General features: G+C 39.6%; 1 protein-coding gene across 2 annotated transcripts; it reads right to left on the bottom strand.

The window, feature by feature from the left end:
* Positions 1-59,634: 59,634 nt before the first annotated feature.
* Positions 59,635-133,687, bottom strand: PIK3C3 (phosphatidylinositol 3-kinase catalytic subunit type 3). 2 transcript variants are annotated; one of them, XM_069879998.1, is made up of 26 exons: positions 133,549-133,687; positions 128,614-128,802; positions 127,954-128,097; positions 125,037-125,166; positions 119,882-119,968; positions 118,416-118,511; positions 112,694-112,765; positions 112,172-112,261; positions 111,497-111,601; positions 110,920-111,012; positions 108,647-108,832; positions 107,279-107,433; positions 106,063-106,150; positions 104,874-104,941; positions 101,626-101,731; positions 100,673-100,789; positions 99,654-99,785; positions 97,565-97,693; positions 97,171-97,240; positions 96,171-96,235; positions 93,554-93,638; positions 92,444-92,518; positions 83,444-83,612; positions 77,293-77,383; positions 62,763-62,888; positions 59,635-60,419 (listed from the first exon to the last, which is right to left on the bottom strand). In XM_069879998.1, exons 1-26 carry the CDS (start codon positions 133,614-133,616, stop codon positions 60,405-60,407), a joined length of 2,751 nt encoding a protein of 916 aa, XP_069736099.1. In that variant the 5' UTR covers positions 133,617-133,687; the 3' UTR covers positions 59,635-60,404. The 2 variants fall into 2 exon arrangements, with proteins under 2 accessions (XP_069736099.1, XP_069736100.1); XM_069879999.1 differs by lacking the exon at positions 112,172-112,261.
* Between the last annotated feature and the right edge of the window lie 10,492 nt (positions 133,688-144,179).

The following is a 144,179-nucleotide window of genomic DNA, read 5'->3' as shown; positions in this document are numbered from 1 at the left end:
ACTGAGTATTTCCATGGTTGTGATGAAAGATAAAAATGTTTAGTGCTACTTTTGCCATATGCATCCCTTTGAATTTCACTTATCTACCAGCTCAGCAAAAGAGTCTGGATTTTTAATTTGAGGTTGAGAGCAAGAAAAGTTTGGCTTCAATGAAGCCCCATAATAAGACACAAAGATTTTGAACAGGCTGAGATTGGGAAAGGCAGGGACTGCATTTCCATCTGCACACTATCAGGCTTGATGTGAAGGTTGGGTGTATAACCAAAGAAATCTTCACAACCTACTACATAAATAATGCTGTTTATGATGCCGTCTGAAGCTGCCTCAGATTAGTCCCCTTTAACATGGCCAGGCAAAAGCTAACATAGGAAGCAGTGTCACTGGAAAATAATTAAGTCTGAGATTTCCATCTGGCTAAAATATAGGTTGATGGCAGGCAATTAGACCACGTCTAAAACCCAGACAGGTAAGGCAGGAATAGAAACATCCATCCAGTCAGACTGAATGCCCTCCTACTCCTACTGCTCACACTCTGCTTTAGCATCAGGATGTTTCAGGCTTTAAATGAAATGTCAAATATAATTTGGCTTTGGATACACAAGATATATGATTGCCCTTGGAGAAAGTTGATAACTCAGCGCACTCTGTGTCAAATGTGTATCTACCTGATAGCTCACTCCATAAAACGCACTAGCCTGCTTTCCCTCAACTGTGTAAAATAGTCAGACTTTGAGCAGGCCTGCCTGCAATTTACACAAATAGGTCCATTTTGAAAAAAAACTTTCATATCAGAAAGGAGAAATGGCTTATCGAAAGTTGACTCCAAGTTAAATTTCCAAATGGCATGACTGTACATTACATTAGCATTCAGTGACTGGAAGGCAGTTACTACACTTGCCATGGATGGCTCAGCATCAGATGAGGAATTACGTTAAATGACACATTTGGATTTCTTTGAGACTCATTTTGGAAACTTTCATTTGGAAGCATGGTGAATTTTCAGAGAGGTTTTAACTGCTTGGAGTCCAAGCAAGGTAGAAGCATAGCGGGGGTCCTTATGATTATTGGTGGCTTCAGCATTCTTACAAAATATCTACAGAATCTAGGTTTTGTACAGAGAAAATGGAAAGATTGCCTGAATCCATTTGTAAAAGTTCTGTTTTATATGAACTTTTAAAATCACTCTTTTCTATGTACACAAGCAAAACAATAGTCCCAATGTAAAAAATAGTTTTTTAAAAATAATCAGTATATAACTTAGTTGTACATCTGTACTTACTGTATTCATATAGCCCTGAAGAAGATATATTGACAATGTATCCTTCTGCACTTTTACCTGCTATTTGTACCCACCACCCAGAAAACATTATTTCGGTCTGGGTTTTTTGTATTTTTTTTGTACTTTTGATGTCTTATGCAGCCTGTCTTCAAAACTGGAATGCATCGTGTCTGTTCCATTATTAGCATTCAAGATGTACTAGGAGAAAAACTCAAAACTTTTCGTGTTGCTTTTTAGACTTTGCCATTTTTGAAAAGCCATCGTGCTTCAATGTAGAGGCAGCAACAGATACTGTGCAGAAGGACATAAACAGATCGGCAATATACTTGTCAGTCACGGAACATGAGAAAAGCCTTATATAATCAAATCAAAGCTAGTACTTAAGCTTATGATAGATAAGATTACCTATGTGATATTTGTTCTTTTGTTTTAAGTGCAGTGGGTAATAAGTTTGACTCCTATGCCTAAAGAATCTCTACTATCTTAGCTAGTTTTGTGGCACTCATGCTTGAGATTGAAAAGATATTAAATTGAAGCAGTGGTTTACTCTCATTTGCTCCTTTTGCTTGAACACAGTAAGTGTCTGGATCCTCTTTGGTGCCTTTGTTTCTAACAGGACTGATGAAGAACTGTAATGCATCTCCTTAAATTGACATATGATCATTTTACACGCATTTCAAGTTTTTAGTCATTATTAATCTGTGCTACTATGCATGACACCTCCATTGCTTCATCCTTAGTACTCAGCCTGGTATTTCTTTTTCTCTTTCATTCCTGTGCTTTCAGTAATCCTTCACATCCTCAGCTCTCTGTTCTCCCATTGTTCTTGTCTCATCTCTAGTAAAGCAGCATGAGCAGCTTTTCCTCTTGTTCTTGAAGAAGGCAACAATTTTTCTCAGATCTCCACCTTCTGGTCTACTTACACTCTGTCGTTCATGTTCTTCTAAAGCTATTTTATTCTTCAAAGCAAGAGCTCCTAGAAGCTCATGAGCTTCCAACAGTAAATATTAATCAACCTGTGACCGTGAATTTAAGGATGAAATGTTCTGTTTAACCGGGTTCTTAAGTCTGAAAATACCTCAGATATATTCATTTCACTTTAAGATAGAGGGAAGGACCAGAAACAGAAAGAAAGATTCATAAATATCATGTGTTATGCCAAAAGTCACAGAAAACTGAGAAGCTAAAATCACGTTGAACATGCAGATGTAGGGAAGAAACATGTATAGATCACCAAGGTTACCCAGGGTCTGTTAACTTTGCCTCTTCAGCCAGAGAAAGTCTTGCACCCCAGTTGTCCATTTAATGTGTGTTCCTAGGGCATTTGCATTGCCATTACAGCTGAGAAGAATTACCAGTCCTTTGCTGGAGAAAAGTCTCTCTCCTTTCTATGAATGTCGCTATATGCCTAAAATATGTGGTAAATCTGTGGCCAGCTTCCCTGAACAGTTGGTCTTGGAGTTTTCATTTCAACTATTCTACATTTTTAATTATGTGGATCTGTTCTACATGCTCATTTATTTCTCTAAAACCAGTGTTCTGTATTCCTTGTTCCTTTCTAAAGCTTCCTGTACACTTATTCCTACGAAATAATGGTATCAGTACAGAGATAAATCATATCAGGTTGGCACTGCAGGACTGCAAGTTCAATCTATGTCTTCCAAGAAATCTTTAACAGAGCAGAAGGGAAAAAAAACAAATGGCTTTGCAGCATGTCCAGAAGGTTAACAAAGCCAGGCCTTTTCCAATGAGCTATAAGATTATTGTTGCTTTTCTCTCTAGGTCAATATTGATGGTATGCTTCAATTTCATTCACATATTGAATTTTTTTATTGGGCAAACAGTTGCAGTGTCTATTCCATGTCCCTTAGCAAATATTATTTCAAACTTATTTTGAACTCATATTGCAGAAGTATGACTCTGCTGCATTCACAACAGCTTCTCCATCACATGATATTGTTCCATGATCACATAACTGGTCCAAACACAAGCTGGCATACTAGTTTTATTGAAATATGCTTTCTCTGTATCTTTCTTGCCATGTCAATGAGTAACTTGGTGGTTCTTCTTCCATGGGCTGCATAACATCAGTGGTTCTTCATGGCAGTCAGGTAAGTTGTTGTCACTGGATGACATAACACACCCTAATATTGTTTCCATAGTTAGAAATTAAAGTATATGGTTGTGTCTCAAATCAAAACGTAGTAACCGTTACAACTAGAGGGTTAACTCTTATTGGTCAGCTTACTAAGGAATATTACAGTTGATCGTTATTTTTCATTCACAGCCTTAATCTGTTGGGTTTTTTTTCAATTATTACTTTTCATATATTGATGTATGACTTTTCAAATAATTGATGTTTGAATACAGATTGTTTGAGCATCACTTTACTTGACTTCCTTTGGTTAATAATCTCTAGCTTATTTTCTGTGGTATTTTGTCAAATTTGTTTGAAGAAGCAGAAAGAGCAGATATAAAATAAAGTCATAAAATGTTTAGTTGTAGATAAATGCTAAAGATTTGAAGACGTGTAACTTCAGTAATTTCCATTTACCTACAGAAGAAGTGTGGGAAGAAAGATTGCTACCATTTGGAGCGTGGTTGTTTGAGTACTTTGGGATATGGAGATCAACCACGGTCATGAAGCAGCTGGGAAGTGATACTATGCAGAATTATCACCACTTCACATTGTTTTCAAGAATACAATCTGTTTACTTAAAATTATAACAAATCTGAAGCATTAGAAAGATTTCTTCAAAATCACATTTTTTTAATGTTTTGAAATGTTTAGATTTCAACTTTTGTTTTAAAATCATAATAGAGAGGAAGAAGTTTGGCTTTGAACAGTTCCTTCAAAAAGATGCTCAAAACACTGTACTGCAAATTGTCTAAAGAGGACGTCAAAATATTGTCAGAGCTTCATGCCTTCACCCAACTTCTTCCTTGCTCGTAATATCAAGGCAGGGTTTGATTCCAGTGGAATTACATTTTATTGCAGAAATTGTTCTGTTTATTTTTTAACCATGATTTCTGGGAACAATGTTTCAGGAAGATTTAACATTCTAGTCAAAAGAATCATCTTTTGAAGTTGGTTGATCCAAGTAATTTCAAACCTTGTGCAAAGCTCGTCCTGTCCAAGATTATTTCAGAAATATCCAAAGGTAAAGTATATATTTTATTATCTACTCTTTTTCATTTTACTGATAGGTTTTGGTTTTTTTCTTGAAAAGGGGACCTTATTAAGCTATTTTCAGAAAATCTTGAAGGTTTTTGAGGTTGTATTTTTAAATTAGATTTTTTTTGCCTCGTAGAAACCAGAACCTCTAGTGTTTAAAATTTAAAAGAACATACTCTGTATCAAAATTTTCTATAGAATTTTATTACAAAGAATAATTTCCCAACAATCTTCAACTCCGTGTATGTTCACAAGTATAATTCAGTGCAACTTCATCATCACCATAAAGTTCATGTTACTGAATATTTATGCTTGGATTCTCATGACTAATATTGTAACCCTACAAATTATTCAATTTCATATAAAAAAAAATCCCCAAATACCTCCTAATTTTATCTTGTTTTTTTCCAGTCTGTCTGTTTGTCCTGATTTCTGCTCCCTACATTTTACCATCTAAAGGGAGAGACAAACTCCAAGTAAGCCTTAAAACGATTCTTGGAAATTCTATAGCAGAAATTGAAGATAATATTAAACGCTACGCTACAGGCAGACAAAGTATACATTAGAAAGGCTTATAGTCTCTAGAATACTCAGAAAGCTAACATACTTGCAAAAGGTGTCAAAATACAATGAAACAAATTACTACAGAAATAATAAGTAAATATAAGCATTTCTAATTTACTTGTAGATATATACTGAAATTGCAGAGCTCTGTTTCTCAGTATGAAAGGGGTAGGCTTAAAGTGATCTCAGCTTTCTCATCACACACCCAGCTTCCTTGTGTCTGTAAAAAAGCAATATAGATGAAAAAAGCTTTCCTGTTCAGAGCTCTCACTGAATGTGAGACTCATAAAATCTGACAGTTATAAAAATGGAGGAAATATCCATTACATTCTGATACATTACTGAAGACGCGCAAACAGGGAACAGACCAACTAGGTTAAGTATTGGTATAAATTAAACAGAAAGCACATTTGCTCTAGCGCTGGCCTTTCAAATTGAGAGTGATGGCATGATTAAATAATTGAACCGGCTCACCTTGCACAGTCAGACAGAATTCCAATAGGAATAATTATTCCAAAATGGATATGAGACAAATCAAGCTCTTCACCAGCTTATACAGCAGTCTGCAACTTGACTTTTTGCTGCCTGGTGGATGAAAGTGGAATCAAGATCAATGGGCTGTTTTCTTCAATTTTGCAAATGTATCAATTACTTCATCAGGGCATGTCCCTTCACCAGAAATTTTCTTTGTGAAGACAAGACTCAGTTGTTGCTCACTTCATGTAGTGTTTCAATGAGATGCCCTTAAATAGTTCCCATATGAATTAAGTTGTGGGTTTTCCCAATCTATAGCTTAAAGCCCAAGCATCAGATACGTTATCTTGAAGGCTTTCTTTCCAGAACTCCCCATCATTAGTTCTGGAGATACTTACATGTCATGTAAGCAAAAGCATCCATACCATCTAAAGCTCTCCCGTCACTTAGGTGGGCATTTCCCAATCATGCTGCCTGGATGAGAAGGACCTGGGGGTGTGCCGCGATTGAGAGACGGGACAATACTTGATACAAGCAAAAAGTGTCAATTTTATTGTGTTTTTAAGACATATATATACTAGTTACAAGAAGCGTGTTTCAAACTGATTGGTCCTTACACTAAACTAGGCGATCACAGATTGGTTAATACAAAAAAGCTTTTTTCAAACATGTACTTCCTTCAGTAACAACAATAGTTCCTCTTATCAAGGTGACTGTCTCGCAACCACAGACACCCGTGCTCATCCTCACGTAGCCAGTACTCTTTTGTTCCTTCTAAACAAAGGCCTTATCTCGCTCTTCCCAAGGCCTGCGGCCGACTAATTCCAGCACGTCCAGCACGTCCTCCTTTATCAACTGTTCTCTGCTGGGGGTCTTCCTGAAGCTAGCCAAATCCTGTCCTACATCTCCCCCTTCCTGTTGCACAACAAGAATCTTCTTCATAGAACGCGCCATTAGTCCTTGCAGGCATTGTAATAGGCATGGCAAAAAGAGTAGTAAAAGAATAAAGACCACCAAAACATACACAATCATTTTTACAAGACTCCTTAACCACCCCGACAGTCCCCATCCTTCAAAGAGCTTATCTAACCAATCCCAACTGTCACTTTGTTGAAGTCTGGAGACTCCCACCTTGAGCTGTTGGATGCTCATATGAATAGATTCCGAGTGATCGGAGAGATTCATACAACACATACCTTCAAAATCTTCACAACCATGTCCCTGTGCCAAAAGCAAAAAATCTATTGCAGCTCTATTTTGCAGGGTAGCATGTCGCACACTGTCTACATCTAATAAAAGTCCAGAAAGCGCACTGCTAGTAGCGTTTGTTTGTTTTGCCAGCCAACAGCCGAGTTTATCTAGGGTTGCCAGTGCTTTTGCAGCTGCACCCCCGGGTAACAAAAGAGAGGTGGCAAAGCGTGGGCCAAAAGACCAAAACTCCACATTGTCATCACACTCAGAGGTATATGTATGGACACTTCGTCTTGCCCTGTGGGAAAGGCGATGTTGCAAAATCGTGGATGTATTGGGAGTTAGAACAGATAGACGTCCAAGACTACATGGTCCTCCTTTTATATGAGAGGGGATCATGGGCCATGCTCTGTCTCCGCAAATAAAAAATATTCCTGGTGGTAATAAAAGGGGAACATTGCTAGACTTGGACAATTTCATTGCTGTATAATTACACCAAATAGCAGCGTTTTTAAAGATGGGGTGGACGGGGGAAACATCCCATGCCTTGGACTGATTTTTCCCTGTATAGTTAAACCTGACACAAAAATCCATTTTTACTGATCCAAGGAGTTCAATCTCCTGTGGCTCTAGGGTGGCAAGTGGAAGATATGGGGTCCACGCATCCCAGCAGTTGGTGACATTCCTGGATATGCCCTTTTGAAAGAGGGTTTCCAGGAGAAACTTAGGTATTGGCCACTCCTCTAGTGGCAATCCCACAAGACACGTAGAAAATGGATTATTAGGAGAGGCAGTGGCAAGGCACAACGTATCTTGTCCTGTGAGATTTGCTAGTGTCACCCATATATTGACCTTGGGTAGTGCAGGCAGGAATGGGTAACTCTGCGTGCTCCCCAACATAATCATGATAAAAACTACTAGCTGAGGAACAACTTTTTGCCCCTTTCTAGCTTCCAAGCAAACCGTCTTTTGCATCTTTCTTTTGTTTGATTCCAGTCCTGTTTAAGGACGGCCTATATGGCGGGGTACTAGGTTTGTCCTGCTACACTCTAAATTACAGATTACAACCTCTCGTGCCCTTTTTCCCACTAAATTAGCCCAATTTATATATTCACATAAATATCGGTCATTCCCTAATGATTAATGCCCTATAACAAGCAAAAGTTTAACTACAACAATCTCCTTTTCTAAACAGTCTTCACACCATCACCTGGCGAGAGTTGCTCGATGCAACCACTCCTTCTCCCACGTATAACATATACACAAGACCCAAGGGTCACAAGATTTACATAAGGCACAAATGATTCCAACAACGAGTGTTTCTCTGCCCTGGTTCATACAGTTTTTTCGCGTTTCCAGCGTTCAGTCCCTGTTGTCCCGATCTTCTTCAGGAAATTCATCAAATTGTTGTCCGGGAGACTGGTCCTGAGGGTGACTGAGGTTTTCACCAGATGATTGTTGTAAGGATTCACGGAAGGGTCGCACATTCTTTGCCGGGATCCATCGTGGACCTTTCTCTGTGGAGACACAAGCATAACCTCTGCCCCAGGTAACAAGAGGATATGGTCCCATGACCTTACCTGTTTCTGGGTCGCGAACCAGTACTGGGGCTTTGACTCGCACCTCGAGTGACACAGCTGTATTAAAATGTCGAACAATTGGAGGGTTGTTATCTATCAAAGAACAATTTAAAAAATTAAAAACATACAAGGCTTTCTGCAAACGCTCCTCAGGAGTGACGGTTCCTATTCCCCCTTTTTGTTGTTGCATCAGGCGTTTCAGTGATTGGTGAGAACGCTCAATCAAAGATTGACCTGTGGGGGAATGAGGAATACCAGTAATATGGGTTATACCCCAAGAGTCAAAGAATATTTTTGTTGCGGTTGAGATATATGCAGGGCCATTATCCGTTTTTATTTGAGAGGGTATACCCAAAGTGGCAAAGGCACGCATCAAATGTTTACGGACGTCACGTGCTTTTTCTCCTGTGTGACAAGAAGCGAACAAGGCACCGGAAAAGGTGTCTATAGAAGAGTGAATATTCTTCAGTTTGCCAAACTCCGGAAAGTGAGTTACATCTGTTTGCCATAGCTGTAAACTTTGTAGTCCTCTGGGATTAACTCCTCCCGCTATCGACGGAAAAGAATGTCTTTGGCAGTCAGGACATACAGCAACGATATTAGATGCTTGCTGAGAGGTGAGGCCAAACTGCCGTTTGAGACCTCCAGCATTCTGGTGAAAAAAGGAATGGCTAAGTTTAGCCTGTGCTATGCGATCGGGCAATACCTGCACTGGTAATGTCAATAAATCGGCCCGTCTATTTCCTTCTGCAATAAAGCCAGGTAGAGAAGTATGTGACCTAACATGCATAACAAAATAGGGGTGAGGGCGAGAGTCCAAAAGAAAAATAAGCTCCTGTAACAAGGCAAATAAGTTAGGATGTGAAAGGTCACGCAATAAAGATGCTTCGGCTCTCTCTACAATCCCTGCAACATAAGCAGAATCAGTAACAAGATTAAGTGGTGTGGTCCACCTTCGGAAAACTCGAACTACTGCAGTCAGTTCCACTATTTGGGGGGATCCAAGAACGGTGTCTATGTCCGAGTTCCATCGTTCATGTTGGTCATCCCACCATAGAATAACTGACTTATGTGTTTTTCCAGACCCATCTGTAAATACAGTAAAGGCCTGCAATGGCTGATCACTCCTTTTCGGCTTAGGCATTAAACGAAAATCAGCATTAAGTAACTTATGTGAAGGTGGATGGGATGTGAGTTGACCTGCATAGTCAGTTAGTGCCATAGTAAAGGCATCTGATTGTTGATAAAGCCACTGTAAATACATATTCGTTACAGGTAAGCAAATACGAGTAAAATCTACTCCTGATAATGCCAGCAAACGTTGCCTGGCCTTAATTATCAAACAGGCAAACATTTCATGCTGAGTCAAAATAGTTTTTGAAGATTGATTCGGCAAAAAAATCCATTCAATTATTAACAGTGGGTCTGATTTTTCAAAATCCCATTGAAATATCAGGGCATGAGGCTGTCGAGCGGGATTTAAAATGATCAGGTAAAAAGGTAATTCGGGAGCCCACCGATGTGCTTGTTTAAAGCTGATTGCCGTAGCAACCTTTTGTAAGGAGTCAATGGCCTCAGGGCCAAGACTGCGGTGGGAACGCAAGTCAGTGTCTCCCTTGAGCAGCCTGAACAAGGGGCCTAAGTCCGTGTTAGAAATTCCCAACAGCGGCCGGACCCAATTGATTGTGCCTAGTAGTCTCTGTACATCATGTAAATTTTTTACGTCTGTTCGTATCTGTAAAGGTTGCGGAATTATGGATTGAGCCCTTATACGCCAGCCCAAATATTTCCATGGTGATGTTTTTTGAATTTTTTCCGGCGCAATACAAAGGCCTGCCGAATCGACAGCTGTCATGACAAGGGCTACGGCTTCCTCCATGACCTCGTGGCGTTGTGCAGCCACTAAAATATCATCCATGTAATGATATAGTAAAGCACTGGGCGCAACGGTCCTGACAGGGCTAAGCACTTTAGCCACATACCACTGACAGATTGTAGGGCTATTCTTCATTCCTTGTGGTAGCACAACCCACTGGTATCTTTGCAACGGAGCTTGCATGTTAACGCTTGGAACGGAAAAAGCGAATTTAGGAGCATCATTTGGATGCAGGGGGATATTGAAAAAACAATCTTTGAGATCGATAACAGTCAAATGCCAATCTCGAGGGATCATAGTAGGGGACGGAAGGCCGGGTTGTAGGGCCCCCATGTCTTCCATAGCGTCATTAATTTTTCTAAGATCATGGAGCAAGCGCCATTTGCCAGACTGTTTTTTGATGACAAAAATAGGTGAATTCCAAGGACTGGTAGAAGGCACAATATGTCCTTTCAGCAATTGTTCAGCAACTAATTCTTGAAGGGCGCGAAGCTTTTCCAGTGGAAGGGGCCATTGATCCACCCAAATGGGGGTATCATTTTTCCAGGTTATTTTCAGGGTGTCGCGCACTTCAATGGCCCCATCTAAAAATGGGTCCGAATAGACATTCCCCACTGGGACAACACATCACGCCCCCACAAAATCATGGGAACTGGCAATACAAAAGGCTTAATGGAGGCTATGTGTCCCTCTGGACCTTGAATTTGGATCAATTCCAGACTCTGGTGACTGCTACCAGTCCCACCAATTCCAGCTAATGTTTGGGAAACATTGGTTAAAGGCCATTGTGGTGGCCATTTGGCCTGTGATATTACAGTAACATCAGCTCCAGTGTCGATAATCCCACTGAGCACTATTTGTTGTTTCCCACGAATGAGGGTACATTGACATAGGGGTCGTTTTTGAGAGATAGACTGCACCCACAAAATTTGTGGGTCCCCTGTAGACCCGAACCCTCCCCTCCTTAGATAGGGTTGGCGAGAATCAGGGGAATCCGTTCCCATGGGAATCAGCACCAATTGTGCTATACAGCTACCTTTCGGTACTGTACAGGGGGGAAATGGGGTCCATGCCATGATTTTAATTTCATTAACACTGTCCGAGTCAATGACCCCCGGTAATACAAAAAGTCCCGACAAGGTAGTAGATGACCTTCCTAACAATAACGCTTGTGTCCTAGGGGGTAAAGGTCCCAAAACATTTGTCAATAATAAGTGAACCGAAGAATCTAATAGTGTTACTGTGTGTGTGGTTGCCAGGTCCAGTCCGGCACTACCTGCTGTTGCTGGGCGAAGACTTGAGGCGGCGCTCTTTCCCTCCAGGGGTGTTGAAAGGTTGGCTGCGGTATTTGTGTCTGCACGCGTCGCTGCCCCGCGCTCTGTGGTCGGTTTCCCTGTATCAGTTGTCCCTGAAAATCATACTTGGCGCGACACTGATTAGCATAATGGCGCCCTTTTCGGCATCTGGGACAAATTCCAGGTGCTTGGGGCCGAGTTCCAGCATTAGTACTTAAACAATTTTTTCTCAGATGGCCGGGCTTGCCGCAACCATAACAATTCCCCGGTCCTGTTGGACTTATCGGGGTGCGCATGGCTGCAAAAGCCGCAGCCATAGTTTCAAATTTATGATCCATAGTACCAATTCTGTTACAAGCCTCCACCATTTCAATCAACGTAGGATTCTGGTTCGGGAGAGATTTTAACAGTTTCCTACAATCCGCATTAGCGTTCTCGATAGCTAATTTCAGCAATAAAATTTCCCGGGCCTCTGCATTATCTATTTGTTGTTCCAAGGCCTGTTTTAATCTGTCTATAAACTGCATATAAGGCTCTTGGGGTTCCTGGGTAATAGTAGTAAACGCTTTTTGCGGTTTTTGAGAATCGGGGACTTTCAAAAAAGCCTTTTTGGCCTCTTCACGGGTCGCCTCAAGGGCCTCCCGTGGGATTCGAACCTGGTCCACAGGGTTGGTATGTCGTCCTGTCCCTGTAAGATGTTCTATGGTTAGCGCGGCTATATCAGTATTACCATGACCCACATAAGTCAAAAGAAGTGCCTGTAGTCCCCCCCTCCAGTGAGCTTCCCATAAAGAATATTGTGTAGGCGTCAGTAACAATTGTGCTAAAGATTTTAAATCATGTGGAGTCATGACATAGGTATCAAAGACAGAGGACAATAGACTTACAAAATACGGAGAGGAGAGTCCATGTTCAGTTACCGTACGGCGCAATTCCTTAATAACTGGGAAAGAAAGAGCCTCCCACTTGGCCCCCCGACCTTGATAAATAACGGGGGCTACTATGGTTTTTGCGATTTCAAACTCTCCCTTCTTTAAGGCTTGACGCCTTATATTAATCCACACATCATGTGGATCGGGGGGGTAGAGGTCTGGTCCCTTTTCAGGGTCCACTGGTCCTGGATCAAAGGGATCCTCCTCAGGAGGATAGCTAGCAGCACACACTTCCAACGGCGCAGCAGGTTTCCCATCCTTTGGCAAAAGTGAGGGCATGGCAGGAGAGTCCTCCTCTCTTTCTGCCTTGTCTTGCTGACTTTTTTCTTGCGCTTTCAAAGTCTCAAAAATACTTCTCCACCACGGGAGCATGCGCTGCGCTTCGGCATTCCCTATAGTTGCTGCATCCCACAGTTTCACCCCCACATCATCCCAGAGTTCCCGTGTAAAGATAGTGGATGCAGTTACGGTGGGTATTTTCGCCTGTACCCATTTAAGTATTACTTTAAGATCATGCCCAGAGATATTTTTCCCATGCTTTTGAAGAAGGGCTTTCATAAGTTCATATACGTCTCTTTCAGGGGAAGAAGCCTGGTTCCCCATTTTCCCGTTTCCCACAGCTCACCTCTATGCTCCAGAGGGATTATTTACCGGCCGGTTCCTGCTTCCTTTCAGCAGCTCATTCAACGTTCTGTGGAACTCGTGGCATGCCACCAGATAGGTGGTTCTCTGACCTTTGGCAATCACGTCGGTATCACGTCGGGGTCACCAATTTGCCGCGATTGAGAGACGGGACAATACTTGATACAAGCAAAAAGTGTCAATTTTATTGTGTTTTTAAGACATATATATACTAGTTACAAGAAGCGTGTTTCAAACTGATTGGTCCTTACACTAAACTAGGCGATCACAGATTGGTTAATACAAAAAAGCCTTTTTCAAACATGTACTTCCTTCAGTAACAACAATAGTTCCTCTTATCAAGGTGACTGTCTCGCAACCACAGACACCCGTGCTCATCCTCACGTAGCCAGTACTCTTTTGTTCCTTCTAAACAAAGGCCTTATCTCGCTCTTCCCAAGGCCTGCGGCCGACTAATTCCAGCACGTCCAGCACGTCCTCCTTTATCAACTGTTCTCTGCTGGGGGTCTTCCTGAAGCTAGCCAAATCCTGTCCTACAGGGGTGTTGGTTGACAGTGACTGAACATGAGCCAGCAGTGGCCCAGGTGGCCAAGAAGGCCAATGGCATCTTGGCTTGGATCAGAAAAGATGTAGCCAGCAGGTCCAGGGAGGTTCTCCCTCTGGACTCAGCACTGGTGAGAATGCACCTCAAATCCTGTGTTCAGTTCTGGGCCCCTCACCACAAGAAGGATGTTGAGGCTCTGGAGCGAGTCCAGAGAAGAGCAACGAAGCTGGTGAAGGGGCTGGAGAACAGGCCTTATGAGGAACGGCTGAGAGAGCTGGGGTTGTTTAGCCTGGAGAAGAAGAGGCTGAGGGGAGACCTCAGTGCTCTCTCCAAATACCTGAAAGGAGGTTGTGGAGAGGAGGGAGCTGGCCTCTTCTTCCAAGTGACAGGGAACAGGACAAGAGGGAATGGCCTCGAGCTCTACCAGGGGAGGTTTAGGCTGGACATTAGGAAAAAATTTTTCACAGAAAGGGTCATTGGGCACTGGAACAGGCTGCCCAGGGAGGTGGTTGATTCACCTTCCCTAGAGGTGTTTAAGGCACGGGTGGACGAGGTGCTGAGGGACATGATTTAGAGTTTGATGGGAATGGTTAGACTCGATGATCCATTGGGTCTCTTACAACCTGGTTATTCTATGATTCTATGATTCTATATAAAGCTCACCCATCACTTAGGTGAGCATTTCCCCATCATGTAAGCACACAAGCCTCACGATGGTCATGTGGAGAGGGCATACACGGTCACTTAAGCCATAATGCAGGCTTCTGTGAAATTATGTGGAAACTAACATCATATAACATTCTTTAAAACTTCTAGTGAAAGAAATTTAGTTAAGAATGAGTTGCCTTATCTATTATATCCCTGGACTTTTGAAATATTAGTCCTTTTTGCCAAAAATTAAGCCAATACTCTCTTCTGTTGCATTTTGGTATTCAAAAGTGCACTTACAATGTTTCTGTTTATCTGTAATTACGGGTAAACAAGACCTTCCTTTCCTTTTCCTTTACTATCACTGTTGTTTCCTGACTTTTATTTGCTTCACTGAGACCAGTTCCACCAGTCTTCTGAATTCAGTGGACTGTATTTTCTAGTTTTCTTCATAATTTTCTGTTTCAACTGCTTTTTTCTTCATAGGACATACAAGTATATTCAGTTATTGTTCCAGTCCCATGGGAAAAATAAAGAATCATTGTCTTCCTCTAGCTATCTGCCTCTCCTCTTTAAACTTATCAAAAACATTATCTATGGTAATTGAAGCTTCTTTGCATTGAGGAGATCTGATGTTATGACTGTGGTTCTTCCTCTGCATATAATCTTTCTTTACTGTTTTTTAATGACACCTTCCTGAACAAATATTAGTAACTATTCTCATTCCTCAAAAAAACACAGTGGATTTTTTTTTCCTTTTTTTTCTTGTTTCCCATCATTCCAATCTGAAATTATGTCTCCAATCACTGTCCTAGCAGCTTAGTCCAAGCAACAGTTGCCTCCTGAGAAAACGGTGGAGACCCTACGTTCATGTTTTTACAATTAAATTGATGACTGTATCACTAGAAAAAACCCTTCATGAATGAAAGGATGGAGATAGGTAATCACACTGTTCTCCCTTCTCCCTGACATTTAGGAATTTCAGATGCAATGTGTGTTCCTCCTCCCTTTGTCATATCTATGACACTTCCCTGGGGACACAGCTGTTAACATGCCAGCCATGCAGCACTGCAATGCAAAAATGCCTCTTGCTTTGGGGGTGCCTTGGCAACGAATTGACAAGAACAAAGATTGAGCTTGTTGGAACAGTGGACTAACGTGGCAAATATTCACCTGTCTTTAAAGAAAAGGTATTTAAACTGCATAGAGGTGGTCATACTTGACATTGAAATCACCCAGGCAACCGCTGTTGAATGAACTTCTTCTGATAATTATTTGACAGTTATTTTCAAGGTTTGACACACAGTAGTGAATAAGCTTTTAACATTTTGACCAGAATTATTGTTTAACAGAGAATTCTTTATGCTTTGTGTCATCTCTATTACAGACACAAGTCACTTCTATCTGGCTAGCAGTGGTGGCAAATAGCCTGCAAAACCAAAACCTGCTGCCTTGTTTACCTTACAGTTCACTTCTGGTTCTGCTTTGGGATAAGAAGAAAGGAATAAGAAGGGGCCTGGGACTGAGAATTATGTCTTTTTTCCTCCATCAGCTAGTCAGCTGGTATGGCAATAGATCCTCAGCTGTGGGGATTTAGGGAACTAACAGTATTTTATAGCTGAGATCTTAGTTTCTGAAGCCCCATTTATGTTGCAGATAACCATACACCAGAGAGTTTTACAACCCTGCAGGCAAATTTAAGGTTTTCCTTCCACTTGCACCAGACAGTCATCTGAAAGCTTACCAGTAGTGCCCACACAACAGTAGACATTGAGGACAGATGGACAATTAGGCCTTTGGGATGCTTTTGAAACATTGAGGGTATAACCTTATGCCACAAATTTATTAAGAAGACAAAAGCAACTCCCTATAGAGGAGAATTATTGTCAGGATATCTCTAGCAATGATTCTTGGAGACTGATATGCACGTAAGTAATTAAATACAGCTTGGTTTATGAAACAATAAAAAGCACATTCCATTTTTCAAAATCCTTTGTCTTTAACACTAAGATGCTAATGAATTCACGAACTTCCTATAGTTTTCAAAGGCTAATTAAAACTTGCATGAGATTCAAGACTAAGATACCTAAATAAGGATATTCACAGGTCATTGGATATGTGCTTAGTATGGTCACTGGAGGTGGAGATATTCAGCAAACTTGCCACTGGGGTCAGGCTTTAGTTATCTACATGCTTGCCTTTGGTGGCTTGAAACATTTGAGGAGAATGGCAGATGACAGACATGACCTGTGGGAGGCTCCACCATTTTTCAGTAGCAGTTGAAAGTCACATAGACAACACCTGAAAGTATCTCATATAGCTCTGGATAATTATTGGTAAACAACTGAGCTCCAAATCCTCACTGACTATAACAGTAGCTATGTGTGGACACGTGGACATCGGCTTTTTTAATCTGATGGTAACTCTCATGATAGTTGGCTCATTAAAGTTAATAAATTAAGAAAATACTTAGTTTCACAGTTAAAACTACCCTTAGTTTTGCAGTCAACAGGTTTTCTTCTGAACTATGAAGATCAATGGTTTATTTTCTTTTGGCTCTTTTGGGAGCACACAGCTAAATACATTGAGATTAGATCAAGCATCTCAGAGCTAGCTGGCTAAAGCTCATTGTATCTATATTGTGTGCAGAGTCAAAGTAAGAGTAGGAGTTCATCTTCACCTCTCTTCTGAGGCTCCTTCTACTTGCTGCCCAACCGAAGCAGACCATCAAACTGTTAGGTTGCTCTGAGCATTTATGAGTTCAAGACCAAGCCCAGGAATACACAGTTATCTAGGTGTCAACACTGTTTTTCTGTTCCTCATCCATAAAGCAGAGATTTTAAGGGTTTGGTTTTTTAATTTCAACATCATAATATCTGTTAGGTCATCTCAGCTTCACGCTGTGTGTCTGTACATCAAGTGAGAAATGCTCCAAGCCCTGTTATAAATCTTTCTCCTCCATCCTACAGATGAACCAGGCTCACAAATTCTACTAGCTTCACAGTGAGATGCTGTTTGTATTTTCACATACAGTATCTTTAAACCCCTGTTTCTTTCTGGCTTATGACTTAGCTGACTCCTCCGTGTTGACTGATGCTTCATCTCAGGCCAAGGAGCAGTCGATTACAGCCAGTCATCTTTTACCCAGCAGATGTGTTCAAGCATCTGGAACTCCCTTCTTATTTCCACATCAATGACTCCCCATTTTAACACATCCTTTTGCTCATTGTCTCTTCCCTGATATGTTTTTGCCAGCTGACCACATGAAGCTGATGGTAACATTTAATTTCAAAGGGCAGATGCCTTTGTGTGCCAGCCTCTTCAAATGTCTGTGTTTCTACCATGTGCAACAGAATGAAACTGATTTTTCATTTTGCGTGTGTCTATAGAAAGATCCTCTTGCTTCTGCAGTGCTGTAATACAACAGAAAAACAGCTGAATCCAGAGATGGGAGAAGTAAAATGCTTATTTAAATCCTGGACTTATTACAGGAAAACACTTTTCTTAGAATCAGGAAACAGTAGCATGATGGCATAGTATTTTCACAATTACCTATCATCTCATTTTGTTAGTAATCCCTCAGTTACTGAATTCCATTCAGTGTATAATCACATCCTAAGCTATTTCTCCAAGTCGAGGTTGGGGCACCAGACACTCAAACAGGACACAGTTGGTTAATCTTGCCTTCCCGCTGTGTCTAAAATTGCAGAAGGTGTTACCTATTTGCTTGTCCAAGCACATCAATGAACGGCTAGTTGGTCTTTGAAGAGTTCTGCAGACATCAGAATTAGCTATCAAATGTTTTAAAAGTGTAATGGAAGCCGATTGTGTTTCCTCCTAAAGCAAGCAATAACAAGAGCAGTATTTTTGCTTTTATCTTATGTACGTAGCAGAAAAGAAATGGCAGAAATTAAATGGCTGGACACATAAATTTCACAGATTCACAGAATGACCTAAGTTGGAAGGGATCCACAAGGATCATCACATCCTGACCCTATATAAGACAGTCTGAGTGCATTGTCCAAATGCTTCCTGAATATTTTTTCATCTTGGCACCATGACTGCTTCTCTGAGGAGCCTGTTCCAGTGTTCCACCACCCACTGAGTGAAGAACTGTTTCCTAATATTCAACCTAAATCTCCCCTGGCACATCTTCCTGCCATTCTCTTGGGTCCAATCATGGTTCAGCAGAGAGAAGAGATCAGTGCCTGCTCCTCCTGCTTCCACTGTGAGGAACCAGTGAACTGCTATGAGGTCCATCTCAGTCTCCTCCAGGCTGAAAACACCAAGTGACTTCAGCCACACTTCACATACCACTTTCCATCAGCCAGAACCCCCATCCCTTTCCACAGGGCTGCTCTCATCTTAACACACAGTAATGATATCTTGAGTTGAAAATATAAGCCAAAGCTGTGCTCACATTCGTTTCAGCAGAATGAACTCCAAAAATATTACATTACTCCCAAGTAAAACATCAGGGTGGGGCGATCAAAACCCAAGGAACAAAAAGAGATTGCTAGATCATAACAAACAGAACATCATAACCAGTTATAGAAGCTGTGAAAAGCCTGAGGCATAAAAACCCCATAAGCTTAATCCCTTGTATTTGTGGTACAATGGGAATTTTTGATGGGTTACCACAATGATGCCAAGTATATTGGAAATTGGCTGTATTTTAAAACTCTCATCCTTCAGAAAACAACCCTGCACTTTTAATCTACTAAGGCACACAACAGCCTTTTTAACTCATCAGTGCCTCTGTTTGAGTTAAAGATGCAACAGCAGCCGTGTTTCCTCTGAGGTCCTAGGTAAGGGTCAGGCTTTTGGTTTACTTTTTGACTTCTATTTTTGTACTTGTTTTTCAAATAAAAATACATTTCTCAAAACACCACATTTTCCATGAACTTGGGCCATTTAAAAGCAACCCAATGCTGATATCCAAGATAAAACTGTGAGTGCTGGCAAGAAGCTATTTACATAGATCATAGTTCAGGGTTTCAGTCTGCTACGAGGAGGCTTTATTCTCAAAAGTATCCTTAGAGATGTCAATATAATGGATCACCTTGTATAAGGCTTACTGAACCATCAGTGAAAAGATATTCATTTGGGTAGTAGGAAAAGGAATATTTATTCCAGTTTTTAATTTCAGGATCCTCTTTTTGTCTATGTACAAACTGAATGGTATATTTCATGCAGAAGCCTAATTAAATTATTGAACTTCTGCTTAATATTGTTCAAAGGTAGTGTAAATAGGGACAAAGACAAAGTTTATTTAAAATATATGTAGTTTCTCTGAGTGTAGTGAAAATCTAGTTTGCACCAAATCAGGATCTGAACTACATCAAGAAATAGCCATGTTTCTTCTCCCTAATGCCTCTTGCCTTGCAGACCCACCTGTAAAGCACCTGCATCCCCTAGAGCCACAGCCATTGGTATAATCTGTTAAAGAGCAGAAGTCTCAGTCAAGAGCTCCATACATCAGAAAAAAGCAATAAAATTAATTTGGAATCCCTAAGATTTTGCAATGTGATAGAACTGGAAGGAAGGAAATCAACCTGCCAAAAGGCAACACAGAGGAAAAAAAAGGTTAAATTCTGGCTGAGCAGAATCAAAGTAAACTTCTTATTTGCTTCAGAAAGAGAGAGTGAGAGAAGGGAGATAGAAAAGGTGCCATGACAAGGAAGAGCATCACAGGTAACTTTTGTTCTCCTTCATATACTGAAATCTCTGCTCTCTTAGGATACTTGATACATTTTAGAGCTGCTTTTAGCTGCAGTTGCAAGCTGAGAGTGCTTGAGAAGATGACAGGTTTGCTAATGCTCAAAACCCAAGTGTAGCATGTGGGAGAGATGCGCCTTTATAAATACAAAGATGTAGTGAGGCATGATATGGACTTTTCAAGGGATGTGGTCTTCCTGGACTTCAGTAAAGCCTTTGATAGTTTCTCACAGCATTCTGCTTCAGAAACTGTCAGCCTCTGGCCTGGACAGGCGCACACTCTCCTGGGTGGAAAACCAGTTGGCTGGAGGGCCCAGAGAGTGGTGGGAGATGGAGTTAACTCCAGCTGGAGGCCAGTTACAAGTGGAGTTCCCCAGGGCTCAGTGCTGGGTCCAGCCCTGTTCAATGTCTTTATCAATGACCTGGATGAAGGCATCGAGTGCACCCTTAGCAAGTTTGCGGACGACACTAAGCTGGGTTGAAGTGTCGATCTGCTGGAGGTTAGGGAGGCTCCAAAGGGATCTGAACAGGCTGGATCCATGGGCAGAGACCAATGGCATGAGGTTTAACAAGGCCAAGTGCCAGGTCTTGCACTTGGGGCACAACAACCCTGTGCAGCTACAGACTAGGAGAAGTCCATCTAGAAAGCTGCCTGGAGGAGAGGGACCTGGGGGTGTTGGTTGACAGCGACTGAACATGAGCCAGCAGTGGCCCAGGTGGCCAAGAAGGCCAATGGCATCTTGGCTTGGATCAGAAACGGCATGACCAGCAGGTCCAGGGAGGATATTCTCCCTCTGTACTCGGCACTGGCGAGACCGCTCCTCGAATCCTGTGTTCAGTTCTGGGCCCCTCACCACAAGAAGGATGTTGAGGCTCTGGAGTGAGTCCAGAGAAGAGCAACAAAGCTGGTGAGGGGGCTGGAGCACAGGCCTTATGAGGAGCGGCTGAGAGAGTTGGGGTTGTTTAGCCTGGAGAAGAGGAGGCTGAGGGGAGACCTCATTGCTCTCTACAACTACCTGAAAGGAGGTTGTAGAGAGGAGGGTGCTGGCCTCTTCTCCCAGGTGACAGGGGACAGGACAAGAGAGAATGGCCTCGAGCTCCACCAGGGGAGATTTAGGCTGGACATTAGGAAAAAATTTTTCACAGAAAGGGTCATTGGGCACTGGAACAGGCTGCCCAGGGAAGTGGTTGATTCACCTTCCCTAGAGGTGTTTAAGGCATGGGTGGACGAGGTGCTAAGGGGCACGGTTTAGTGTTTGATAGGAATGGTTGGACTTGATGATCCGGTGGGTCTCTTCCGATCTGGTTATTCTGTGATTCTATGAAGAGCATGCATTTTCTACAAAATCCTCGAAGACCTATTTGCTATTTGATCTGTTAAAAGTTACCTTCACATTTGAAGGTTTCCTCCTAGGAGATTATTCAATTAAATCACCTCTCACTCTCTCAGCTTAACTCCACCTCCTTCTTACCAAAACTCCTGGTCACACTCGTGGTTGTAGACCAGCTCCACCCGCCTACTGGGAAACCATTTGCATCCTCTCAGCAACTGTTATAATGAATCTCTGATGATAGCCATTTCCTCTGAATTTACCAAGCTGGAAAAAAAATTACATAGTATGAAACCCCTCAAACTTGTAAGATATCAGCCACCGACACTCGAGAAATCATTACCTCCTGTTCTACAGAGACAGTAAAAGGATCCTGGATGGTTAACCAGCTATCTCTTTAAGCATATTGAAGATATTTGAACAGCCGTTAATGGAGAGCTTGCTCTCCTGACAGTCAGGTGGTGAGCTGTGTGGCTCAATACCACAGTTATCTCCGAAACGTGTTTTACCTTGTCAGTGAAATAACCACATTATATGGACATTTTCAGCATTGAAAATCATTACTCCTCTTAATATCAGTTTACATGCTGACGCTTAAAATGGGAATGTAACCTCAGCAATTGTCAAATTTATTGCAACATCCTGATACAGAATGCAGAATCATAGAATCATAGAATAACCAGGTTGGAAGAGACAAAATAATAATTATCCAACCCATCATATTTTCTTGACAAAAATCAGTTTTACTGCTGATACTTGTTAAGATCAATCTTTATTTTTCTCACATAAAATTTTCCATCAGTAGCTGGGATGTCCAAGATTGTAATAACACAAATGGGAATTTTTGCCATTCTTTCATTACTCTAAAAGAAATACTGCCTTGAAAACATATGAGTTGAAATCATAAGCAAGTTGGTGGAAAGAAAGGAAGTGGCTTAGCTTTTTTAGGTTTCTTTTTTAAGACGTTTAGTACTTTCTTATACTATCTTCTTTCCAGGTCAGCTGTATGCCAATTCAATGATAGTGATTCATAATTCATCATTTACTTTCTGAGATCTTCACAGACACATTCTTACCCAAGAGGGCTTTAACTCTTAACTCCTTCAGTATGACAGCACTTAGTTATTGTGTGTCAAACATTTTCCCTCTTCATTTTTTGTCATTGAATTTGTAGTAGAAGTATTCACTCCTTCTCTGCAAATGCTCACACACACTCTTGAAAGTGCATTACTGAAAACAGCAGTACTACCAGCCTAAACTTCTTTTGATACTCATATACCTTAGAGGTTCATCTTGCAAAATAAACCAGAGACCCACCATGTTATTAGTTTATTTTATTTTTAACTCTCAGAATTGTACTCTTTTGAGGAAATTACATATGGGATTCACCACTGCACTTGGACTTCTTCCTAGTGACTTGCAGGTGCCTTGAACTTAATGTAAAAGAAACGGGTAATTGTGAGTCAAAAGTAATAATACACAGAGTAAAAACTCTCATAGTGAGCTGAATTTCATATTGACATCAGTAGAGGTGAAGGATTATGATTACAATACTCTTGTAAGTAATTACCCTCTAAATAATTGAAAGACTCAGACTAAATACTTAATGATTATCAATGGCAGTCCGTACTTCTTTAGTACGCCCTACCCCAGAATTGCACAATTGCCATAGTGTCTTGAAAAACAGAAGTAATTGGATTAATGAAAAGAATTATTATTTCCACAAAAGTAAGCAAATTCCAGTTTTAATTTTAAAGAGTTAGATAGCATCCTTCATTTAAAATAGATTATTTCCTACGTGCTGTTTTGAGCTTATGCCTACTTAAATTCTCCGCTATATTCTCTCCTAAAAGAGAGAAATGTTACGTCAACTTATTATAGCATTTTTATTAGTTTTGTTTTGGTTTTTTGTTTTTCTTTTTTATAAAAGACAAGTCTGGAAGTAGAATTAGAAAATTCCTTAAGGAAAGCATTGGCAACACAGAGAGTGTTTGCTTATAGATTTCCCTAAATTAAGGAGAATGAAAACACCCTGTCATTAGAGAGAGATTTTGAAGTTATTGCATTTAAGAAAAGTATTTCACAACTATGATATGTAGTAAATCAGGAAAGGCACACCCTGGAGCTGAATAGCTGAATCTTTAATCAATTAATGAAATAAGTATTGTAAATCTTTTCACTTCTGATACTTCTCTTTTTAAAAACAGAACAAAAATGATTTAGGGCAAATAACGTAATTGTTCTTAATGACATTTAGAGTATATTGCCTCGGTTTACCTTCCAGTCAAGCTGGTAGTTGAGTTCACAGTTTCTGTTAGTGAAATCCTTAGAGAAATTGTTCCAGGGACTTCTAAAAGACCTGAACACTTTGGGAGCTTGACAGTGTGTCCAGTACCTCTGGATCCACTGCTGGGAACTTTGTTCCATGACAGAGCTCAAATTCAGTGTTGAAGATACAGTTTCCTAGTCTGAGAGAGTGGTGGAAGCCCTGGCATTATCCTGGTGAAAAACAGTGGCTCCTCCTGTGACACCCAGGAGCTCAGCCACCACCTTATGTCAGTGACATTCTTGAAAGCCCTAAGAACTGTGATCCAGTCTATTCTAATCTGAGGATTAATTAGCCGTTATTCCAGCTTGTTCTTGTAACTCTGTTGTCTTAATTAATTTTTGCAACTGTTTTGAAAATTAACAGAGCCATCCAAGAAAGTTGCAGAGAAGTGGTGATGTGCCTCTGTCACAGGCTGGTAGGTTCAGTCTTTTGGTTTTTCTTCTTAATAGAACTTTATATCTGAGCTGTTGCTATTTTGCAGTGGGTAAAAAAATACAAAAAAATCCCCCAACAAAATAAATAAACAATTTATTTAGGATTACACTACATTTTGATTTATATTTCTTGAGGTTTTGTTTCTTTTTGACATGTTTCTTTTTTCTTAACTGAATAAATTTTCATTTTACAGCATATGCCTTGCAAAGTAGCTGGTTTTTCTTGCAAATGTTTATTAATAGTCACATTAATTATCACACAGTACTTGGCTCCATCTTCAGACGTGTTGATTATTTGTCTAAGTAGTGTTTAATTTTTCTGCTTTCTTTATAGCTAAAGCCTTTTAGATGAAGATAAATTTCACTTAAGAAATGTTCCCCTAAAGGACTCACAAAGGTGTTAATCTGCAAGCAAATCTGCATCTGCAGAGTGGTGCACTCTACATATATATTCACACGAAAGAGACTGAGAACCACTGATGCATGGGGAGATCAGAGCCCAGATCCTTGACTAGCTTGTGGAGGAAGAGGGAGCCGGGCAGCAAAGCGAACAACACAGGACTCGGGACAGTCTTTTTTATCCATTAGAAAATCCAGGCATGTGAAAGTCTGTAGAGAAGAGCATATCAGTCAATAGTTGTACAAGCTGTGTTCAGTCATGTCAGACTGACAATGAGAGCAGCTTTTTCATTGAAATGTGATGTGGTGAGAGTGTATGTGAATATCTGCTGTTCTAGTTCAACAGCTGCATTTTATAACTGCTTGCAGTGGGGCGTTCTGTAAGAGAATCAAATGAACATTTTTTAAGCCTTAAATTTTAACCACTAAGAATAAGGTTTCAGAGAAGGTTATCTCTAATGTCCTGTCCTCCACATGCGTACAGTTTAAGGCTTAGCACCTTAGGAAACGTGCTACAGAATTATGGGTGAATTGCATTAAATGTGTCTAGGCTGCACTGGGAACAACATAAATATGGGGTTTTTCCTACCTCTTCTCCAACTCAGAGCATAAATGGTGAAACAGGTCATTACTTTTGAAGAATTTTGATATTAAAGTGTGTGTAAATATAAAATATATATATAAATATATTCTAATCAAAGTTTTGTGGGATTAGTGTTTTCATAAGGAGCAACAGAAAATTAGAAGTGCTTTCAAGGTTTTTAAAAGAAGTCAAACATCAAATTCAGTAACTCCAAAATGGAGCATGATTGGCTTTCGTCACAGGACTGCACTACATAAAATTGTTGAGGTAAATCTGAGATGGAGTGCATCAGTTTTCATCCCACCTCTGTATCTTTGGACAACTTGTTCCAGTTCCCTCTCATCTTCAGTCTCAGCAGATTGTCCCAATCAAATTTCTTTTCCTGTCCTGTTCTCCAAATGCAAGCGACCCAGTACAGGAACAACCTTTGAGATATTTCATTCCAATGTGCTGTTAAATTGTCCTGTCTGTACTCAGTTCGGAGCAGATGTAAGTCCAGACCTTTGTATTTGCAAGCACAGACACCAAGCTGAAGCCACTGAAGTAATTAGTTATTTCACAAGGCTGTGGCTGTGAAGTGAGGAATAAACTCTTCTTTCACCAAGCAAAATTACACGAGGTGGCATGGAGAAATGTACATTATGTCTGGCTGTGAAAAGCTTAAACCGAGGGATAAAGAGCTGTGAAGCAGAGGACAGCTGAGACAAATCTTCCAGAAAGACAGCCAACCACATAGATGCTAAACCACGTAGATGCTAAACCACTGAGGGATGCTCAGTTTCCAGGATGCTTAGCCTTGTTCCTGCCACTCTCAACTGAATTTAATAAATACCTCCCTCTCCATACTTCTCAAAGAATGAAACAAGATCTGAATAGCAGAGTCCATTATCACTCCATATGGTGAAGTGAGGCAAGATGGACGGGATTCAAAACACAGAGCAGCTGCTTTGCTTTGTTCTTTTTCCAGCAGCTGCAATAAAGACAGTGTCAGGAAAAAAAAAATATGTGCAGAAGAGAAAGACTACTTGTCAAAAGACAGAAAACAGAATTGTTAGCCAAGTCTATATAGTGACCTGGCTTTCTGATACTGGAGGTCGGGTTTTATTGCAACTTTTGCTTCCCACCTAAATATCATTAACGCTGCTGCTTGACCAAAGCAAGTCATGACAATAGAAAAATTTCTCTCTTCCCTGTTACAACAAGTCTTTTGATGGCAACCAGACTGTCATACCTACCAACAGGTAAGTTCAGAGTTTCCTAATGCTCCTTGTGTAAAGCTTTTCCCCATATGCATCACAAAGGAGAGGGAGGGGAAGGGGAAGGGAAAGGGAAAAAAAGAAAAAGAAAAAGAAAAAGAAAAAGAAAAAGAAAAAGAAAAAGAAAAAGAAAAAGAAAAAGAAAAAGAAAAAGAAAAAGAAAAAGAAAAAGAAAAAGAAAAAGAAAAAGAAAAAGAAAAAGAAAAAGGAAAAGAAAAAGGAAAAGAAAAAGGAAAAGAAAAAGGAAAAGGAAAAGAAAAAGAAAAAAAGAACCTTATTAAGAATGGCAAACTACACAAGCAGTTTGAGATGTGTTATTGAAAGCTAGAGAGTCATTTTCTGGCTGTCAGATGCAGTATTGCACTCCAGTGTAGAGAAGACAGAGGAGTACACATGCCACCAGAAGCAACTGATAGGCTCAGAGACACTGAAATGGTCAACTGTTCCACATATGCGAATCACAGAACAGTAATAATACACAGCATGTTTTTCAGTGTCACTGAATGTTAGCCCTGTATCAACTCTGTCCTACTGTTGTTTTGTTGCTTAGGCATTTTTAGTGAAAGTATCGGTGAAAAAATAAGTTAAATGAGGAGAACGGGAAAGTTTCACAATTTTTACTCTTATTAACAATAAAGTCTGCACTGCTTAGAACAGATCCACACACTGCTGGAGCAATGGACATGATGACAGATTTCTCCTCTTACTTAAAAGTGTCAAGAAAGAAGTAGTTTTCTCCCACTGTTTCAGTTAATTAATCTTTTCTAAGGCAATATCCAAATGTTTTATAAGTCTTTGTACACACTACTATTTATGTATTACAGATGAGTGCAGAAATAAGTCACATTAATCTCTCATCATGCCATAAATTCTACAGAAACACATCTAACACAGCTCAGCGTCATAGAATGGTGGAATATCTCATCATGAGTGTACTAACTTAATTGCATGATTGGATATAAATTAATCTCCCTAATCTCCTTACTAAGCTTCCCCAGCATCCTCTAAGGCAAGCATTAAGCAATCCAGACTCATCCAGACTTATCATGTAGCCTGGTGTGATCAACTGAAGCTTTCACATACTCGCTGAGTCTTACCTGTTGAACCTTGGTTTAAAGAGGGATAAAGGAAAAGTAAATAAGCCATGAATAACATTCCCAGTACTGCGGGAGATGCCGCCCCTTTAATGATCCAGCAGCTGGAACAAATGATTGCTCACTCATAACGTACACATTGCAGTTGTCATAGAAACACACTTAGCAACAAAGAATCCTTGACCTTTTCCCCATCTGTTTTAAATCTTCACAAAGGCACATTAATTTCATATATTGGTTTTTCCTTTATTTTTTTTTTCCCAAGAGAGAAATACCACATTTTGTGTGGCTCCCAGACACCAACATAAGCCTTCCACACCATCAAGGTAAGTGCTGCAGGGGCGCTGGCTCTCCTTACCCCTACTCAGAGTGAAATATCAGATAGTTCTTCACAAAAAGATAAGTACAAATTAGGTTATATAACTGGGAATTCAAGCTCAACCTGTAAACTTGATGAATGGTCTGTTTCAGACTGGGAGACATGAGGGGATCTAACAGCTCTATGGTTTTGCACAATGCTACCCAGGGTATGTACAGTCACAGCCAGTAATTCATTCAGAATGTCCTGTTCAAATGGATCCAGACCATCCAGGAAACAAGATTGTGTAATCAAAGTCCAGTATATATATAATAACATCACAGAGATGAAAACAGCCTTCCTACAAGTGCTACTGCTAAATTCCCAGAAGAAACAGAATCGATAATATTAATCCAGACTCTGAGTAATGGTGAAATCATTGCATATTCTGAAGGCACAGAAGTTTTAGATAAGGCTTGGCTGTCCTAATCAGATTACATCTCTGGGGCTTGTTTTTCTTCAACCATGATTCCATGTTTACTATTTGGGATAAATAGAGCAAACTTAGTCATGAATTATTTTAAACTAATAATGAAAAAAATAAAACAAACATTTATACAAATCATTTCAGTGATCTTCAAAAGGTTCTAGTTTTTGTATTACAGTTTTTTTACACCTTCTCTCAAATGGATGATGTTTACAGTAGGATCTCCTCTCCTCTCCTCTCCTCTCCTCTCCTCTCCTCTCCTCTCCTCTCCTCTCCTCTCCTCTCCTCTCCTCTCCTCTCCTCTCCTCTCCTCTCCTCTCCTCTCCTCTCCTCTCCTCTCCTCTCCTCTCCTCTCCTCTCCTCTCCTCTCCTCTCCTCTCCTCTCCTCTCCTCTCCTCTCCTCTCCTCTCCTCTCCTCTCCTCTCCTCTCCTCTCCTCTCCTCTCCTCTCCTCTCCTCTCCTCTCCTCTCCTCTCCTCTCCTCTCCTCTCCTCTCCTCTCCTCTCCTCTCCTCTCCTCTCCTCTCCTCTCCTCTCCTCTCCTCTCCTCTCCTCTCCTCTCCTCTCCTCTCCTCTCCTCTCCTCTCCTCTCCTCTCCTCCTCTCCTCTCCTCTCCTCTCCTCTCCTCTCCTCTCCTCTCCTCTCCTCTCCTCTCCTCTCCTCTCCTCTCCTCTCCTCTCCTCTCCTCTCCTCTCCTCTCCTCTCCTCTCCTCTCCTCTCCTCTCCTCTCCTCTCCTCTCCTCTCCTCTCCTCTCCTCTCCTCTCCTCTCCTCTCCTCTCCTCTCCTCTCCTCTCCTCTCCTCTCCTCTCCTCTCCTCTCCTCTCCTCTCCTCTCCTCTCCTCTCCTCTCCTCTCCTCTCCTCTCCTCTCCTCTCCTCTCCTCTCCTCTCCTCTCCTCTCCTCTCCTCTCCTCTCCTCTCCTCTCCTCTCCTCTCCTCTCCTCTCCTCTCCTCTCCTCTCCTCTCCTCTCCTCTCCTCTCCTCTCCTCTCCTCTCCTCTCCTCTCCTCTCCTCTCCTCTCCTCTCCTCTCTCCTCTCCTCTCCTCTCCTCTCCTCTCCTCTCCTCTCCTCTCCTCTCCTCTCCTCTCCTCTCCTCTCCTCTCCTCTCCTCTCCTCTCCTCTCCTCTCCTCTCCTCTCCTCTCCTCTCCTCTCCTCTCCTCTCCTCTCCTCTCCTCTCCTCTCCTCTCCTCTCCTCAACATCAAGTTGCTCAAAGCCTCAGATCAGAATCTTCTGAAATAGTTAATTTTGGAAAGACTGCAAGAAGACTATAAACAAGGTATTTTCTTAAACTGCACTCTCACTAGAGAGTTACAAAGGTTTTTTTTTGAAATATTAATAAAAAGTTAAGAATGAACAGATATGTTTTTCCTTTAGGAGTTCCATGGACATTTCTGAACTTCAGAAAAAAATGTCTTCATGGGAACATTTCATCCTAACCCTGAAATACACATTTTGGGACATCAAATTTTTCTGGTATGTCATGAAGCCCAGTGTCAGGTTAGGTCATCTCAATGAAATCAAGTCTGTTCTCCAAATGCTATTTAAAGTGCAGGATAATACCTTGAGATACACAGAAAAGATAATAACCATTTTAGGCTGTGCTGATAGAGGAACACCATTAGTGACTTCCGACATAGATCTGTCACCACATCACTTGTTCCTGAACAGGCCCAGAAGAAAATCTTCCAGCTCTAAGGAACTGTCAAAAACTTAGCTCCTGTGGAGATGTGCTGGAGGGTGCTGGTCTCTTCTCCCAAGTGACAGGGGACAGGACAAGAAGGAACGGCCTCAAGCTCCACCAGGTGAGGTTTAGGCTGGACATTAGGAAAAAATTCTTCACAGAAAGGGTCATTGGGCACTGGAACAGGCTGCCCAGGGAGGTGGTTGAGTCACCTTCCCTGGAGGTGTTTAAGGCACGGGTGGACAAGGTGCTGAGGGATATGGTTTAGTGTTTGATAGGAACGGTTGGACTCGATGATCCAGTGGGTCTCTTCCAACCTGGTTATTCTGTGATTCTGTGATTCTATGAGGCTTCTCGAAATTTAAGTGTCTGCTATTCATGACAGTCCTGGTTCAAAAGTCTTCTGTGCAGCTACTATATATAAACGTGGCCAAAGTTACATCAGGAGGAGCTCAAGTTTAATTTTCCAAGTCTTTTTTTGGAGTTTGGATCAGCTCTTTTCTGAGACAACTAGAGCCCACATGGATTTTTTCACTTCTCAGTGATACAGCAGTTTTAATCTTGCTGGTATTTAAGCCGATGACATGAAAGACAGCTATAGCAATTGCAGATACTTCTGTTTATAAAGATTTAATAGAAACACTCAGCATAAAATTCACAGAGCAGCATCTTGCTATTGGAACAGTTAGATCTTAAATGCCATTAAACTTGATGGAAATCACAGCAGACATCCTCACATAAACCTTTCAGTAAACTTCAAATGTGGACACAAATTCCTCTCCAGGATGGGTGGGACATAGCAGCACAGTTTCAGAGAGGCCATCTCACAGTTAATAAAGCCATTCAGCTTGAAATACATTATTTTTCCAGAAGTGTCTCTCCTCTGTAATTTTTCTTCCTTAAGAAAGCAGGGAGGGAAACTACTACTGAGAAATCAAGAGTTGCTGAGAGGCAGCTGCCTCAGTGGCCTATGGGACGTGGTAGATTCTGCCACCCCAGCCCCAAAGAGCTTGGCTGCCACCGTCCCCTGTTGTCAGCCAAATCCTGACACCTGGACCCTCGCACCTCTGAGACTTGTGATCCTGAAGTTGGCTATTCTCACACATGCATCCTCTAAAACCACAGCCATAAATAACATAGTCAAAAATACCATTTGATAAGTACAGAGCACAAGCACAGGGCAAAGGTGCTGGTCAGTAACCCACCTGCACTTAACTAGCCCCTTCTATTCCTTTTTCTTTCCCTATGCTTTCTTCCTCCCAGTCTCCCTTGAACCTGTTTCCTCACCTTTCATTTTTCCCCTATGTTTCCCATTAGTAAATCATACCTATACCCCCATAAAACATGTTACCATAAATTTTACTCAGTCCACTAATTCTTTTCTCCACACATTCTATTGCTATGATACAAAGCAATACAGGGTCCAAGCCTGAAAGAGTTTGAAGAATAATTTATTTGATGGGGTTAACAGGAGGGGCAGTGAGCTGATCCTTCTCCTTTGATGGTCCACAAATAACCAATTCAGCATGCTCCATTTTTGCCGATTATAGGCACTTCTTAAGTTCTTTCACCTGGCCATCTGTAGATCTCTCTTTACCATCATTTTCCTTGAATCAAAAAATCTACAAATTTCTTCCCACTGCAAATAATATATAGAAAGTCTGTGATGGAAAGAGAATACTGGGAGCACAGACAGCGAGTTGATTCTCTGTGCAAATACAAAAGGCCAGTCTAGCCCTCAGATGGAGCAATTCACATCTACTACCTGCTCCCCGCCAGGCATATTTTGACTGTTCAGCCTCACAGCCCCAGAGGCCAGCACTCCTGAGGGGGTCTGCAGACCCACCTTGGAACAAAGGTCTTTGTTCCCTTCATCAAGATTTAGTCTGGACTTCAATAGGGGAAGGTAATTTATTCATTTGAAACTGCAGTATCAAATAATTGCATTTGAAACGCTTGCCATAATCCTCAGGGCATGAAACATGGGCCTCAGAAGAAAAGTCCTAGAGCTCTTTTGTGTTTCTAAGGGTTAGTGAGGGCTTAGGGAAAAGTAATATCTGCTATAGATGGAGAAACAGTCAAGCTTTCTGAACACAAGTTCTTCTTTTGGTCTGAAAGAGAAACAGCAACTGTCAGTGCTAAATTCAGGTTGAGAACACTTGCTATGAGTTGAACTTGATATGGTAATTAGTTAAATCATCCGAGAGAGAATTTGCTAGTATCTGTAAAGCAAAAATAAATGCTTGTAGGGGAAAAGATGATGAGTTGACTGTCTCCTATGGAGAGAGCAGAGATAAGTGATATGTCACCTCTGGGAAAGGTAGGAGGTGGCAAGGGGAAGGAGGAAGAAATTGAAACACACTTTAAGCCAGTGTCCCTCCTGTGTCCAGATGGTTTTATTATCCTATGCTGTTTTGAATTCCAGTTCACAGGCATCTTTTGGAGGATTTAGGGTGAGGCTTTTGGAAAGAGTGGGGTGTAGAATAGCTTTCCTTTGAAAGTCAGGACTAGGAGGTCATCCTAGGAAATTCCCTCTTCCTCATGGCCTGATGTTTCTGTACCTCCTTGATTATTCCTAGAAGCCTGTGCTGCTGCATAGTAGTTGTCTCTTTCTGCACACAGAGTTTCTGGGAGAACACATTTTTCATCAGAGGATATACGTCATATTCAAGTATTATCCAAGTGTCATACAAGTAAACCTTACGTTTCAAAGGCTGTAACATGAATATAATTTATGATGATGGCTGTGAAAATATGTTTTCAAACTTTATTTCCACTCTTTAGGAAAAGCCTGTCTTCATCGAAACTGTGTGATGACTGATGAGGAATTTTTGTTTTCATGAAGAGCTTTGAGAAGCTGGTGAACTCTTTGTAAAAAATCATAGAATGTTTTGGGTTGGAAGAGACCTTAAAGATCATCCAGTTCCAACGCTCCTGATATAGGCAGCAACACATTCCACGGATCAGGTTGCTTAAAGCCTCATGCAAACTGGCAACTCCAGGGAGGAGGCACCTGCAGCTTCTCTGGGCAACCTGTACCAGTGCCTCACCACCCTTACAGTAAAAGAACTTTTCCTAAAATCTAATCTAAATCTTCCCCCTTTCAGCTTAAAGCCATTAACCCTCATCCTATTACTACACTCCCTGATAAAGACTCCCCACAGCAAAAAAACACACATGGAGCCAGAGTCCCCCTGCCAGCTTGAAAACACAAAGAGATGATCATTAGCTTCCAAAATATGTATTTATGACCCCCTCCATTATTCAGATTATGCTTCTTCCTATTTCACTTCCAGCATTTACCAAAGTGACTGCCCCTCTTCTGTTAGAATACACCCTTTCTGACCAAATAAAACAACAGATGATAAGGTAACAATGTGAGACATGACAGTCATCTTAGGGACACCCAGGATAACCTGTGTGAGGGGGAAACATCCTTGTGAGGTTCTTCCCACCCTCTTGATCACTGCTACACCTTGACCTATATTACAGGCTGGTAAAAACCAAAATCATAGAATCATAGAATAACCAGGTTGGAAGAGACCCACTGGATCATCGAGTCCAACCATTCCCATCAAACACTAAACCATGCCCCTTAGCACCTCATCCACTCGTGCCTTAAACACCTACAGGGAAGGTGAATCAACCCCCTCCCTGGGCAGGCTGTTCCAGTGCCCAATGACCCTTCCTGTGAAAAAGTTTTTCCTAATGTCCAGCCTAAATCTCCCCTGGCGGAGCGTGAGACCGTTTCCTCTTGTCCTGTCCCCTGTCACTTGGGACAAGAGCCCATCACCCTCCTCTCTACAACCTCTTTTCAGGTAGTTGTAGAGAGCAATGAGGTCACCCCTCAGCCTCCTCTTCTCCAGGCTAAACATCCCCAGCTCTCTCAGCCGCTCCTCATAAGACCTGCTCTCCAGCCCCCTCACCAGCTTTGTTGCTCTTCTCTAGACTCGCTCCAGAGCCTCAACATCCTTCTTGTGGAGAGGAGCCCAGAACTGAACACAGGATTCAAGGATATCAACAGAGTAGTTTTCTGTCCTGTTATGCTTAGAAAAGTGAAAACTCACGGAAAAACTGCATTATAGTAGAAAGGTGTTAGAAGCTTTATTAAATTGAAACTTTAAAGCAACAGGTTTCTGTGAGAGAGCTAGAAAACCTCAGGGTCTGAAGTTCCATAGAGTTTTCTAAGATCTCTTTTTCCTTCATCGTGCAAGAAAACATAAAATAAATTGGTCGTAATTCTGATTTCACCTTATCAGTGCCACAGACTGTTAGAATTACTTCTGTTGACAGTGGTACAAAAGGATATCCTGACAGATCCAAGCAAATTCAGACATATTAAAAGCAATAAATAACTGTTATGATCCCAGAGAAGCAACATCTACTACTCCATTTGTTTTGTGTATGGCTTCAGAGATTAGGGGACCCTGCTACTTAATTGCTCAGAGGGACACTAATCTTGTAAAGCTCTTTTCCTAGCAGAAGCTATCAAATAGAAGCAGGACTCCTTAAAAATTATAGTTGTTAAATTCTCTGTTTTGCTGGGAAGTTACTAGGTCCAGAAACAATCAACAAAACCACAGAAGAATAATCAGGCTGTGTTATCAAGACGTGAAAAATTCAGATAACCTAGAACTGCGGGTTTAGTTCACTGTTTTTTGCAGTATGTTTATGTTATCTGAACATATGAACTATGAATTCTCAGTAAAACCACTGCAAGAATGGGTTCTGTCTGTGTAAAAAGGAAATGAAAACTAGTTCTCCCTGAGTTTGTTCAGAGATATGTCTGTAGAGATCTGTCCTGGAAAAGGTGCAGTTGAATAAACTCTGAGTAAACAATAGGTAGCTTGAAAGATGATGTTGTAATATGTACAAAAGCACATATCATACCCTTGTTTCCAGGCCTGGCCTTTGTAGATGACTAGAGAATTACAAGATCAGGATCCCTCAAATGCTCTCTGTCTTCCTTCAATTATATGGCAGTGAAGGTAGCTTTAACTGCTGGAGAGTCCATCTGTGCAGTTAACAGTAACAACAGAAATGAAGGAAACTATCTCTTTGATCAGGTTGTGTACTGTGTTTTGCAGGGAATGTTCTTGTAGCCTGTTTGTGTTATACTCAGAACAGGTGCTCTTGGTGCTACCGTGTTACAGGAGATACATCAGCTCTAGGCACCTGACTCGGCTCTGCTCAATTCCACACAAAAAAATCACAGCACTTTTCATCCGTCTGTCAAACCTAGACCAAAATAAACTATCTGACAGCTCAATTGAATGGGATTCACTATGGAAAACGGGGCTCCTGGAGGTTCTTCATTATTAATAATTAGAGTATAATAAAAAGCACATAGCTAATCACGGATCCTCTGCTATAACCTGTTAGATTAATAGAAACAGTTCTTTCTTCTCAGGAGAGTAGGCTCACTTTCACATTACAAAAATAATTAAAATGTAATCAAGTGCTAAGAAGTCACACAGGAGGTCTGTGTATAACAGCCCACGTATACATTTTGCCTTTTGTGCCAAAGCTGCTCACAAAGGAACAAATCTGTTCTGCCATCAAATCCTTGTTCCCCCCGGCATATGAAAAAAGAGCAGACTGAGCATGATACAATGGTTCGACACTCTCACATGGGGTCTGGTCCTACCACTGGCCCTCCAGCTTTGGCACTCCCCAGTCAAACCTGATCTGTTAAGCAGAGAAATCTTCCCCTGTTAATCTATATCCTGTAATTGCACGTCACTATACTTCACTTTAAGATTTGAAGCTCAGGAAGGGGCTCCAAAAGGAGGGTGTTCTTCTGTCTGTCCTTCTTTCTAATGCCAAATAATACTACTACTACCTTTACTCAGGAACGCAAAGCATGGAATGGAAAGAAAGGACACCTCCCTTGTTCAGCCAGGAAGCCTTGAGGATACCATCTGGGTCCTGCAAAGGAAAACTCACCCCACTGAGCCTGGTGACATGCTGCTGAGAAAGCAATCACAGGGGCTTACACGTTCCCCGAGTACATTTCTCCCTCTCCTGAGTCGCTTTAGCACTACTTTTTGTTTCAGTGAAGTTGCTAAAGGTGCCATCCTAGCAACAAAAATAAATGAAAAGATTGCTGCATCTCCAACCCAGAGATCTAGACTCACTGGCCAATAAATCTTCTTGTGGCTTTTTTTTTTCCTAATTACTGCTTTAATCTCAGAAGTAATTTGCAGAGGGAAGATCGGAGGAAAATCTCCACTCACACACACTTACTTCTCTCTCTGTAACCAATCTGCAACTTCCTTTCACTCCAGGGTGAAAATGTACTGCGATGCACATAGTTTTTCTTCTCTGCACCTGTGCATGGAGCCAAAACTCCCCTGCAATCACGAGGCATATTCCCAGGGTTTCAGAATAGGGATCTTAATTACCTTAAGCATAAGTCATTAAAAACTTATTCCTATATTAGTGTTATATTTTAAATGAGCCTGAACATGCCTGCTAGGTCAGGCGAAAAGGGCTGAAGTGTGCTCCAAGGTACGAAAATCCCATTGTGATGCCATTAGGAATTTCTTACCAAGTAAAACTTTGAGTAGACTATTAGTTTGGGCTTGGATTGACACCCAGATAATTTTTTCCATTCCCACAAATGGGAATTAATATACCCAGGGAGCACTTTCAGAATCTCCACATGAAGACTGTAGCTCCCATTTTCCTGAAATTATCATTAGGATCTAAAGAGTGGACATCAAGGATGGGAGGGGCAGTGGTACACCATAATACTTGTAAAAAAAAAAAATCGTGCATACTTGAGTTCAGTTTCACAAACCTTATATCTAATTTTCACCTCATACATCCGGAATAAAACAGTGTGCTACACTCCTGTAAAAGTGATAGAACAAGAATCTTGGAAAATATGGGGATTTTTCTGTACTACTTTTTGACATGGATAACATGATGACTTTCACATCTAATTTTTTTTTTTTAAATTCTTGTCTGGTTGGTGATTATTTACATGAGATAAAGAATGTTTGAAGGCTTCTACAGTAATTAAGTTTCATCTTTTGAGACTATTCTTTACATGTAAAGGTAATTGCTTTTAGTTGTTATAAATCTTGTGTAAAATTCCTCAAGCAATAAACACAAGCTGTATCTCAGTAATTGTCTATTGACTACACATTCCAGTATGAATTAATTTTCAATTACAAACTTCCTTTCTTACTGTATCAGGTTGAAAGTCTGCATTTTGAACACATAGATATTCTCATTTTGTGTAGATTTGTCTCACATCATACTGGAAAAATGAGAGAGAGATTCATTGAGCAACCCTCATTCTGAATATCAATGCAGCATGACAATAACTGTGCACATCAAAACTCTGATTTTTTCTACAAATTCCCAGACAGCAGCAAAGACCCATTACCAACCCTAATTATTTTTATTGCTGTTACATTGTACTCATCTCAATTGCTTCTTTAAAAGTTAATGGCCTGATTAAAAAGGGGACCTAAACTCAATGAAACTTTGACAGCGACCACACACAAAATCCCCACTAACTTAACCAGGATGTTTTAAGGGGTAATTACCTAAGTTTCCGAAGAGGAGTAAATATGTAGTCCTGGGATGAGCTAGCACATCTCTTTCTGAACAAGAAGTTAGGGACTACAGCAAGACTTTCACAAGTGTTTATCTGGAGTTAAATACCCAGTTCAATGTTGCTTTCAGAAATGCCCAACTGTACCTACTTGCATTTTTAGGCATGGGATGCTTTTCTCATAATAGCAGCTAGATCCTATCTTCAAAAGCCACATGATCCACCCAGCACTACAAACCTTGGTGCATAGATCTGTATAGGTTATATCTCATGCTGAGGAGATGACAAATATCTTCACACATCAAAACTGGTGGAGAGCTAGCTGGCCTGGTGGAGACAATGCCGAAGACCTCCAAGGGGAGACACAAGATATATTGATTCAGCTGCAGAAAAATGGACTTCTGCTGCCAGAAGAAGAGGTCTCCACCATTCTTCCTTGTTCCTCTTTCGTAGCCATGAGGTCCTACATTCCCTTAACCTGGCTCTGGATCCATGCCGTACCAATTTAATTAAATAAAACAGCAGAAAACTATCTACTCTTCCCTCTTCCAAGACATTTGCTGCCATTTTAGTGGGGTAAATTAACTCATTGAAAGTTCCTAAGAGTGACAAAGGCAGCACCAAACAAGTGACAGGAGGGGAAGGTGGAAGGAGCTCCTACACCAGTGCTGTATGTAGCCACTGATGAGAGCAGCCTTGTGTTTGTTCCCTACAGGACTGTGGCATTCTAAGTTTACAAAGGTCCTGTAGAACTCTGGGATAGTGCCTTGGATAGCCTATGGCATCTAAAATGGCCCTGGATATGTAGGTTTAGGGACCTGAATCTCTCCATCAGTGACCTCAAGTCGTATCACTAAAAGCAGGTAATCTCAACAACTTTAAAGGGATGTATTTAGACAAAAAAAGGGGGATATATTAACTCTTCATTAATACATGAAATGTGAAAGAGCAAAGGTGACTCTTCAAGCAGTTTCAAGTAAGAACATATTGAACAATTTCTAAGGTATAAAATAAGAATTCATCAATAATATGTTTCCTCCATACATCTATGGGTTCATCACATCTGCATTACAAATCGCTGAAATTCTGTTCAGGATTGCTAATAAGTTTGCCAGACTACTGTCAAATTTCTTACACTAAAGGGAAAAAGTCACACATATATTTGTAGGTGAGCATTTATTTAACAAGGGATATTTTTCTACTCTCTGGTACTTGCTGTCACCGGGAAAAAAAAAAAATCAGATACTTCTACCTGCAGAAAGCCTGAGACTGAAGAGAATGGGAGGCTACAGGCACAAAAATGAGGCTTGACCATGTCACTTGACCACTGTTAGGAGAACTGACCTTTTCCTTCTCTTTCTCTTGTGTAAAATCTGCCTGTGAAATAAAGACTTCAGCTAACAGTGCCACCAGATGGACCCTTGGTAGTACTGTTTCATGAGTGATATCCTAATGGAAAAGAAAAGAAAAAGAAAACACCAAACTTCAGCATTTCTGTTCATTTCATCCTATCTTTTCATCTCTGCTGTGGAATTCTCTCTCCAGCAAGAAACTGAAGGCTTTATAGTGTCTTACATAATAAGGTGAAAAGACCTTGGCTTTATTTTTCAATGCGATAACTTAGTGGCTTGCAAATTTCTCACTTGAGGTTAATTGTATCTTTAGAATGCGTGACCCACATAGCAGGCAGACAGAATAAAACAGTTCTGTATAGTTTTAATGGATTTATTTAAAAGGATGAGCAAGCAAATGTTCACTTAAGACCACCTATTAGTGAGCTAATATACTCACATTTTCACCAGGATAATTAAAGACTGAACAACGTGATGGTCAAATTAAGGTCACAATTAAAATTAAATCAGTAAATCAATAGACTCAGAATGATCAAATCACTGCATTAATACAATACATAATGAAATCAAATTACAAGTTTGACAGCAGATTAAATTACTAGACAGTAGTCTTTGGCATTGGTTGAATTTAACAGACATGGTTTCCTTCCAGTAAGACCCCACTGGTGCTGTGTTGTAGGAACATGGTGTTGATTCAGCAGGTAAAGGAAGCAAATATTTATATAAGTGGCTCTGCCATTTTTCTGGGGAGTAATCTAACTGATGATAATGCAGTCTTGGCTTAGACTTGAAAAAATTGCTCCTTCTGTGTGATTTCAACTCAACTGTTACCACTATAAACACTTCGTTGTGGTTATTCTTAATTACCACCCTCTCTATTTGCTGCAAAACATAGAATCTCCCTAAGGACTCAAATCAGAATTGATGATTTAGATACATTTACTGCAGCTTAGGGATAGCAGCCTGTCTCCAATGAATGAGAAACCAACTCCTAAATCATTAAATGTTTTGTGTTGATTTTAGGGAATTATTGAGGAGTCATCAATGCCACTGTCATAATGGCATTTAAAATACCTGCGAGTACTGCCCTTCTTCAAATTAAGAAAAAAATGAGGACTCCAGTTTCAGTCACTGGCAATATGAAAGAACAAGAGAACCATTTTTCTTATGTAAAATATTAGGTTTCATAAAGGTTATTTTTCTTTGCTCTCCCTTTGGAGTCAAATGGGTACATGAACTCAAGTAACCTGAATATTCAGCACTCTCCGGTACTTCAGTCAATGCTTGTAAGTTTTTAAGGTTTTGTGTCATGGAAGAAATCTCAAAAATCAATTTATCCATTTCTGTCTGCCACACCAGCTGCAGCAGTGATAATGCTCAAAAAGAAATGAAAAGTCTTTGATAGAAAAACATATTGCCAACATTTCACCCAATACAACAGATGTGAGATCTTGAAAATTATTTCAATAAATAAACGCCAATGAGACAAACACGTAATTTCCAACTCGGCTTCCTTTTCATGGTCATTCTCTCAGCATTTTTGTAGCAATTTCTGCATTTTTCTGGATTTTTTTTCTCAGATAAAAAAATCAGCAACAGAAATTAGTATCTAATTCTAAAGGGTTCCCATATCAAAACACTTATAAAAGCTTTTCATTTTTAATCAACATTTGCTCTATGTATTATTGTAGCATTTAGGGTACTTTCTTTTCTCTCCCTGTTCAATTTAGTCTCCCTATAAGATTAAGAAGTGGTCCCATTTTTCCTCTGGAGATACCTCTCTCCGCTGGCTACAGAAGGGTTACTACAGTCTGACTTGGCTGTCTCCATTAAGTAAGACTAAATTATCTACCCAGGAAGACAGAGTCAGTCTGAATCAAAGCTGAGAAGTTTAGTCCTTCAAATATTATCTCTATTCTCTTAAAAACTATGTCACTTTTCCCATCTTTCATCACATCAGAGCTTTGGCCCTAACTTCCAGAAGTCCTTGAGCAGGTAGTCTTCTCTTTTAAAGCAATGACAACGTTCTCACAAGGAATTAAATAGTGTCAAACTGCCATTCCATCAGCTGGCTGAAGAGATTTACCCTATTTTAACAGGACTTACAGAAACATTTTAGTGAAAACATTTGTAAGCATTTTTAAAAGGGCTGTTAACAAACATCTCAATTCCCTGCCCATTTCCTTGAAAAACAGCCCTATCTTTCAGTGGAGAGTTTCACTTCAGGCTTGTTATGAGGCTGTGCCATGGTTTTTGTTTCAGAGAGATCCAGACTAACAAATATGCAGAAGAGAGAACTACTCCCAGACTAACATGTACATTGCATGACAGAATTGCTGCAGCCTTGGCATGTCTCACAGGCTCTGTGTAAAGCCCAGTAACCTGGGTTTAAGGAGCAGGACAAGCTTAGTTTTAATACTGATGGCCACAAGAACTTCAGATGGCCATCTTGGCTGTGAATAAATTTCCTAAGCCCTACATGTCTTGAGCAAATGGGGAGAGAGGGAGATAATAACTTATGAACTTCCTAAACATCAAAACAGATTTGAATGCAAGAAGGTTTTGTACTCTTATATTAAATAAAATCCCTGATAGATAGCTAAGTCACAGGAGACCAGTAGCAAGCCATTGCTGCTGTCAAGTGATTAATTTTAGTAAGAACATCAAAGAGAGGAAACAAGGGAAATGGATGAGATGCTTGCTGCTTAGGAAGAGACAGCAGTGGGGGATTTTCCCCATATTAGAACTGCAGCCCTATCCTCAAACCTCCCATAGCACATTGTAATTTCTATTGCATTTTATTCATACAATTGTAACAAACAGTAAAATTCACTTTTCTCTGTAACAGCAGTAAATGTAATATCAGGAGGTACACACATTTGAGAGGAGCAGCATGGCAATACAGGTCTGCCCTTCTCCACTCCAAAAATCTTGAAATCAAGTTTAAGAATCACAATATTCAAAAAGAAAACAAAATCCTTGTGTTGTGATTTGCAGATTGTAAATCCTTTGCAAATAAGAGACAGATATTTTCACCTTTAAAGATTAAATCAAAGATTCTTACATAGATAAGCTGGATCCAGCCTTCAGGGCTTGATGTACAAAGGGACCAAAGGGCACTGGAGCCCATAACATCTGTCACATTTCTGTGGACAACACACTGCCTAGAAGACCCCTTAATTTACTGATGCTCACAAGGAACTGTCAGTATGGTCTGGAGAACAACAAAGAGGAATGCAGTCACAGGGATAGAAGCTCTTTTCCATAGACCAGTGAAACCTGGGGACAAGTGTAGCACACCAAATCAGCAGACAGAAGAATTTTTGAACCCTGATTCTAGTAGCTTCATGTGGAATTTCTGGGGAGGCTTCAGGAAGAACATAGACATCAATGAGGACTGAAGATAATGGAGAGGTTTATTTTAGAATGGAGAAGATCATGTGTGGGTTGGGTTGTTGTAGTTGTTTTCTTTTCCCTGTGGCAGAGAGTTAGACCTTCACCAGAAAAGATGATGCTTGCGGAGAGCCTGATGCTCCAGGTAACTCCACAACCACAGGCAGGTGGAGTTGGAATTTCCATTCCTAACTCGGTAACATAACACAGACTATCAGCCAAATGGATGGAAACTGACATTTTTCGGAGGTAAAGAGAATAACAAAAATTAATGCCTCCTCTCTAGAGAGGATTCTGGAGTTGGACTTTCCATGGATGCACATGCCTACTGCTTTCAGGCACATCTCACCTACTACGGGTTCATCTCTGCTCCACTTAGAGGAGTTGGACCCATCTTTTCAGTCATTGGATACTCCCAGATGGGAATCCAGGTACCCTCATGCTGAAGCTGTACAGCCCATTCAGGTAATGGGGGACAAAAACCTAAATTTGAAAGAGATTGTGTCCAGTTTTCACTACCTTCTCAGAAAGAGAGTTAAACCCACAGCTACTATACCATAAATTCTAGGGCTTTAGCAACACAGGAGTGCCTAGATGACACTGTAGTTTGTTACCGTTTGTGTTAAGGCATACATGTTCGAAGGCTAGAAAACTTTTGAGAGATTAATACAAATGCAACCAATTTCACATACAGGAGGTCTGGGACTTCATATATTCAGTAGAACACATAACAAATAGCAACCTTAAAACACCTACTAGCACAGAGTGCATTGATCGTAGTCCTCTGCAAACATGACCTTTTGTTTAACACAGGCCACAGGATTTCACCCACCGTGGCGGAGGAAATTATTCTTTCTTTCTTCTTAACTGAACACTATCAAGCCCAATAACTTGCTAGTGGCTGAACTATAGCTTATCATTAATAAGAGATCCAGTCTTGGCATAAACGCTCCACTCTGAATTAACCAGCTACTTTGGTAAACTTCCAATGTGCTTAAACACCTTGACAGAATTCATTCTTTTCCATTTGAATTTATTTGACCTAAACGTCCTGCTATCCAATTCTATTATGCTTTAGTGCACTGGATTGAATACCCCTTAATATAATTTTCCTGGTTGAGACTGTTACACAAATCACCGCATGTAAGACACCAGGGACTGAAATGGACACTTCCAGTGCTAAAATCTTCCATGTCAACAGTCAGAGACAGTTCAAAAGTGCTGCTCCACAGCAGGATAAGCTAAAACGTGACTGCTACAGACATCCTACCCATCTTGTGTCAGCCCTTGTCTTCCTGAGCTCACTGAGCAGATCAGTTCAGTGACTTTAGCCCTAAGAAATGCCATACTTCAAAAGCAATGGATTGGGTTTCTATTGGCTTGCTTACCCAACAACGGGACAGCGAAAGGCAGCTCTGATAGACTGAATTAGGCTGTGATGAACTCTCACTTTGGGAGAACTAAGGTAGATTTGCACCATCTCTGGAGCATGGTCACACAACACACAGCGTGTCATCTGTTAAAGCTGATCTTCAGGAGATCTGAAGATGATGAACTTAATCACATGATGAACTTAATTCAGGGCTTAAAAAAAATCAGACTAAACAAAACCACACTTCATTGTTCCAACTAGAGATTCCTAAATTAATCTCCAGTACTGGCCAAGGCTTTCACACCATATGTAGGACTTCTAGTACCAAAAGAGAATGGGAGGAGTGACACTTTATAGAAGGAGTTTGAAAATCAAGACGGAAGTCCAGACCCAGAGAGACGTTCATCTCACTACTGAACAACCACCAAAAACACTCCTGTATCCAAAGTGAACCAACAGAAGACATATTGATGGACTGGCCTGAATAAGGCAACCCATTTTTCATATCCTTTTAAAATATTATCTTTTCTTCCTTTCTAAATAAAAGACTGGAATGGTAAATCAGCTAAGTGCATCACTTTGATAAAAACTATGCAAATCTTTATATATATGAAAGCACCATCTATAACACTGACAGTTCAGATAAAGGCTTTAGTTTTAGTTTAAAATTTAAGTTCCCAGTATGGAATGTAAATGCAAACATTTGCTTTATTTTATTTTTTTTCAAGTACTTTGTATTTGATATTCTGACAGTTACAAATTGCAAAGATAATTTACTGAACATTTGCCTCCCCACAAACCCAATCCCTCCTTCTTGAAAAGACCTCCTAATATTACAGGAGCCTGGCAAAAAAATACATAACTTGAGCAGCAGTGGGAAGGAAGATAAAAAACACAGAAAAATTACACAGATTACCGTAAAATAAATAGCAGACAGCAGTTCAAATTACAAAGTACTGTGGGTATTAAAAAGGAATTCATTATATATGCCAGCAAAATGCCTGCGCAATATAGTATTCCTGTGCTGGTCCCTCCCTTCTAACTTAAGGTCACAGCCCATTTTTTTTTTCCCTTTCAAAGGAAACTGGCTACTACCAATATGCCCAGCTCAGATACCTGCCTATCAGGAAAGTAAAGAGCACAGCAAGCAAGTAAGAAAATACATGCACTCTTCCAGTTTCCTTCTCTAAAGATTTTCTCATTGCCCTTCCCCCTTCCCTTCCCCCTTCCCTTCCCTTCCCTTCCCTTCCCTTCCCTTCCCTTCCCTTCCCTTCCCTTCCCTTCCCTTCCCTTCCCTTCCCTTCCCTTCCCTTCCCTTCCCTTCCCTTCCCTTCCCTTCCCTTCCCTTCCCTTCCCTTCCCTTCCCTTCCCTTCCCTTCCCTTCCCTTCCCTTCCCTTCCCTTCCCTTCCCTTCCCTTCCCTTCCCTTCCCTTCCCTTCCCTTCCCTTCCCTTCCCTTCCCTTCCCTTCCCTTCCCTTCCCTTCCCTTCCCTTCCCTTCCCTTCCCTTTCCCCCTGCATTTCTCCCTGCTATGCCAGAACACCAATGTCTATGGCAATGCTGACCAAGGCAAAAACATACAAAAAGGATGAAATAAATCAGAAAACAAGGCTGTGCAGTTTGTTTTAACCCAGATAATTTCAGAGACCTGGTTTACTTGCAACCTCACACACAGTTGTATGAACACAGCCAAAGGGACAGCAAGGAACTTTGCACACTGCAGAAAAAATGGAGCATATAACAACTCCCGGTGGAGCCATTCAGTCAAATGGTTTACTGTGCCCATTCCGCCTGGGGAGAACAAACTTTAGTACAGATTCAGTTCAATGTGATTGCATGGCAGTTAAGACCTTGCTCAATGCCAAAGAGTTGTATAGTGGGCTTTTTTTTCCCTGAGTTAATGTATATAAATGATCTTTTAAAACTAGAGTCTCTAATCTAATTTTGACTTTACAGAATCCAAATGAGGATATGAGGAGATTATACAGTAAAAATGGAAATCCAAGGAGTCACCTAAAAACCCAAGACATTGTGTCATGAAAATTACTGTGAATTAGACAAATGCTTAATTTATTACACAATGGAAACAGCAGAAGAAGTTCTGTGTCTCTCTGAACAACAAACTAGAAGGTGCATTAGAAATCCTGCCCTCTAAGGATCGCTCATATACAAAACAGCACAAACCCCACCTCTGCCAGAGTCTTCTGTGAAAACTCAAATACAGGGACCAGAGCAGTTCACAGGTCTGCAATCGTTCCAACACCATCAGACGCCCACAATGAATGAGAAGTCAAATACAACACCGATATTTAGAAGTCAGAAATTGCTTAAAGATCCAATTCAAAAAAAAGTGTCATCATACCCGCTGAAGATTTTTTTTTTAAAAAAAAGCAAACAACTGTTTGGATAAATACATTATTCCTTTCCCTATCTGTTGAATTATTTTTTTCAATCATCACTTTTGAAGAAGATACACAGCTCACAAGAGCCAACACATAGAAGTCTAAAATACTTCATTACCTTTTTCTAGGGCATTACAGAACAGTTATTACGTGACTACTTAGGGCTTACTCTCTGGCTCTACGATATGACTAGGATTCAACATGTGTTTTCATCACTTTGCCTGAAAAAAGCTAAGCACCAGAGAGGTGCCTTGACAAACTATCAGTCTTTATCTCTCAGTCTACAGTTTTGAAAGTCAGTAATGCAGACAGATGGTGGGAAAACAAGCCAAATTCCATGGGAAATGTAGAACTGACACCATTTTCACATACATTCATCAGTAAGAGCAAGCAGTAAAAGCTTCATATGCACAAAGTGAACACTCAGCCTCCAAACAGCAAGATTATAGTGGGTAACCCCATGGACTACCAATAAATTGTCCAGGCAAATGTTACAACATCTTACAGCCATGGTACTTTGATGTAGCAAAACTTCCAGGCTGCTAAACTTACTTGATTAGAAACAGATGCCACTCCTGAGTCAAAATAAACATCACATTAAGTTGGTAAGTCTAAAATTGGAATGCCTGTGTTAAGGGATTTGGTCTCCCTTTGTAACAAAGGAAGAAAACAAAAAGAACTACAGACTGTTGTCCCACACGTCCCCAAGTTGGCACTGGAGGGGGGAAGAGCCCAGCTCTTGGTGTGCTCAGCTGTCCACATTCTGCACAGATAACAGGTCTGCACCTTAGCAGCACCACAGCGCAGCTTTCAGATTATCTTGTACATGGCAGAAAGTACCCTCAAAGTGAGCATGTAAAGAATGTTTTGGAAACCCGCCTCTATCAGAAAGGCAGGACTGTTACTGCAGTCTGTTTCCTCATGAAAAAATCCAGCTGGGGGAGAAGGGGATTGTAAAGCACACATCCTTGAGCCTCCTCAGTCCCTTCTTCCCGTCCAAACTGCATGCCCAGGCTCTGCTGGAAGGAACTCACTTGCAAACACAGCCATGGAGTGCCCACCCTAGCGCTGTCAACAGCATCAGGGAACCTCAGCAAGAAATAGCCCTCCCTGCGTGCCAAGGTGGGATTTCCATCAAATTCCAACTGCCCCAAAGCCACACACTGCATTTTTTTTTCAGCACTATCCCCTCTCCTTGGTATACTAAGCTCCTTAATTTAATTATTCTTTTCTTTTGTTTTTTCTCCCTCCCGAGTCTCCTGCGTCCCCTGTCAAAGCCTCATCTTTCCTTCTCTCCCTGATCTAATTATTTCCCACGGAACACCTGGGTTCTGTGTGCTGGACTGACATCTTTTGCGATGCACCAATCTTTTGCTCGATTGTCTCAATTAGCTTTGGTTGTACACCTGGGTACAGCATTAACGTGACATCTGTACAGTTCAGGAAACGTCTGCTCCATTATGGAGCTTTTCCATCATTTCTCAGAAAGGAAGAGATTATTGTGCCCTTAACTGCATCCCTGCCTTAGCCAGAGGGATCATTCTCTGTCTCCTTTTCTCACATACAGCCTCTCAGCCTCTCTGCAGATGTTGAAGCTTGGAAAAAACAGGTCCTTTGCGAGTGATGTGAAGTCACAAACCATCACGGCTCCGGAAGCAGTAATTTATTGGAATGCTTAGAGCCATAACTGTAAAGCTGAGTACCGCTGTTATAACTGTTGCACCTTGATTGAACTCTGCTGTAATCCCAGCAAAGTGTAGTTCTTTGCCCTGTTTGGGCTAGCTATAAAGTTCAGGGGCTTCTCAAACTGCATAGCAGGACTTTAAAACCTTCACCGGGCTCACACTGCTCAAATTGCTTGCAATAAACTGCAGACCAGGATGTTAAGGGGATAGGTCCAGACTTTTTCACAGCTATTTTATATTTTCTTCCATAGAACTGCTGGCCAAACTTGCCCCATTCTCTTCAAAAGGCCACTGAAGGACAGTGTAAAGGGTATCTTCAGAAGGTGAAACACGAGGCAATGTTGATTATTTTAAATTTAACATTAACGATAATAAAAGGTACAACAAAATTGTTCAGTGCAGGTGAGGAAAACTGAGGGCTAATGCTTCCTCACAAAGATAAAGCCTTTCTTGCTGGATCCAAAAGGACAAACCAGCATTTTTTAACAAGTCATCATGTTGAGTTCATAAATTAAGTTTTTATAAAATAGAAGATCCAAATAGGCCTTATTTGGGGGACTGACAATGAAGAAATTAGCTAGATAATTCTATTTGACAGACATAAAAGGCATAAACCAACATTTTTCAGTGATGTTATGCTGAAGCTGGAAGGTTTATGTTATCAATTTTCATCCATTTGTCCATTATTTGCAGTGTAACGGCTGGCTAGTTTCAACTATATCTGATGGACAAGGGAAGTCTCAAAGGAATTTTATGAGTTTGTTTCATGGAAACGAATCTTCAGTCCAGAAGGGAGACCTTATTAATTACTGTCCTGATTAAAACAGGTGTAGTGTGAGACCAGGAATCATTAAACAGAGAAGCTGCACCAGAAATTTTTATGACCATTTAGGAAGAAAAAAAACAAACCCCCAAACCAAAACATTGTTACTATTTGCACTTATCAAGCACAAGAAAATTCAGCCGACTGACTACTCTATAACAGACTAATCTGTACTGCTCTTGAATGCTTCCACTGGTCAAAGAACAAGTTGTTTCAGGCTGAGAGGAGACCTTATTTCTCTCTCTACAATTACTTGAGAGGAGATTGTGGTGAGGTGGGTGCTGGTCTCTTTTCTCAAATAACAAGCAACATGACAAGAGGAAATGGCCTCAAGTTGCACCAGGGGAGGTTTAGATTGGATATTAGAAAAAAAATTGTCACAGAAAGAGTAGCCAAGCACTGGTATAGGCTGCTCAGGGAAGTTTCCTTCCCTGGAGTTGTTAAAAAAATGTGTAGACATGGCACTTCGTGACATGATTTAGTAGCCATGGTGGTGTTGGGCTGATGGTTGGACTTCATGGTCTTAGAGGTCTTTTCCAACCTTAATGATTCTATGATATGACCATTTTGGGTATCCAAGAGAAGCTCCCCTTGGATTTGGTTTGCACTTAGAAGAAAGGAAATTTGACACTGTAAGAAAGCAAAGGAGCGATGGGTGATGACTGCACTGCAATAAACACATTTGACCCAGTCTGCTATCTACGCGGTCTATGATAAGACACCACAGAAGTTGCCATGAATTATACATCTTAGGGCGTTCTCAACAGATCAATCAAGAATCAATATTGTACACACTGTAATCTTATTTCTAAATGGCGACTTTTTTTCTAAATGTGACCATTTCTAAATGGTCACTTTCAGACGTAGCCAAAATTAGAGGTCATCTGAAGTGTTCCAGGCACACTTTCTCCTATTCGTAGGAGAAAAGGGTGATGATTCAAGAATAAGAGTTCAGGTTTACTGTTGTTAATTATTTTTTCATGTTGTCATTTTCATCTATTGTGGCTATTTTACTAACTCTAGTTCACAAAAACCCACCTCAAGTCTCTTCTTCCACAACACAGAAATTGATTTGCTTATGAAAAAAGACTTATTGAAGGCAGATTTTATCTCAAGAAGTCTCTGCATTTTTCTCTAGGTTTTCCTTCTTTCTTCTCCTTTTGTGACTGATTTTGTGGTAGTTTGCTAATCTTTCTTCACAAATATGCCTCTTAGAAAACAGCTTTAGTTGACCCAATTCAAACTCTTGAGCAATATCCTATACCTCTGCCAGCATGCTTGAGGCAAATAAAGAAGCCTAATGGCTTTTAATGGCTATTAAACCCTTTTTTTTCCAAGAAGTTTAATCCATCTCATTAAAGGACTTCCATGCCTTTGAGTTGTCCCAGTGGATGATTTGATTATTAGAATTAAATGACTAAGTATCAAGCTGAATGGGTGCCAGTCTTCCAAACCATCCTCAGCCCACGACGAAACTTCTGCAAAGAATTTCAGCCACTGCCAGAAAGCCCTTTAGAGGTAGCAGGATAATGGAGAAAGGACTATTTAGAAAGAGAGAGAGCAGCTGGCTTGAGAGGAGAGAAGCACCACATTGCTGCACTCAATTGCTTTTGCACTAACAGGGAGAACTCGAGCAATGATGTTCTTTGGGAACTAGGCACAATGCACAGCAGATGTTTACAGGCTGCTGCATGGAAACAGCAGATATGCCTTTATTGTTGCTAAGAAACGTGTGACCAGGAATAGCTACCCATTCCCAAAGTGGAGAAACATTGCCAAAGGAGGGACAGGAGGAGCTCTGGGGTCTCCCTTTAATCCCATAGTACAACTCCTCATCATGTAGGAAGCCTTCTCCACTCATTTCACAGCTTTTGGGGGGCTCTAAGCAGCGCACAGGAATTTATTTATGTGCATTTATGCACTAACAAGGCATCTTTCATCTGTACGTACTTCAACTATGTTCCAAGTCTCTGAGTTAAATTCTTTTCTTGTCTCTATCCATTCTCCTACCACCATTTCTTGTTTTGGAAGAGCCCCAGATTTTTTATTGCATTTTGTATTAATTGAGATGATGTCACCACACACAATCTTACAGTAACAGACACAGGTGAGAATGAGTCTTTGGGCTTTTGCTTTGCCTTTGCTGCATTTTCCACTAGAGAAAATCTTACATGGAAAGCCCCCGTGAGGAAGATCTCCTTGCCTCATCCCTTGGGAAGAAACCAAATTAAATAAGTCCTTTTTCTGTGGCCCCCATGTTCAGCCAGTGACTGCTTCTCCTTGGAAGCAGCGCATCATTTTTCATGTCTCTTGGACCATGTGATTGGCAGACAGTAATTTCCTTTGGATAGGTGCCTCTTTGAACAGACTGAGCGACCACAGCACATGGTTATAGTGGAATCCCAGAATGAGCTCCAGTGCCTGCAGGGGGAAACTATCCTTCCAGAGCAGCCATTCATGTACTGCAGTATCACTCTGGGGTATTTCTCGTAGCATATAATATTTCCATAAACTATAGTTAACTGTTGAATAGGACAGCTCCAGCAGTTGAAAACATTGTTCTGAAAACAGATCTGAACTAAATATATATGTACTAATATATCTATAGTTTTGATTCCTTTTAGGAAAGGGAGAAAACCCCAACAACCTCAATTCCATTAGTCAGCATGTCCAAGATTTGCTTTCATAGGAAGTCTTTCCATGGAAGGATGATTCACGAGAACAAAATCAGTACACGCTGCGTTTAAGGAAAATCTGTCCAAACTGTCTAAGAGGCAACTGACTCACTGGAGTGTAGGCTCAACTTGACTGTTATGGACTGAGACTGCTTTTTCAAAGCTCTTTGTGTTCATAGATGTTATGTATAACAACTGTCAATGGTCCATGTTAATGGGGCCTTTCCTGCAATGTATAATAATGTGTAATCACACAGAGTGAATAATTAGCAGACAATGGGCTAAGGATAATGGATATGGAAACAGTTTCCAAGTGGAAATTTTCCCCCTTTTTCTCTCATAATGTTTCAGGTGAGTATTTGAATAGTCAGAGGCAGGAAGGATTATATCCTAAAGGTAATTAATATCAATCAGCCATCAAAACTAGATGATTTTGTGAGTTCTAATTACTGAGGTTTCCAACAGCTTGGTGCATCACGCTACAAGGAGTGGTTCTGGCCACCTCCTTGCTCTAGCCCCTGGGGTAATGATGATTTTTCACTTGTCATCCAGTAGAGAGTTCCCTGAGGGAAATCACAAAGTGAAGATCAGGGAAAAGACTTCAGCCCCTAGTTTGTAGCTCGGAACCAGGAAGGGGCACAGACTTTGACCATCCTTCTGGAGAAGTTCTATCAGTAGCAGACAACTGCTGTGATGTGGCTGATACAACCCTGCATGATGTCCAAGTTTCTGAAGGGGCATCTTTCTCGTATTTCCTCAGAACAAATCCATCAGATTGAACCTGTCACAAACTGAGAGGGTCACCTGCTCTCAGAGTCCTGATTTAGGTTTTGGTGTTGTTAAACCTAGCAAAACAGGCATAATATTGTGCTCATCCTGAGGCACACACTTTAAGGTCAAAGAGATCAACTAAGAGAATTGTCAAAGTCCTGTCTGACTCAGCGGATGCTGTTAGTACCACAGACACTCAAATTCTGTTTAAAAGACATTTTAAGCACTGATGTTCCCCCTTTTTCTTTCCCTAAGAACTCTATTTTAATGAAAACATTTTTTTCCTGCATCCAGCACTGCTTCTTCATGTTTCTTTGGTCTCTGATGCTTTAAATATTTTTTTAATTTTCATCATTCATGACGGAAGAATATTATCAAAGCAATCAAACTATAGACAAAGGGACTTAAAGCATTTACAGCTGTGTTCAGCCCTCCAGATAAAGCTTGTGACGGCTTGAAGGCACAGCAAGCATCAGGCTCAGTTACTGGCCACAGCATGTCAGTACTCACCCTGGGTAGACATGGGAAAAAATCCCCAAACACAAAGCTGGACTACCCCGAAGGAAGGTGGAGCAAGTAGATGCAATAGTCTATGGGGCTTTTCCTACCCAAACAAACCTGACAGCCTTTCCAGGTTTGTAACCTGGAGTTCCTCCTTTTTACCACCTCATCCCAAAGGCTTGTAATACAGGCAACAGCAGGAAAAAAACAGTCTTAAACCAATACCGACATATAATTGATCTAGGTTTCTAATCACTGCTCCACAGGGACCATCAGCCCTTTAAAAACAAGATGTATTTAATCAGTGTCCCACTGACATCAGTTCAAAGGCAGCTTCAGCTGCTCTCATCTTCAAGAGAGAACTTTCTCGCCCAGACTTAAATTAATCCCCATGTCATCTAATTTTGAAACATTTTCAACCTTCTACAGGTTCTTTCCACAAAATCCTGTTGCTTCCTCTTGTTCTTTCTTCTCAGTTTGAATATACAGGTCTTTAGCCAATAGGGATGTATGGAAACTCTCTTATCCAAACTTTTCCTCCCCAGCACTATCAGTATAAGAATGTGGCTGGTTTTTTATTTGCTTTATTTGCCATCATGAAAAAAAAAAAACCAACCTGGAGAAGAGCAGGCTCTAAGGAGACCTTCCAGTACTTAAAGGGGTCCTACAGGAAAGATGGGTGTGTGTATGCTTTTCATCCGGGAGTGTACTGATACAGCAAGGGGGAATGGTTTTCAGCAGAAAGGAGGGAGATTAAGACTAGATATTATGGAGATTTTTTTTTACTGTGAGGATGGTGAGGCGTTGGCCCAGGTTGCCCAGGGAAGCTGTGGCTGCCCCATCCCTAGATGTGTTCAAGGCCAGGTTGGATGGGCCCTTGGGCAGCCTGATCCAGTGGGAGGTGTCCCTGCACATGGCAGGGGTTGGAACTGGATGATCTTTAAACTATTCTATGATTCTATAAAATTTATGTTTGACTTTAGATAATTCATGTAACCCTCAATCTTACATAAGTTAATAATTTATACCTCACCTGCCATCTTTCCACTGCCAGACCTGAACACATTTGTTTGAAAGCAGGTAAAGAGAAGAGATCAGAGCAAGCACATCTCAACCTGATCTACCATGGCGATTTGATAATATATAGAGATTTAGAGCCCAAAGATGGGCATAACAGAACAGCTGGTTGATTTCCTAGGGCAATGTAAATATCTATCTACCCTGTGATTTAAGCTTGGTTGACATGCCTAACTGTGTGAATGCATTTGACTCTGCCCCAGCTTCTTAGAAGATGGCCTTTCCAGAAAGCTGCAACATAATCTACTAACAAATTCAGGTGAAAGCAGTCTGGCTTCTTGGGATACTATCACTTCCCGCAGCTCTTGGGGGAGACCTCTCATCTACATCATTCTAGTTAAGTTTTTTGGCACTTGAAAGCGGGAAAAGTACCTCAGTGTACAGCGAAGGGCTGTATATACTAGACAGAAACTTCTGCAGAAGTTTGTCTCATGGAAACAATCTTTTCAGAGTAACTGGATGGATGGATGGAAATGTGATAGAATTAATCCTTTCTCTGAACATTCCTGTAAAAGACTCCACTCAGAAAACAAGTGTGTGATCATACAGTCAAATTAGCCCAGATGTCATTTCAATGCACACTTAATCCACATCTCAATGTTAATTCTACTGCTCATAGTAACATAATGGCTGCATGCCAAAGACTGTGATCTCCTCTTAGCAAAGGAGAAGGGTTAGTGCCTTGAACACTTCAATGACAACTAGTAGGACCTCAGAGCTCCTTAAGATGATCCAAACTTCTCATGACTAGGAGAACCAGTTAGAGATGCCCTTTGTCTGGTGCTGGCAAGGAACATGCCAATACTGGAAAACCCAGCTGCCATGTATGCATTTCGGATTCATCTAAGTACTTGCATTTAACTCCCCAGTATGGTCTGTGAAAGTCTACTCAGTGCAGTCAGTGAAATCTAATCATTTCAGAGTCAGCTCATCCTGAAGCAGGCACAAAAGCCTTCAATCTGGCTAGAAATAAATGCAAGCAGCCAATTGAAATGGCATCGAGTAGCCAAGACCTCCATGGCAGGCTGAAAAATGTAGCATCGAAGATGTGTAATCCACACTCTTCTAGAGCAATAGCTAGAGTCCAGGAGGGCTATCAACTACCACGCCCGTGCTTGCCTTTGCACCAACACCATGGCTGAAAAATGGCAAGCTGCAACAGTGGTTGTACACTAGACTCAATATGCAAAAACCTAAGTAACAAAGAAAATTATATTTATGATGGAACAAAAAGCTCAACACTAAACCTGCTCTTGAGGAGCATTAGTAGGTATGGGACTATGGGCAACAAAATAATGAAAGAGTGGAAAAACACATGCTAAGTAAGCCTTTTGTATACAGGCATAATGGAGATGTAAGACTGAACTGCAGGTGTCCTGATTTATGCTGATGTACAAACCTTAAATGAGCTGGTCTTCTTGATTCTTATACTGCTCTAGCTGTAAATGAGAAAATAATCCTTGGAACTAGTAATTCTCAGTTGTTCTTGTACACACCCATTTACAATCCATATGGTGCTAAACTAGAAAACAACATACAGCTTTTAGCTATCGTTCTGGCTATATCTCTTCATTGAATGAAATAATTTGGTTGCAGCATATTAAATCAAGATCAGGTACCCATTAAGCTGGATGACGCACAAGCAGAAAACACGGACCCTGATAAAAAGGCCTGACAATGTATCTTGCGGCTATTGCATGCTTAAGCTGAAAAACTGATTATCTTCTTTTGCTGCATTTCTGTTAAGCTCTTTTTCTATATACAGAACTTTGGGATTAGTTAATGAAAGAAAAATTTTCATTCTCCCTAATTTTACTTTAGCTTTCGAAGACAGAAGGATGGAGAGAACCAGCACAACAGTGTTTGACAGGAACAGGAGTCCCAGCAAGTACATTTCTTCAGGCATCTTTCAGCTCCAACGTATGGAAAAAAACACAAGCCAACAAACCAAGGCTCAATGCAAAATGCAATCAAAACATATTGTTGTTTGGCAGATTACAATGGCATTTCCCAGATCCATCTGAAATTAAAGCCCCAAGCCACTGTGCTTCTTGTGTGAGACAAGTTAAAAACCGGTCCTGCACCACTGAGTTTACAGAGCTGGGAGGGTAACGGAAGTTTGAAAAATGAAAAATCTTCAAGGCAAATAGACAACCAAAGCCACAGCCAGGACTGTAACACTGAGTTACTCAGCTCTCATTTCAAAAAACCCAGCATCTATGGAGTTAGGAGCAGAACCTGTAATCTCCTAATTTGCAGAGTGAGATGCCACTCAGCAATTTTTATTAGCATGTTGTTCGCAACTTGGAAAAGATAAATGCAAGAAGGCAACATCTTTGTAAAAGATACCCCTTACATGTTTTAGTAAATTGTGTGGACTAACCACACCTCCAAACTATATATCCACATTTTTTCCCCATTCAGGATTTCAACAAGCACAGATCTTGTGGTAGCCATCTCTCTAGAGTGTATTTCATATTTAAAATTACCTCATTCATTATGTCTGTTGTTGTGCTTTCCCTCAGAACAGAGACTGAATTAACTCCCAGTGTAATGCTGTCTTGGCAAAATCTAGGCAGAGAATCATTCCTTTAAAGAGCAAGCTTCTTGCCAGGCATGCTGCTGGGTAGATGAATGAATCAGAAAATCACTACAGCATCAACCACCCACTCTTCACCTCTGCTGGATCAGAAAACTGAGTATCCGAGTCAGTCACTGCATGATCAAACCTGAGCGTCAGAAGTAAAGCAGTTATCCACACAAGAATGGCTCCCAGCAGGGACAAACAAAGGGAAAAAAGTTCAAGTTCAAGCTGGAATGGAAGCTATCTACCTCAGGGAACAGACACTGGTACTAGACCAGACTGCTTTCGTCAGAAACCTCTCCCTGGTATGTCAGTTGATGATGATACAGCACTAGGAAGACAGCTGACAGACAGCTGACTGGACTGAATGACTACAGTTCACACAATCAGATATGGAGAAAAAAACCCAACACAGTATTTACTGGAAGAGAAGAAAAGCTCTGTCTCTGTCCTGGGGCACAGTACCTCTGTACTACAACAGCTCAGCAACATAAGTACGCATCTCTCTACACCTGCATGCAGACATGGAGCTTGTTATTCCACCTAAAGTTCAGAGAAATAGTTTGTCAATGGTTTGTTAGAAGCAAAGATTTTCCCTAATTACTTCCTATCTTCTCAGCTAGAAATACATATGACTGTGCCAGAAACGAAACCTATTAAAAAAACAAAAAGGCCAGCCATTTTTCTTTAGCAATATGGATTCTTCAGTCTCTAATCAGTGAGAGATATTATATTAAACAGACATGGGAGAGAAAGCCCTTTCATTACAATTAACTTCACAATCTGATTCACAGCGAAAAAGGATGCTGAAAAAAGGACTGTGCAAAAAGTCTTCCTATTTTATAGATCAAGGACAGATGAAGCAGTTTGTTTGACAGTGTGGAATGTATAACGGTATGATTTACTGATTACGTATTCCAATTAATGTCTAAGCACCTAGCAGGATGGGGAAAGTGCCATCATACAACTGTCACTGAGAGGACTGCAGGCTGGAGAAAACTGAATGGCTTTTCCATGGAAGAACTGATTCCACTGTCGCCCAGAATGCTCACATTGGCTCAGCCTTCCCTCCACATTGCTTTATTTCCCGTGTGCTGTGGTTTCTGAAATGAACATCTTCCCAAGAGCCAGTCTCTAAAATCACCATCCTCTGATCTGTCAGCATGAATGAGGAGACGCAGAAAAAATAGCACAAACATGTTTCTGTCAAGGGAAGGAATCCAAAGCAGCTCTGTTAAATTTTGCAAAACATCTAATTGTGGAGCGTTTTTATTCAGAATTCAAGTACTTCCCTGTGGTATAGCTTAATCCACTTTGGAAAGGACCATCCCACATACAGTTTAATTAATTAATGTCTTTGTGTAGATGAGCTATTAATTCCTTATCAAGCAATGTTCCTGCTGTTTCAGGTTTGAACCCATGCAGGTGAACCACATTGTTACTCTAAAAGCCATTGGGGTTGGGTATATCATGCTCCAAAGTGAAATTTCTTCACTTTTAAGCACTGCTCCTTCTCAGTCATAGTTGCTTAGAAGGACAGGAGGACACCCAATATTGCACTTCAAGCAGCTTCACTATTACGAAGAATCATCACACCAGTTGAAGAGGTTACAAAAATCTATTCTAACAGAATCCATCGGCAATCTGTTTTCAATGACTCCCTTAAGACTCATTAAATGTACATGCTTCAGATACTTCATAATAACCGTGGTATTTTACCATCCACTGATGATACTGGGTCTTTAAAACCTCTGCTGACTACAAACAGCAGGCCATTTAGATATGCTACTTCCCTTTGCTGCTGCCCTCACCCTGTAGGGTGTTACGATTCCTGTTCTCTGCTCTTCCTTTCCTTTGCCAAGGCCACTATTCCCCCACAGCCTTGCAAATGCGCTTTTTGTTTTAGACTGCACACTAGAACAACAAAGCCAGCAGTATTTAGAAGACAAGACAAAGTACTTAATTTACTTACATCTAGTACGTTGTAGCAGTTCCAGTGCTGTCCTGTTTTTTGTGCTCTAAGGGCCCATAGGAGCTGGGAATAGAATATGCAGCCCAGCCTGAAAACAGTCACAGTCACTATCTGTATCACAGACATATCCAGACACTTTGTCAGCACTCAACTGGTATGTGCTCTGCAAAATTCTTTGGAAAGACAATGAAAAAATATGCAAAGTCACTCAACAAGCAGAAACACAGATGAACACATTGGCTGGATTACATTCCACTGAGTCATGTTGCCTTTTCCATTTCTGTTCTCTATTTACAGAGTCGTCAGTGATTTCCAGTGAAGTGAGGATCTTCTTAAGACTGTACCACACTCAAATACCATTTGGGTTCTACACGCTACTATTTATAATTGACTTAGTGTATAGTTTTAACAGGCTGTTGCATAGTCCAGCATACGTACAAGTTATTAATATTCATTTTAAACCACAAGACATAGTGAATAACCATCTATTAGTATATGTGTTTATAAAAGTTACATCTAACACTTTATAAACCTCTTTGCACAATGGAATGTGCTGTAGGAACAGACTGATGATGTCAGTTGGGTTTTAACAAGGAGTCCCCCTTGGCCTGTCCAGTGAACTGGTGAAGAATGTCTCATGCCCATATTCTTCATAACTAGTTTTGGGCAAGAGGAAGAGAAATTTTTCTTCTAAAGAAGAGTTTTCTTCAAAGGAACTTGCGGAGAAGTCCTAATATTCGTACAGTGGAAAGGGCTAGGGATAAAAAGCCAAGAACTCAGCCAAACTGAAGCATGGCTACATCATAAAAACAAACATGTGGGCATACAGGATGTTCCTTCAAAACAAATTAAAAAAGATAATTTATTTTTAGAGTTTTCTTTGTATGTCAGAAAATTCCATGCTCTCAAAAATATCCTTGGAAGTATGACTGAGTACTGTATGCTGAATGAATTCACATGAAATGCAGGCAGTGGAGAAGCGTGTATTTCTGTCAGATTAAGCAAGACCAAAAAAAAACCCACATGAAACTGACGATCGCAGCTTCTCCAATGAACAATTAACTGAAGATGAGAGGTACCACTGTGGCTCCTCTGTAGCACTGTGTTTTACCAGCTAACACAAGCACAGCATAACTAGGGCAAAACAGTTCCTCGAAGTCACTCATACAAAGGAAAAGAAAGACCGAATGGATATTGTGTTTAACTATCAAGCTTGGGTAATGTGTTGAAATAACTAATCCACAGCCCTAGTGGATTCTCCCCCATCAAAGCTTTTCCAGTGTTTGGTAGCAAAAGCAGCACAATGCAAGCCGACTCACAAATATGCATCAGATTCAGATTCAAACTAGTCCATTATAATTGGGAGGGATTTCTTCCTGATTTACATTGTTATTAAAAAATACAGGACTAAAAGGGTACCCCTTTGAAGAGATGCACACATTTATGAAGAGCTAATTACACTGTTGATCATTCAAAGCAGATTCATTATGAACTCAACATGAGGCACAAAAGACATTTTATGAGTGGCCTTATTCTTCCATCAAGCAAACTGAGGAGTGAAATTCCTTGCAAAAAGCTCAGAGTTATAAACATAATCCTCTAGTATGCCAGGTCTCAGCAGGTAAGATTAAAAAGACAAAACAAAACACCTCAAGACTGCAACAACAAAGAGTTTATTAGCATCAAGAATATATAATCACTGTACAGAAAACATTCAGAGTTAAAAGTGTAAAATACTGAACCGCTCACTGTGCATTCTGGTTGCTGAGCTTATTAGTGATAATTTAATTGGCTGCCTACAGCTGGGTAACTTATCAGTACTTAAAAACATTTTTGTAAGCAGGCAAGAAATGATTGTCCTTTCTGAATGATAACATTGACCAAGGTGGGAAATAAAAGGATCATATGAGTTACATTTAGAAGGTACTCAAGGAACAAAGTTGTTGGGAAGAGAAGAGATTGCCTTAGTTTTGTGGTTTTTCTACAGTGAGGAACTGTAACCTCAGTACTGTAACCTCGTATATACTCTTGTTCAGTACAGCAATGATTTCTTTTTTTAAATAAGAAAATATATTAACGGGTACAAGAATTTACTATCAAATCCAGCCTCTTCCAGTTATCTTTGGCTTGAGAAGTGGCTTACTTCAACATTTGAGGCCTAAGTGTTTTTACTGGAAAGAAATGTCATAGCATCTGATCCCCAAGGATGGTATAAACAACCATTTTCCTTTAAAAAATGCTTGGTTTGAAACCTTCAGTGAACAGAGACTCAAAAAGCTTCTCTACCTCCTGAGCTCTCAATTCTGCATGCTACCAGACCTGCAGCTTTTGCCTTCCAAAACTGTTTGGTGAAGTCCACAAGGGCTTGAGAAAGTCTCTCTCTTGAGCATTTGCTTGTTTCCACGGCAGGCAGGCAAAAGGCTTATTTTCTCCAATACTATAAGAAATCAGAAAACACATAATACGGCCTTTATTCAGCTTGGTTTGCTCTCAAAGAACAAAAGTTATGTGTGCTTAAAAACATGGTGAAGAGACAAAAGGCAGGTGCTATTTACAACCCTTAATGGGAACAAAGAACATGGAAACCAACTCTATCTGACTCTTGACAAATGGTTTCATCCAATATGCACAATCCTGCTGGTAGATTTTCCCTATTTAATTTTGTTGTTCAACAGAAGGAAAACAGAAGTCCTGTCCTGAGGGAAAGAAACTACAGCTGCATTCTGAGATGCAGCAGTACTGGGACCACGGGTTGGAGATATTCCAGAGCCACTTAAGATTTACAGCCTAATTTGAACAGACAGCAGCCAACCACTACTACAACCCCCAAATTCTACAGCCACATTTTAGAGGGGAGACCTCTCATCCTCCATGCTTTCACTTTTTAAATCACTGCTTAATATGAGGCAAGACTTGACCTGTAAATTTACAAGATAAAAAAATGTGAAATTAGCCACTGCAACTGGAGACTATTTCCTTCCTCTGCAGAAAGAAATAATGCTGCTAAAATGAAAGCAACTGTCCAGGAAGAAATGGCTATCCTGCCTTCATTAGTATCAACTAAAATTAGTCTGCACTTTTTCTCCTCTGAATACAACCGTACACCACCACCAGTAACTTATTCTAAATGTGAAATTTATTTACATTTGAGACAATAGCTTTTTGACAACCGTTAAGGAGGAGACAAGTGCTACGTAAAAAGGTCAGATAACAGAGATACTTTGAAGACTAAACTAAAGGCTTCATAACACGGCTTTGAACTGAACTCACTTTGCAATACTGTTAAAAAAAGAATACAAACCTCATGCCAAATATCTAGGTTTGTTTAACCAAGACCTATACAGAGTAACATATATAATATGCTGATACACAACAAGTTACTATAATAACCAATCTTAGTAAAAGCTCTTAACTGCTGCAGTAGACAGCACAGGCTCCTTGTAGGACAATTTTTGAGGCGGTAAGCAAATAAAAATCTATCAATAAACAAAAATCACGTTGAAGGGAATTTCAAATGAAATATTGTGTGGCATTAAGCCAAAACCTGCTGTATAGGCACGTGTTATAATATCTGTAGAGTTTTAGGGTCTTTTTAGACAACTTGTATTACTATTAACAGCAAGGCCACTGGCAATTCAATGCAGCCATTATATCTGAAAAAAAACTGAAAGCTTCAACTGGCCATTGTGTAAGATGACCCCTTTATAGCAAATTCAATGACACATTAATAGTTCATTTGTCTAACGATTTACAGACTTTGTAAAGACTCCAGCAGCAAATTCTTAAGACCAACTCAGACAAAAAGGAAAGATAATGATTTTAACTAATGAAGTACTAAATATCACTAAAAGGTGTCCTACCTCACTTCCAATATAAAGAGAATAGACATTAATTACATTTAATTTTGATGGATTTTTTAGTAAGTTTCTAAAAAGACCTTAGATTCTTAAGACTTGTCAACTGCTTATTCATTTGTCATTAGTCTCTTTGTATCCTCCTCACACTTATAAGGATCAAGTATTCTTGCAGGGGGAAGCCTGGAAGTGTAATAAGCTACAGAATCTGAATGGGGTCAATAATCTGAACTCCAAAACTGGCAGAAGAATCCTACATCACATGGAGCCAAAAGATGCCTTAATCACTGATAAAGCAATGCGGTATTGTGTTCATTTTACAAATCTGATACCCAAAGTAGAATGGAGAGCTAAAAACAAACAGGTAGCAAACTGCAGCAAATGCATGAGGAGAGCTCAGGGCCTCAGGAAAAAAGTCTCCACACTGGAACTCAGCATTAGGTAAAAAGCCTGAAACGAGACAACTGGGCCAGGCCTGCATCAGTGCAATAAACACTTGTGGTCTTGATTTTTATACACAATCGTTGCCTGCTGCTGTATGCATGAGCCTGTTGCTTACAACATGATTCCTGGGAGCCAGAAGCCATGGGTTCAAATTCTTGAGTACTTTTAACTATTCTGAACAAATATGTCCTATGATTTTAAAAACAGTTGTAAGTGCTGAAGAAACTTCCAACTTGCAGTTTTTACCCTTGGTAATATAACCAGTTATATCTCACTTAGCACGTTTGCTAAGGTGCTTTAAAGAATTATTTAGAACAACTAAGAGCTTGCTCTCCAGACCTGGTAGCAAGAACACATTTTTAACTTGCTGGAAAAGGGAACTAAAACATTATAAACAGTGAAGTTCAGTCCTGAACTTATCATTCGCAACCTCTCACCTTACTCAGCCTTCACAGAGGCCACCAAATGAGAAGATATCTCACCTGTGCAAACTTGTGTATCTGTTCCACCACAGCCGCAAAGAGTGCATGGACGCTTTCATCTATTAGACTCTGCATATAATGGACAGCTTCTTCATCAGACAGGTCCAAACGAAACTTGTCCTGCACCTGGGACGGCAGGTGGAGATGACAAAAATGAATTTAACTGAGCAGTCAGACACACACCACTCTATTCACACTATACAGTAGCAGACTCAATAATTTCAGCTGCAGAGCTTCAGTACAGAATCTTATTTCTACGTTACACCAGATTACTGGGAATTTACAATTTTATGCAAAATGGCTGCGGCTGCCTCACAAAAATGAGTATTAAACATAAGCTAGAAACACCCCATACACTCCATTCCCTGAACTAGTAATGTCACAACTTGAAGCCAGGAAGTTAAAAAAAGTGTCTGGACATAAGCAGAACCAAAATGCTATGAGAAAAAGATAAAACGTTTAGCGCTCATTAAACAAGAATGAAACACCACTTTAGAAAAAACATATAACTTTGTGTACTAAATAGAAAGTTGAAAGAGCCTGGATAATCCAAAACACTTCTGGAAGTATGCATCACTTCCTTATTCTAAACTTACTTTCAGATACAATTGTCTTTCAGAAACCATATGGCAATTAAGTAAAGAATACATAATCACAGTACGCACACTGCTTGGGCAACAAACAGGACAAGTTGGAAGCTACTGTGCTGTTAGAAAGCCATGACCTGATTGCTGATACTGAAACCTGGAGAATCCCATGGCTATCAGTGGTTACAGGCTGTTCAGAAGGGACAGAGCAGGAAGGAGGGGTGGAGGCATTGCCCTTCATATCAGGAAATGGATAGAGTGTGAAGAGCTGTCCCTGAAAAACAGCCACAAACAGACTGAAAACTTATGGGTGAGAATAAGAGACCTAGGCAACGAAAGGAACCTTGTGGTTGGTGTACACTACAGGCCACCTGATCAATGGAAGCTTACTGATGACGCCTTTTTCCTCCAGCTACAGGCTTCACATTTGCAAGCTCTTGGCCTGCTGGGGTGCTTCAATCACCCTGGCATCTGCTGGAAAAGCAGCATGGCAAGCTGTAGGCAATCCAGGTGACTCCTACTGCATTGATGATGATTTCTTAACTCAGGTAATAGACATCCCTATTCAAGAGCATACAATACTGGACCTGATGGTCACCAATGCAAGTGAGCTCATTATGGACACGCACAGAATCACATAGAATCACTAGGTTGGAAAAGTCCTCCAGGATCAAGTCCAACCATTTCTATCAACCACTAAACCACGCCCCTGAGCAAATGGCAAGATCTGAGACAGCCTGCAGCAATCACGCACTGGTGGAGTTCAAGGAGCTAAGAGATACGAGACAGGTAAAGATTATAATCAGAGCACTAAATTTTAGGAAAATAATCTCTAAGCTCTTCAAGAAATGATCTTCAGGGACAAGGGACGAGAACAGACCTAGCAAATACTTAAGAATGTTTTCCATAGAGCTCAACAGTGCATTCTACCAACTGTATCCTAGGATGCATCAAAAGAAGCATGGCCAGTATATGAGGGAGGTGATTCTCCCCCTCTACTCTGCCCTCATGAGACCCCATTGGGAGTACTGTGTCCAGTTCTGGAATCTCCAGCATAAGAAGGATATGGAACTGCTGGAAGACCTCCAGAGGAGGGGCGCAAAGATGATCAGAGGGCAGGAGCTCCTCTGCTATGAGGATAGGCAGAGAGAGTTGGGGTTGTTCAGCCTGGAGAAGAGAAGGCACCAGCGAAACCTTACAGCACCCTTCCAGTACCCGAAGGGGGCCTACTAGAAAGCTGTTGAGGGACTTCTTATAATGGTGGGACGAGGGTGGATAGCTCTAAATTGGAAGAGGAAAGATTTTTATTAGACATTAGGAAGAAATTCTTCAGGATGAGGGTGGTGAGGCACTGGCACAGGTTACCCAGGGAAGTCATGGCTGTCTCTTTGCTGAAAGTATTCAAGGCCAGGCTGGATGGGGCTTTGAGCCGCCTGGTCTAGTGGGAGGTCTCCCTGCCCATGGCAGGGGGGTTGGAACTGGATGACCTTTAAGGTCCCTTCCAATCCAAACCATTCTATGATTCTATGATAGTTAAAGCCAAGGAAATCTACCCTGTCAAAACTGACCTTTTTATTGCAGGTGAGAATTTAATTAACTTTCATTACATCCACAATCCATAAAGTGTTGGCTGGAGACACTGGTACTCCTTACACGGTTTTTTCTTTTGACAGCAACATATTTCAACTACTACCAGTAACGTGTTTTGCTTAGTATTTGCAATTTAAAAGCTGAATGCACCATAATTAAGAATGCAGTAACAACATCTATACTTTCCACTTTCAGCCTTGGCAAAGCCCTGACCCATGAATATTTACAAAGATGCAGAAGATGCCTTTCAGTGAGTTCCAACTATCTCCATGGCAATTGTTCAGGACTGCTCCAGATGGCAACATCTCAAAAACACTGCTACCACAGATATTCTTTTGGCGATACTAAAAAAAAATCTGCATAGAGAGCTGGAAAGAGCTTTAGGTGGAATTAAAACAAAACAAAAAAAAAAACCCAAACATTTTGCTTTACAGGAGTTAAGTAAGTTTTGCAGGCGTGCTTTACTCCTCACATTTATGAAAGGCAGATGCATATATAAGCATTTTGGATTAATTCAAGCACTCTTGATGCATGGATCTGAGGAATTGCTACAGATATCAATACACCCCTTTCAAAGCTTTTTGAAGCGCTGGCTATGCAGCAAGGTCTGCACAAAGGAATGGGAAGCATCCATGCTCTTTCTGAAAAACAAAAAATATCACATTTTTGGGATAACAATGCTGACTTTGGGTGCTCAGTTTGGAGAATCATTTGTACTCCTAGCAAGTCCATGATTTCTCAGAATTAAGGTGTCGAAGATCCCACCATTCTGTAAATCCTATCCCCAAAGTTTAGATTGGATAACAGGAAATATTACTTCACCAAAAGGGCTGTCAGGCATTGGAACAGGCTGCTCAGGAAAGTGGTGGAGTCATCATCTCTGGAGGTATTTGAAATACATGTACATGTGGTGCTTAGGGACGTGATTTAGTGGTTGACTTGGCAGTGTAAGGTTAATAGTTGGACTTGATGATCTTAAAGGTCTTTTCCAGCTTAAACAATTCTATGATTCTGAAAGTTGAAAACTTCTAGTTACCTTGCAAAGTAGTGCCGATCACAATAAGAAAATTACCCAACAAATTCATATTACTCACAGAAAATTAACTGCAGCCACCTAATCACATACTTTATTCTCACAGACATAAATTTCAAACGATGCAAGCTCTTGTGGAGACCATCATATCCATCTACTTCAGTCTTCTGCATAATGAGCTAGATAAAATTGTATCAAACAATTATGTATCAAGTTTATAACTTCTGTTCTGCCTGTGAAAATCTCTTACAGAGTCCTCCTACTAAGACAGAATGCTTCACATTCTGGCTATATTGTTTCAATGATTAAGTGCCCTATTTAACTATTGTGACTTATTTCCTATCTGAATTTGTCCAATTTCCACCTCAAATGGTGGAGCTTGTTAAAGCTTTTTACATTAAAGACTGTCCATCAAAAACTCTTGTGTAGGCAAATGTAAAATGTTTTAAGTTGTTTCTTAACCTTCTCCTGGATACAACTGGGGAGACTGACTACAAGACAGAATCAAGTCTTGCCAGAGCATTTTCCATGCATTTACTTTTTTTAAGCATATACAAAAATGTAAGCCAGATTATTTTAACAATGTTCTTAACAAGGCTCTACTACTGAGATGATGCTACCTTCTCTCCCCATTTTGTATTCTTTCTGTGCACCAAGGATACCATATATATAAACACTCTTTTTGTGAAAGCAAAATACTCTGAGATTTCAGCTCAGTGTTACCCTGCATTCTTTCAAAAGACAATGCATTCCAGAACAACGCCCTTTAGTGCTACTATAATAATCATGTTAGCCTGCCAGTTATGTGAAGGTGACACTGCTTCAATCAAAATACTTTTGTAATTCTTTTGTTGGTATGTTTGAAGTAAGTATAAATAGATTTTTTTCTTTCCTCAATTTCCCCTCAAAAAGAAATTTGATCAACACAAAATAACAGATTAAGCTGAAAAGGTTCTAACTCTCAAGGCAGCAAGTACCAGGGAGAGATTTAGAAGATATGACAAGACTAACAGAGAACTTTTGTCTTCATAAGAAACATGATGAGAAGAAAGTTTCTCCTGCATATGTCTGAGAAATTTGATAGCCAACGAAGCACACAGTAGAATCCAACTGAATTTAGTAGACTATCCACAAGCTTGAAATTATGCACAAGCATAAATACCTCCCAAAATCAGAGAGCAGACTTCTATCAGATCTGTTAGCAGAAAAGGTGATATAATGAGAATTCAGCAAAATTGCTAGCTGTAGTTTCGAAAGAAAAAAAAAATCCCTGTAACAATCATTTTACACACTTCAGCAACCTTCTAGTTTGTTCACAGAAAAACTTCTCAAAAAGTCTTGCAGTTACTGATAATAAGAAATAGTTTCATTCTATGAAATTGACTTTTTAAACCCGCTTCCCATCTTCTCCAGGAAGACTGGCATACTGATTTATGTGTAAAGAAATTTATCCAGTTAAATCTTAAAATCAGTTTGCAATTAGCAGCAGCATCAAATGCTGTTGAGTCCTAGCTCTCTGCATGAAAATTTTTCAGCACTGCAATTAATAATGACTGCAGCAACATAGCTGAGAAGAAACACAGTAAGATGACAAATTACCCCTTGAGCAGCAACAAGATTAATACATACTGACTTATGGTTCTTGTAACAAACCCAACAGTAATTCTTATTTGAAACCTCCAAGTTCCAAGGTAAATCATGTATTTTGAAAGCCAATGGCTTTTCACAGAGGGGGTGCAATTAGGAAGGGATTTCTGATAAAAAAGCCTGTATTTACAGGGGTCACATTCTGATGAATGCACTCATTCTATGCACTTAAGAACAACTGCCACCATGAAGGAACATTGGCTAAGCTTTTGCTTTGTTGCCAGAAAGGGAAGTTTTAAATTCCACGTTGTATACACATGTTGATTTTAAATATCGGGTCTGAACAGAACTAAAAGATGGAAATGGTGGATAAGGCACTAGAGCTTTCATGAAGAAACTGACACTAAGGTTTCAAGTTGTCCACTTCCTATCCCCAAGCACAGTAGTAGTAATGAAGCATAAAAGAACAGTTACATGAATCTGCGAGAGTAGAAATTTTATTATAGCTAAATCTGAAGTGTTCTGGAAGAAAGCTGGTGTCAGTTAACATGATAGAATATTGTGCCACCTGTCCCACTGTCTCACCACACTCATTGTGAAGAAGTTCTTCCTAGTGTCTAATCTAAATCTTCCCATCTACAATATACTGACATTCCCCCTCATCCTATCACTACACGCCCTTGTAAACAGGTCCTCCTCAGCTTTCTTGTACCCCCTTTCAGGTACTGGGGGCTCACTATAAGGTCTCCCTGGAGCCTTCTCTTCTCCAGGCTGAACAACCCAAACTCTCTTAGCCTGTTATTTAAATAATAAATGTTGTTATAAGAAAATTAGAACATCATAAGAGAGAAGACTAAAGTAAAAATTAAACCATTTCATGGAAAACGCTGGTATTTCCTGCCAAAAAACCCCACAAACTCCACCAAAACCCCCTGTTTAAAGACACAAATTTGCAAAACCTGTAAACTTCATGTACATGTACAATTGATTTGACAACTCACTAGAAAAAAAGAAAGTTGTAAAGTTAACTGAGAGGGAAAAAACATAACAGCTACCAGAACAATGGGCTGGTAAACACGCACTTGTTCTTTGCTTACGTGAACTAAGACAACTGAAACAAACTATTGTTCTGAAAATGGTATCAAACAGGTTGCATGAAGCTGATTTCACAGAACACTTCCAGTCAGGCCCACAGAGATGTGCACGGTGTGAAAATCAGTATGGCAACAAAGAGAAGATTAAATACTTGAGAAAATCTTAATTATCAAACTGCAGTTAAAGGTCTGAAACAATGACAGGTCTGGGTCTCCATGCAGCTGAATGAACCTCCAAGTTTACTCTTCTCTTTTTTGGTAATTTGTATTCTTGGAAGTGTGACACGTTATAGGATCAAGAGATTACACACAAGCCCAGGAAATAACACTAGCAAAGATGAATGCAGTTCATTGCAAAGTTCCAAGATTTTCAAATTTTCTTTTTGCTCTCTAAGCATTGCCCTTTCCCTCTCACCAAAGAGCACATCTCTATGGATTTTTATTTTTTTACCGCCTCCTGTACAGCACAGGCCATTGTTATGCCTCTCTTAAACTCAGGAATTTTTCTTTTTTACTAGCAAGCATCTTCACACTGCTAAAATACTACCTAAAAATCGATGAGGTACTTAAGGTTCAAGATTAAAATAAACTTTTTAGAAATTCTTAGGAAGTGTTTATAAACACTTCAAGGCACTATGTGAATTCGTACTTCATGAGTATTTGTAGCTGTTTTTCACAGTTACTGAAGAAGCTAGTAATACATTTTGAGCAAACATATCACAGGTATGTGTAAGAACTTTCTCAATGCCGTTTAGTTTTTAAACTAATTGCAAGTCAGTCACTCTGAAGACTGGTGGCTGCTCTAGTATTTTTTCTTCCAGCAACATTAAACAGCACTGCTGATGTTTTCTATGACTATTATATACATAATTCATTCCAATACGGGATTGCTTCTTGTAACATCAGCTACTTGAAAAGAAACTTCAGTGTCCTTCACTGGGTTGGATGCATTTGATGTGAGCAACGTGGCAACTATTAAAACCTCAGGAAAAGATCAATTCATAGCCAAAAAAGAACACAATATTCAGTGGTGTTTTCATGATTACTTTTACTGTTTTGCCTTATAACTGTTTCCAACAGTCAGCATTGAACATTCCTGTAGCAGAAACTGGCATTGAATGTTTTGACTGAATCCTTACACTATTTCATTTTTTCAGGAAAAGACTTTGCTTTCCCTGTTGCTTGCAGTCCAAACAACTCACTGTATAAACTATTGAGATTCACTGTATAAACAATTTCATTTGAAAGATTATTTCAACAGCAGCTTTTGTATCCAAACTTCTGATTTGAAAAAAAACCAAAACTACCCAGTGGTTTCTAAACAAGCCCATTTAGGCTTCTGTAATTTTTTAATTCTAATTAGAGGCCAGTAAAGACATTAGTTAGCATCTCTGAAATGATCATTCATGAGAATAGGGTTTCAGATGCTGCAATATGCAAAGATTATATTGTTCCAGCTCAGAATTTCATGACATTAGTCAAAACCTTATAATTTTATAGGAAACGTAATATAAAACAACAGGAACACAGAACTCTTCTTATACTTGGTTTATGTTGTCACGTTTATTCCAGCTACTTTATTTTTTCATTTTGAAACAAACTAACATAGATGTAAAAATCAACAGCCTAGAAACAGAAAGGCTGGGTGCGCAGCTGTAGTGTCATCACCCATACAGACAGAAAAGATGAATGTCTGCCAAGGCAAAACTAGCTCCGTGTCAATATGACATTTTTACAAAGAATAAATCTCCCCAGAACAGTAAGCAAATATAAATACGGATAGAAACAGACTCTGAGCAAGCAAAACTTAAGTTCATTTCACCTATACAAGTAAATTTCCTCAGACATGTTTCTTAGCTCCACCTTTTAACCAATACTTGTATTTTCAGTCAGATAAAAAAGGACAGATACCCACAGCCTAAAAAGGCACATCAGGCAGTAAACCAGAAGTCCTTTTCTTTCATTAACTTGTGAACTTTAGTCTCAATTATCCACTGACTGTCTTCTGGTGAGGACAGAGGAAAAAAGAACACAGGCATCTTTACTATAATCCAGGTAAGAAACTGGCAAAACTTGCCAGTTCAGAAACTCTTTGTGTACCTTGAGTCACATTCATCACTGCTTCAGCTTTTATACCTGTAGAACGACAACCATTTCACTTTGATACATTTAATGTAAAAGAACAAAACACACCTGCCCTCCCTTACTGCTAGTTTCCAAACCATTACACTACTCATTTTCTTATCAAGGAATATGAGACCCAGCTAATGTTCACACAGACTTGGAAACACAGGAGTTCTCTCAGCATTATGCTCCGCAGGAAGAAAATTCTCCACTGTCCTGAATGGTTTGATTTTAGCCGTTTTCTGTGTAAGCCCAAAAGCGCTGTTACATCTGAAAGGGCTACTTTCACAAACAGCAGCTAACTATGGCTCACTGGAAGCCAGGTATTTGTGCCACCTATGTTCATAATAACCCGGCCTGTAAATGAAACAGTTGCAGCATCTCTGCAACACCTTCTTTAATCAATGGCCATCTGAAACACAGCTCAGTCAATTAGGACACTGTCTTTTAGTGCCTGCTGAGTTCTTTGTGTGCCAATGAATCACTGGTCCCTAATGTCTTCTAATTTAAAGGTCAAATTTGCTGTGAAGGACAGACAGAATCCATCTGGCTTTCCAGTATAAAAATCAAAAGCTCTTTTTGTTAGGAGGTAACAATGCGGAATACATTAGCTACATTTGAAGAGTGACGGCGTATGTCTTCCTTACGCAAAACTATCTGTATGATTGTCTCCAGATTTCAGTCACTACTACTTAAATTTATAGCTAATTTATAAAAAGTCCAACAATTAGCAATTAGAGCTGCAGCTGTATTGAAATAAAGAAAAGGGGGGGAGGAAGGTCTGCATGGGGAAATCTTTATTTTGTTATCAGTTATGCACTGACAAGTCAGCATATGAGCATAAAGAGATTTCAGCCCTTTCCTGAAAGCTAAGAAGTGGAAAAGAATAAGCATAGAGTGGAAAATTTAAAGGCAATTACCTCAGAGGCCACAGAAATGGAGAGGCAAACCGGGGAGAATCTTCTGCTACTTTTCAATTTAATTTAATTTAGTGACATTTTTGAGCCAAAGTGGGTTATCAGAACAGCCTAAATCTGAGGGTGACAGTAGGAGATGGTGTCATGAACCATGAGGTGAAGCACACTAGACTGACAGTTTCCTTTATAAATAGTATGAGAAGGACAAAAGGAGATAGAAGGATCAAATTCAATCTCTGCAGCTACTTTTCCTTGGTAAAAAAAATGACAAAAGTTTTACTGTTAAATAAAATACCAGGAGTTAGAAGAGGGTTCCTATGGTTTTGAGAATGGGAACAATTTTGTGTAGTTAGTATTAACTGGTTTTGGGGTTTTTCTATGGAGACAAACAGTGATCAAAACTTTTTCTGCAACTGAAAGGAACTACCTGATCTGCCTTGTGATACTGTTTATGCACAATGAAAGTAGACAGCTAGGTTATAAGTGTTTTTCCATACACACCCAAAGAATAATTGTGAACCTTGAAAAATACTTTTTATTTCTTTCACAGGCCAATGCTGACTAATTCTTTTTCAGTCCAACTTTAAGTGTGAGAATTGCATCATTAAGGTCAGCACTTACTGAATACAAATGTTACACAAAACAAGTAAGAAGGTACTTGTCAAATTTTGATACACTCTAAATCTGCATCTTCAACTGAAATTACCATCCATTTCTGTTACTTTTTGTACTAAAAGGAGGAAAATACTGACATTCCCATCTTTGTCCCATGAGTAAAATCAGTCTGTGTAGAGCTTGTTCTCTTTTGAAAAAGAAGAATGTAAAAGTATGTTCACAGATGACAGGGACAGAGCGTTCAGCTCTGCTTACACCACCCTGTGCCATAAACTATGTCAAACAGGTGTAATCTATACTTATTTTACAGAAAGTTGTACATAACATAAGGTGCTGTTCCAATTTTGCCTTGACTTAATCCATACTTCTCCCAAGAAATTTCACAACTATTGGACAGAAATGACACTCAGACAATATGCTTTCAGTTAGATTTGAAGCTGGATTACACATGCTGCCAGTTCACTCCTTAGGATGTCATGTTGTTACTGGAAGGTAGATGATATTTTGGCAAAACCAATCTCCACCTACAAAGATTCTGCTTTCCCTTTTGTTCCTCAGGTTAGTAACAATATTCCTTACAAGTGCTTTCTGCACTCAGATTTTTCTAATAAGACTCATTTAGAATAGCAGTCTGAAATTCCTTAAAATAAAATATCTTAATTCCAACCATCCAATGCCTCACTGAAGAGGATGAGTTCCCCATAATACTTTCTTCTATGATCATACTTTGCTTCCTGATTTGTCTGAACATAAGGAAGTCCACAGACTGCTGACTTCCAAACATCTTTCAGTCTAACTAGTGAGAGGAAGTGACAAAAAAAGAGCACAAGAAATCAAGTCATACAAAATGACAAACTGTTCTTTATTTAAATTTATTTTTATTTTACTCTGCATATGCCTTATGATACCTATGGCTACGTTTTGTTTTTATGCAGAATACATACCAGATTACAAAAATCAAATGTCATTCTGAATCTTAAAACTCAGTAGATTCCTTTCCGAAGTTTAGAAAGGCGAAACCCCGAAAGTATTTCCAAATGTAGCTTTACTTACTAGCAAGTTTTCACATCTTACGATATTTTTCACCAGCAGGAAGATACTTGCTCCAACATAAATCATCTCCCTGCCCATTTTAAGTCACTGTGTGAAGCTACAGATTAGGCTGGAACATGAGCTGCCACCTAACACCACAATGAGGAGTCAAAACTGTGCCCATTCAAGAAAAAAATCTTTCTTTTGAAGTAATCTTTAGAATAATTCATGCCTACTCGGTACCAGCAGTACAACTGCACCTACTGAAAAATTCCAGTATCAAGGATCTAGGAATGGTTGGACTCGATGATCCAGTGGGTCTCTTCCAACCTGGTTATTCTATGATTCTATGATCTCTATGCCAAACAAATTGCTTGCCAAAATAATTTAAGCACAACACTCACTCCCTTCAATACCTACTCCTTTCTTTAAAAACATGATTTCCTTTTCCAGTTTCCTACTGTACAAATTTTCTCGTAGTTTAATCTTAAGTTGGCATTCTTATTTACCATCAAATCTGAATAAATCTGAATAATTTACCATCAAATCTGAATAATCTGTCTAGTTACCTCAGTGACTTGAATTCAGTGGCCTGAGATCAGAGCCTCACTAGCTCATCAGCCCCTAATACAAAAATAAGGGCTCTAAAAACAGAGTGAGTGTTATCACAGCAATGATAGGGAAAATGCTGGCTATGAAGTTCAATCCACACTATTAAGCAGGGTATCTTCTTAAATGAAGAAATGTTTGTAAATCTCCACCTTTGACTTCCATGAAAGCGATATCACAGTTGAAATGGCTACTGATCGGATTCATACATCAAAGGTAACCAAATTTTACAGGTCAGTCCAAAATGGATCTTGAGCTAATTTGAGTCTGTTGAAATATCTATGGATTTTTTGTTTAAAGCTTTAAGGAGTAGGAAAAAAAAATCAATTGAGATGCTGAAATAATTTATTCAATTTTAACACAACAAGGTACAGTATTATCTTGTTAAATGACCAGACAAACTTGCGACTAAGCCCATGAGATGCAAAACACCTTGTTCCTTTTTGTATCAGTACTAAAAAAGCTCTTAACTGATTTGAGACAGGCTAACAGGCACTTAATATCCAAAGTTTTCTAACACATCATTTAAAAACTATAACAACCTTTTCACCATGCTGCAATGGGTTAATATGATTCTGATCCTTGTCTATTCAGAGTCAACCTGCCAACCGTTTTTTCAAAGCTAAAAAAAAACTTACAAATTGAGTATTGAAGAAAATAACTGCTGTCACAGGAATTATGAACGTAGTTGTATCCATCTAGTAGACCAAGATGTCAACAATTGCTTTGTGGAAGTGTCCTCTATTCACCTACTCTTTAGAGATACCACTAGGAGATGCCACAAATTCCAGGAGTATTTTCAAAGGACAATTTTTGAATCAAAGGATCAAATGTGAACATTTAATAGGAGTTAAAAAAAGCTGAGATGTCAGAAAAAACTGAAGGTTTACATAAAATATCAATATATGGTGAAGGGCTGAGAAGCCTTTGAATTACAAAGAAAAAAATTTATCAACAAGCTTTCTGGTAATACATTACTGTCTGTGTTTTGTTTTTTTTTTTTTTAAAGAAACAAACTGTAAATGAACTTAAGAGAATTTGGGAAAGTAAAATCTTTCCCTCTCAAAACATCTGAAGATTGAAAGTGATTTACATTTCTTATCAGAAATACCTGCCCTACTTGTTCAGTTCTAGTTCTTTTCACATTTTAAAGCCTCTGTGAAAGGACAGACTTGAACCTACCGTGAGGATGAAAGTCACAGTTCATCAAGCTGCTGCACTGTCAGAGCTCAGTATCCCAATAACTAATTGCTGTATTTGATCTAATAACTATATAACAAATAGACTTATGTTCTTTTCATGCAAAGAAGGCACTGTTATTTCTACTTTGCAAGGGAATTAAAAAGTAACCACACTGATCGAATTCACAGGTAAAAATTCAAATTCATAGGTTAAAAAAAAAAATCATGCTTCCCATAATCTTGATTTTTAACTACTGTACATCAATGAACTGTAACCTACTTAGCAGCTGCAGAAAAGACTTTCTGGTTTTCAATTCTGTATCCCAATTTGTTATTTCAAGAGAATCATATGGAAAATTTATACTGAATAAGAAGTTTTAGAACAATCGAAATACTCACATTAAAACAATCCTTTACAAACATTAAGAGAATCTGACATCCTATTATCATTCATTACAGAATGCAATATAGTATTGGAGCGCACTTCTAAGGAGTTTACCAACATAAAATACCACACCAAAATACTAACGAGGATATTGTATTAATTGCCAGTGAACACTGGGAGTGTCAGAGCTCAGAAGAAAGCATTCAAGGCAAGAATGAACACTATCAAGCAACAGTGAACTCTGGACAGAGAATATCAAGATTAAAAAACACAGCAAGTCTTAAACTTATTGCTGAAAACATGACAGAACCAGCACTTCTGGAATACAACAAAACCATCTGTTTGATCTCCCAATGATTATTTCAGTCAACAACAAACTTCTCCAAATTAGCTCCTGCACTACCTGTGGATACATACCTCAATTTCTCCATGGATTTATTGTACACCTATTAGTATAGTTTGCAGTCTAAAGGGTTTTCCCCTCCTTATTGTATCATTGAAGTAAAAAAAAAGTACTTCTCCACATTCTTCCAATACGTAGCCAGAACTAAACATGTCATCTTTATGAAGAAGAAATTCATAAGCATGTGTTTTAAGTATACTGTTAGGAAGGTTTCTTCCTTTGAAAGAACGTCTCTATAAAACTCTCATTACTTTCATCATCTACAACTTTGTACGAGTTGAATCGTCACATCTACTTCAAGTCTCCATGTTCCATATAGTATTGAGTAAACCATTCAATCTTTGCAGAGTGTTTAGGGACAAACGTGAGGTTTTAAATACTGATGCAGACAAATAATTAGCTGTCAGTTTCTCAAGAAAACAACCTGGTGGAGGAAGGGTTGTCATCTTTACCAGAAAATTCAGCACTCCTGGCTAGCCCAACATTCCTGGAAATTAACTCTCTGCATCAATCTGAAACCAAGAAAGTCCGAATAGAAATGCTCGAACCCTCACATGAAAAAGGAAAAGATTTGGTTGGAGTCACATTTGAGTTTTCTTTCAGGGTACTGTACTAGAATATGAAATATTAATTTTCAGATTTTGAACCTTTGTTTTTATATCTTACTGAAAACACTGAAGAACAGCATATTTTAGAGAAAATCCACCACTCTAATATAAATAACACTGAATTGATTTCCATTTGATACACAGGCTCCACAAAGTCTTTGTGGAATTAAAACAGACAGCCCTTCACTATAAATCTGTTATAGAAAAGCCACTGTTTGCCTAAAAATGTAAGTGTAACGAAACCTAGATGAATATTTATCCAATATTTTTAATGTCAATTGTTGTCGAGACATTAAATAAAGAATTTTCCTTTGCATCAGCCTGAATTGAAGTCAGAAATATACAAGTCTACTGGCTGTAAATTTTGCTAGACTGGTTTTATAAAGCCATACACAACAGAACTCTAGACTTGATGGAAGAATCTTTTATTATGGAGTCAGTATTGATTCCTTCACTTACTGAAGTTTTACAAAGTGTGACTGCTGTTCTTAGCAAAATGCTAAAATATCACTTGGAACAGACTGCTAGATCAGACTGTGCACTACTATACCAATGATAAATACCAATTCTGTATTTACAGGCAGATGTCCTATGCGATCTCAAAAGTATATTCTCCTATCTTTAACTTCAGAGACTCTAGAAATCACTCAAAATGCAAGCAAGTATTTTCAGTTTGCTAGTTAGAAATGAGTCATCAGAAGTGACTGAAAATTTAATGACATGACAACTTTGGTCACTGAAAGACAAGGAAAGCTTTCCAGTTACCTTTTTTACAGTCTTATCAGGTTCAAGGGCAATATCTGGAATGTTGGCATCCACCATGAGGGAAAACAAATTTAAGATCAAGTTGGAATACCTGAGTGGAAGAACAGATTAGGTAAAACAATTTAACTGTACAAAAGACATTTTGTAAACAACTTTATCTAAGAATACACTGTCACTTTGTGCAAACTGGAAATGCTTCAAATGAAATGTATTTGTAGAACTCTAGTTGAACATATTTATGTTAAAAATGTAAGGTATCTGATATTAGTGGTGAAAGTTTAACCCTTTAAGCTATCTTAAGCAGCCCAAACTGAACAAATTGCTCTGCTTCAGTCATAAACTACTAAAAATTGTAACAATATTTGTAAAGAGATATAAATATAAACTATAATTTCAGATATTGTAGGGTTTAATGAACTTTTGTAACTCTGGTAGGACAAGCATATTCTAGAATAATTATTCAAAGGTTATTTTTATTAAAAAGGATATCAGTGATATAGCAATACTATACAAATTAGCATTCAAACAGCTGAAGTCTTCACAATTAGAAGAAATGATTTCTCAAGTTGCTGCAAAAGCTTTTGTCATAACAAGCTGAATATAAGTGATTTAACCAGACCCAAGTCTGCAGTCACCCTGTTAAGCTGCAATAACATTAGTAGGAATGCTGCACCTATGAAGTGTGAATGTAAGTTATAATCATTAAAAAAGACAAGACGATTTTAACATAGTGTTGGAAGTGTTCACCTGTCTTTTAAAGAACATCACTTTGCTGATTAAGGGAATTAGCTATAAGATGCTTATAATTTTCAAGTTGCTTAGAATAAACTGAAACTTCCCTTCCTATGCAAAGAAGTCTAGGTCCTCTTTCAGAGATAAACTATGTAACTGACTTCAAAATACGAAATAGTCCTCTCTTTAGCAGACCTAGGAGCTTCACAGATGACAGAACACAAATTCTTAGCAGCAAAACTTGCTTATTAGCAAGCTGCTGAATATATAAAAGCTGACAATTGTAAGGAGTATAACGTATTTTAACTACACAAAAGGAGTGCTTTGTAGCCATATTTTACAATTTAAATACTGCTCAAAAAGACTCTCTTGAGAAACATAATTCCATCACAAACTCCTGACATGCTATTATTAACTGGAATTAGCACTACCTAACACATTCCAGTGTGACTTTTTACACTCTATACCACAAATATTTAAAATAAACATTGGGCAGAAATCTTCTGTGTCCCTTCTTTCAGCTGTTCTGCTTCACTTTCCCAGTGGTAAGGCACCGGAATAAAGGTAATCACTTTAATCACAGATAAAAAGAAAGAAACAAAACATTTTGTTCAGCTCTGGCTAAGAAATCTGGAAGTCCAGTTGCTTTGGTGCTGGAACAGTCACCACAGCTTTTAACATTTTTTTTTCCTAGTTGCCTGAAACAAGTAAATCTCACTTTAAACACACTTAAACCTTATATCTACATTCTCTCAAGTCTCTTCCTACCTCACTTGCAGCCTTCATTGGTAGTTCTCCCTCTAAGCTGCCCAGGAGTCCAGAGCCTGAGTCCCTTTTGCTCTTGTACCACATCGTGAATAAGAGCTTAGGAATATTACAGGTTTCCAGGGTGATTTAAGCAATGGAGGTTTGTAAAAGAGATTTTAAAGGTCTCGGCATCATTGCTTGATGCCAGTTAAAAACTGGTTCTGTTCCATAATACATCTTTTTGCTCTTGGTACTTAAAAGTAAAAAGCACTGGAAGTGGAAGATCATCTGAAGAACCTCAATTATTAAAAAAAAAAAAACGTAATTTCAGGAGGGATATAGAATGGGAAGAGGCAAAATTTAGGAAAGTCCTGCTCACTATACTATCTGCAGGCCTCCTCTGCTTCTCACCTCAACATTGCTTTAGCTCAGTAGTCTGCTGGTCTAAGGATGAAACAGCTTCTTAATTAAATTTGTTAGCTGTCTCGAGGATCCTTGCCATGTTTCACAGATTTTTAGAGTATTAAAAAAAATTAGGAATTTTTAAGAGAGGGAAAAGCTTCCTACTTGAGACAGCTGTCATCTTTCCCATAGGCAACATCCTTGACAGATATGCCATGACGTTCACAACTGATCAAATGACAATCCAAATTCATCCTAAGACTAGACATTTTGCTGAAACAATTCAGTTAGGAATCTGACCTGTAAAAACCAAACACCTTTGTCAGACAAGTTGTATCAATTGTGTTTCACATCTGCGTTACAAGGGCCTCTGCTCTGGACTGGGTGACCTCCATCCACAGGCAGAATGAACAAGGCGCTCAGTTCTTCTTGGTTTAAGGAGCTTTAATTAAATATCTAAACCTAACCCTAAGTCCTTCTGAAATGAAGGCATCCTTTGTTTTCTCAGAAATGCAGTACAAATTAATTTACAAAACAAGTAAGCACCTGGCTGGACTGAAGACTGATTAAACTTACAGTTTGAACACAATCATAAAGTGCTAAAACAAGGAGGTTATGCAAAAATTTAAGAAATCCAAAAAAGTAACTCTACTTCTATGCAGAAAAGGTCTCTTACAGTATCAAGAAAGAAACCCATATGGGAAAAAAGTTCCACTTTCCACTGTTACCTTTTCTGAGAACAGTAATAATTTTTTTAGCACTTAGTATCTCATCAATTATATGCTTGATGCTCAGCACATCTGTCTACTAACTGAAACTGAACATCAAAGTTCACACTTGACTAACAGAGAGGGAATCCCTACAATCTACGACCTCACTCTGGGAAAAAACTTTCAAATATTGATGCCAAATTCTTCTCTGGTGGATCCTAGGGAAGATGTGTAAACTTGGAATTCTTGGAGGAAGGGAAATGCTGACATGCAACAGGACATGAACAGCTTTAACTAGGTTCACCGTGTACCATGAAGGTGTAAAAGACTGCTACAGCCCAAGAATGGATTCCACCAGCCGCAATTTGTCCTGCAACACATTCAAAACTGAGAGGCTGCTCCTCCATTACAGCACTGCTGAAAACCACACAAAACTGATCACTGATACTCAAAGAAGTGGAAAGCAACTCCCTTACCTCCCCAACAAAACGCCCAAACCATCAAAAGAACCCCAGACACAAATGATCATACACCAAACTACTTCCAGCCTAAAACAATGAACAGAGCTATTTTTCCACTTAGAAGTTTTAAACTCATTTTATGTATTTTCACTATGCAACACCCATTCCACCAGGAACCCTGAAACACTAAGATACAGCAAATGAATTATACAGAGAACTGTTTATACCCCAGGGAAATAAAGAAAAAAGAATATAACACAAATTCATGGAGATGACAGCTTGCATTTAGTCCTGGCAATCTGAAGCTATGAGTTCACGCTACTTAGCCAGAAGGAGTAGCTGTGAATGGGTTTGTGTCAACATGTAGAACTGTTAGAACTAAGCTATTCCACCTCTAATTATTCTTTTTTCAACAAGCAAGTAATCATAATTATTTTTAGTTCTAACTGCTTAAAGTAAGTTATAGTAATACCAATATTATCCTACGCTATCTTTCTTGAAAGCCTTAATGATATTTATCCAGAACCATTTAAAAATACTTTCCTATTAAACTGAACAAATATTGGAGAGACTATAATTACAACTACAATCTCAGACATTAAAAATGAAAACATCTTGATTTACAGTTTAGTTCTATGTCCAAATTATTGCCGTACTCCACATTTAATGATGCTCTTTGTAGCAAATCACTACATAAATTAATGCAATGGATAATCCTTCACTGACACAACAGACCTTTCCATAGAAATGACTAGGTTTAAACACTAAAACCAACTCAACTATTTCACAAATAAGAAATACAGTATAACAAAACAATTTAAATCAAAATTTAGAACATGGACTACATATTACCCTTCCTGGTTGTTCTCTGAAGTAATTAATAGTGTTTGCTGTTTTTTCATGCTGCTCAATTGCTTTTAACCTGTTAATAATCACAGAATCCTAGAATCACTAGGTTGGAAAAGACATTTGAGATCACCAAGTCCAACTGTACCTGTCCACTACTAAATTATATCCTTAAGCACTTTATCTACCCATCTTTTAAATACCCCCAGGGATGGGGACTCAAACACCTCCCTAGGCAGCCTATTCCAGTGCTTGATATCTCTTTTGGTGAAGAAATTTTTCCTAATGTCCAATCTAAACTTCCCCAATGCAACTTAAAGCCATTCCCTCTCATCCTGTCACCTGCCACTTGGGAGAAGAGGCCAGCTCCCTCCTCTCTATAACCTCCTTTCGGGTAGTTGTACAGAGCAATGAGGTCTCCCCTCAGCCTCCTTGTCCCAAGCCTAAACAACCCCAGCTCTCTCAGCCTCTCCTTGTAAGACTTGTTCTGCAAAATTGAGAGAGTATGACCAGTCCTTTTTTCCATGAGGCACGTCCACCTGTTGGGTCTGAGACACGGACCACAGAGTGCTATTCCAGTGGTCAATCTCCCTCTCATACTCCCTAATGGTCCCCAGCCTGTTTCGCCTCCTCCCTGACTTCTGTCACCTGTTGGAGGAGGAAAGCACATCTCCCACGGGTGACTTTCCCACTGGTGTCCAATACCAGTGCAAGAAGGTGGTCACATCCTGCAGCCCAACATTTATGTGGCAGCGTGCAGCCACTGGGGCACTGTCTGGGTGGCAGCATCAGTCATGGCTGGTGCAGAGCTTGGAGAAGCCTTAACTTTCTGCTGAGTGGACAGCATGGTCCTTCTGGCCGAGCTCCAGTGCCCTTCCTGCACCGCCCCTGCTTGCCCTGCCTACATGAACTGCACACACAAATTGCCCCACCATGCTCTTCTGATACGCCACACACCTGTTTGCCTGCTCCTATTCACTGCGCTCTGGTCACTGGCACTCTCTAGGGGCTGTTTAGATCTCCACTGGCTGCTTCTGGTAATGCCCTTCACCTTGTCAGCTGCCAAGTGTCAGCTCCTGCCTCTGGAAGTGAGGAGCCATCCACCCCTTGTTCCTTCCCGTGTGTCCCTTGCTCCACAGAGCTTCCTGGAATGTCTTTTTTCTCCTTGATCTAGCTCCCAGCCACAAAACTTAGAGTCTCTGCCACCAAATCTCACCAATTGACTGCTGCTGCTGGCTTTGCCGCCAAAGAGTTCACAAAGAGCATCATGAAGTGTGGAGTACAGCCATAATTTGGATATAGGACTAAAGTGTAAACCAAGATGATTTCATTTTTAATACCTGAGATTATAGTTGTAATTATAGTCTCTCCAATATTTGCTCAGTTTAATAGGAAAGTATTTTTAAATAGTTCTCAATATCTATCGTAGCACTTTTGTTTCAAGTCACTGACCACCTACTTGTCATACTCCATGTACTTTTTGCATATGCTTTCATGTTGCTAACTTTTTTCCACATACTTGGGAGGTTTGCGGTATCATGTGATCTTGATATCGAAGTGAAACTTTTTCATCTCCAAGAAGATGTACTAAATCAATCATTTAAGAGTTCCAAAGTGCTCTGTTCAAACAGAACAAAGCTGAGCTTCTTGGCTCAGAAAGCTGATAAGTGATATGGTCACTGCCAAAGAGTGAAGCCGATTCCAAACCTCAAGGAATGACCTGTTAGTTTGTAAATAAATACAGTCCAAAGAGGTTTTATCTGTCACCACTTTGGGTGCCTACAGAAATTGCTAGCAAACTTGATTATAACTACAACTGGCTGATTTTTGTCCCGTAGGACCTGTATCCAACTAAGCTTATGTATGCCATCTTCAAAGCAAAGAATCTGAGCATCACTGGGGGAGAACAGAGCGGCACAGGAGTAATGACTCAGTTAAAATGACAGTTAACTCATCATCAATAAGCAGAGAAAAATTTGCTTACAGGCAAATACACCATAGAACTTACAATGAAAAAAGCTATTTGGGTTATTAAACAAGCAAAACTGGGGACCTTAACTTGAAGGACTACATTCCAGTTCCACATTACACCAACATGGATGTATCTCTGATGTTTTCATTCCTCTGTTTTGCACAAACTCTTGTGTCTTCATTCAGACTTCAAGCAAGTTTTGAATTTTCAATTGAACTACTTTTCTAATTCCTGCTTTACGGTGTCTCTAATAAACTTCAGCATCAAGATGCTATTGTTACCTGCGGAGATGGAGAAAGGCTGTATAGCACTGCTTACGGAACTCCTGGTACTGTTCACTCTGCGTGCCTCCCATACCTTCCACCATCTCTTTATTCAGCTTCATTGGGGGAGGCAGAGGCTTAGGGTCCCGACCCAAAATATAACCAAAGTCAATGTGAAACAGTTTACCTGTAGAAAGAAAGGCAAACATTAATTATTATTAATTAATTATTTCAACACTACATGTACTATCACATCTCAATGCAAAACTTGGAAATAAATAAATACATAAGCACAGTCTTTAGGAGATACTTAGAAGCTCTCAAAACAACACAATTCACTGTTTTCTGTAAGGCTTATAACAATATATTTTACATCTTCAGCTGCCAATTTGAAATGAAGGGTTTAAAATGTTAATCTGATTTCAAATTCATTACTAATAAACAAGATTAGTCTCTTCCCTTTTTTTAAACCAATGGAGCATACTGGAACACTGAATCAACATTGAAACTTGCCAGTAGATATTAAATGAATATTTATATAACAGATACTACTAATTCTTCACTATTTCTCGAGAATTTGTTGGTAAATTAAAATATTAATACAGACGCTGCATTGCTTTTAGTATCCTACTTGGTTGCTGTCACATGAAATATGCTATTTTAGCTGTACATTAAACTGACCAAAGGGAAAATAGGACCTATGATTCCAAGAAAGACCTTTTGAAGCCACTAAATACCAAAAATTATTTAAAAGCTCCTTCAAAATTCTTTAAGAGTCATTTGAGTAAAGTTAACGCATATCAACAGCTTTCACATGTATTAAGGAAATGTCACTACAATTCCATATCTGAAATTGTATTTCAAATGTGCCAAAGTCTATCAGACAGGTTTTCAGTACTAAAATGTAAGGGTTAACAACAGTTTATCACTACGTTTCCCTTCTCAGATCAGCTGACTACATTTAAAATGGTTCTGCAGCATTAACGTGACAAACTTACATACATCTTTTGCTCCAAATGCATAAGGCAACTTCCTTTCCTATTTAAGAGCTGGAGTGCAGCCATGCTGTTCATAATACCACTCAGACCTTTACTGGGGAGTATTCACTGTATTCCTCTTCAATAGTTCTCAAGCTCATATGAGATGCAATAGGTGGCAAAATTACCAACACCAGCTACTTCAAAAAAACTTACTAAAATATTTAGATAATCTGAACATTAAATATAGTATAAATATGCAAATAAAAATGTTGTCAACAGAAATCTAAGTAGTAACGTGGATAATTCTTAGGAAGCCAGTTTCTAGGAAGTGTCTTGACTTGCTTCTTAGGTGGAAAATATTGACCTTCTAAAGCGAAAAAGTATTCTACAGTGTTATGCAAACAAATTTTCAGTTTGAAATGCGTAATTCAAATAATGACTTGGGCGATAACAGAGCTGTATTACAAAAAGATGAGGAGAATTCAGATATGTCAAGAAACATTTATTTAAAATAATAAATATATACCTATAAGTGAAATCTGCTAAGTAATTTTCTTAGGACAGAGAGAAACCATCTTTCTTGAGATCTGCAGTACTGAGGAATCAGGAAGGAAACTAAGAAGCACAAAGAAGTGATGCATTTGAACTGTTAGGAGAGTTAAGTTTTGCATCCAAAAGTAAAGCTATGCAATGACATAAATAAACGTAAAAGTCTTATATGATTAATTCACAGAAGAGAATGAAAAGTGGATACAAGATGGAAGATCTTTAAAACAAGAAGGTAGAAATACCTATTAGCATGATATCTTGACAGTCACAGGTAGCACAGAACATAGAGAGTCTTGATTCAGAATTATGGAACTGACGAACATTATAGACAGAGATCTGTTTGCCAAGGTTTTAATATTTTCACAAACTTAGGTGTTCAGGGCTCTTGAAAAAAAATGGAACAGCTAGTATTTTTCATTTAGCCACCCCTCTTTTACCATGTCATTGAATATTAATATTCTATCAGAGAAGGCTGTTTGAGATCTGTAATAAGCATTTCTCCTCAATCCAAGAAAAAACTTCATCAGTTTTCTAACGGATATCATAAGGATGCTTAATAAGCAGAGTATTTGCTAGCTGATGAATGTCACCACCATTACATTTCATGCATCAAATAGTGCTAAAAAACCCCTTTACTTCCTTCAACAGTTTTTTCAAGCTGTTACAGAAGTTACTTTTAGAGCTCATTTTTGTACGCTAAGTTTTTGAAGTAGTGACTTTGATATATATACCCCCATACAACATTAAGTTACAAAAAATATTTAATTAAAAAGTTTGAGGTGTCTCTTTTCTGTTCACTTATTCAAACCTGTCACCTTGAAGAGTCAAGAGAGATTTTTAATAAAATAATAACTCTTGTGGCAGTAATTAAATCTTTTTTCAGCCTGCTCTGGAGACAAGGAACAAAAAGGGATAATTAATAATTCAAATTAGTAACAAAGATGCATCTAAACCACTTCACTAGGTGACTGATACATCTTCACATAAATTAATCAGATATCAAATAGTTTACTTATGTATTATTAGGAATGAAGTATAAAAGAAAGTAAAGATGAGACCATTCTGTATTAGCATTCTAGCTTCCACAGCTGCACTTCAAAATTCAACAGATTTTTAGGCTGACTGAAAACGTATGTTAAAAGCTTTCATTTAAATACATTAAATATATTTCATATTTTTCACATCCATGTCCAAAACATAGACTTAACTCATTTCCATTCATGCAGCTCCTCCAAGATCAATTAAATCAGCATACCATATTACTGAATACGGACAGAAGGCTACCCTTGATGCTTCTCTGAAGCTGCCACACCTGTAAAGATCAAGTGGGCAGCTAGAGGGAGTACTGAAGTGTTAAAGCTTTCTACAGAGACGCCCAACACATTCTCCTTGAGGACTTAAGTACAATCTGAACATGCAAAGAACACGCTTGCTTTGGGCAAATGAAGTTGTATATTTAACACTGAAGATCTGTCCCCTAATAATCACTCTCCACTCTCAAGATAAGGTGTTTTACTGTAGAAAAAGCAAGACATGAGGCATTTACTGACTTGCAGGGAATGAGATGTTTCCGGGAATATGCAATAATGTAGTAGGCACACAGAAAATTATTTATTCAAAACCTAAAATCTGGTATTGTTGTGTACTTATAAGCTTTTTTATTTAAAGGTCGATTACGGTTTTCTACTGACATTTGTTTTTCTAACATACAGAACAAGGAACACAGGCTTCTGCAGAGTTGAAGCAAAAGGCATCAAACATGGAAAGTTTCCCTGACAAGTAGCCAGGGCATGAAGGATTTCAAAGTCAATTCGAGTTCCTTCCAGCTTTGAGAGTGAAGTGATCTTTCATGAAGAGAACTATGGACTTGGGAAGACAAAAAATTGATACCTGGTGCTTGCAATAGCCAATACCATCTGACTGCAGCCAATGAGGCTGATTTGTCCATCATTTTTACTGCTAATGCCTACATCTTAGTACAGAAGAATGTTGCCATATAGCAGCACAGAAATTTTTATTTCACCAGAGGACTGTGAGGAAGAACTACTGAAAACCAGCACAGAACTCTGAAATCCTTAAACAAAATGCAGAAAGCAAAGATAATTACTAAAATAAAATCAGCCCAGTGGCAATTACCTTTTAACAGGTAAGAAACCCTAACAAACAAGCTGGGGTTGTTTAGCCTTGAGAAGAGGAGGCTGAGGGGAGACCTCATTGCTCTCTACAACTACCTGAAAGGAGGCTGTGGAGGGGAGGGTGCTGGCCTCTTCTCCCAAGTGACAGGGGACAGGACAAGAGGGAATGGCCTCAAGCTCCACCAGGTGAGGTTTAGGCTGGACATTAGGAAAAAATTTTTCACAGAAAGGGTCATTGGGCACTGGAACAGGCTGCCCAGGGAGATGGTTGAGTCACCTTCCCTGGAGGTGTTTAAGGGACGGGTGGACGAGGTGCTAAGGGGAATGGTTTAGTGTTTGATAGGAATGGTTGGACTCGATGATCCAGTGGGTCTCTTCCAACCTGGTTATTCTATGATTCTATGAAACTGTTCTGAACTTAACTGTTACCACTTTTGGGAAAAGGGGGGATCCATCCTGCCCCAACTAACACATAAAATCTCCCAAGCTCTGAATTTCAATATATTTTCTGTAAACTGCAACTACTACTGTTATTTTAATCTGGCTTTTATAGAAAAAGTACAAATTAGTGACTACTTTAACTGAACTTGTATTTCAAATTTATTTCCTAAATTCCTATTTTAAATTCTGATTTAAACTGAATTACTCAACTGATACATAAAATTTCCCAAGCTCTTAATTCCAATATATTTTCTGTAAACTGCACTTACCATAGCTATTTTAACCTGGCTTTTACAGAAAAAGTATGAATTAGCGACTATTTTAACTGAATTCCTATTTTAAATTTGGAATAAAAAGATAAAAGTCCATCTGACAAAAGTAAGTGGATGGATGGATTGATGCATGGACAGATGGATAGCGTGGTTTCTTCACTCTCCCAGCAAATTCTGATGCTACCATCAATGTTTCTCCTTTGGTAACATCACTGCCATGGTGAAAAAAAACCAGAAAGCCTAATTTATTGTCATAATTTTCATCAGTTACCTGTTATTACTTCTCTAAGACTACACAAAACCAGAAGCACACAGTATGAATTGCTACAGACTTATTTAGGATATAGATTTTAACCTCAGTATGCAGCAACAGCTGGAGGTCAAGTTTACTATAGTCATCCATATAATGGATAAGGCTCAGCTTGTGCTAAGCATTGTAATTTTTCCTTCTTGGACCACAAGCTGTCCATTCTCAAAATACACCCCGTGTGGGCATACTCTAATAAAAAAAAGATGTCAGATGTGTGCTGCTAAACGAGAAACACTGTTCAAGATACCTAAAAGAGAAAATGTTTCAGCAGGTCAATAGCTAAAAGTTCATGTTCTCTTTGATAGGCATCACAGAAACGGGAGTTGCAGAAAGATATCTAAAGATAACAGTATGTGTTAATTTGGTTGATTTTTATAAGAAAAGCATGCTACTTTATTAGGACAAGTAACATTTGTAAGCTTATTTAAAAATTTCACTGCTTTTTTACATACCGCAGTAGTTTGCAACATTAATAAATGTATTTATTGATGTACTTATCTAGTCATTGATACAGAAGGAAGATTCATACCCTACAGTTTTTCCATTTTTGTCACCTATGGCTTTAAGTGAAAAGTTCTGAAAGTACAAACATGTCGTGTCATTCCACATATGCAGCTGTTCAGATCTTTTCTATCTTGCCCAGCAACCCTTTCTAACTGAGAATGGAGAATAAATCACATGTCAACTGCTGCACTTCACACAGAAGACAGACCACAGCCCTAACTTCTAAGCATTAAATGAGGAGACAGCACAGTTCTTTTACCAAATTACACATGATGTTAAAATCCAATGTGGTTCTCATGTTCTGAACCCTCAATCTTTGAACCTGCCCTCTGATATTAGTAAGCTATTTTCATCCACGTAGCAATTTGCTCTATTGCTACAGAGCAGTTTGAGGTGTAGAGTTTATATCAAAGCATTTAGAGAACCTGTAATGGGAATATGGATTTACATGCAGGTCCCCGAAGGTTATCGGAGGACTAAGTTGGTCAGTCACTTGGGCAAGAGTTAATTGGCCATACACACACATGCAGTGCTACTCAAGAATGCCATTTGGATGTCTCAGGATATCCTAAAATATCTACTGACAGCCTGTAGATATGACGGGACCTTAGTGACACCTGTGTTTGTCTACAAAGCAAGCCGAAGCTGTTATTACATTTGTGAAACTGATGCAAGTATTCTTGCAATTTTTAACATTACTGATCAATGAGGATGTCTTGACTGAAGATTCCCTATATATCTTTCCAAACAAACTTCCACAGCTGCCCTTGAAGTATCCGGTACAGCATTTAGAATCTGAAAATCTAGATATATTGTGTAAGACTACTTTAAAAAAAAAGAAAATCACCCTGTTTCAAGAACTACAGGCATAAGACACCCATGAAAGACTGCAGAAATTATTTCACCCAGATAACAGACATTTTATCCTCTAGAGCAAAACCATAAATTTCTAACATTGAGTGGGAAACAATTTTTTTTATGAACTTCAGTACCTGCTGCTTAATATTTAAATTATACTGTATCTGCCATAAGCATAGACATCTGTATTTTAGAAGATGATGCAACAATTCTATTGGAAGGAGTCCAACACAGGTGTGGCTATATCCACCAAATTAAACGGAAGAGCCAGAAAAGGTAACTATGTATATTGCCATATAAATCCCAGAAAAGTATGTGAACCCACATATGGTGCTCAGAATTCTTTACCCTACTGGAAAGCTTCAATTCATCAAATAAATACGTCAAATAAAGAAAGGATGCATATAAGTTCATACAATTTTGAAGAAAAACACTTAAAGCTTCCATTCTTCACGAGAAGCATGATGTTAGCTTTTTCTAACATAAGTTTAAGGGCTTCTCAGTAGCAAGAAATGAGACTTTGTAGCAAGCCTTTGTTGTATTTGGCACACAAGTATTTCTCTTGATAGCTCAAAAAAACTCCCTGTATACAACAGAGCAGATGAAAACAATTTCAGATTCTGAATCTACCGTGGATGTGGGCTGCCCTCTGCTGTACTGCATAAATTCTTCCACTAAACCAAAGAGCCACTGTGATGTTACTTTTTAGCACAGACAGGCAAGATGTACTTTACTCCGAATCAAAACACTGAAATACTACTACTCAGAGTGTGCAATCAGTGCCTGTTACGGAAACAGTTATATGTGTCACCTAAGATAAATGATAGACACTTCTCAAGACAGATTTCTAAATGTACATTTCCTAGCAGATAAGACAAAACAGACTTGCTGTAGATGTTTATGCATACAGAGCAAGACTACCTGCTTTAATCAAGGCCCAATGGTCAATTTTCTAGTCTTTCATATGATTCAAAGTAAAACATGCTACAGTTTTAACTGCAAACTTACAAGCTTTCCACCTGGATGTGTCTCTTTTCCCCATATAACATTTCTTATTTACATGCTTCTCATTCAATAAATATTTCACTTTATAATAAACACTTAACCACAACTCCTAACTCTCCACTATGCAACGAAGGTATTCAAGGTAGCAAAACTCCTATTGGGAGCTATACTTCAAAAGTAAGCAAGAAATAAACAAACAAATCCAAAACAATTATCCTAGAAGAATCATAGAATCATAGAATAACCAGGTTGGAAGAGACCCACCGGATGTTTTTGTATGTAAAAATGTCGTGAATTTACATGCAGCTATACATTAATTCATTTTCAGCTAAAACATTAGAACTTCCCTACCCCCAAGGCACTGATTATAATAGTCTAAGTAGCTTAATTTTCAAACCCTTCATTTCCTCTAGTAGAGAATTTAGAATTACTAGAATTATTCATTCTATGTAGTCTGTTATTAATCCACACATATGTCAACAAAAAATACCCTTTAAAAAGTTAAAAGAAGTTAGGGGAGAATCAAAACGCGTATCTGCTATTTTAGTCTTTCAGGACACATGGGGTTTGCCTCAAACTAAAGCATATACTTTATTAAACATTAAATACTACTACTTTCTTTCCCCCAGCTGAAAATATATAACGAGCAGGTCACAAAAGACTCTGTTTCTTTCTGGTTTTAGAGAAAGTTTAAAAAAGTATGTATAATTTCAACTGAAGCTCAATGGGCCAGCCAGCTCAGTTAGGATGACGATGAAACACTTCGATTTTTGCTGCGCAGTGGTTTGGCTTCATCAAGAATACAAGATTCATGGGAAATACAAAATGCTGCCATGAATCCCACTCTGACAAGTCTCAGGTGACATTCCCACTTCAGGGATATACCATGTAAATTTCTTTGAAAAAAATACAGACCTGGAAAGCTCACAGAAACATTTTGTTCAAAATTAAAACAAGTCCAAGATAAGAATTTGCATAGTCACTCAGTGAAGTCATCAATATTATACCTCATTCCATATATCTACCAATAATACTTGTCTTAATCACCTACTATATTTGGAATCGTATACATAGAAAAGCAGATTTGACAAGTACTAAAATACAACTGGTATCCAATTAGTAATCTTTAATTTGCTTTCTGATAGTATGTAATAAAAATTTATTAAGCAAGAATGTAACAATTAAATGAAAAATTAAATGATTTGATAAAGAACAATTAGGATACTTGGGGTTGAAGTAACTTTACAAATATCCCTTAGTGAGTCCTTTTCTTCAGCTTTGGACCAAGACTTTAAAAAAAACCTCTGTAATTTTAACATTAGCCAAATTTAAGTTAACAGTCAAACATTTATTGGTCTTAGGCGAAAGAAGTCAAATTTTACCATATGCTATGTCCATACTACTTTCAAGAAGAGTAGCATCATTTAAGATAATTCTTTTGTTTAAAAAAAACAAAACCATGAACCAAAACACAACCTTACAGGTCCAGCTTTGAGTGTAAAAAATGTGATGGTAGACACAGGACTGTAAAATAAGCAAACTGAAAATTATACACAACCCCCACTGTTTATAAACACATCTCTTATGAGGTGAAGTTAGGCTTCCAGTACTGACAGATACACAAATGCTTCTTAAACTGACATAAAAATCATGTCAGATACACATTCTGCTACATCTTGCCTATTAGTGCAATTAGAGCATTACTAGCGCATTACTAGAGCAATTTATCTACTTGCTTTCTTATTCTTCAGGTGCCATTTCACACTACTAATGGTTTAAACCTAAACTTTGATTCACTGGATCACCTATTACCTTAAATGAGACAATATAACTTTACGTTTAAAAATATATTCTCACCTACAATACTCAGCAGTTACACTCACAAGAAATATAAAGCAAAACAGTTCCAATACGTTACAAATCTAACAACTGCTGTTGTAAGATTATAATGCTAAAAGAATTACCTGTTTTTGTTAGCAAAAGATTATCCAGATGTCTATCTCCAACTCCAAGGATGTAAGTAATTACACAATAACCAGCTGTAACAAGTAAATTGTAAACATCAATATAAGTACCTTTCCTGGAAAGTAATAAGTTCCACACAATTAGCAACAGCACATGACATTATGTTACTTCTTACCCACTGGTAACAGATGTACCATAGAGATTGGGGGCAGTGGTGGGGCTGGTGAATAATAAAAGATTAGCAGAACTATGAAGTAATAAAATAAAAATCTGAAGTTTATTCGATTACTGCTAGGTTTTCAATTCCTACTACGCATATCCTAACATCAAAAGTCTAAATTAATTCAATAATAAGATTAAGATACTTCAAAGGAACATAAACTATTTAGAGCAAAATGAACGTACGCATTTTGAACTTAATATATTTTCAGGCAAATGTCAACAAGCACGAGATACTGATTTAAATCTGAACATATACATCAGTGTAATTCACAAGCTAAGCAGTAAGCCAGTCAGTGATAAACAGTGAACTATTTCAACTCTTACTTTCACCCAGTAAACAGAAGAGTTTGAAAGACTGAGCCAACAGAAAGAGACAGGGAAAGGAGAAGATACTGTGGAGCAACAACTGAATTACCTTTTATTTAGAATGAAGTTGCTTGTAATTTAATAGAGAGCAAATGTGATATTTTAACATTGCTGCTACACTACCTCTTTTTCTTGTCATCCAAATGAAACAAGTAGTTGAATTTAGCCTCAACCCCCCACCAAACCAGACATTTTAAAAACAAATAAATTTTTTTTACCTCAAATACAGATGATTTTTTGTTATATAAAAACTTTACAAGCCCCTAAATTACCAAGGCTCCAACTCATGACGTGGAGGGCCAGAGGTAACATTGCTTGTTAGCAAGAATATTTAACTTCTAGTCTCTTCCAAGGAGAACAAAAAGGGGCTGAGGAGAGGAATTGCGTATAACAGGTCAGGCTCAAAACTATTCTTTTTACAGGGATTCCATCAAGTACGTGCACAGTGCCTAGTTTGTAGTCATGTACCCTGGCCTATTTGCTTCATATATGGAGTTACCAGTTGCAAGACTGTAACTTACCACAGCTTTTAACGTATGTGTCCATCACTTCCGCACTTATTCCATGAGGGCCAGTCTCACTAGGTGCATGTTTCCTGAAGAAGTTCTAGAGAGGAATACATCAGCATATTTACTTATTACACATGATCTGAAATAGCACCTTTAGAATCAACAGAATACTTAAACCATGACCACAAATGGCCATTACTACAATCCGTTACACTAACAACCTCTCCCCAAAAATCTAGTAAATCCTAACTTAGTTTTATAGCACTTTATTTATATTCTGTCTTAATCATCACATTCTTATATTCAACAGACACAGATCTGAAGTTCAAATTGAAAAGTAGTTTCCTTTACTGACAAGTTCAGAAAATTAACAATGCATTGAAAACTTACTGATTAATAACTTAGTACAAATACGGCCACAGGAAAGTGTTTAGGTCAGATCAACAAAAACTAAAACAGGACTAATAGTAAAGCTTAGTAACTACATTTGGGACACACACTCTGAGAAGGTTTATTGTCATTATACACCTCCATATTCTTCAATACAATCAACCTCTACCAAGTTTAAAAGGAAGAAATCTAAGTCACCAAAAGGAAACTTCATCTTTCCCATGAAATGTGGACAGGGTCTAAGCAGTCTGTCCCACCACTCAGAAGAAAACTGCTTTTTCTCTTAAGACAAAAGATAAATAAACTAAATTCAAGCCCAAGCACAAGTTTCCTCTAGCAAGCAAACAAAAAGCTAAGTAAGGGCAGATTTGTAGGCATCTAAATAACATGTAAGCAACTAAAATCAAAATAGAAAACTGAAAAGAATCTTAAAAAAAAGACAAGAAGGTACTGAAGGAAGATACCTGCAGGCTACTTAAAGTTTTGCCTGAAAGGCAGTTCTGTTTTAACATGTATCAGAGTTTTAAGGTGAGGAGACAGATTTAATTATCTGCTTAGAGTGGAACAAACCCTTTTGATATATGTTAAAAAAGCTGACTGAGTAGCCGCAAACAGAATTCAGACCATCCAAATGCTAATCTATAGAGTGTGGAACAGAAAAACCTCCAAACCATGAAACATAATTTCAAGATTGTTGATAGATGGTAAGTATAATCCTTAAACATCAGAATAACTTTTCCTACGAGCTGCATTACCAGCCAGTATTGGATTACTAGCTTTAAAATCTTTTCAGAAGTGAAATATTTTTTAATATTTATTTTCAGTGTACATCTTTATTAAAACAGCTGTGGCACCCAAAAAGTACATTTCCGAAAAGTATAAACCAAACTTTCATAACACCTAAAAATGTTCATCTGGTTTTCATTTATCTGATCTCTAATGTATTTTGCGACTGATCTGTGAAGTAATCTTAGATCACATTCTTTCGGCATCTTGTCTATTTAGATTAGCAATTATTCACAGGAAGAATTGCTCTTCACGTCTGCACAGCCACTAAAACAGCAGGGTACCTATTTTAGATTGGAACACGATGTTACAAGTAATTGCAAAATGACAGTTTCACAAACCTTTCTATATATTTTATAAAAACATATCATGGTCTGGAATATGAATAGCACATTTCCAAGACTGAAAAGGATTGCCAAGAAAACACTTTATAAACCATAAAATCATTCAATGTGTAGATGAAGCTTATGACAATCTTTACAGAATGGTAAGTTCTAAAAAAACTTATCCAACTTGACACTGGTCATTGCCTGATTAACGACAGGCATTTCTAATAAGTGATACACATTTTATATGCTCAGTAGTTAAGCAAATGATAATGACAGAAATGATAATTCTCCAGATTTTTAATATATGTAGTTCATAGTAGATGCGAGTCATTTGCTTTGGCTCCCAGTTACTGAGATATAAACAAATGCAAACTTCAGTATCAACTACAAAAAAAGGAAAAAAAAAACGTACTGTGACAAATTGAATCCAACATAAACATGCTGTGTTTTCATTAAAAAAAACGTATTAGCAATAGATCTCACATGGCAATTTGGTATATTCTTATATATCTATCTCAACCAGCTCAGCTCTGCTACCCACCTTGTGTACTTGAAATTAGCATGAATTTTGTCTGCCACTACTCAATTATCTGTCCCTACTCAATTCTGTAACAGTTACAGAAAGTTTGCTGTTAAAAAAGGTCAAAATAAATAAAATCACACCCTATCTCTACATCCACTATAGTAGGAAAACAGACCTCAGAAATTACATGAACAAAGTATTCAGATATTTCACACACCAAAAAAAAAAAAAAAAGAAATCATTAAAGCACACTCTAAAAAGGTATCAAGCCAAAACTACTCAGTGGTTGACAGAAATACTTCAAAACAAACAGTACAGAAGTGTCATGCACCTACCATTACTGATTAGAGCTAAGCGACAATTTCAGCATCGCAACTACATTACACTTTACTTATTTAAATAATACTACTGTTAGAATATGAGATACTCATTTGGTGATTTAAGTACATGTTTTAAAGCAAAAGTTGTGCTGTAAACCATTAAGTTTCAAGCTGTAATTAAACTTCTAATTATTAGTTGAGAGACTGAAGATGTTCACTGAGATCAAAGCCCACAATTTACAGTTTACCAGAAGAGGACTTAAAAATGCCCCAACACATACCTGTATACTTTCCTCAGTAGCAAGAACTTCTGCGACTGGTACTGACTGAATAAACTGCATGAAGCCTGTGATAAAAAAAACAACCAAATAAAATTTTCAATGCATAGGACTTCCAAGCCACTCTAAAACACTTCTATTAAAGGGCAACACTTTCATTCAAATGTTTCTCACTGGCAAAAACCCAAATTTTATCTCAATTATCTGCCTTCAGTCATTTAAAACCAACTTTTCATTAACTCCAAATTAGCTTGCAAAAGGTCTGCTGCTACAATTTTTCAGGAGAAGAGAAAGATCAGTAATAGCTTTCTAAATATTTATCCAGAACACATCTAAAAGCATAGCCAAGTCTGATTTTGTTTTGTCTTAGTTTTTCCTCCATTTCAGGCAAAGATATAGAAATACGAACGTTAAAGTTCTTTGCCTGAGATCACAGAGCAACCTAGCCATAAAGTTAACGCTACTGATTGTCATAATACTCCAAAATCCAGACCAGGCTCTTTCTGGAATATTGTGGTCACTCAGGCTGTTTCCTTCCATGATTTATATTGAAACAAGATTTTCTTAAACATTTCACAGAATCACACAATGCTTTGAGTTGGAAGGGACCTTTACCAGCCACCTAGTCCAAGCCGCCTGCAGAAGCAAGGACATCTTCAATTGGATCCACCTAACATGACACTGAATGTTTCCAGGGACAGGCTAAGTGTTTCACTACCCTCAATGTAAAAAATGTCTTCCTTATATAAATATAAAATAAATATACCCAGTATAAATATACCCTTCCTTAGTTTAAAACCACTGCTCCTTGTCCTGTCACAAAAGGCTTTGCTAAAGTCTGTTCCTATCTTTCCTATAGGCCCCCTTGAAGTACATTTGAGCTCCCCTTTAGAATGCTGTACTAAGTGAAACATTTCTCATGGAAACAGTGTATTACAACAAGCTATTAACAGAAGGAGATCCTTACCAATACTGAATTTTTAGGAAATGGAAGTATCCATACCATGTTTTGTACTAGTTGCCAGCACTTTATAGGGTGTCAGTTTCAAATCCAGATTCTCTTTTCTTAACAGCTGGAAAAACAACACACACACAAAAGAGACAGATGAATGCAAATGAAAGGCAGCTTCTACTTCTAAAAGGAAGGTGCACTGGACATTGATCTCCACTGTTCTTCACTGAAATCAGTAATGAATGGAAATCAGTTTGCCAATCTACTTAATTATTTATTTTAAAGTGCACGCAGGCTTACTGACTGTCTATAAAGAAAATAAAAAAACACCTAAGATCCAAGAACCCTGAAACATATTAGCAACATAAGCTGCATTAACAGTTTTCAACAGTCCTGCTCTTGACAAGGAAAATCAAGAACAAGGATGTGGATTAATAACCCTCACCTTATCCATGAGTGAAATAATCTGAAGAATAAGTTGATCTTGACGTAAATCATCACCATGCTTAAAAATAACAGGATATTTGCCTCCATCCTCTGTCTTGAAGAATAACTGAGCAGGCATTAAGGCACTCTAGAAAAGGAAACGAGTTCACAGCAATGCTCATATTAACATGTTGCTACAGTGTAGTTTTAAAATATAGATCCTAGTTTACTGCATTGTGAATGTGAAATGAACTAAGCCAAGTGTCAGCTCACAGGATTCAAGTTTCAAATTCAGTAACAAAAAGGTTTTGAACAGTAGCACTAAGTATCAGTAAGTACCAGAATTCCTTCCACCCTCTTCAAGTGTGGTAGAAAAGAAGCAATTCTAAAGCGTCTAGAAGCAGCTACTCACTGTCTAGTATGCAACAGTTAGAACATACCATTTCTAGTAACCAAAAGCGTGATCCAGGCATGTTTTATAAGAGTATCTTAAGGCTTTCCCTCTTCTTTAGCAAGGAATGTGAAGGATACATTTCCCACCCACGCCTTCCCCCAGCAGATGAGGAGGACAGAGGGATTCAAATTCTGTTTGTGTGCATGGAATTCCAGTCAACATAGAAACATTACGAAAAAGGTCACAACAAAACAGATTTCAACTGACCAGATCAAAGAGAGACACAATTATAGGATAAACATCAAAGAAATGCTAGGGGCAAGACATTTTAAACAACTAATTGTTTCCTTAATCTACTTACTGAAAGTAAAAATGTCTTTTTACATTGTTGTTTGAGAAAGCCAATTTGTTTGCTATTTCTCTGCATAAAAAGGGTTGAAGGGGATCAATTACACACATAAATGATTTAATCAATTGCAACTGACCAAACGAAAAACAAACAAAAAAAATCAAGAATACAGAGTTTAATATTTGAGCCGTTGAGCTGTTATTCATGATAGAAAACATCTAGTTGTTGTTCGAGCAGTCTTTTTGTCAGCACACTTCCCTTGACCCTTAAATTCATGCTAAAATCTGACCCAGATTTGCAAGACCTTGCTTCCGTGACAACATCTTTCCAACTTTGCCTCCAGCCTGCAGTGTGAGAACATGGAATTGAAGCATAGACTTCAAAAAGATTAACTGGTATACAGGGTAACTAAATCTAGGGAATCAAGAGATAATACGTGGAAAACTATGGGAAAATGTTCATCTCTGTTTTTAAGTAAACACAGATTACATTACAGTCAACAAGCAGCCTGTCAAAGTTTGAAACTATGAGGTGTAATGATTTCTGACCTCAGAGATAGAGATGATGAACTAACACTGGTTGCCACAGAAGCCTGAACATTTTTTAACTGGGAGAGAATGCCTTCTGGACAGAGGCCTGAGCAGAAAAGCACATTTTGATTTCAAAACTAGATCACAGTAACTTGAGTCAATCTGATTAGATGGTTGTAAATTTATAGAGAGGTCCTACATCAGTGGACACTGGCAATAACTTACATTTCAAGTAGTATAAGAAGCAAAATAACTGCAGCCCTTTCAACAACATACTGACTGCTTAGTAACTAGATTAAGAAATGGCCATACCATCATAAGCAACTGCTGTGAATAACTAACCTTAACCACAACGGGTATACCTGTTAGTCCACTGCAACAGAATGAAATGCAACAGAATGAAATGGACCATCCCACTTCTTTCCAGTCTCTAACAATTTAACACTTCTATTTTGCAATGGAATAGATACATACATGTAGCTAAGAAACTGTGTACCTGACTAGATTTGTATGATTTTGATCATATGTGCCATACCTGTTGAACATTCTAACTAAGGTTCAGAGGAGTTCTGAACTAGGAAGCATTCCTTCGGCCTGGGGACTTCATAAACTTTATAAACTGTATCAGTCTTATAAAAGCTGTTTTGATGTTTGCATGTGAACTTGAAAACAGAATTTCACAAAGAAAATAAAGAGTTGTTTAACTGCTTTGTGGGCACATTACATTCACATTTTGCCTCGATGTCAGCCCCTTTAAATCTTTCAACTGATGTTTTTAAGCTTAGTGCTCATAAGAACTGTTTGCATTTCAGCTATTCAAGAAGATCTCATTTACCTTGAAGAGTGTGGCTTTTTCAGGGATTATCCCTTTAATTTTCACCTGAGGTTCCAGAGGAAGTGGAATAAGCTCCATATCTGCTAAATTCATCTTTTCATTATCTGCTAACAAAGCCTGAAGCCTCTCATTCTAAAAGAATAAAAGAATGGAAAACTTGCTTAAAAAATTTATCAAAACATTACAGAAAACATACTATGTATTTATGAACAGTTAAAAAGTCTTTTAACAAAAGATATATTAATAAATATCCAATTCATATAACTTGACAAAATGCTCTCAATGATTCACACAAGCAGGGCCCATTCTCCTGAACTAAATAATCCTCCTCCTGTTTTAGTGATTACACCTTCATCACTGATACACAGAACATCCACATAATTCCATAACAAAACAATGCCAACACTTAGGTGTTTCATTTTCCTGCACAAATATATGCCACAGATATAAAAAAGAAGTGAGAAAAAATTAATACACTGCAGAATTAATGTTTAAAAATATGGATGTGTGTCAAAGAAAAAGAAAATACATGAATATGAATCCCTTTGTCATTCCTGCTTCCTTTCCACACCCATTTGTCAACTTCAGTCAACATGTTTTAACTAAGGACAAAGCTTCTTAAAATGGACCTATAGATGCAACAAACGACAAAGTTCTGTTAAACATACACCTCCTAAAAGAATTCTTCTTGGAACAAATGAAACCTCACTGCTGGTCAAATTTTGCTGTCTAGCCTAGCATAATTCCCACACCACAGCTCCCTTCCCACATCCCCACAACCTGTTTGCTTCTCTTCCTTTAACCAAAATACCTCATTATTTTTCTCAAGGGTCTCTCTTCTGTTTTTCACCTAGAAACTCTGGAACTTTGACCCATCGAAACTCCTCCAAAGTTTAGCTAAAATTATTACAGGACAGAGGAACATCTGCTCTAAATTTCAGTGCTAAGTACTTTTAGTGAAAAGCTAGCTTTCCTATTGTCAAATTCCGGACAGATAAGTTTTCCAGTCCCTTAATTACCTTTTTCTTACGATTCCCACTTTCACGCTGCACTGCTTTCATTACGTGAACTAGCCGATCTACAAACGTCTGCTGGGCTGCCAACAATGAACGCATAACTCTGACAGACTTATCACCCTAAATGAATTAAAAGAAACAAAATTAGTTCTTTGTTCTGTAATTATTTTATCTAGGAATTATTCTTTTATTCTTAAGACCTTTAGGTTTTCATGAGGTAACTGAATAATGATCAATTTCCTGTCAATTCGAAAGATATTTTCTGTAAAACACAATCAGAATCACTGTAGCCAGCAATCAATTATCTGACCTACCAGTGCACTTCAATTTGCATCAACAATTTCAGTGCATGACAAACCTATTCACGTAGACAAAATAAGTTAGTAAGGATAAGCACAAGGAATATTCTTATAACATGTAAGAGTCAGATATAAGTAATAGCCCTAAAATAGAAATTAACATAAAGTGTGAGAGATACTAAAATCAGCAAAAGACTGCACGTGTGCAATAAATTATAGATTGCAATTCACTAAAGGTTTGGTTTGGTGTTTTTGCCTTTTTTCCCTGCTACTCCAGCACCCTCTGCTGCCGATACACAGAACAACACCGTCTGCGAGTTCAAAAGATGGGTCTCATCTCAATTTGCACTGCAAGGACAAGTGCTTCCAATAAAGAAAGAGTGAATAAAACAGGCTGATTACACAATGCATAGGATTTTAGGACCAGCATGTTACTAACAGGAACAAGCAATAGAACTGAGGAAAACGGTCTCAAGAATTGTTCTTTTCTTCTTCAGTACTTTTTTTGACACAAACTCAAAATTAAAGCAAAATTGGAAGCTTTCTTAGAATTTCAATATATATGACTCAAAAGAACATCCTAATTCTAGATACCTGTGGCTGCTTAAAGGATGACTATTCCAAATCACTAAGTATTTTCTTATACAGAGGCATTACCTTCAGCAAAGCCTGACTAAATCTTCTCATCACGTTTAAGTACATTTCATGAGTCTTTGGGTCCCTCTGCTGAGTGTCTTGATCTTCACACTCCACTATTACATACCTGCAGCATAAAAACAACCCAAGTTATGCTGTTCTCTGGTTTCACACAACTGAGTGAAATACAGTAGCCCTGTATTACAGGCCTGGAACTAAAAACAGAATTAATCTTTGAATAAGATTTTAACAAGCAAGCAGACTCTTCAAAACTGCATAGTCAAATTCCCACCTGGATCAGGACAGTCCATCAAAGTTTTTAAGGTCTTTCACTTACAGTGATACAACATCACTCAAATAGGACAAGTCAGAAGTCCACATCATATGGCCACTCCAACTAAGCAGCACATTTGGGAGGAGTGGGCATTCCACTGTGCTCCTACCGTCTACACCGTTTAGTGGCAGCAAAACAGCTGCATGATCAAGTACATCTGTAAAAACAGGAAGAATCTCACCCTACCTGTTCCCTATTTTATCACTTGCAATGGTGGAAGAGATGGTATTGATCCTGAACCAGCTCTCAAAAGTCTACATTCCAAAATAAGTCTTTGTTTCTAAAACTATAATTCAGGTACAAGATTTAAAGAGTATAATTTGGGACAGCTATACTGAAAACTTATTTTCTTAAGCAGTTGTTTGGAAAGTTGCTGTGTTTATTCACAGGACTGACAATGAAAAAGCAGCTATGCATGGAAGGTCTTCTACCGATCAACAGAAACAGATCTCCTTTTGCTCAGTAAAATCTTATAACCCCACTATTAACAGAAGGAAGAAATTAGGAAGTCAGTCCATTTTCAAACAATGAATTTGAATTCAAAAGCGACTCTACACATTAAGCAAAGATACTTGGACTTTATGCTGACAGCTATAATTACGCCTTCCCTACACACTTGTGCGGAATCTCTTTACATCCAAATGATTATAGGACAAGATTAGAGGTCTCTTATTTTCAGCTGATCATATTTGACTAGTCCTATTTACGAACACATGAAGTATTACATACATTAAAATAAGGCATACGTAACTTATTCTGCAAGTATTATCTCAACAAAATCTACAGCTAAACATTACTTCTAGAACTTTGCTAACATATTGTTCTACACTGTTCCCTCACTAAATTGACACATATATATTGCAGTAATATGCGTATAAAAATAAGCCCATATTTCTGATGCCTGTACATCAAAACTTCAAGGAAAACAGAAGCAATGAATTGAAACATGGCATTTTCATCTTCACTTGTTAAAAAGCCTGGTTTCTCAACGCTATCTTGACACAAAGAGTAAGAGTAATGCTTCATTCTTGAACAGGTGTCTCATATGTCCGAAGAAGAGACAGGAAAAAGTAGTCAGTAGCACTGACTTCTGTAGCTGCTGTGAAAGTGTAAGGATAGGACAGCTTTACAATGACAAGTGACCGAGCAGGGAGGTTTGATTTTCAAGGGTTATTGTACTTTTTCCATTGATTATTTTAGGTGCATGCTGTGTCTGGATAGCTGAAATAAGCAATTGATCAGCAGCCATGAGGATTTATGGCTACCTCAGCTCAAACAGTGGCTGCAACATTTGTATTTTGTCACTGAGAAATTGAGATGTCTGGAAAGAAAACAAAGAATAAATTGACTGGGTTTTCTTGATGGTGTTTTGGGAGTTTTTTTGAGTCCTAAGACAAAAACTTCAGAGTACTGGATGCTCTGAACCATCTGTAAGACTAAATGACTTCAGATGATGTTGAATGAGGCTTTGACCAACCTAATCTAGTGGGACCTGTCTCCGCCCATGGCAGGAGGGTTGGAACTGGATGATCTTTAATGTCCCTTCCAACCCAAACCATTCTGTGTTGCCAAAACGTACGTGAACAGTTTCTATCAAAATGACAAAAATAAGCTAATCTGTCTACACTTATTTTAAACGAAGAGTATTTGATTAGGTCAAGCATTTGGTTTCTACCAATACCAATGAGGCCTGCAATAATTTATATCATTTAAATTTATTAGCATTTTTTTTCTGAAGCCAAAAATTAACTTTGGCCACTACTATCAATAGAAGTATGTACCCTAGGGAACTGTAGTGAAATGATGCACTTGTGTATTTTAAGTTTACACTACTGAAAAAGCAATGAAACAATAAAACTTAAAAGACTCCTAAGCTACCCTGAGAGTGATTCCATTTTTAAATTTTTTTTAAAAAACTTTGTAAGAACCATTTAGTACATTTATGTCACATATCACACTGCTCCTAATTCAAGCTTATCTGTGGTTAATATTCATAGCACATTAACATATTATAACATGCATTAGTATTTTTAATTATTAGATACCTCTACGAGGGATACAAGTGAGAATCATCAGTTTACAAGGCATCTAAGCTCTCTATTTTAAAATATGCGCATGTACACAAGTGAACAGCTATGTTTTGTATATGATTATATGTATACACATTAACAGATATACATAAAAACTAACTTTCACAGCAAAGAGCTCTATTTACCTCAGATTTCTACAAACGAGATAATTCTATCTGCAAATGCTTACTAAGAAGGCATGCCAATGACTAGTTTAGGCTTTTAATTCTTAAACTATGGAAGTGAAACAAGATCCTTAGCTGAGCTAATTCACCTCTCCATGAACTAGACAAACTATTCACAAATGAAGTTCTGCCTTAAGAGAGCACATATATGAAACGACATTTTGTTTGTGCTCATAGCATAATCACAAGGGGAATCTAAATCAATCACTAAGTTAGTGCAAAAAGCAAGCGTTTTATAAACCTTTACAAAGTACACTGTTGATTAATACTAAATGGTATAAACTTAATAGTCCAGCCAACACTGTGAAAAACTTCAAACACAAACCAAACAGAAAAGCAGAGAAGATGGACTTCACCTCCTTCTCATCACCACAAACAAACTGAATGACTACTTAAAAAATTAAATCTTAACTATAGTTTATAACACTGCACTTACTGCCCAACAAGTCAGCTTCCTTTGTCTAACAGCAAAGCATACCTGTGCTTTCTAAAATCTTCACCTTTCTCTTACTAATGCCTCTGTTCAAACGCATATTGGTTTAAGTCTACTACTTCATCCTGACAGAAATTGAGATTCTCAAGTTCTCAAAGACAGGTCTCTTGCTGTGCATCCTTCTGGGCATTATAGTTTTGATTTCAATTAGACATCGATACAGTATGAATAAAGAGTTTGTAACGTACCAGTATAAATAGTTTGCCAATGTGGAATTTTTGCATGCTCGTGAAATCAAGAAAGTGCAAAGGTCTTGCTGGAAGGGATTTAAGAAAAGTAAAATTAAGTTATATAGAAGTCTAAGCCCTTGAAAGAAATGAAGTTATGGAAAACCACAAAATAACTACAAAGAGTTCTGATACATTCCTTCCTAAATCTGTATGCAATTTAACTTAATGCTTAAATCATATCAGCACTAATATTACTCCAAATCCAGCAACACTATAAAGAAATAACAGCTTCACATTACAGTAATGTATTTACAAACATGTCAAAAGTACACGATGTTCTCCAACAATAAACTTTTAGTGTAAAGTTTTTAATTACAATATATTAAGTTTTCCTTCTATGCTATTACCCTTTGCTTTAAGCCTTAACTCTGAAAGGCATTTGCTACCCTGTTCTGCAACCTGCTGAGGATGCAAAACATTTAGTTGTTAAGTTTAATATTCCAACTAACAAGAAATTTGCATATCTTTACTGATAGGATCAATTTGAGCCTTATTTTTTAAGCAGTACTGAGACCCAAAAAGGAAGATTTGCAACATGGAACACAGATCTTTAGTTCAAAGACCAATTAACTGCACATCAGATTAAAATCAGGTTCCCTCAAACTGTCTTTACCTTCTATCTTTCCCTCCCTCCAGTCCCATTTTTATTACTCTTCTACTTGTGTTGTAAAGCGAGTATAACCCTTGCACTCCATGTAGAATGGATTTAAATCAGAGGTCCAAAAACATGATGCCCACACCAAAAAACATGGCTATAGGAAGAACAGACTGCGTAGATTAAAACATTTGGATAAACACTTTCCATTAAAGACCTGCATTAGAACACCTCAACACATGAAATTGTTGGTATTTAATCATGATGCAATACCCTTGGTAGCTATCTTCTCATTTAAACAGAGTACTTCAATTTTATGAAGAATTCAATGCCCAGTCCCCCGTTATGGGTAGTGTGACCATGTAACATAAATAGACAGTTTGTAAAAAAATTCAGTTAAGCTATTCTGTTAGCATTATTTTTTTGAACTCTTTAAGTATTCAGTAGGATACAGTATAAAGATTCAAACATTCAAAATCAAAACCTAAAAGCAGTACTATGTTGCTAAAAAGCCCCAAGAATCAAAAACACAAGGTAAAGTACTTTACTTACATCAAGGTTTTCATTGTCTGCAAGCTCCTTTGTCTTAGAAGTAAGAGGTGGTGAGGAAACAGGTGGAATAGGACTCATGATCTGGGAACTACATAAAGGAAAGCATGTAATTGGCATGACTCAAAGTTCTTGCTTGGGGGGCTTGGGGCATACGCATAAATAACAATGCATTTCACTTCCACAGTGTAATAAAATGCAGAAAACTGGGAAAAAAAAGTATCTTTGAAGACAGTATCTCAACTCTGTTTCAGAACAAACTGCATAAACAACTTTGACATCTGCAGTTCCTGAAAATGGGAAAAATCTACACCAGGACAGCTACAGAGTTCTTGGCATTTTGTTTCATCATCCATAAAAAAATGAGTAGATGTAGATGTGATTTTAGCAAACCCGTATTTTCAGGATAAGTTTTTTTAGAAATGTTCTTAAGATGAAATTACTAACACGCAACACCTGCAAGCACTTGTCTCTGGAATGCAATTCCACACAACAGTAGACAAGTGCCACTGCAGCCTCAAAATACACCACACATCCCAGGACACCCACTCTACAGCTTAGCAACACGATCAGTGAAAAACAATATTCTTCTAATATGAAAAGTACACCCTAGTGACACAAGTGATTAGACACTGAAGCTTAAAACTAAAAATTCTGGAAATTCATATTAAGTATTCACATGAGAATTCAGTTAACCAAGTTTGTCACACCTTGCTTAATACCATATTAATTAGATATTTCAGCCTTCATGTGGATTCCTGCAAGAGTGAAAATCTTCCTCCTCAGCTCCTTTATATTCACAGGACTCTCCTTATACCTTCTTTTTGCAGGAGATAAAAAAAACCAACATTCTTTTCATTTCAGACTGATGTGACTTTTAGATCCATATTCTTTGATGAAAATGGGAAGCACATTCATACAGCCTCACTGGAGACACCCTAACCTTTGGAAAGGCAGCAGGAAGAAATGCCAGCGTTTTTCCCGCTCTCCAGAAACTGTCTTCCCTTCCTGTGGCAAGGCCAAAGGCCATAACTTTGAGATTAAGTATGTTTGCTCTGTAAACAGTCTGTAGTCAGGAAATATATTCAGTAAAAGCTCAGGGGTTATTTTTAAGTCACCGCTTGAATATAAAATACGATGTTGAATATGCAGTGGTCCCTAGAAAGAAGAAAGTATGTTACATGTTTCTGCAGTTCTACTGGAAATCTAGGCTTCTTACCTGTCTAATTCTGCACCATTAGTTCCAGATGTTGTCATGCTTTCTGACATTGAACCCTGACTGTCCTTCTTGCTAGGTTCCAGTCCATTCTTTATATCATCGAAGTTTTCATACTTCAGTGCCTGGACTAACTGTAGCAGGTACATCAGCAGATCCTCATGAAGCAAAAAAATGAAAATTAATCAAAGGAGCCAAAGCTGACTAGAACTCTATGTATTTTCAGAACTCTTAATTTTCAGAAAAGCCTAGTCAAAATTTAGTAGCTTAAAGATACAGAAATTGGGGTCTCCCTAGCAAGCAATATGCAATAGCAAAACTGGTGTTGCAAGGAGTGTGACTCCTAAAAGATACTGAGCTATTACATTACTATTTTTTTGTTACGTAAAGGTAGCAAGTGCTAATTGAGTGAATACTTAAGTGCAATTACTGCTTTAAAGTTCTCTTAAACTAAGCTGCTGTTCTTGCTTCAAGCATCCACAAAATAAAATTTGCAGTTTGTGGCTGCCAGAAAAATTATTCAGCAATGGTACCAGGAATTCAGATTCTCTCCTCTGTTATACAGTATTTTCTTTTTTTGATCCCTTGTATAGCTGGGGAATCCAAAAAACCCTACATACCTGATCCATTTTTTTAATGAAGAATAAAATTGTAATCATGTGCTGTTTATAATTAATTTGTTTTGCCAAAGGTACATTTTTAAAGTCAGAGCAGTATGACCTTGGCTACTGAAGTAAGCTTGCAAATATCAGACATATTTATGCTCTCTATTGACTGCCAAGGACTCAAGAATTATGGTAATGCATTCAAAGTACTTTTTTTTACTGTCAAAAGAAAATAAAATCTATAAATAATTAAAATTAAAGATTAGCATCTATTAAGTGGGCTCTACTCTGAAATCACAGCTCATCATATTCTAATCAGTATACAATTACAACACCTTATTTCCACAGATGCTTTTCTACTCTCTTCAGTAAAACAGTATGACTATATTCTGCTTCAGTTTGCCAGGTGAATTTGTTGGAAATCTTTTACCAGACTTTTCAAGTTCAGAACGCTTCTATGCAGGTTAACATTCAAAATTAATTACAGGGTTCTGGGGTAAACAATGATGCTTTACCTTGTTCGACAAAATCAGCTGTAGAAATGACTGACAATTATCAATGACGGCAACTTAATAATATGAAGTCCTCGTTTAATAGATTATAGCAAATAGCATTACAATGAATTAATTATGGGTGGGTTTTTTTTAAGTTTTCCACCAGTATTATTCACTTAAATGCCTTCAACAGTAGTAAAAAAAATCAAGTATTCAATGAGACTAAAAGTCCTGAGACCAGGTGGCTTTCACATGTACCCGCAGACCAATACCTCATCATCAGCCTGCTGAAGCCTGGCAACGGCATAGCGTCGAACTGTTGGGTTGGTGAAGTGAGATGACAGAAGTTCTAAAGAGTCTTCCACATCCATGGGCTTCCACTTTCCCAGTAGCTCCAGTGCTTGCTTTGCCTCTTGTGGTAGGTCCCAGTTGACACATTTTAAGAATTTCGTCAAGGCCTAGAGGGATTGGACAAACTGGTATCAGTGAAAAGCCATGCTAAACAAATGATTTAGAACAGAATAGACTATTTCTGTTGGAAGGGACCTACAATGGTAGTCTAGTCCAAAGGCCTAGATGACTAGAAGTTAAAGCATGTCATTAAAGGCATTTTTTAAATGCCTCTGAAACACTGACAGGCTTGGGACATCAATAACCTCTCTAGGAAGCCGAATTAAGGATTTGACCATGCTTTCAGTAAAGAAATAGAATCATAGAATAGTTAGGGTTGGAAGGGACCTTTAAGATCATCCATTTCCAAGTCTCTGGCCATGGGCAGGGACAACCCGCTAGATCAGGTTACCAAAGGCCCATCCAACCTGGCCTTGAACACCTGCAGGGATGGGCCAGACACAACTTCCCTGGGCAATCTGTTGCAGTGTCTCACCACTCTCAGGACGAAAAAATTCTTCCTAATGTCTAGTCTAAGTCTGCCCTTCTCAGTTTATACCCATTCCACCTCATCCTATCACCACAAACCTTTATGAATAGTCCCTCTCCAGCCTTCCTGTAGGCTCCTTTCAGGTACTGGAAGGTCACTATAAGATCTCCTCGGAGCCTTCTCTTCTGCAGGCAATACTTCCTAAAGCCCAGTCTACACCTTCCCTGGTGCAACTTTTAAACATTCCCATGTGCCTTATCATTAGCTGCAGGGGAAAAACTTCAGGACCTCCCTCTTCACTTCCTCTCTTCAAGAAGCTGCAAAAAGCAAATAGGTTGCCCCTCAGGCTCTTTTTCTCCAAACTAGGCAAGCCCAGAGTCCTTAGCTGCTCCTCACAGGTAGTTCCTTCACCAGCTTTGCTGCCCTCCTCTAGACATCCAAGGACCTTCACATTGGTCTTAAACTGTAGGACACAGAACTGCACACAGTATTCAAGGTTAAGATCTCATCAGTGCTACATGCAGCAGGATTATCACCTCTTTTAACTGACTGGTTATACTGTGTTGGATGCACCCCAGGATGCAGTTTGCCCTTCGCAGGGCACATACCTGACTCTCATTGAGACTGCAGTCAGATTGCTTTTTGCAGGGCTACTTTCCATACACTTCTCTCCCAGCTCTCCTTCTGCCTGGCATTACTCCATTCTAGGTGCATAATCTGGCATTTTGAATTGTTATAAAACATCCCATTAATTATTGCCCAATGCACCCAATTCATGCAGATCCCTCTGCAAGGCCTCAGGTCCCTCAGAAGAGGCAGTAGCACCTCCCAGTTTGGTATAATCAGAACACTTGCCAATGGTGCATTCAACTCCTGCACCCAGATCATTGATAAAGACATTGAACAGAACTGGCTCTACGATTGAGCCCTGAGGACCATGACTGGTGATGGGTCAGCAGCTAGATGAAGGCCCATTCACTACAACACTTTGCACTCTGCCCTTCAGCCTGCTCTTCATTCAGGGCACCGTGAACCTGCTCATTCTGCAGCTGGAAGATTTGTCCAGAAGCGTGCCAGGAAATCAACACTTCATTTTGAAGCAGAACTAGATTCAGACTATATTTTCAGAAGCACTTACTAATGTAACTGACAACACAATATTGGATTGTTTTAATATGTCCCCCAAAACTGCAGCTAGGTTATCTTTTAAGTAAAATGTAAAGTCAATGGTTGCTGCTCTACCACAGTTTTCGTTATACAAAATATGTATACTGCTGGGGGATTATTTACTTATTTTATTTCCTTTGGGCTTTTGGTGTGCTGCTACTTATTCTGGTAATACCAACCCTTGTCTAAAATGGATGAAGAAGCTCATCTTTAATAATTATTCCTTCCTGAAGATGAAATAGGCGACACTGGTATGCCAGCTGATGGTCAGTGTTTGTACAATGACTGCTGTAGTAACAACTAGGTCATATGACTGGATGAAAAACGACAGTCAACAATTTTTTATGTGTAACATTGTAGAAAAAGTTAAAACAATCTTGACCAGCTTCTAAGACATTAAATCTCTGTTACTCTCTGGAATGAGTGGTAACTCTCTAGAATGAGTGCCAGATGAAGAATCCGTTGCATTATTAAGTCCTCTCAAATCATTCAACTTACCTTCTCCTGATTAGTAAGGTAATATCTGAATTTCCAAACTAGATCCTGTTCCTCGTATGTTAGCTGCTTTGTCGGTGGGTAACTCACTATAATCTATTAGATACATAGTCAGAAAGTGAGTTTAGAAACATGAACAGACATAAGCAACAAGTTAACAGACTACACTATGATGAAGCACATTGACAACACATAAAACCAGCTAGGAACAAAAAGCTTTCCAACAACACAAAGTTCTCATGCTATCATGGTGACACGCCTCAGTTATGTGGTTGACTGAACTGGCAGCATAGGCCAACAAACAGAGTTGTCTTAAAGAGTACTGTTAACACCTATGTGATAGCTGCATGATACATATTTATATCCCCAAAACTATTTAACAAAAATCTTAGCAAGTGCCTTCTGCTGCTTTCTAAGTGGGACTCATCTACCTATCCGCTTGTAAGAAACATTTAAAAATATTTCTTCGTTAACTACCTTATATAAACCGAGGTGAACTGCACCTTTCTTAAATTGTCACCACATATCAATATCTAACAACCTAACAAAACTGAATTTAGCCATCATATAACAGACTTACATTCAGCTGATCTCGTGTAGCTGCATTAGGCTTCAGATCATGATCAGAAGGTCCACTTCTTAAGCTCCGAGCCAGCTTGTGATGTTTGCTTTCTACTAAGTTCTCCTAAACACAGAGGAGTAAGTTGGGATTTTGAGTATTTAAACTCCAGATATAATTACTACTGAAATGAAACCATCTAGCAAACACTCACCAGTATCTTGAACAACGCACGACAATTAAAATTCACATCTAAAACTACAGCATCTTCTGGACTTTTGCTGTTGTTGTTTCAGAAGAAACTCCTTTAATATGTAGAGTATGGCTGGGGATTTTGAAGTTTAGTTTGCTTTTTTTACTTCACACAATTTACAAACCCTATCTTGCCTTTTGGTGAACTGCTGCAAAATGCAAGCGCTTCATTCAACACACCTGTGATTTAGACAGCACTCAAACGTGCTAGCCATTTCATAAACGCTTTCAGGATGCTTGCAGGACAAAGCTTTGTATGCAAGAAAAACTTGTCAAAAAGTTTTCCCACTGTTAATGCCATGTTAGCAACAGTAGGAGCCACAGTAGGAGCCACAGTGTCAATGAGATTTCAGCAGCCCAGGCAGTTTCAGCATTGTCAGACTTGCTCTTGCAGTGTTAGACTACACGGTGCTCAAACAGTGTTGCCAGTAGAAGCCCACTTACATTAAGGTTCCCAAAGCTGCCAATACCAGTCCCACTGAATTGGCATCCACAATAATGGAAATCTTTTCTAGAACTGTACTTAGGCACTGTCTACACGAAAGACAACATACAAGAGAGTGTAGGGAGAAAATATTTTAACAAAGAGACCAAGAGTTACTGTACTTTCCGATGAATTTCTTTATTTCAGCTCCCTCTTACCTTATAATCCCACCCTCTGACCTCTTTGCTAACAATCCCCCTTCTTTGCTTTCCTACACCTCAGAAGCAAGCACATTAGCTATGGAAAGGAGGAGATAAACACAGGCATTAAATCAATTCTTGTATTTTAACCTAGCAGCAGCAAAAATAAAATAGATTACAAAAAAGTCAAACCCACTGGTATTTCTCAACTGGCCAAATACATCTTTGCACTGGAATTTTAAAATATTGAAGACAGGGATATGGGCAAACTTTAATCTCCATTTATGAAAACTTCAGCAAAAATACTGTAAGATAGATTGCATTGTATGGGGCACTGCTTACCATAGACATCTGGGGATCTGGAATCTTAACAATTTCAGAACTTGTTAAAATTGGAGACGACTCATCACCATCCTGAATGACAAAAAGTTAAAGTCCTATTAAACATCTCAAGTTTCAGGACAAAAAAAAAAAAACAACAAAAAAACAAGTCATATTAATGTATTGTGAATTACACTGCATTGAAAGAACGATGCAATAGCACCTTACTGACTTTTGACAGTTGTAAAGAGGGGAACAGAAAATAAGAAACAGATTTTTTTTCTTCTTTTCAGTTATTCCAAGAAACAGAAAAGTTCATCTGGTCAAAAAGTAAACAAAATGTACAGAATTTTGTGAACCAGCAATCACAGAATCACAGAATCACAGAATAACCAGGCTGGAAGAGACCCTCCGGATCACCGAGTCCAACCGTTCCTACCAAACACTAAACCATATCCCTCAGCACCTCGTCCACCCGTGCCTTAAACACCTCCAGGGAAGGTGACTCAACCACCTCCCTGGGCAGCCTGTTCCAGTGCCCAATGACCCCTTCTGTAAAGAATTTTTTCCTAACGTCTAGCCTAAACCTCCCCTGGCGGAGCTTGAGGCCATTCCCTCTTGTCCTGTCCCCTGTCATTTGGGAGAAGAGGCCAGCACCCTCCTCTCTACAACCTCCTTTCAGGTAGTTGTAGAGAGCAATGAGGTCTCCCCTCAGCCTCCTCTTCTCCAGGCTAAACAACCCCAGCTCTCTCAGCCGCTCCTCATAAGGCCTGTTCTCCAGCCCTTTCACCAGCTTTGTTGCTCTTCTCTGGACTCTCTCCAGAGCCTCAACATCCTTCTTGTGGTGAGGGGCCCAGAACTGAACACAGGATTCGAGGAGCGGTCTCACCAGTGCCGAATGTTTTTCTATATGCACCTGAAAATCAGTAACGCAACATCAATAAATAAGGCTTTTTACTTTCCTTTTTCTATCTATTATTTATCTTTAGACAAAACATAAGTTCCAGTAACATCAGTGGGATCAAGTTCTCCCATACAAAAAGAAAACTGACATCCACTTCTAGAAACCAATTTTCTTTCTTTCAAGACGTGAAAAAGGTTCTTATAATCAGACATTTTTCTTTTAATAAACTGGATGCAGCAGGGCAATCAATTTATTTATTCAAGTAAAGGTTTCACTTACAACCTGCACAAAACCACATTAATGATAAATACTGGTGTAATTTGCACTTGGAAAGTCACACTGAATTTTTGCCTAAATGGAGAATCAGAAGCACTGCTCTCATTACTAGCAGACTGCTATCCTTCACATCTTAAATGTTGTATTAAAATTAAATTAACAGAGAACATGCGAAGAGCCACTGCCACCTCACTTCACTGTAATTGAATGTTGAGTCAAAGAATCTCAAATTCCATCAGCCACTGTTTAACAGGGTAGTTCCTCGTAAACCCTTGAAAACAGATTTATCAACAAAACTATGACAAGTAATCTCCACTTCAGCTATCAGTCACTAGCAGGTGACAACAGAACCTACTTTCATTAGACTCAATGTACCAGAATGGCAATGCCAGGTATGTACACTGTACTCTGTAATTGGATGCATGACAAAACTGAGAAACTGGGGCACCAATTTATGTAATGTTTCTTCTTGCTGCCAGAAAAGGGTCAAGAACTTGTTGAAAAGCTACTTCATAACAACAAATCCCTCAAACTATAGTTAGTTATAGCTTTAATATGTAGCATTACACATTCAGTTACTTTATTTCCCCAAAGCAGCCAATTCATAGTTACCCTGTCCCATGCACTTTTAATACTCTTCAGAAACATTTGTTAAAAGAAAGATGCATGCCTGAAGTCTGAATCTATTTTCCTGCATCCCACGTATTTCTAGAACCATGGCACAAAAGAAGTTGTGTGTGTAAATCAGGAGTAATTAATCTATAATCATTGGTTTCTGAAGGCGAAGGAGAGAAATAATTTTTAGGAACGTCACATTCAACTATAAAAATAAAATAAAAGAGCTATGAGGACACAAAACCATATAGTAGCCATGCTCATCAGTTTGCACCTGTGAAAAGTACAGCACATGCTAATGTAAAAAGCTAATGTTTAGTAAATTGTCTCAGTATTTTGATCATACTCCACTATACTCTCCAGGAAAATATTTCCTTGATTTCCAAAGAGCAAATAATTTTGTTTCATGGAGGAATCTGACATACTGTAGGTTTCATTCTGATGTATAACACAAGGGAGTTTCGCAATAGCAAGTTCCTTTACAATCTCTGTTTATAGGATAAGAGTCTAAAAAGACAAAAGACAGCAAGACTTTAAAAAGATAAAGGCTAAAAAGAAAAAGCTGCAGCGAGGTCCCATTCACACAGAATCACAGAATAACCAGGTTGGAAGAGACCCACCGGATCACCGAGTCCAACCGTTCCTACCAAACACTAAACCATATCCCTCAGCACCTCGTCCACCCGTGCCTTAAACACCTCCAGGGAAGGTGACTCAACCACCTCCCTGGGCAGCCTGTTCCAGTGCCCAATGACCCTTTCTGTAAAGAATTTTTTCCTAACGTCTAGCCTAAACCTCCCCTGGCGGAGCTTGAAGCCATTCCCTCTTGTCCTGTCCCCTGTCACTTGGAAGAAGAGGCCAGCACCCTCCTCTCTACAACGTCCTTTCAAGTAGTTGTAGAGAGCAATGAGGTCACCCCTCAGCCTCCTCTTCTCCAGGCTAAACAACCCCAGCTCTCTCAGCCGCTCCTCATAAGGCCTGTTCTCCAGCCCTTTCACCAGCTTTGTTGCTCTTCTCTGGACTCTCTCCAGAGCCTCAACATCCTTCTTGTGGTGAGGGGCCCAGAACTGAACACAGGATTTGAGGAGCGGTCTCACCAGTGCCGAGTACAGAGGGAGGATAACCTCCCTGGACCTGCTGGTCACGCCGTTTCTGATACAAGCCAAGATGCCATTGGCCTTCTTGGCCACCTGGGCACACTGCTGGCTCATATTCAGTCGGCTGTCAACCAACACACCCAGGTCCCTCTCCTCCAGGCAGCTTTCTAGACAGACTTCTCCCAGTCTGTAGCACTGCATAGGGTTGTTGTGCCCCAAGTGCAGGACCCGGCATTTGGCCTTGTTAAACCTCATGCCATTGGACTCTGCCCAGCGGTCCAGCCTGTTCAGATCCCTTTGCAGAGCCTCCCGACCCTCCAGCAGATCGACACTTCCACCCAGCTTAGTGTCGTCCGCAAACTTGCTCAGGGTGCACTCGATGCCTTCATCCAGATCATTGATGAAGACATTGAACAGGGCTGGACCCAGCACTGAGCCCTGGGGGACCCCACTTGTCACTGGCCTCCAGCTGGATTTCACACCATTTCCCACCACTCTCTGGGCCCGGCCATCCAACCAGTTTTCCACCCAGGAGAGTGTGCGCCTGTCCAGGCCAGAGGCTGACAGTTTCTCAAGCAGAACGCTGTGAGAAACTGTGTCAAAGGCTTTGCTGAAGTCCAGGAAGACCACATCCACATCCACATCCACTGTGGATGTGGACTGTCAATTACAGTCCATAAAAAGAAATGCTGAAGAGCTAACCTAGACATCTGCCTAAGGCACAGTTTTATTAGCTACCAAAATTCACCAAAAACCTAAAACTAATCACACTAACCGCCCCCCTCCCCAAACAAACCCATATCTCACAAAACACAAACCACCAATGAATCCTTCCCCCAATAGTCCCCCAGAAACCAAACAGAACCACACCAAAACCAAACAAAAACCCCACCACAAAATGCTACACACTAAGAAAAAAACTCAAAACATCCCCTTCCCAAAACACCCCACACATTTGCCTCATGCTGTGGGAGGAGACATCAACAGCCAAGCGGAACTGCTGTTTCCTCCAGAAGCATTAAAAAGGCAGCTACCACTCTACAGGATATATGGATGGAGTATGGGCACACATATGCGCTATTTTTGTGACATCTCTGCAAGTCATAGTTCTCACAATGGCTTAAAAAATTTCTTCAACCGCCTCTCATTTTTATTACGACTGAAGCAATTTGAAAAACAACCTTAACAGCTTCTTCTATAGTGGCATGTGTTAAAGGAATTATTGTTAATAGTTTTCGATATTCAATAACATCTTAATTCAAAGGCCTAGGGTATAATAGCATTTAAACAGTTTTCTCCCCAAACATTCACAAACTATATACAACTTGCTATGGAACATACAGTTAAGGAGATTTTTTTCAAATTATTACTGTATTTTTCACTACTTTCTTCAAGAATCTTAAGCTAGATGATAGCTCTGTCCAGATCAACTGCCAATGCTGTCATGCATACAAAAATAATCACAATTTATTCTCCGCTGTATTAATATTTTGTGTACTGAACTACAGATTTTTTAAAAATTCTTAGAATAGATTTTGCTTAAAGTTAGTGGCCCTGATCTCAACAGGACTCCAATATCTTTTTCTGCTTTGTTTCTCTTTCCATAAAGCTGCACTCTCTTCAGTAACTCTGTGACTTCTTATGAACCTAAAGAAGTTGAAAATTTTAAGAGGGAATTACTGACAATTTTTTAAAAAAGTGATTATAAATATACTTTTTCCATTTCATTGGTTCTTTCCACAATACGCAGGTCCACGAAAGTACTGACAATGCCTTTCAATGCTACAATGACATTTGCTAAGCTCAGTGTCAATCCTTCATTACATTAAATATGACCACATAAAAAATACTGAATGTACTGCTTTGAGGGCAATTTCTAACAGGAAGACAAGATGGATACAAGATGTTCAAATACAGATGTCTTTTACTTAATCAATTCCCTAAGTATTTTGAGCACGAAAGACTAAACTTATATATTTGTTCATTTTAGAGAAAACGCACATCTCCTATGCAAAGTTTTCATAACTTCTCTTCTACAAAGTTACTAATCAACACAGGTACATTTCTTCTTGATTTAAGGTATTATTTTACACACAGTTACTCTGAAAGTACTACTGGATGACTGAAGGAATCATAAATCAAAAAGTTTAAAATCATTCACACTTATTAAGTTCTGTAATCCTGAACTGTATTACATGAATGATTGACTTCTGCAATCTTGTTGCATCTATACTATTTGATTTGTATGGACATGTTGAGGCTCTGGAGGAAATCCAGAGAAGAGAAACGAAGCTGGTGAAGGGGCTGGACAACAGGCCTTATAAGGAACAGCTGAGAGAGCTGGGGTTGTTTAGCCTTGAGAAGAGGAGGCTGAGGGGAGACCTCATTGCTCTCTACAACTACCTGAAAGGAGGTTGTAGAGAGGAGGGTGATGGCCTCTTCTCCCAAGTGACAGGGGACAGGACAAGAGGAAACAGCCTCACGCTCTGCCAGGGGAGATTTAGGCTGGACACTAGGAAAAAATTTTTCACAGAAAGGGTCACTGGGCACTGGAACAGGCTGCCCAGGGAGGTGGTTGAGTCACCTTCCCTGGAGGGGTTTTAGGCATGGGTCGACAAAGTGCTCAGGGACATGGTTTAGTGTTTGATAGGAATGGTTGGACTCAATGATCTGGTGGGTCTCTTCCAACCTGGTTACTCTATTATTCTATGTTTCTATGATAAACAGTTGCCACTGACAGCTGTCTGCTGCTATCCTGCAGCAGAATATTTCACCTCAGCAGAAAATCCCATCCATTTTATGTGCATATGTTGCTTTTTAAAGACAACCACAAAGCCTGCAAGGCACATACCTTCTCGTAGTAAACTATTCCATATTCTTTGTCATCACACTTGACGCAACGGAATTCAATCATCAGGTACATAAAATTAGAACTTCGTTTCTCCCTCTGAGAAGAGAACCACCACAGACGTGTATCATATATTAAAGTACATCAGTCTTCATACTCTACTTCCCTTGTGCTGTAACTAATTAATTAGATTACCAATTGTTGTAGTAATTATCCAGTTAATTGTTTCATAGCACTACTTAAGACCACTTGTCACCTTTTTCCACACATTCTTACTTCCTCACACTCCCACTTCATGATAAGCATCCACATGTAACAGACACAATCACATTGTTTTCATCAGTGTTTGTCACTGTGGACTAAAGGTCTGCAAAAAGGCAATGAATCATAGAATGGTTTGAGTTGGCAAGGACATTAAAAATCATCTAATTCCAACCCTCCTGCCATCTATCACTAGATCAGGTTGCTCAAGGCTCTATCCAGCCTGGCTTTGAATGCTTCCAGGGATGGGGCAGCCAAGACTTCCCTGGGCAACCTGTGCCACTGCCTCACCACCCTCATCCTGAAGAATTTCTTCCTGATGTCTAATCAAAATCTTTCGTCTTCCAATTTAAAGCTATTCCCCCCTCATCCTATGAAAATTAAAAAAAAAAATAAAAAATCATGTTTTTCAGTAAAACCATCAAAGAGGAAAATTGGACTATAAGATTAGATTTGCAGCTCACCCACTTTCAGAGAAAGATTTGCTCATGTATGCATTTTTTTTTTGTGCTTCACATGGGAAAAAGTGCTCAGAATTTTGAATTCTAGGTGGGACACAAGAAAATTTATATACAACCATTTCTCATTTACAGAATGAGGGAAAAAACAACAAAAAATGTTCTAAAAAAAAAAAGCTTCCCATCACAACCTAAATCCTAGAGTTAGTTGTATCTAATAGTGGTTTTTTCAAAGGTATTCCAAATTCTGTCTTCCATGATCAAGTTTACTTGAAGCTGAGAACTTAATGTGCGGGCTTTGGTGGGGGGAGAGGATGCAGCGGCGGCTACTGCCTCTGCTCCCCGCCCCCCACCCGCCCCCTGCCTTTTCTCTCTATCCTATCGCTGTTATCACTTGTTCTAGAAAATAAAGCTCACAAGACTGTAGGGCATCTGACCTCATTTGTGTCTTAATCTCGCTCTTGGTATTGTTTAAGAACACTCCCCAATATTGGATTGGGACAAGGGGTGTAGGACTAGACAGGACCTTTAAAAGCTCCTTCCAATATAAATCACTCTATGATTCTTTGATTCTCATTATCGTGAAAATAAAATCAACTTTAGAAGTTTAAAGAATTATTTTTCCTTTCCTGGCAGTTGAAAAAAAATGGGACAGGTACTTAGATTTAGTCTTGTAAGCAAGCAAGGGTTCCATACTATCAAGACTTAAAAAAAAAAAAAAAAGCACAAAACTGATATGAACTGACCTACCTCATTGATCATTTCTATTTCTCTGAAGGTCAGTCTGTCCAGCCAGTCCACTTTCACCATGTGACCTTGCCGATGAGACTTGGTGAGCTGCATGAAAAAAAATGAAATGATAACATTTGAATAGCTCAGAGCATGAAAAAGAATATCAAAATTATAATTTAACTGGAACACTAACAGGAAATCAGAGAAAATAAATAAAAGAACTGGAAAAAACTGTTTTACAGTATGCACACAGCAGATTGTAAATGACTAAGACGTGCCACAGAAATATTTCTAATATCTAAAACATCAGTTGCAGCAAAGACCAAAATCCCATTCCAAGCACATCAGAAACAAAAGCCTATTTTTTAAGCAAAGTCAGGTAACAAAAATATTTCTATCTTTGTGTTACCAAGTTTCAAATAGTGAAACTTACCAAGCCAAAAAAAAGAAGATATTTCAAAACCTAATCAAGCTGAACAATCTGCCCTTGCTAGTCTTTAAGAAGTTTTGAGACTGGCACTTACACTCTGCAAAAGGTAAGGTCAGCTGAAGACTTACAGCAAGTCACAGCGAGCTTACTCTCTCTTTGTTTTCAGACAAGTGAAAAATCGTTCACATTTTACTCTTACATCTATACCTTGCTGTAGTAATAGCATGGAAGTTGAGTTGTTTAAAGGAATACGTAATAGTAGAAGAGTGGAAGAGAATGTAAGCATGATATGACCCATACTACCTGTAATTTCAAATGCGTTGACACACAACAGTTTAAGAAAAATTCAGCAGAAGGCAACATGGATATGACCAAAAATAGCCTTTTCAGCTTCTAAGAAATCACAAATGTTCCTCAAAAAATTAGTAATCCTTGCAGGATGCAAGAAGGGACCAGAAGACATCAAGTCTTTTCACGTTTCAAAGAAATTAACATCTGCCTAGAAAATGACTAGTGAGGAGACTCTCAAATTATTCCTGTTAAGGCAAAGGTTACAACTAACGTCTCATCAGCTTTGTTCTGTGGTCACCTGCCCATCCATAAGCATTCAAATTTGAACAGGCCACACAGTCACAGTGACTGTCAGTTCTTGCTCATCTGACAGGTAGGGGACAGGCAGTACAGGAAGAGATCAAGGACAGCATATGAATGGAAGGTACCATGTGTAGGAGCACACAACAGCAGCCTACTTCTGTACAGAATTGGAGATTAGGCTACTTCAAAAAAAAGTCACAGAAGACTTAAGACTCGTCATACACTAGGAGTTGTCTAGGTTGCTGTTCATCAGATAGCTGGACTACGCTTTCAGCAGCTCACCACTACAGATGCAAAAAACCAAAATCACCGTGAAGAAAAAAAAAGAGTTAAGAGTTTGCAGAAGTAGCACTGTTTCAACATTCTCACCCAAATCCCCAGTGAACTGTTATCTTAGCAGTATGAGCACAATTATTATTGCAAACCAAAGATATCCTAGACTAAATACAATCGCCACTTCAATGTGCTTTCAAAAAATATCAAGTTCATGTCCAGGTACAGATCTCAACAGTTCTGGAGAGCATGTTCATGACAAACTCACAAGAAGCCAAGCTTCAGAAATTACACAGAATCAAATGGCTTTTAACATCTCTTAAAGTAATGCTGACATTAACAGGCAAATAATCGCCTACTCCCCAGAAGACCGCAATCAGCCATCAAAACTATCGATGAAATGAAATGTTAGTGTTCTGAAGTCTCTCTGCAGGCATTCTTATGTCAGTGGAACTGATCTCTCAAAGATCAGATGGTAAACATTTATCCTTTCTTTTACCAACTCAATCAACTGTCTCTTCATATCCAACAATAACAGACCATATCGCTTGTTCACGTTCCACAAAGTGACCTATTCCTGTTTAAGGTAAGTTCACTGGAATTTTTTTTTCACTCTTATTCACCTTTCCAAAGTTTATTTTGGTATTGTGGTCTAACAATGCTTTGGGTAATAATTCCTAACTCTAAGAAGGAGCCAAAATTCCCAAGTAATTTAGTTTTCTTGATAACACTATGTGTCAGAAAGAGCTGGAATATACTACAGCCCACACCACAGCCTCTGTGCCCTTTAAAGTTCTGAATTTTTAAGGCAGATTACCTACGAAAATAAGCATGACACCTACCTCTGACTGTCAATACTTATCCATTTCACAAACATGTCACCTAAGTCAACTTTCCTAATTATCAGTTCATACATAGTCTACTAGAGGCAAGGTTTAAAGTTTTTCACTAAATATTCAACTTCAACAATAGTTATTGGCTCTACCAAAGTAAATCAAAAGAAGTCACAATTTAAAAGTAACCTAAAACCTATTCAGTTAGGAAGAAAATCCTGCCATTTAAAAAAAAAAAAACAAACTCCTTCTCAGATTTTGTAGGAACTGGCCATATCAAGAAGCACTAAACAGAACAATAGCCATATGCATCTGATGCCCTTTGTTGTGAACTCATTCCATGAAACACAAAAGCAAAGTGTAACATGTAACATGTATGAAACTGCTGAAACCAGCTGATGCACCTAAAATTTCTTTAAGCACAGTATATACCACAGTATAGTTTGAAAGAAATAACAACATTTTGACGCAAACCTTGAAAGACCACTGCAGCTTCTAAGAATTAATCATCAAGCTTTTATTATTCTGTATGTCTTGGAAGAAATTAATCTCTTAAACCTGCAAACCTCCCTTAGAGAGAAGAAAAAAGTCACAATACAGCAACTAGTTAGGCCTGCATGCAAGACCCACAAGATCTGTAGGCAAATACGTACACATGAAGAATCGTTCCCCTGTATTACTATTTAAAGCTTAAGTAAGAGAGAAGCTAGTGCATTCCCTTCAGGGAAATAAGCATTCATTATCCGCTACTACCTGAAAGGCATCCCTTTAGATACTATCCCATTACTGTTGTTACCTAATTTTGTTCAGACAGCAGAAGGCGTGAGATAATGAATGGATCAAAAAGAAATTAAGAGTACTTTTTGTTTAAGTAGAATAAATTAACACAACACTCATGGGAGAAATATCTTAATATCATTAATATTTGAGTGTGCTAAGGGATGCCATACTCCTCCCATTCATACTCCTTAGTACAGGAAAAATCTGCATTCACAATGACCCCCAGGATGCTAAGACATGTTTTTTTCATCAGCAGCAATTTTACAAGCAACACGCATATGTTTTGTAAGAGCACAACCATATGGCACCTCAACAGTGAAATGAGAGACTTGCTGCAGTACCAACTATTTAAGGTAAAAAGATGCAACTCCTCTAGCATCCAGCCACTGATTTGATGCAGATTCCCGATTAATCATAACTACCACACACAAAAGCATGTCAAGAAAATAAAGTTAACTTTGAGATGGAGAACAGGTCCTTCAGTGAGCTCTTCTCAGAAGTTACTTATCTGGAGGACTCTAATCTGGCCTGTGGTATCAGACATCAATCGATAGCATGACACTTACAAGTCTTTCCAACAAACAAACAAAAACCAAACTAAGAATAACAAACTCGGCAGAAACTCATCTTGCATTTAATTAGTCCTACTCCTCTTACCTATACTTAAATACACATTCACATACAATAGCATCAGGGGACATTCAGCAACTCATGAGCAAGTCACAGCAAAACTGAAGCTGACTGTACTCAAACAACAGCTATTGAGGAATGATATATGACAAGAATCTCATCCGCTGTGTAAACAGCTGTGCAAACAAAAGTTGTCATAGACACACTACCCAGAAACCCTATTCACTTCACCAGCATCTGATGTTAAAATGTTTTTATAAATGAGCACAATGAAATATCAGTGAAAACACTCATCTTGCAGAAATTACTATCTCCCAAAACAACTTTCAAAAGAGAAGAGAAAGGTGGCAGTGATGTAACTAGCTTTTTATTAGCTATTAACTAGAACTCTCAGTTGGGACAGGAAAGGAGAATGCCCTCCTCTTCCTTAGAGGCTTTCAGCTCTTATCGCCCATATGCCAACACAACAGGGTAGAACAGACCTAGGTATTTTAAAACTGAAACACTCTCTGTTATTTGTATTTCTTGAGCTAGGGAGCATAAGGGAGTGAAGGAAAGAAAAAACACTAGTACAGTCACGCTTGCAGAACAGCTCAAACATTCAAGGGAAAGCCTACGTTCTACACCCTTTTCCACACACCCACTGCATATATCATGTAAACATTTGATAAACTATAAATGAGCCATAATATTTAGTGTCTGTCTACAGATCTTCCTTAGGCTAAAGGGAATTTATCTTGCTATGATCAAGAAATGGGGAACCATCACTGGCAGAAATCTTTAATGAATTTTTCCCTATAAATTCAATGCAAACTGAAAGTGAGGGTCTAAATGAAAATTAGCTTATTGTTGTGATAAATCTCTAGATAAGAACACGTATACATTTATGGCATTGGACCTATCTTTCACTGGGAGCTGTCAGAAGGTAAGCATGAAAACCGGGAGATCAAGATTAAGAAAGTACACTGAGAATGAGGGTAGAGCGATTTTGCAAGCCTGGAGTAAGCTCAGAAGAATGTGACATCGGCTAATAAAACAGGTCAAGAACCAATATTTACTGATTAATTCCAAAAGTAGTTTTGATGGCAAAAATACACTCTGCCATCAAGCTGGAAGAAAATACTAACATAAACACACATTCATGGGCTTAAACCAATTAAACTTCAGTTAATTTTTGCAGTTCTACTCAAATTCTTTCTAATATAGAGGGACATCATACATCCATAAACACTATACCAGCCAGCTTTATATCTAACCAGTGGATACTGAAAGAAACTAGTCTGTCCTCACAAGTTACTGTTGCAAGCTGCCTTTACTGAACCCAATGGAATTGTGGCTCGAAGCACCTTCATGGTATATTCACATTTTCATTCTTTACAGAGACTTACTATGTTAAGACATTACAACAGAATGCTATGTATATTAAAAGGTATTTATATGCTCCCTTTTAAAAAATACTTCAGAAACAAACAACTGTGATCTAGTTTATTCCTTTGCACAAATCCTATGAAACACGTAAACAAAGGAAGACAGCTTTCACATGAGGAAACAACACAAGAAGCCTGTCTTCATTTCACTTCAGCAGAAGTACAAGCTTGCCATACATCTCAAAGGTTACTTTCTATTGCATTACCTTTGCCAAGCGGCTCATTTGATCTTCACAGACTGTGCTGCTGGTTCTCCCAGGAGTTTTGGTGGGCTCTGAGCCATCAGCTTCTACATTGGGCCAGACTTTCAAATCATGCATTCCTTGACGAAACATACTGCAGGGAAAAAAACAGAACCACTTCAGTAAATTCAAAATAATACAGCTGCCAGGAATCAAAGTATAGCAGCAGCTGCAAGAAAATTAAGTAGCTTCTTCTGCCAACCCTGCAAACATGCACTGCCATGCGTAATTTAACCAAAATGCAAAAGCACTTTGCACCCTGTGCTTTCTACAGCCTTCATTTTTATTGGCACATAGAGTTTAGAATACAAGTCTGTCTAAGATAACTTATTTGACAAGTGGAAGAAGAATGTGTAATTCCCAAAGTCGGTGGGTTCATCTGGAGGTCAATAGATGAAAAGCAGCCTTCTGAGCTGCCTAATAATAACCCCACATACACACCACAACCCTCAACACACCACTTTCTCCCTCTATGCCTGAAATAGCATTGGTAATTAGAACTGTGCAGTGAACAGAACTTTGCAGGGTAACTGACAACATATTTTCTATGCAAAATCCTGTTCCTCTTGCATATTCGTGCTAATCCACCTCAAAAGATGCCCCAGGAAATCAAGTGCATTAGTTTTGCCCATAAGAGAGGATCACTTACTTCTAATAACTTCAAGTAAATATAACTGGAAGTAATGCTTTAAAAAGTCAACCATACAGAATGAGAAATACCAACCAGAAGGACCCTCTGACCTTGAATTTACAGATCACTTTGTGGAATACTACTACCAGGGTCTCCATTTACAAGTGAATAAAACAATTTGCCATTGTTTGCTGCTTTCCATCCACTTCCCCCAGGCCCCACCTGGTGGAAAGAAGGCTTCATTTACAAATTGCATCCTTTTCCAGGAACTATTCTTCAATGCTATAAAAACAACCAGTAGTCTTTAGAGCACAGTCCAATTGATCTAGTTCAATTTTCTGCCTTAAGGCTAGTCAACCTTTCTGTCAAAGCAGTATCTTCAATGACAGAGATGCGTCTCTCTACAGTCATTTTCTGCACTCTCACGTCACTAAAGCAGTTTTCCTAATGCTAACCTAATCTTTCCCTGCACTTCAGTTTAGTCTTATTACTTTTTAGCTACTAACAAGATAAAAAAAAAAAAAGGCTACTTCTTGCGATTTCCACATGCTACCTACATACTAGAAAAGTGTTCCTATGGGCTTTTCTTCAGCCTCACTAGTCTTTACTCCTCCTACATCACACCTATGTGCTAGACACTCAAAGACACAGAGCCCCTTACACTCCCACTATTTATTAGATTGCTGAAAGTCAGTTACATAAAACTAAACATATGCCAGCAAAGTGGACATGTATGGAGAAGGACGATACAAAATTGTTCCCAAGGCACATACTAGTAGACTCTTCATATATTCAGTGCTGTCTGCACATTTCACAATAGCATCATGATGCTGAATAATGCAGAACTGAAGACTTACTCTAAAACTCAAATCTTCTGTTTTCCTGGGCAGCCACTCCCCATTCAGTATTTGACTACACTCAACTACAGACTACAAGAAGACTGGCTAGAAAGCTGCCTGGAGGAGAAGGGCCTGGGGGTGTTGGTTGACATCTGACAGAATGTGAGCCAGCAGTGGCCCAGGTGGCCAAGAAGGCCAACAGCATCTTGGCTTGGATCAGAAGCGCCGGGACCAGCAGGTCCAGGGAGGTTATTCTCCCCCTATACTAGGCACTGGTGAGACTGCACCTTGAATCCTGTGTTCAGTTCTGGGCCCCTCACCACAAGAAGGATGTTGAGGCTCTGGAACGAGTCCAGAGAGGAGCAACGAAGCTGGTGAAGGGGCTGGAGAACAAGTCTTATGAGGAGCGGCTGAGAGAGCTGGGGTTGTTTAGCCTTGCAAAAAGGAGGCTGAGGGGAGACCTTATTGCTCTCTACAACTACCTGAAAGGAGGTTGTAGAGAGGAGGGAGCTGGCCTCTCCTCCCAAGTGACAGGGGACAGGACAAGGGGCAATGGCCTCAAGCTCTGCCAGGGGAGGCTCAGGCTGGACATCAGAAAAAAACTTTTCAAGGAAAGAGTCACTGGACACTGGAACAAGCTGCCCAGGGAGATGGTTGAATCACCTTCCTTGGAGGTGTTTAAATGACAGGTGGATGAGGTGCTGAGGGGCATGGTTTAGTGGCAGACAAGAATGGTTGGACCCAATGGTCCAAGAGGTCTTTTCCAACTTGGTGATTCTATGAAGTACAAAAACTACCATGGCCTCATACTTTAAGGAATTCCTTAAACTGCAACATTTTTTTTTCAGTCCCCTTTACAATTAGTCAAGATCCTTTTGTTGTATTGTCACCTTCCAGCACTACCGTAAACTTGCCCATCCCAGTGTTATTACCCACAAATTTACTAAACCCATGTTCTTTTGGTTCACATATTATCAGTTTTGAAAATTACTAATTGACTGAGTTACACTTTATTCCTTATAAATAACACTGCATTAACAGCCCAACTGCAAGCCAATTAAATAAATTGCCATAATTATTCAGTACTGGCATCCACGCATTACAAAAGTATAAATATGAAGTGATTTAAGCATTTGCCACCTTAAAATCCAAGCTTACAGATCTAAAAAACCCGCAGGCCTTAATTTTAGTGTTATGCAAGGGGTAACTTTTTTTTACAACACTGCAATGTAGCATATATGAAGTTACACTCAGGAAGAAATCAAGTAAATCATCTACGTATACGATTTTTCAAACATGGAACTGTTAGTATGGTTTAAAAAATTTTTTTAAAAAATCTCTCGCAACCACTGTTACTTTACTATCCACAACTGAGCTTCAAATCTGTACCACAGAAAAAAAAGCAATATACCCATATTTCCCAAAGAGTGAGACCGTTGTTCCTCCCACAGGAATAGCTTTACCAGGTCCATATACATCCCAGATGGTCAGAGCCACCTGGGCATTGCGAGGCAAGTCTGGATACTTCACTGGCAATTTCAGCCACTCATTCCAGCTGTGGAGAAACATTTTTGTTAGTCATAAAGCTTTTGAACAAGTTACTCAATTTGTTTATACAACCCAGATTCTCCTTAGAATATGAATTTCTAAGGAAAGGTGGATGATTTCCTTGTGGGCTTTGATCGTTCAAATACTTTTCCTGAGCAAAATTAAAAGGCTACAGAGGAAAGGAAAGGTACTCTTAGTTTGATGACTTACTACTAAAGATCAGTCTGTCCAACAAACAGTATGAAAGTATGCTAGTCTAGGCCTCAGAAATTATTTAAGCAGAGAACCATGCCCGAATACAGAAGTAAATATTTTATTACTTACGCACTGCACAAAAAGGTTGGTTTTGTGCTGTCAGGGCAAGACTTCATAAACCATACAGAGACTTAAGGAGCATCAGTTACTTTAAGAACACAACATAAAACAAATCTTTCTGACACAAATAAATACAATACACATTTATTTGTTTAACGTGATGCCCACAGTAACTAACTGGAATACAATATGAAAGATAGTCACTTACTTCCATCTAGTGCTAAAAGCTTTGTAGGAAGTTCTAACTGGAAGAGCAAGAGGCTTCCCTTCTGCAAACACCTGACAGGTTACGTACAAGTCAGAGCAAGTTTCTTGATACAGTCCTGAAAACTTCAGCATTGGATCTTCTAGGAGAGCTTTGTAACTCTTCTGTTCTCTTTTCCCTTCCAGACTTCCTCTGTTGGGGTGAGAGTGAAAATGGGGGGGAAAAAACAAATACATCAAAACTTGTTTTATCCACAGAAAAAAAAATTCTATTTTATTTCCATATATTATATTCAGATTAAGCAGTACTGAAGCTATCCTCACTTTGCCTTACTAGCTAGTAACAAAAACCAAGTGTAGGAGAGGAACTCAGAATGTGAAATGATGAACAAATACAGAGTTTACTGCTATACTGATTCAGGTGTTAGGGATGGGGGAAAAGCAGGGAAGGTAGCTATCATTGTTTCTCTTTCCACTGGAGGTTTAACAAGGCCAAGTGCCGGGTCCTGCACTTGGGGCACAACAACCCTATGCAGCTACAGACTAGGAGAAGTCTGGCTAGAAAGCTGCCTGGAGGAGAAAGACCTGGGAGTGTTGGTTGATATATGACTCAACATGAGCCAGCAGTGGCCCAGGTGGCCAAGAAGGCCAATGGCATCTTGGCTTGGATCAGAAACGGTGTGACCAGCAGGTCCAGGGAGGTTACTCTCCCTCTGGACTCGGCACTGGTGAGACCGCTCCTCGAACCCTGTGTTCAGTTCTGGGCCCCTCACCACAAGAAGGATGTTGAGGCTCTGGAGCGAGTCCAGAGAAGAGCAACGAAGCTGGTGAAGGGGCTGGACAACAGGCCTTATGAGGAACGGCTGAGAGAGCTGGGGTTGTTTAGCCTGGAGAAGAGGAGGTTGAGGGGGAGACCTCATTGCTCTCCACAACTCACTGAAAGGAGGTTGTAGAGAGGAGGGTGATGGCCTCTTCTCCCAAGTGACAGGGGACAGGACAAGAGGGAATGGCCTCAAGCTCCGCCAGAGGAGATTTAGGCTGGACATTAGGAAAAAATTTTTCACAGAAAGGGTCATTGGGCACTGGAACAGGCTGCCCAGGGAGATGGTTGGTTCACCTTCCCTGGAGGTGTTTAAGGCACGGGTGGACGAGGTGCTGAAGGGCATGGTTTAGTGTTTGATAGGAATGGTTGGACTATATGATCCGGAGGGTCTCTTCCAACCTGGTTATTCTATGATTCTATGAGTCAACTTCTAGTACAACCTGCAGATTCTCAGACAGCACCCAGCGAGGTACCCTAAGCAGGAAAATAATGAGATGACATATGCTGCTATCATTAAAAAAAAACCCCAAAACAATAACCACAACAAAAAAACAACAATAAAGAATCATATAACCACTCCAAATATTATTCGGAAAAAGAAACATGGTAAGAAAAGCCTTATTTTTAAACTGTATGAAATGGGAAGTGTATGACTGGCTTTGGATGCTAGCTGTCTCTTGAATCAACAAATCAAAGACAACCTAAGCAGGCGGTTGAAATCAAACCTGACTGAAGCTCTGCAATGATGTGCAGAATGCTACTCTTAAATAGTAAGATGATAGAACTATTCAGGCCTCAGCTACACCACAATGAAAACAATAATACATATTTAATATCTGACTATGGATGCACACGTGAAACCAAAAAAAACTGTGGTCATGATGCAAAACATGCAAGATAAATCTTCCAGCAAACAAACAAACAAAAAAATCTATCAGTACCACAAAACCACTCTACAGTAGATAAACAAGTTTCTTGCAAGAAGTGTAGTACATTCCAGGTCGACATATGCTCTGATGCATAAAGAAAGCTCTAGTTAGGCAGAATGAATTAGCGAAAATGACACATGCACCTGACTTCAGATGCTGTTTTCTAATTGGAAGTTAAACAACCCCCAAGTAAGTCTTTCCAAGTCAGTTTTCCAAAAAAAGCACAATATAAATAGCAATATTAGGCATACTATATTCTAGAGCCAGTGATGTGCCTCCTACACAAAAACAAACATCTCATTGCTGTAACGCAGGAAAACACAAAACTTAAGAATTAAAAAAATGAACAAGCAAATAAATCAGCATGCTGTAACACTAGCTTCCACAGGAGAGTCTGGACGTACCCAGTTAGGAACATACTTACATCTTGCAGCAGCTGGACATGCCTACAATAAAGAACCTGATCAGGTGCAACTTGAGTGCAGATTCAGGCACTGCAGTATAAAAAGGATATCAAGCTAATGGACAGTGTCCAGAGGAGGCCACAAAGTTGGAGAAGGCTCTAGAGAGGAAACTGTACAAGGAGCAGCTGAAGTCACTTGGTCTGTTCAGCCTGGAGGAGACTGAGAGGGGATCACATAGCAGTTTACTCCTTCCTCACAGGGGAAGGAGGAGGAGCAGGCACTGATTTCTCTCTGCTGACCAGTGATAGCACTTGAGGGAACAGCAGAAAGATGTGCCTGAGGAAGTTTAGGTTGGACATTAGGAAATGGTTCTTCAGTCAGAGGGTGATGGAACACTGAACAGCCTCCCCAGGGAAGGAGTTATGGTACCAAGCCTAACAATAATCAAGAAGCATTTGGACAATGCACTCAGACACACGGTGTGGATGCTGGGGTTGTCCTATGCATGGAAAGGAGTTGGACTCTTATGATTCTTGTGGGTCCCTTCCAACTCAGGACATTCTGTGATTCTGTAACTGTTCGTGTGCCCTTGGGAGGTGAGGAGGAAGGAGTGCAGCTGAGTGACCTCTGTTCCCTCACAGTGAGGGGCGAGCTGTGACACCAGAGTGGGCAATGGTAATCACTGACACAAGCACTGGACGGACAGTGCTGGCCCCACAGAGCAGCCCTGCACCCTGAGGCCAAGGTGTCTGTGAGAGGCGCAGAGCCTTCTCCTCTCCAGGATGAACAACCCCAACTCTCTCAGCCTGTCCTCATAGCAGAGGTCCTCCAGCCATTAGATCACCTCTGTGGCCTTCTCTGGACCCCTTCCAGCAGTCCCATGTCCTTCTTACGCTGGGGATTCCAGAACTGGACACAATGCTCCAGGTGGGGTCTCATGAGAGTGGAGCAGAGGGGCAGAACCACCTTTCTCGCTCTGCTGACCACCTTTCTTTGATAGGTCTTCTGGGCTGTGAGCATGCATTGCCAGCTCACATCGAGTTTCTCATCAATCAGCACCTCAAGTCCTCCTCTACAGGGCTGTTCTCAATCATATCACCCCTCAGCCTGAATTGAAACTGCAGACTGCCACAACCCAGTTGCAGGACCTTGCACTTGGCCTTGCTGAACCTCTTGAAGTTCACACAGCTTGTCCACGTCCCTCTAGATGACATCTCATCCTTCTGCTGTAACAACTGTACCAACTGCTTGGTGCCAACTGCAAACCTGCTGAGGGTGTACTTGGTCTAGCTATCTATACCATCAATGAAAATACTAAACACCACTGGACCCATTGATACAAGTAGTTACTACTACAAAAAGTGGAATAGTTTTGACTTATACTAAAGTAAAGCTTCACCTAAGTAATTGTGGGTTTTTAGGCAGAATGTTCCTCTGATAGCATGTTTTCCCAGAAAATAATCATTTTTTGGAGATGAGAACGTCTTGTGTTCAGTATGGTCTGTGCTAAACAGATCCCCCTTCTGTAATCACCTCTGCATGCACTCTTTCCCCATCTCAAATGCAAGGTGAGGCAGAGAGTTGGCTCCAAAACCACAAATTAGCAAGAGATTTGGCTGTTGTGAAGTTCACAATAACATTAAAATGAGTCCTTGGAAAGTAATAGCATACGAATAAGATTTCTGGGAAAATTTATATACATTCACGTGAGTGGGAAATATATTCTGTAACCAGCTCTTGTCTCACTGCACACGATTGATGGAGCTGCTCCTTCAAGCTGACCAGGCCTGATGAAGGATGCTCACTTTCTAAAACTCCTAAAGGAGTCTTAAGAAAGATTTGATATAATATATGGAATACTTCAAAGTGGAATATTATGATTTAAGCTAAAGTACTGTTAAGTTTCGTCTAAGCAGTTGCAGTTTGTGGAAGTCAGACAGAATGTCCCTCTGACAGCATGTTTTATTGCTCTGATAACATGCTTTCCTTAAAATCGTGTTTTTCAGACACTGTCCTTTCTTTGAAAAAGATAACCTATTGTGTGAAGAACAATTTGTGCTAAACAGATGTTTCTTCTTAAATCACCTGTCTGGAATCCTCACTAAACTAAAAGGCAAACTCAAGTAGAAAGCTGGGGCCAGCTCCAAGTTAGCAAGAGTTTTGACTGCTGCAAAGTTTCATAACATTAAAATTAGACTTTGGAAAGTAACAGAAAATGCATAAGATCTCTGAGAAAATTTATACCTAGGCATGTAAGTGGGAAATATACTCTGTAACCAGCCTTTATCTCGATGCACACAGAATCATAGAACATCTCCACTCGCCTGCAATGGGCAGAGACACCTCCCACTGGACCAGGCTGTCCCAGGCCCCACTCAACCTGGCCTTGAACACCTCCAAGGATGGGGCAGGCACAACTTCCCTGGGCAACCTGTGCCAGGTCTTCATTACTCTCATCGTGAAGAAATTCTTACTTACGCCTAGTCTAAATCCGCCCCTCTCCAGTTTACACTCGTTCTCCGTCGTCCTATCACTATAAGCCTTTGGGAACAGTTCCTCCCCAGCTTTCCTGTAACCCCTTTCAGGTAGTGGCAGGCTGCTCTAAGGTCCCCCTGGAGCCTTTTCTTCTCTGGGCTGACAGCCCCCACTCTCTCAGCCTGTCCTCACAGCTGAGCCGCCTCCTCCCCACAGCCCCGAAGGGAACAGGCGCCCCCCTGCCCGCCCTCCCCCTCACAGCGGAGCGCGGGACGCTACAAGCCGCGACCCCCACCCCCCCCACTTACATCTTCAGCTGCACGTTGATGTCCAAATCGCAGCTGTAAACATAATAAAGCTTCTCGGCCTCGCCCATGGCTGCGTCTTCAGCGGCTGCCGGTGCCCGAGCCCTCCACCACAGCACCCCGCGGGGACCGCCGCCGCGCTCTGCGCATGCGCGTCCGCCGCCATCTTAGTTAAGGAAGGAAGGAGCCGGGACGCCGCTGCCTCACCCTGCTAGGGGCCCTTTACTAAGATGGCCGCCAGCCGGAGGCAGCAGAGTGGGCGGCCTCAAGATGGCCGCGCCCGTCTTACCAACATGGCCGCCGCCAGCTGTACGGCACGCAAGATGGCCGCCTCCATGAGGGGCATGGCGAGATGGCTGCGAGGCGTGAGATGGCTGCCCGTCCCTCGTGGGAGGGTGGGAGGCTGTGTCATGTGGCAGCTGCCATCCGAGTGATGTACGTGAAGGTTCTGACACGCTGAGACAGCTGGGGTTGTTCAGCTTGGAGAAAACAAGGCTCCGGGAGACCGTAAAGCAGTTCCCAGCACCTGAAGGGACTACAGGAAAGCTGGGGAGGGACTGTTCACAGAGGCATGGAGTAAAAGGATGAGGAGAATGGCTTTAAATTGAAAGGGGGAAGATTTAAATTACGCCTTAGGAAGAAATTCTTCATGATGACAGTGCTGAGGCCCTGGCACAGGTTGCACTGAGCAGTGGTGGCTGCCCCACTGAATCATAGAATCACCAGGTTGGAAAAGACCTCTCGGATCATTGAGTCCAACCATTCCTGTCTGCCTCTAAACCATGCCCTCAGCACCTCATCTACCCATCTTTTAAGTACCTCCAGGGAAGGTGACTCAACCACCTCCCTGGGCAGCTTCTGTCAGTGCCCAATGACCCTTTCTTTGAAAAGTTTTTTTTCTGATGTCCAGCCTGAACCTCCCCTGGCAGAGCTTGAGGCCATTCCCTCTCGTCCTGTCCCCTATCACTTGGGAGAAGAGGCCAGCTCCCTCTTTTCTGCAACCTCCTTTCAGGTAGTTGTAGAGAGCAGTGAGGTCTCCCCTCAACCTCCTCCCGGCTAAACAACCCCAGCTCCCTCAGTGACTCCTTGTAAGACTTCGTTCTCCAGCCCCCTCACCAGCTTCATTGCTCCAGAGCCTCAACATCCTTCTTGTGGTGAGGGGACCAGAACTGAACACAGGATTCGAGGAGCAGTCTCACCAGTGCCGAGTACAGGGGGTGAATAACCTCCCTGGACCTGCTGGCCAGGCCGTTTCTGCTCCAAGCCAAGATGCCATTGGCCTTCTTGGCCACCTGGGCCACTGCTGGCTCATGTCCAGTTGTTGTCAACCAACACCCCCAGCTGCCTCCAGGCAGATTTCCAGCCAGACTTCTCCTAGTCTGTAGCTGCACAGGGTTGTTGTGCCCCAACTGCAGGACCCGGCGTTTGGCTTTGTTAAACCTCATCTCATTGGACTCAGCCCAGCGGTCCAGCCTGTTCAGATCCCTGCCATCCCTAAAGGTGTTCAAGACTGGTTGGATGGGGCTCTGAGCAGCCTGATCCAGTTGGGAGGTGTCACTGCCCATGGCAGGATCGTGGAACTGGATAGGCTTTGAGGTCCATTACAACCCAAACCATTCCATGATTTTGTGACACCTGCATTGTTTTCTGTTAGGAGTCCCAGTAGCACCTGTGACTCAGTCTGGGCCTCCACGCTGCAGCTAGAGTCTTTGCCTCTGAAACCATCTGGTGCCCTGGAAAGCAGGTGCAGCTTCTGTGAGTGTGGTGGACTGTATGCCTGAAGTTTTTCCAGGGATAGTCAAACATCAGGTAACTTTGGAGTCAGCAATTCTTGACCTATAGAATCATAGCATCATTAAGGTTGGAAAAGATCTCTTAAGACCATCAAGTCCAACCATCAGCCCAATGCCACCATGCCTACTAAACCATGTTGTGAAGTGCTACATTTGCACATCTTTTACATATCTCCAGGGACAGTGACTCCACCACTCCCCTGGGCAACCTTTTACAGTACTTCACTGTTCTTTTTTCGGTAGAGAATTTTTTCGTAATATCTAATGTAGAAAAGCAGCGTCTACCTCGCTACAGCCTCCTTTCAGGTAGTTATAGAGAGTGATGAGATCTCCCATCAGCCTCCTTTTCTCCAGACTAAAAGACCCCAGTTCCCTCAGCTGCTCCTCAGAAGACTTGTTCTCCAGAACCTTCACCAGCCCTTCTCTGGAAACACTTCAGCCCTTCAATGTCCTTCTTAGAATCATAGAATCATAGAATCACCAGGTTGGAAGAGACCCACCGGATCATCGAGTCCAACCATTCCTATCAAACACTAAACCATGCCCCTTAGCACCTTGTCCACCTGTGCCTTAAACACCTCCAGGGAAGGTGACTCAACCACCTCCCTGGGCAGCCTCTGCCAGTGCCCAATGACCCTCTCTGTGAAAAATTTTTTCCTAATGTCCAGCCTAAATTTCCCCTGGTGGAGCTTGAGGCCATTCCCTCTTGTCGTGTCCCCTGTCACTTGGGAGAAGAGGCCATCACCCTCCTCTCTACAACCTCCTTTCAGGTAGTTATAGAGAGCAATGAGGTCTCCCCTCAGCCTCCTCTTCTCCAGGCTAAACAAACCCAGCTCTCTCAGCCGTTCCTCATAAGGCCTGTTGTCCAGCCCCTTCACCAGCTTCGTTGCTCTTCTCTGGACTCGCTCCAGAGCCTCAACATCCTTCTTGTGGTGAGGGGCCCAGAACTGAACACAGGATTCGAGGAGCGGTCTCACCAGTGCCGAGTCCAGAGGGAGAATAACCTCCCTGGACCTGCTGGTCACACCGTTTCTTGTCCTTCTTGTCCTTGTGCCTTCTTGTATGAGGGGCCCAAAACTGAACACAGGATTCGAGGTGCATCCTCACCAGTGCCAAGTATAGGGGAAAATCACTTCCCTACTCCTGTTATGTCACTGATGCCTCTGAAGAAGACCGAGCAGAAATAGCAGTTGGCCTCTGCCACTGTGCTGCAAATGCTGCACAAGACACAGACATTACAGGTTGATCACTGCATCCATTGCACTAATTTTACCATGACTCTTGCCACACTTAATTTGGGAGTATTTTTTGACAGTTTGTTATGTTTTTACTGAAGCCTCAGCTGTCAGCAGCCGTAAGTGCTCAGCTATCATCACCTAAAAGAAAACAAAATCCTAAAATATGTGTGCAGAATGACGGTATCTGACACAGGCAACAGTAATATCACTCACAGCTTGCATATTGTAAATAAACATATGATTTTAAATAATCCTTAGTGTTTTGAGACTTAATAAGGATTGCAGGCACCTTCAAGTAACACAATTACACACCAACATTACTAAATAAGAAAAGTAATAATAACACATTTTATACTTATTCTTTCTGTGTAGACAAGACTACCCTGTGTGACCACGGAGGAGGTTCATGGGTTATGATCCATCACAGCCACTGGACTCCTCAGTGCTACTGAGGAGAAGTATAAAAAGCACTGGTTTTCTTGCTGTACTTAGGATAGGCAGCGCTAGTCATATTATAGATCATAGAGTCATAGGATGGTTTGAGTCGGAAGGGACATTAACGATCATCCAGTTCCAACACCCCTGCCATGGACAGGGATGCCTTCCACTAAATCTGGTTGCTAGGCACTGGGGTGAGAAGGCAAATGGGAGTACAGCACAGGAATATTGAGGAAGCACCAAGACAGAGTTGCCCTGTCCAATTGCTATTTGGAACCAGCACATTCTCCTCCATTTTCACAAGAAAAATCATTAACAGGAGGATGCAGAACACCTGCCAAGCAAGTCCTTTCTTCTTGCAAGTCAGCAGCAGTGGAGGAAGAGAATGAAGCAGGGCTGGAACCCTTATTTATGGAAGGAAGGGCTATTTAACCTCCAAGTTATTTTTTTCCCCCTCAGAGGCTGTGAGCGAGAGGTCTTTTTTTTGCCTTTTGCTTCAAAACTACTGGCAAATTAGAGAAAGCCACAACCCCAAACCCATGTATCATTAAAATGAAGACTTTGCTTTCCTGCACTGCTAAGCTGGCGTATGACATGAGTGGAAAGTTTAGTTTAAACTTAGTTACTCTAACACTATTTTGTACAGATGATGTTAAAATAACTTAAACAATTGATCTTTTATCCAGCTTTCGCTATCTTAATACGTCACTTTCTGGTCACATTTACGGTTTCTATGGCTCTGGCAGCTGCTGTTCATTTATTGTCTGCCTCATAATTTTTGATGGCTTCTGTTTGCTTGTTAGTTTGGTTCCAGCCCATTTTTTTACATAAAATCTCTGCTTGCCATAACAACAATAAACAACGTATTGCTCTTGGCTGTGGAGATAAAGTTAAACATAAAACTGAAAATTTAAAGGACAAATAGATCTCACAATTTGAAAGCTAAGCAGTGTAGATCTATCTCTGTGTGTACACAAAAGGCAAGTACATTTATTTGTGTACCTGATTGGGCATTATTTTGTCTTACGAAAAACTGGATCCTTTTTCAGATAATGGAATTAGTAGTATCAGTTAAACAATCTTACCAATCTTATCTCCGCTTGTTCCCATCAGTTCCCCATTACAGAGGCATTTTTAAGGGATTGGTCGAGTTTTGTTTATTTATGAGGAGAAAAAGCTAAGGGAAAATACCATAGAAAGCATCTGAAGTTGGCTTTTAAAATTTTTTTTGAACATGTGTATTTCTTAGGTTTTTCAGATTCCAGCATACGTAACTAAATAACTAAATTGGCCTGTGGGAGGCAAAAGACGAGAAAAACATTTAGGAAAGACATTTTTAACAATAAAATTTATACTTTATACTACTTTCATATTAATAACGTCATATTTTTAAGTTCTCAAATGCAGCTCTAGAGGCAGATAGAGAGCATTTTTCACCTTGTAGGATCTGAAAGTACTTTGAAAGTGCAGCAATGAACACACGCTACATGTCTGGGAATCACTGCCTGCACTACTGACACAGATCTTGATGGAAGTGACAGATGTCTCAGTGGGTGCAGTGTCTGTACGACGTGCCACACTGCTACAATCGAGGTAGCACACCAAAGCTGAACAGAGCCATTTGGTACAGAGCAGATGCAGAACTAGATAGGGCACTATCCCATTTACTCTCTGTTGCCACTTCCGTGGATCCTTCAGGGCACCTGGCATTCATGACTAAAACCAGCAACTGTGGGCTGTTGCCCCTGAATCAAGTAGTATTTGTGGCTCACAATTAGCCTATCTTGACTTGGCCCCTGCAGACTGGTCCATCTGTATCTGAACTACAATAATATTTGATCCGTCTCTAAGCTTCAGTGACCACTCATGGCCAAAAGATATGATTATTCGTACGTGTGTGTTTTCCAGCTCTAAAGTGCCTGATATAACGTAAGGGCTGTTTTGCAGCCTGCAGGAAGGTTGTTTTTATAATATCTAGAGCACAGCCTGAAGGCACATTGTGGTGGTTGAGTGTTTGTAGCCTACTGAAGTAGGGCAGGATTATTCCAAGCACCTGCTTCAAAGAAGGGAAGTCTGTTCTACAACATATTATTGATCTGCAGCACACTTATAAGTAAACTACCCTAGCAACTTTACTTGGCTTTGTTCTTTAAGGGGGCTGGTAAATAAGTTCTGGAAGCGGGGCTAGGAGTGAACTAGCGCACGCACCGTACAGGCAACTGCATATATGTGATAGGAAGACGTAGTTCTGGAAGTGATCCAGAATATCAAGATTGCTGATGCTCCAAGTACATTGTGAAGTAAACTCTGACCTTTATTGTGCCAAGAGAAAAACAGCATCTGTCCCTTCTCTTGGGAAACCTGAGGGACTGATAGGCTTTAATGGTCACCAGTTTCCCCTGCTTATGGTCCATTTAGGGGGGATCCATGCCCCAGCAACACCATAGGTATCAATCTTCTGCTCCACCACAGCCCTGCCTGGCCCAGCCATGGGCTCCAAAGAGCCAACTCCGATACTTGGGCTGATGTCCTATCCCTATGGAGGTGTCTGATGCTCAGGGCTGGGGCTGCCCTGGCCATCCTTCATCGTGCCCTGCTTTCTGGCTGGAGCAGTGGGACAAGCCCTGGCTTTGTGCCCAGCACAGCCCGATCAGACATTCCTGTAGTGCTCTAATGTTTACCTGAGTAGTTAATCTTGAAATACCAATTTAACTTAGCACCTTAGAAGCGTTTACAAATTTTTTGAAGAAGGGTACACAAAGAGAGATCTATTTTTTTCTCATGAAGACTGTAAGTAACTGGCTAGCTACACCTAGATTTAGTTACTTACCAATATTATACCAGTCTTGTCAACAGAACACCTATAGCAAGCATGGCATTGACACTTCATAGCTTCGCTCATGCGTTAAAATCTCCCCCATCCCTTTTCTGTTTTTCAGTGTGATAGTTTGTCAGGTCCCAGAAGCCCGATGTGGTGAAGCATCAAGAAAACAGAGGGAGCAGTAGAGAGCTGTGCTGCTGGCACGATTCTCTTTGGAGGGAATGGAGCTATTTTTCTTGTCTTGAAGCAGAAGTATCACTCGCAGTTCATATTCACCTGATAGCCACAAAGAAATAGGTGACCTCTCAATCCTCCTATGAAGTATGTACCATCTTCCGGAGGATGGCATTTCTTCTTCACATGCCATCTATTTTCTGCTAGTGAGACTACCACGATAAGCAAGAGGACAGATCAGTTCAGATATTCAGCACACCCCCACATTCTTAGAAAAGACTTTCAGCAAAGTTGCTGAAAGTAGCTGTTTTGTCAGACTTGCTTTGTTTCATCTTTTCTGCATATGGACTTCTGTCCACTAGAAACTCAACTGAGATGAGTGAAAACTATACATAACCCTTAGTCTGTCAGATGGTAATGACTTCTGTTCACTAATGAACTGAAACAAAACTTAATTGGTAACCACTTTTTTCTGTCTAGCAATATCTAAGACATGTCTAAGACATGCTGGATGTACAAGAGAGTTTCTGCTGTTTGCATACCACAGTGGCAGCAGATTTTCAGAACCACGAAGGCGAGATGTTTGACATAGAGTTTATTACGTTTCCTTTTAAAATTACTACAAATGGGGTTTAATAAAAGAACACAATTTTCCCTTCCTCAAATAAAAGTTTTGCACATATTTATAGATGCATTGAAAGGTCATTGATTCAAATACTGTAGATACTGAATAATATTAATTATCCATGCAGAACAATAGTTAGCTGTAAAAAGCAAGCAAAAAGTCAAAACCCATCATTAATTTCTAGTTAAATTAAAACCTAGAAATATCATTTGGGTCCCAAACCTGGACCTTCTCATAATGCTATCCTTGGAACAAAGCTGTCCCTGTGATGTGCTCAGAAAACAATCAGATTGAGACCACATGGAGCAGGCAGCAAATGTCTGAAGCCTAACAGAATGTTAGGCTAGCAGCATACATCCCTATAGAGAGGTGATGCTCTCATAAAGGTGACCCTGTGGATTTTCATCCAGAAAACACAAAGGCAAGTGTAAAGTTCTCTTTGACAACTCAGAGCACCAATAACTTAGGTTTATGGAATGATGTTTTTTCCTAACAAGGTTCACTTTCCAGCTGATTTTATATTTTGTCATACCTAATGATTGTTAGATTTAAATTAGAGTACTTCGAGGAAGAAGTCATCTACCCTTCTGCATTTCTACTGTGCTTTGCTCTTGCAGGACTTAGCTCCTAAGCGCTGCAGTAGGAAGTACAGTATTTTCTAACTGTCTAGTGTGTGCCAGGCTTTTTTGCACTAAATGACACTACTGCTGAACAAACTTTCCAAGTTCTTGTTTCCCTAGCCTTCTGTCCAGGAACAACAACATCATTCTTTGTGCTCAAAGAAACCCGAGACTCGCAGACATCTTTTCCCACATTCAGTCCTGTCTTTTACTACTACCAGCACCAACTGTTTATGTTGTATCTCAGTGAGTTCCACTTTACAAGCAAAAAAAGGTTTTGGCTCCACTAAGACCATGAGAAGGTTGACCATTAGAGTCTTTTTTCTCTGAGCCTGATTCAGACTGGTGTCTACATTTCTACTATTTTAAGGACCCAAATCCTCACAGTCTCACTTTGCTTCTAAGACATGTGTCATACTAGCCAGTAAGCCCCTTCTTCAGTTGCCATTGTTAGATATATGATGGAGAAGATGGTCATTCAGGTTGGCCGTACAACTCAGAGTGCCTCAGGGAATAGGTGGATGTGAACAATATTATTAAATGCATTCTTGATCATATTAAAGGATTTGTTCTAATACATTAAAACTAGTAACAATTTTACGATTCTTTATGCTCAGTACTCTCAGGTTTCATCACATCAGTTAAAGATGAAAGCACTGGGCTTCTTGCAACATTCACTTTCTATTGAAATGATAGCAAAGCTGTGGACTTTCCTTTTACTGCAACAACTGTCTTTGGAGTAGTCTCTGAGCTCATTCATCCCTATATAACTTGAACTCAGTAAAGTTGCACTAAGGAAGAGTTTGGCCCATTAACTTTAGTTTTCTAATGCTGTTTAGTCAATAAGTCATATAATTCCCAAAACAAAGAATGGGAAGAATAATAATAGGAAGCACAAAATGTCAATGTAGCCTGTTCAGAAGGAAAAAAAAAAAGCTTAAGCAAACCAAAAATACCGAGTCAGGTCATCAGCTAACGAGAAAATCAGTGTAACTCCAGTGAAATCAATTAAATTATATTGGATTACATCAGATGAAAATCTGATATGTAATTTTCAGGTTTCTCCAGTTCCTCCTACCCCTCCCTCCCTCATAAAATTTGCTTTAAAAAAAAACAGTCTGCCAGATTTTGCAAGTTCAGTAGTCTGTTAACTGAGTAAGTAAAGATATAATGAAAGCAATAAGTGCTGAAACATCTCGCATACAGTACATATCTGCAGCCAGTCCAATTTTATGCCTAAGGAGACTGGCAGAGTTCCTGCTGCGATTCAAATCTTATGTCAAATTTATAAACTTGTTTTCTCCATTCTCCTCTCCTATCCCTGTGCCCCATCAATCAGAGCTTATACCTGCACAAAAGGCTGATCCATCATTAAGGAGGTTGCAGGCTGCAGCCAAATGTAAATTTGCACTTTAAAAAAAAAAAAAAAGGAGTAATACTCATGCTGCAGGGCAGGGTCACCCCCTGACCCTAGGCAATCTACCTCTCAGTCTGCAGAACACAGGCTAAAATAATGTGTCCGCCGTACAAGCAGTAAACTTTTCTGCTTCTGCTTTTTTGAAGATCCTTGGAGTTGCTGTGTCTGCCGGCTGACACTCTGTCTGTCTTTTAAAATATGAAAATCTCCTCCATATGCATTGAGCTCAGTTTTCTACTTAGCATTTCAAGAGCCCTAAGGACCTTCAGGGGGAAAAAACCCATATTCTGAATTTTCAATTTTGATGACAATTTGCTTTCCCTACAGGATGTGCAGAAACACCTTGAAAAATTTGTCAGCTGCACTAAAGGAAATGCCATGGGAATGAGGGCACATCACTTTCAACTAACTTAGGGAAAATAAGTTTAACTCTTATAAGCGTGGGTCATATTTTTTACCTGTACCCCATGCTTCCCCAAGGTATCTGAACATCTCTTTTACATTGTTTCAAATGAGAAGCAACAATAACAGCAACTTCAAAAAAAACCCCTAAAAAATACCTAAAAAACCCATGAGTTTTGACCATGCATCTAAAGACAAAATGTAGCCCATCCATGCATGGATCCATGTACGAGAAAATCCATTTTCAGAATATCCAAATACAAATAAGGCACCAGGCCATAAGCAAAAAGTTGTTCATTTCTTTAAAAATAGTTTATTGTAGTAGGATACAGTTACATAATTTTATCTTGTCCACAATAGCCTCACCTTGATTTAGAGTCAAGTGAAGGAGACACCGTCAATACTTGTGTGAGACTGGGATGTGCCACTGTTTACAAACCCATTTTTTGCCAAGAATTGTAAAGTGAACTTTGATAACCTACTTGTATTAAACACTGTTTTTATAAACTAATATTAAATCGGGTGAATCCTGCCCTTAAGATGAGATTTATACATTTTCTCTGTAATAACTAGATCACAAAGGACACATTGCAAGGGTGAGTTCTCTAAGCACGGATATGTCCAAATTGTTCAGCTTGCAGTGGGTTTTGTTGCTTCAGTTCCACAGATGGGAGGTGCTGAGGCACAGGGAATACAAAGTTTGAATTTTTCTCATCCAATTGAAGTTAACAACAAAACAATAACTGGCCCCAAATGGCTCAGAAGCAAATTGTATGGGCTGACTGCTCAGAAAACCCAAGGTTACAGAATTCCAGATGAAATCTGGATGCTCAGTATTCAGCCTTCATTAGCTCCCAACAGATGAACCACGAGCTGAGTTACGGACAGGGGAGATAAGCCTGATTTTGGGCCTGTTTTCCAGCCATTAGACAGCACTTACCTTTAATGTGAAACTCCTAGTTTTAGAGATTGGACTGATGACAAGTGTTTGCTTTTGGTTTGATTGTTTTTTTGTTTGGTTTTTTTTTATATTACCAGTATCTCAGTGTTCTACATGGACTAGACCGGACTGCATGTATTCTAACATCATCTAATATTTCTGCTGC

This window comes from Phaenicophaeus curvirostris, chromosome Z (assembly GCF_032191515.1).
Source record: "Phaenicophaeus curvirostris isolate KB17595 chromosome Z, BPBGC_Pcur_1.0, whole genome shotgun sequence".
NCBI classification, from domain to species: Eukaryota; Metazoa; Chordata; class Aves; order Cuculiformes; family Cuculidae; genus Phaenicophaeus; species Phaenicophaeus curvirostris.
The sequence above is the reverse complement of the archived record's forward strand: the minus strand, read 5'-3'. Positions and strand labels throughout refer to the sequence as shown.

Coding starts and splice junctions, on each gene's coding strand:
- PIK3C3 (XM_069879998.1), bottom strand. CDS start 133,616: ATGGGCGAGGCCGAGAAGCTTTATTATGTTTACAGCTGCGATTTGGAC. Junction 107,434..108,646: donor TTCAGCAGGCTGATGATGAG/GTATTGGTCTGC, acceptor TTGCTTCATGAG/GATCTGCTGATGTACCTGCT. Junction 106,151..107,278: donor AATGGTGCAGAATTAGACAG/GTAAGAAGCCTA, acceptor TCCTTTATGTAG/TTCCCAGATCATGAGTCCTA.